Source organism: Saimiri boliviensis, chromosome 1, assembly GCF_048565385.1.
Source record: "Saimiri boliviensis isolate mSaiBol1 chromosome 1, mSaiBol1.pri, whole genome shotgun sequence".
Lineage (NCBI taxonomy): Eukaryota > Metazoa > Chordata > Mammalia > Primates > Cebidae > Saimiri > Saimiri boliviensis.
Window position 1 is genome coordinate 175,806,816 of NC_133449.1, and position 139,483 is coordinate 175,946,298.

The 139,483-nt window shown below is 50.3% G+C and overlaps 2 protein-coding genes and 3 non-coding genes across 18 annotated transcripts; 2 read left to right on the forward strand and 3 right to left on the reverse strand.

Moving 5' to 3' along the window:
* Positions 1-6,171: 6,171 nt before the first annotated feature.
* Positions 6,172-67,177, reverse strand: JADE2 (jade family PHD finger 2). 13 transcript variants are annotated; one of them, XM_074381494.1, is made up of 12 exons: positions 67,082-67,177; positions 54,895-54,952; positions 52,796-52,890; positions 38,271-38,428; positions 32,520-32,680; positions 31,261-31,472; positions 29,785-29,952; positions 25,894-26,010; positions 23,942-24,406; positions 15,849-15,966; positions 12,426-12,554; positions 6,172-10,846 (listed from the first exon to the last, which is right to left on the reverse strand). In XM_074381494.1, exons 2-12 carry the CDS (start codon positions 54,950-54,952, stop codon positions 10,029-10,031), a joined length of 2,499 nt encoding a protein of 832 aa, XP_074237595.1. In that variant the 5' UTR covers positions 67,082-67,177; the 3' UTR covers positions 6,172-10,028. The 13 variants fall into 13 exon arrangements, with proteins under 13 accessions (XP_074237595.1, XP_039324521.1, XP_010336972.2 ...); XM_039468587.2 differs by lacking the exon at positions 67,082-67,177 and adding an exon at positions 66,913-67,028 and having other exon boundaries at positions 6,172-10,843; XM_010338670.3 differs by lacking the exon at positions 67,082-67,177 and adding an exon at positions 66,913-67,027.
* On the forward strand, positions 11,137-11,196 carry LOC120365716 (U7 small nuclear RNA). The gene has a single exon (XR_005580589.1). It is a non-coding gene; the product is annotated as a U7 small nuclear RNA (small nuclear RNA).
* Positions 67,178-82,676: 15,499 nt separating the features above from the next.
* On the reverse strand, positions 82,677-83,165 carry LOC101053995 (transcription factor BTF3-like). Of its 2 annotated transcripts, XM_074391207.1 has the most exons (2): positions 82,760-83,165; positions 82,677-82,723 (listed from the first exon to the last, which is right to left on the reverse strand). In XM_074391207.1, the coding sequence occupies exons 1-2, from the start codon at positions 83,163-83,165 to the stop codon at positions 82,677-82,679; spliced, it is 453 nt and encodes a 150-aa protein (XP_074247308.1). The 2 variants fall into 2 exon arrangements, with proteins under 2 accessions (XP_074247308.1, XP_039326538.1); XM_039470604.1 differs by having other exon boundaries at positions 82,677-83,165.
* A 9,295-nt stretch (positions 83,166-92,460) lies between these two features.
* Positions 92,461-92,567, forward strand: LOC120365649 (U6 spliceosomal RNA). Its single transcript, XR_005580538.1, has one exon. It is a non-coding gene; the product is annotated as a U6 spliceosomal RNA (small nuclear RNA).
* A 45,076-nt stretch (positions 92,568-137,643) lies between these two features.
* On the reverse strand, positions 137,644-137,750 carry LOC120365590 (U6 spliceosomal RNA). Its single transcript, XR_005580482.2, has one exon. It is a non-coding gene; the product is annotated as a U6 spliceosomal RNA (small nuclear RNA).
* Between the last annotated feature and the right edge of the window lie 1,733 nt (positions 137,751-139,483).

Here is a 139,483-nt window from a genome sequence, read left to right on the forward strand (position 1 = left end):
CCTGCCTCTGTGCCTGTTAATCAACTCTCTTCCTCCTCCCCCTCAGCCCCCAGCAACCACCTTTCTACTTTCTGCTCTGTGATTTTGACTGCTCTAAGTACTTCACATAAGTGGAATCATACAGCATTTGTCTTTTTGTGACTGGCTTATTTCACTTAGCATAATGTCCTGTAGGTGCACCCATGCTGTAGCACAGGACAGGATTTCCTTCTCTTTTAAGGTTGAATAACATTCTATTGTATGTGCACACATTTTCTTTATCCATTCATCTGTCAATGGACATTTAGGTTGCTCCCACCTCTTGGCTCTCGTGAACAGTGCTGCCACCCATCTGAACTCTTTAAATGTTGAGCTGAGACAGCAAATGAATGCGCTTGTGAGCTCTGGGGAGCAGAGGCCCCTCAAGGACACTGTGCAGCTTCTGTTCAACCTTGGACTGGGATATCAGATACAAGGGAGGCTGTGGCTGAGATAAAACAGGCCCAGTTGTGTCCTGGGTCACTGGCGGCAGCCCCTTTTCCATTGCTCTCACACTGTATGTATGACTATGTTGGGGTTGTCAGGATAGTTTAGGATTTGTCACAGTGTGTAAAGCATGGAAAATCACGCACCAGCCTCAGCCCCCTGCCTGGGACACAGTGGAATGAGGGACCTGAGGCTTCCCACTAGGAATGCCAGGGAAAATACAGGATGCAACATTTGGAAAAAGTACTGAGGAACTACTCTCTGAAATTTGAATGTAACCACATGTCGTACATTATTTTTATTTGCTAAATCGACAGCCTCCTTCCTACCCACTGAAAGTCTCTCCAGCCAGCAAGCAGGGTATCCCTACCCACATTTCCTCAGAATGGGCTGATGTGGATGCTTCTGAGCTCAGGCCTGGCTTGGAGTACTGGGGGCCATGCAACCCTCTGCTACGCTGAGGTTGCCCTAAAACCACCTGCTCGACTGAATCCCCATCCTTTTTTCCCTCCCTTTGACTCTTGGCAGGGAGTCCACCTGAACCCCAAAAGGCTGCCCTGAAGTCCATATTTTATTATTTCTCTTTAAAATTTTTATTCAGGTAGGTGTGGTGGCTCATGCCTGTAATCCCAGCATGAGGGAGGCTGAGGGCTGAGGTGGGAGGATCACTTGAGCCCAGGAGTTCAAGGCTACAGTGAGCTGTGATTGCACCACTGCACTCTAGCCTGGGTGGCGGAGTGAGACCTGTCTCAAAGAGTGAGACCCTATCTCTTTCTCTCTCTCTCTCTCATTTTTTTTTTTTTTTTTTTTTTTTTTTTTAGTAGAGACGAGGTCTTACTATATTGCTCAGGCTGGTCTTGAACTCATGGGCTCAAGTAATCTTCCAGCTTCAGTTTCCCAAAGCACTGGATTACAGATATCAGGCACCGCTCCTGGCAGGCTGAAGTGCAGTGGTGCCATCTCTGTTCACTGCAACCTGCGCCTCCCGGGTTCAAGAGATTCTCCTGCCTCAGTCTCCCAAGTAGCTGGGATTATAGGCATGTACCACCACACCTGACTGGTTTTTATATTCTTAGTAGAGATGGGGTTTTACCATGTTGGCTAGGCTGGTCTCGAACTCTTGACTTCATGATCTGCCCACCTCCAACTCCCAAAGTGCTGGGATTACAAGCGTGACCCACCATGCCCGGCCCCTTTTTCTTTTTTAGAGATGGAGTTTCACTATTGTTGCCCAGGCTGGAGAGCAATGGTGCAATCTTGGCTCACTGCAACCTCTGCCTCTGAGGTTCAAGCGATTTTCCTGCCTCAGGCTCCCGAGTAGCTGGGATTACAGGTGGCCGCCACCATACCAGGCATATTTTTTGTATTTTTGGTAGGGATGGGGTTTTGCCATGTTGGCCAGGCTGGTCTGGAACTCCTGACCTCAGGTGATCCACCCGCCTTGGCCTCCCAGAGTGCTGGGATTACAAGCATGAGCCACCGTGGCTGGCCCTCTTCTTTTTTATTCATTATTTTAAATTTTTTAGGGGGTGGGGACAGGGTAAATTGCAGGTCCACTTTGAGCAACCTGCATTTCCAGCACGGGCCAGAGGGTCCTCTGTGACTTCTGAAGCCTTCATCTCCAAGAAAAGGCGCCTTCGCTGCCGCCTCTGGCCACTCTGAGCACCGGCAGAGGCTGCAATGAGGACTGAGACCAGCTCTGGAAGGAAGGACCATGTGCTCTCTCTCTCTCTCCACTCTGCTGTGAACGTCCTTCCTTTCTTTGGCAGGGCCTGGGTCTCCTGGGACCTCTACCCAACCCGGGACTGGGCACCGAGCGGACCTCAGCCAATGCTTTATTCTCCCAAGAGGCGTCTCATCGCTTGACAACCTCCGTGTCACTGAAGCCTGATAGAGAAGAGTTTTCTCTGCCCTGGCTGGCAAGGGTACATGGAGCGGTGCTGGTGTGCAGGAGCCTCAGCAGGAGCAGAAGAAGGGGAGGCTGGAGTTCTGCAACCTGGAAGTGCGGGGTTGGCACTGGCCCTGTGGGAGGTGCTGGGGCTAGGGCCTAGCGGGCAGCAGGGGGCGCCCCAGACCCCACGTTGCAGGAGTTTGGCGCAACTAAGGAAATCAGAGAGCAAAGGAGACCTTCCTCACCCCACAGATGAATACTCTTCCACTAGCAGCACAGTCTCAGTGTGTCATTGCACACTGATTTGCGATTATCTAATTGAAGTCTGTCTCCATTCTGGTCTGGCCTCTGGAAGGGGCGTGTTGTCTTCAGGGTGTCTTCACGGTGTCTTCAGGGCCCTGCAGCAGACACTCAGTGAGTGCAGAATCAGTATCTCAATGTCTGCACGAATGAAAAGTGGTCCCCAAGACCACCCGCCAGCCTCCCATCATATCCCTGCCATCAGCTGTGAGTCCTGGCTGGAAGAGGACTGGCCCAGCATGACGGAGCTTCGACTAGGTCAGCTCCATCCAGGGACTCTCAGGGGACAGGGACAGCCAACCCCAGGGAGAAGCCTAGGAGTGCCAATCATATGTGAGACTGCTGCCCTCAGGCAGCCATGTAGGCTGGTGCAGAGAGGGTCCCAGCAGGACCAGGGCTGGGAATACTGGGCCTGGTCTGCTCCTCGGCCTCCCCTGGGGAGCCTTCCCCTGGGGAAGGGGGTCAGGGGTTCCTCATAGCTGTCTGTCTCTCACTCCATGGGAGCCTGGGCAACTCAAGGGAAGGCTCAGGGTCTCGAGGGCTCTGCTGCCCAGTAGTGTAGCCATTAGCCACCTGTGGCTTTGAGCACTTGAAATGTGGCTAGTCTAAGTTGAGATGTGCCGTAAGTGTAAAATACACGCTGGATTGTGAAAAGAATGCAAAATCTTTCATGAATAATTATTTTACATCGATTACATGTTTAAAGACATTTGGATTTAATGGGTTAAATAAAATATATTATTAAAATTCACTTTATCTGTTTTTGTTTGTTTTTGAAACAGGATCTCACTCTATTGCTTAGGCTAGACCTCCCAAACTCAAGCAATCCTCCCACCTCAGCCACTTGAGTACATAGGACTAAAAGTATGTACTAAAAGCATGGTGGCACACATGATGGCACACACCATGTGTGCCATCATGTCCAGCTAATAAAAAAATTTTTTTTGTAGAGATGGGGTATTGCCATGTTGCCCAGGCTGGTCTCGAACTCCTGGGCTCAATCAATCCTCCTGCCTCGGCCTCAAAGTGTTGGGATTACAGGTGTTAGTCACCATACCTTGCCCTGTTTTGCACCTTTTAAAAATGTGGCTGCTAAGGCTGGGCGCGGTGGCTCAAACCTGTAATCCCAGCACGTTGGGAGGCCAAGGCGGGTGGATCACAAGGTCAAGAGATCGAGACCATCCTGGTCAACAAGGTGAAATCCCGTATCTACTAAAAACACAAAAAATTAGCTGGGCATGGTGGCGTGTGCCTGTAATCCCAGCTACTCAGGAGGCTGAGACAGGAGAATTGCCTGAACCCAGGAGGCGGAGGTTGCGGTGAGCCGAGATGGCGCCATTGCACTCCAGCCTGGGTAACAAGAGCGAAACGCCGTCTCAAAAAATAAATAAATAAATAAAAATAAAAAAATAAAAATGACTGCTAGAATTACAAATGTGACTTGCACTATATTTCCTTTTTTTTTTTTGAGACGGAGTTTCGCTCTTGTTACCCAGGCTGGAGAGCAATGGCGCGGTCTTGGCTTACTGCAACCTCCGCCTCCTGGGTTCAGGCAGGCAATTCTCCTGCCTCAGCCTCCTGAGTAGCTGGAATTACAGGCACGCGCCACCATGCCCAGCTAATTTTTTTCTTGTATTTTTGTTAGAGACGGGGTTTCACCATGTTGACCAGGATGATCTTGATCTCTTGACCTCGTGATCCACCTGCCTCGGCCTCCCAAAGTGCTGGGATTACAGGCTTGAGCCACCGCGCCCGGCCTGACTTGCACTATATTTCTAAAAAAACAGTGTTACCTCAGACCAACATGTACCCCGAGCCCTCCTGCCCTACATTTATCCACTGGGTTAGGTTCACAGGTGTCATTTTATTTACTTACTTATTTGTTTTTGTTTTTTGAGATGGAGTATTGCTCTGCTGCCCAAGCTGGAGTACAGTGGAGTGATCTCGGCTCACTGCAACTTCTGCCTCCCAACTTCAAGCAATTCTCCTGCCTCAGCCTCCCAAGTAGCTGGGATTACAGACACACGCCACACATCCAGCTAATTTTTTGTATTTTTGGTACAAATGAAGTTTCACCATGTTAGTCAGGCTGGTCTCCAACTCCTGACCTCAGGTGATCCACCTGTCTCGGCCTCCCAAACTGCTAGGATTACAGGTATGAGGCACTGTGCCTGGCCTGTTTTTGTTTTTGTTTTTAAAGACAGTGTGTTGCTCTGTCGCCCAGGCTGTAGTGCAATGGCACGATCTCAGCTCAGCAACCTCTGCCTCCTGGGTTCAAGCGATTCTCCTGCCTCAACCTCCCAGGTACCTGGAATTACAGGTATGCATCCCCATACCCGGTTAATTTTCTGTATTTTTAGTGTAGATGGGGTTTCACCAGGTTTGCTAGGATGGTCTCAAACTCCTGACCTCAAATGATCTACCTGCCTTGGCCTCCCAAAGTGCTGGGATTACAGGCATGAGTCACCACGCCTGGCCTGTTTTTTCATTAGGTCTCCATTGCCTGGAGGTCCTAGGGGAACAGGGGCCTGGTGACATGCACAGTATACAAGCCAGCACACTGGTAGTGAGGTGTCCGGTCAAGACTACTTGTTGAATGAATGCATTAATGAATGAATGGTGTCACTTCCTCAGAAAAACCCACACCTAGATCAGCCCAGGCCTTCATGAAAACTCCCAATTCCCTCACTGCCTGTATGAGCCACCCCAAGCCAGGACAGCAGCCACATACTCTTTTCAGAGCCTGGCTCAGGGTAGGTGCTCAGTAAATCATGAATGAAAAACAAATGCAATCAAAAATCTTCACTGACTTAGGGACACACCCTGGAGCCTCCTCCCACACTTTCCCATGGTCCCAGGCAGGTGGTTGTAGAGGGTGGGGAGAGCAGCAGTCCTGCCTTGGATGCGGAACTTTTACCTCTTCGACTTTGGGTCTATCCCTCATCCTCTCAATCCCAGGGGGAACATATTGAAGATCAAATGAAATACTGCCCTGAGGCTGGGTGAGGTGGCTCATGCCTATAGTCCCAGGACTTTGGAAGACTGAGGTGGATGGATCACTTGGGCCCAAGAGTTTGAGACCAGCCTGGGCAACATGGTGAAACCCTGTCTACAAAAATTACCAAAATCAGCCGGGCATGGTGGCACGTACCTGTAGTCCCAGCTACTTGGGAGGCTGGGTTAGAGGCTAAGGTGAGAGGATTGCTGGAGCACAGGATGTCAAGGCTACAGTGAGTCAAGATCGCGCCACCGCACTCCAGCCTGAGCAACAGAGTGAAACCCTGCCTTAAAAAATAATAATAATGAATAATAACAATGAAAAATAGATATACTTCTCTGAAATTATAGCCCCTGGGGTGCACTGAGCATCTTATGATTCCTGAGAAGGTGGCAGCAGGTACCCTGAAAAACTCAGGGACCTTGTGCTGTTTTGCTAAGCCCATTGTCAGGTGTGTGTGTGTGGGACCCCCAGGGTTCCCTACCCCATCCAATGCAATGGAGTCTCACACCAGCCAACACAGAAAACATTGCTTTATTAACTGCGTTTGCCAACACACAAGGAGTGCAAAGGGCTCCCTATGACAAGCCCTGGTGGGGCTGGGGTCTGGAAGCCCCCATGAGTGAGCAGGACAGGATGGGGCTGGGAACTATGCAGCAGCGGCAACACAGAATCATGCAGGGCACAGCGGGCATCGGCCACACCCAGGTGACCATACATTCTATTGCTCGTTAAGGGTTGCGAACATGGACAATGTACAAAAAGGAGAAATAGGTCTTTGCGTTAATGAAAAATACATTTTTCTCTACAAAGGAATCTTTTCTAATACAAGAAAATAAATATTGCAACATAAGCCAAAAATAATTTAAAATTGCTCTTTTCAATATATTTTCAATATTTCTCTTGTATATTAACAAATGGCACATCACTTTCTTTGAAACAAAGACAGAAGGTGTCTCCTCCTGTGACATTCATATCATCCCCCCCACCGGCCCCTCAAACTGACGTGGAACACGAAGTGTTTGTGCCTCTGAGGGAGAAAGTGGCAGGAAGTGCCTTAAAGAACCACCAAAGGTCTCAGACTCCAGCCCCAGCTCGTTGGCCAATGTGGCCAGCCAGGCCAAGGGCATGGGAGACTGCCCTCCCCAAGGGCCTTGCTACAGAAATCCAGATCATTTTTCAGAGCTTTGCACGTGGGCACAGGTTGGCCACATCTGGCAGTTAGCAAGGAAATGCCACATTCAGCTGCTGCCAATATTTTTTCAAATTGGGCAGTTGAATGTCTAGGAATTGCCCGAGCAAGTCCCATGGTGTGCCCACACACAGTGCACACAGGCATGAATGCATGCGGACACACGAGACGTGGCCTGGCACACCCCCCCACAAACAATTCAGCATCCATGTCTGGAAACCTGGGGTGGCTTCTCCGAGGAAGCTGAGGCCCTTACATTGCAAATGCTCACACACTGTCACAAAGTCAGGCTCATTTAATAAAATAAACCCTTCTACCTCTCTTCTTCCCATTTGTTTCAAAATACATTTATGATACATAAAAATACTTTTCTTGCACATTATCCTTTGTCATGTGATGAGGGGGAAGGAGGTGGTGGGCGGTCAGGTCAGTGAGAAGGGGGAGGATAGCCAGAATGAGTTACAGAGCAGCTTCTCCCTCCCTGCGGAGGAGCAGTGCGAGTGGGCAGACGTCCACGTCTGCCTCTGGTCTGGAAAAGGAACCTGCCTTGGTCTCAGGGGCAGCAAAGCCCTCTACACTGTGGACAGAAGACCGGAAAGAGTGAAGCAGCTGTGTCTAATGGGGGAAAGGCTGAGAACTGGGGGAGGATGGGCAGCTGGCATCCTTCTCCTTACAGCCTGGTGGACATCCTGAAGGTGGAGACAGCTGCCTGGTGAAGACTGCTCCAGGGCTTGGCCTGGGAGTGAAAGGCCTCCCCCGCCCACCCCAGCAGCCAGCCAGCCTAACAGACATCTGGGTTTTGCAGGGCACAGGTTCAGGGACAGTCCAGTCCAAAGCAATAGTCAATGAAGAAGGGCTAGAATCCAGAGGCAAACAACGTGAGCAGAGGCTCTTGGAAGAAACACCAGCCACCCGGAGGCAAGGGGCCAGACTCACTGCACCCTCTCCCTAATTCTTCGCCCACTCCTGCCATCAGGGAGGCCCAGCCCCTGCCCCAGGATGCAAAGGGCAAGGGGCCAGGTGCTGAGACTGCTGAACCCAACCCTGGGCTTTCCTGGCACCCTGACCCCTGGCAGAGTTTGGTTATTCTTTAAGCTCACCTTTTTGCTTCCTGCAGGGTCAGACCAGGCAATCTGGCACAGACAGGGTTGCAGCCCAGGTGACCCAAAGCATGGGGAAGGAAGAATTTCTGTTCGAAGGCAGTAAACAGAGACTGGGGTTGGGACGCTGATGCTGACACTGACTGATCACTACTACCAAGGCGGGCAGGCAGACTAAACTCTACGGGGTAGCTCATGCCATCCCAACGCCCAGAATCTTTGAAGCCCACCCTACTCCCTCCGAGTCCACCCGGACTAGACACATTTGTCCGATCCTCTGAACTGAGTCCTATCTTTGTTTCCTGTTTTGCTGAAATTCACATGAAATTGAGTGTCGATGACAATGCCACTGTCGTACCTTGATAGTTTTGGAGTCAGGGGTGGATGAAGGTCAAGCTGTTCCCCATCTTGCTTATTTGCTTTATGTATTTGGGGAGGGGGGAACCACATGGTAAAGACGTTTTCCATGCTGGTTTCTGTCAATATCTTTCCCCTCTGTGAGTCTCAGAGTTTAGGAAAGCTCACAGTGGGCTCAGCCCAGGATCTGAAATCCAACACCCAGGTACAGTTCAGCAGCAGAAAAGCATCCTCTTCCGAGCGCTTGGGCTCTTCTCCTTGGGTGTGTGCAATGAACATGTTTCTATACTTTGTTGCTAAAGAACTCCATTTAAAAAAAAGTCCAAGTGACAAGTTGTCAGGTCCAGGCTGTGCTGTATTATGGTCAAAATATTCTTTGGCATCCACAGAATGATTCGACTGATTCACTGGACTTTTTGCAAGGTTCTTGTTGGAGAAGTTCTGGCTTTACCAGTGGTGGAAGTGACCCAGGAGTAATTCATCAAAGAAAAAAAAAGTTTTCACGGAATTCCTTTTTTGTTGGTTCCCTGAGCTATCACCCTGGGGCCACTCGACTGAAACTCTTCAGAGCAACTACCTGGGACCTAAGGGTGGGGTGGGGAAGTCAGGATGGGGGAGGGGAGGAAAGGCTGGGAGAGGGGTTAAGGCTCAGGAACACGGGAACATCCAGCAAGACTTACAACAGCCCCAGCAGCCAACACTGGCCCACCCTGGGCCCCGGGATCCCACTGCCGTTGGAAGGAGGAGTTTCCAAAAGGAAACCACGGAAGAAGCTCATCTCTTAGCAGGACTAGGAATCTTGAAAAGGCAAGCGGTCTGGTCTGGTCAGCTCTGTCTGAGCGACCAGACTTCGGCCGAGACTGGCCCCGAAGGAAGGAAGAAGTTGGAGCCCCAGAGTGATTCTCTACAGTGGGCTGGTCTGAGCCCCATGACCCTGTCTGGGCACTGGCCCTCCCTTGCAGCCCTCCACCTGCACTGGCAGTTGGCTGTTTGGGAGTCCCCTGAGTAAATGGCACACAGCTCAGGAGGGATTCTGCGAACCCCTTCCCAGAGCCGCTGGGCTGGGCACTGGCAGGGGCAGAGCAGCAAGGGAGGGGAGGGTGGCAGGGTGGGCAGGCAGGCCTCAGATGATAGGGGCTGATCAGGAACAGCTCTTGGTTCCCCTGGAACCAGCGGGCCCTCTGCACCCTCCTCAGTGCTTTCTCATATAAACTCGTTGTGCTTGTGACAGTGAGTAGACTCTGGCTGGATATCACTTAGTCTACTTCCTTGGGGATCGGTGGAGTACAGCAGGACCCCTCAAATGGACCCCAGTGGGATCTGGGGTCAAGGCGGGGTAGGCCCTGGACTGGCCCATCTGCCATGAAATAATGCCCAAACGACAGTCTGTCACCCGGTGGCAGTGGGCTGCAGTCCTGAGCTCTTCTCCACCTTGCCTGCCTCTAGCCAGGATCCCAGCAATACCACGTGGGCGGGGCAGGGATGGTGCGTGGGACCTGGCAGGGTCCTGGTGGCCGGAGCTGTGGAAGGAATCCTAATGTCCTAGGCCAGCACAGAGGAAAGACAACAGTGTAGAATTCAAAACTCTCCCTATATTAAAAAAACCACGATGGAGTGGCAGCCTCGAGGGTCTGGGACACTCAGCAGACTGGAAATGGCAGTTGTGACTGGGCTGAGGCCTTGTGGGGGGACCAGGGCAGGGCCCGGGACAGGGAAGGGAGTAAGTTAGGAGGCCAGTACTCCCATGCGGACCACCTCCTCTGCCCCTGCCTCCCGGGGACCCCGCTGCACCCCACCATCCTCGGCTTCTACATCTGAGTCGCTCATCTCCCCGTCAGAGAAGTAGCCATCAGTCTCAGCGTCAAAATGCAGGCTGACCTTGGGCCTCTCAGCCACAGCCAAAGGTGGTTCCGTCCCAGCATCTGGCCTGGCACCCGGCAATCTCCGGGTTACCTTGCTCTCGCGGGGTGGCCGGAGCCGGCCCAAAGGTTTGGGGCTCGCCGCAGGGCCAGGCACTTGGACATCCGAGTCAGCAGCTACTGAGGCTGCCTCGTCTGGGGTCTCGGGGGCCAGTGGTGGGGGGCTTTCAGAGGCGGCTAGGATGGGACAGTCCCCGGCTGCAGGGCTGGATGGCAAGTGAGAAGACGTCCGCCGTGGTGGCTTCCTGGTAGGGGGCCCTTGACCCCCCTTGCCGCTGCCTGCATCCTGGCCCCAGGTCTTCTTGGGGGCTTTGTCTGGAGTCGTCCGTGAACCAGGCCCGTCCTGCGGCGGTGGCGGTTTCTTCTTGGCTGGCAGCCGGGTGCGGCCTCGGGCCTTCCTAGCAGGGTCGCCAGGTCGCAGTGAGGGGTCTCGCATGAAGCTGAGCAGCGTCTCCTCGTCCTGCAGCAGCTCCTCTGACAGCAGCCCCGGAGCAGGGTCCTCGCGGTGCCCATTGTTCAGCGGCCACTCGCTCATGGCCATGTTCTCTGCTGTGATCTGCACGGACTGTGCCAGCCAGCTGTTGAAGAAGGTGCCGTCGATGGGGAAAGAGGTGGACAGGCCTGCCGAGGGGAGAGAGGAAGCAGGTGAGACGCAGCAGACGTGTGTCGCCCCCTTTCAGGAAGCCCGCTGACGCTCCCAGCACACCACCTTCTCTCTGTCCCCTTTGTGCCAGACCCAGGTGAGCTACCTTGTTTTCTCCATCCCTCCAGCCAACACCACCAGAGTAGGGTCTGCTGACACCCTTCTCTCCGAAGGATGTGCAGCCCTCAAGACGGGCTTCATAATTTGTGGGATGGAGTACAAAATGAAAATATAGGCTCCTTGTTCAAATATTATTAAGAATGTCAAGGCGAAGTGTTATAGCTCTTTCAGTTTGTCTAGCAGGTCTTCTGGATTTTACCAGAAAGTCTGCCATGGGGGAAGAAACTTCAAGGTGGCAGCAGCACAGCACTGAACCAAGAACAAGGACCCTGTGCAGCTGCAGAGGTTGCTACCCATAAAGTTGGCCCTGTTCATCACCCTCATTGTGGTGGGGTTGGGGAAGGAGGAATCTGGAGGAAAGTGCCCTTAAGGCCGCCAGGGGGCGCTCGGTCTTTGTAAGTGTTGCCTTCCAGAGCTTGCAGCAAAGAGGAGATAAAGGGATCAGGTAAGAATAGGCGTAGCAAGTGGTATCCAGTCCCTCCAGGATGTCAGCGGAGGGAGGCGGCAAGTGAAACGCCAGCAGATGGGAGGCGGAAACTTCCTCCTTTACTGAGGGTGGGAGTGGGGAGCTGGTGAGTCGTGAGACTGGATTTCCCGTTAGACACCCCTAAGTTATCCCCTTTTTTTGTGGGAGGGGCATGGAATGAAGGAACTTGGTCTTGCTCTGTCACCCAGGCTGGAGTGCAGTGGCACGATCATGGTGCACTGCAGCCTCAATCTCCTGGGTTCAAGCAATCCTCACACCTCAGCCTCTTGAGCAGCTGAGATTACAGGCATGCATCACCAGGCCTGGCTTGTCCCCTTCTTGAGACAGGGGGACAGAAAGGATGACCCGGGGCTTCTGTGCCAGAGGTGAGGTCTGGAAGGGGACTCCATGCTGCTCCCTGAGAGCTCTGCAGGAAGCACGTGAGGTCCTAGGAATCACACTGCTCCCATTAAGCTGCTCTGCCTAACAGGAGGCCTGGGATAGTGGAGGTCGTGGGCAGGGCCAGGGCCTGCAGCCACTCCTCTGGGTAGCTCCAGGAGGGTCTGATGCTGTTGAGGGGAGGGCCCATTCAGAGGATTCTGGAGAGTAGGACAAGGATGGGGATTTCTGGCGGATCCTCCCCTCCCAGCATGGGGCTGTCCTGGGGGCCTCTGGGAAAATCCAGCACCCAGGACCTCGGCCAGGGTAATGAGTGGACAGTTCCTGAGTGGGTGTGGCCCAGCCTCCAACCAGGTCTACAGAAGGGGCATTTTCCAGGCTGTCACGCGGGGCTCTGAGATCCATCTCCTCTGTGGGTGGAAGATGTGAGCACCTGGGCAAGCAAAGGCCTGGTTACCCCTCATGGGCCTCGGTCTCCTACTCTGTGCAGATGGCTTCCACAGGGCAGACAGAGCTGCGAGCACGGGGATGGTCAAGCCTGCCCGTGTCTGCAGGCCAGCATGGCCCCCACTCACCCAGCTGCCCCAGGACTGAGTCAGGCCCCGCCTTCACTTTCTCTTTCTTCTCAGGGCTGCCCTTGGAGCCCTCGCAGCCTTTCCTCTTCGAGTCACTCTTCTTGCCCTTTGCTCTCCTCCCAGACCGCTCTGTGTCAGGGAAAGTGAGAGGAGGGAGATGGTTACCCTGAGGGGCCTCAGTCAGCACCAAGATCCCTGTGTGGCAGCCCGGGAGTCCTCCATCAGCCAGTGCTCACCCTCCACAGCAAAAACGTTGGAGCCAGGGGACGGCTGGCGTGGTGGGGCGAGCCAATTGCTCACTGCAGCCTGTGGGGGACTTGGGGTGGGCACAGGGCCGCAAGGAGAGGCGCTCGCAGGACCTGGACTTCAGGTGACCTGCATGACCTGCAGCCTTGAGAGAGAGTACGGGTGCTGGGAAGAATGGCTGGAGGGGAGTCTGGACAGGGCAAGGCCTTGAATGCTGGGCTGAGGGGCTAGACATGATGGCGGAAAGAACACTATCTGAGGGGTCAAGAGGCTTGGGTTCCATTCCTGACACCCGGGTCAGCTCCCCTGAACAAGTCTCCTGCCCTGGTCTCTCTGGCTTTCGAAGTCAGGCAGCAAAGTAGATGGGAGATTCAGGGTGTACCTCTGGCCCTCGTATCCTTTCAATTCAGGCCAGGTCTCAGTCTCATGTGTTTTGTTTTGTTTTGAGACAGGGTCTTAGGCTGTTGATCATGATGGACAGCAGGAGTACAATCATAGTTCACTGCAGCCTTGACCTCCCAGGCTCAAGTGATCCTCCAGCCTCAGCCTCCTGAGTAGCTGGGACCACAGGTGCATACCATCAATCTGGCTAATTTTCATTTTGTAGACAGAGTCTTGCTATGTTGCCCAGGTTGGTCTTAAACTCTTGGATCCAGTGATCCTTCCACCTTGGCCTCCCAAAGTGCTGGGATGACAGGTGTGAGCCACTGTGCCCAGCCACATCTGTTTGTTTATTTATTTATTTATTTATTTATTTATTTAGAGACGGAGTTTTGCTCCTGTTGCCCAGGCTGGAGTGCAATGGCACGATCTCGGCTCACCGCAACCTCCGCCTCTCGGGCTCAGGCAATTCTCCTGCCTCAGCCTCCTAAGTAGCTGGGATTACAGGCACGTGCCACCACGCCCAGCTAGTTTTTTGTATTTTTAGTACAGACAGGGTTTCACCATGTTGACCAGGATGGTCTTGATCTCTCGACCTCGTGATCCACCCGCCTCGGCCTCCCAAAGTGCTGGGATTACAGGCTTGAGCCACCGCGCCCGGCCTCTGTTTATTTATTTTTAAGGGACAGAGTCTGGCTCTATTACCTAGGCTGGAGTGCAGTGGTGTGATCATCACTCGCTTGCAGCCTCAAACTACTGTGCTCAAGTGATCCTCCCACTTCTGCTCCCCATGCAGCTTGGAATACAGGCACATGTTACCAAGCTCAGCAAATTTTTGTAGAGACAAGCTGGTCTGCAACTCCTGGCTTCAAGCGATCCTCCCACTGTGGTCTCTCAAAGTGCTGGGATTTCAGGCATGAGCCACTGTGCCTGGGCAATCTCATCTGTAACGTGGGACCAATGCCTACATACTTTGGAGGCAGGCTCCTGAGGCTCCCCATTCTCTCAGGACAGTCTAAGCTCCTCCCCCAGGCTACAAGAAGACCTTGCACAGGTGACCCTGGTTACCCGTCATCACTTTAGGAGTCTTTCTTCTACCTGGTGCAGCCATTGCAGCCTCCTTCCAGTTTCTCTGCTAAGACACACTCTGGCCATTAAGTCTCCAAATATGCTGTTTTCTTGTCCTATCCTTCACCCAATTCAGCTCACAGCCCACATATCATCTCCGCTAGGAGGCTTTTTCCAGCTGCCAGGCCAGACAGCCTCGCTGATATACACGCAACCCATGTCCCACCCCAGGCGTCAAGCCCTCACAACAGTGTGAGCAGCAGCTTTGGACGGGGCAAGCTGGTTGTCTCCAAATGCCCTGCCTGGCTCTGAACAAAGAGCTGTGTATTGTTGACACTCAAGGCAAGGAGGTGAAATGTCCCCAGAATCAACATGGGGATGTGGACCCTCCAGGCTCTTGACCACGTTTCTGAAATCCTGTGCCTGACGGCACTGCTCGTGGCTTGCCACCCTCGGCTTCCTCAACTGTGGGTGCCTTGCGTGGGCTTCTCCTTCTGCAGCTGATGTGTGGCCACAGCCAAGTGCTAGGAGGCCTGAGATGTTTCAGCATCACCGCTTCTGGGAAGACATCCCTGATACTTCTATCCCTCACAACTGTAGCCTCTGTGGTAACATGTTTCTTTCTCTCTCCAAATGGTGGGTTCCATGAGGGCAGGAACCCTATCCAATCCGTGCTCGGTTAATGCTGGCTGAATGAATAAACAGAAGACAGGAGGCCTGGAAACCTCCAGCAGCCAGGAAGCTGCCACAGTCTTTGGGTACACGGTGAGCTCTGCATGGCCATAACCTGCCCCGATCAGCACCTGAAGTTGGCAAGGCCAGATGCCAGGGCCAGAGTTGGTGATGATACCACAGCACAAACAGGTCAGCTCAGCTCTTGGGTACAAGTTGGGACAGCAGAGGTCCTCAGTCATTTGCTCCAGTGGTGGCTCAGCAGCTCCCCTCCCTCCTCTTCACTCCAGTTCCAGCCCAATCCCGAGGCTGAAGTAGCAGTGGCAGACCCTGGCTCAAAATCTGTCCGTCCAGCTATTTCTGCTGCATATAAATGCAACACAGGGGCATCATTTCAGGGGCTAAGTGTTGCCCTTCTTAACATGTATACACTCCAGGAAGGGCCCTGTGTCTGACAATATCTGCAATTAACAGGTAAGATCAATGTCAGAGCTTCCTTCAGCCTTTGATTTCCAGATCCATTAAACACATGTGACACCAAGAGAAGAAGAAGAAAACAGCAAAAAACCCTGTGGATGCCAGGCGTGAATCCTGTTAGGGTCAGAGAGAAGCAACTCCCAGGTCCTGTCGCATCTGTGGGGCAGCTGCCTTCTTCAGAACTGACTCCCAGGCACACCCGGGTTCAGGAAAGCTCACCAGCTTTTGGTCCTTCCTGCCTCAGCACCAGCAGAGAGCCACCAGGACTTCTATTCTGAACCTGTTCACATGGAATCAGCTCCTGAACTGCTATGGCCCAGTGAACCAGAAAGCTCCCTGAGGGCAGGCCTGATGGCTGCATTCCAACCTCTGGCTCTTTGCCTAGTGACGCCCAGCCCAGACCTTGTCAGGCCCCCATTTGGGCCTACTAATTGGATGGTGAAGGGTAGGGGCGGGGGCCAGTGGCCCCTGGCTCCACGCACACACTCCACCAGGCTCCAAAGACACACCCTCCTTGAAACCCAGCCCTGCGAGAGAGGGCACACGGAGGTGGCGGTGGTAGGTGGGGAAGGCGCCTACCTCGACACAGATCCTGTTCAATAAGTTTCATCTGCAGGTGGAATATCTGCTCCTGGAGTTTGCAGATGGCGTGTTTCGTTCTCTCGCGCCTTGTCACCATGTAGCACAGATTTCTAACCTGAGAAAACAAGAGAGATTTTCCACCTTACTCAGGGGCAACCACCCCAGACCCCCCATCTCTGGGGACCTTGCTACGGGTGGAGGCAGTGCCGGGGGCACAGCCTACCAGCACAGCCCAACCTGCCCAGAACATCTGCAAACCAATTCCCAAGACCCCGAGCGCATCCTCAGCCGTGTGCTGCATGTCTCTGATCCAAAACCTAAGGCCAAATACAGCCTCGACCTGTGGTCGCTGCCTGAGCCACAGCAGCCAGGGGAGCATCTGGTTAGATCAGCCCGGCATGTCCACCTTCCTCCTCTGAGTCTTACCATCCTGGCAAGGTCGGCCACGCTGCCTCCCAAGGCCCTGGCAACATGATTGCTCTCCTCTATAAACACAGTGCACCCAGGCTCATCGGGCTCTCACCGGGTCACCAACTTCATCCCTCTGCCTCCTGTCCAAAGCCTTTCCTTCCCACCAAAGAAATTCTTCAGACACGAACCGCATGGCAATAACACCTGTCCTGAGCCATGAACGGCCCTGGTACTTGGAGCCAGAGAGAGCACCAGCAGAATAGTTTTGAGCAGACAGGAAGTCCTAACCCACCTGTGCCCAGCCTGCAGCCAACTCATGTCTACCTGCTGCAATGGAACCTGAGCCAGGCTCATGCCAGGCTGGCCATGGCTCCCACATCCACACGGCCATCTTCACTCTGCCATAGTCACAGAACTCCTCAGCAGAGAAGGCAGAGGCCTCTCTGACTGCCTCAAGGGAAGAGCCCCTTGGAGCCTCAGACACCAGCTTGCTAAGCCCACCGGACATGAATCCATTCTACAGGTAGTCCCAGAGGAAGCACCTGCAGGATGGACCACGCTGCTGCCTGCCCACCTGGCACCTTACCCCACTAGGCCACTTTGGCTGCTCTCAGGGCAGGCCACACTTCTGGAGCCAAGACCAGGCCCCCTCCCTTAAGACACTTTCTTGGTCTTTAGCACAGGATGGAGACTCCATTATCGGGGACAGTTGGCCAAAACCGCTCAGCTTGGAGCCTGGGATCCACCAGGATCTTTCCAGCTGGGACCAGGCTCTGTTTCCCATCGCGTTCCATCTTCAAGGCTGAGTTCAGTCTTCATGTTCTTAAGCTGGGATGAGATCTGGTTCCAGACCCCGTCTGTTGGCATGACCATCATTTCTCCCAGTTCAAGGATGGCCATGATCAGACCTCTCTTCTGGGTATGGGCACTTTCCTTTCTTTCCTGAGCCTGACCGTGAAGGATATACCACAAAGTTGGCTCCAGCCTCAGGCCTCCACGCGACTCGCTCTGCACGGACTCTCCCTGCACGGACTCTCCGTGGCCTTCCACGCTGGTGTGTGCGCCAGTGCACAGCGTAGACTGTGAGCACCAGGCCACCCGTTTCTGAGCCTCAGCTCTACATATCCCTATGGCCAGGAGCTCCCGAAGGGCAACCCTGGGCTGCAACCACGTGGCCCCAGCCTGTGGGCCCTGTGTGTAGCCTACGTGCATGGCCCACCCTCCTGTCAAAACCTGGACCTCTTGAAAACCAGCCTCCAACCAGCCTCCTTCCCCCACACCCCTAAGCACCAGATATAGCTCTGTGGACCTGCGCTGTGTGGGGCCCTGGGCTCAAGTGAGCAATGCCACTGGGGCCCCTTTCGTCTCAGAGAAGCAGGTGCTGACCAGCTACTTACAGGACCAGGCGCCTTCGACCCACACCTGTGGGGGTGCTGGGCAAGGCATCTTGGACACATGAGCAGCCAGTGTGAGTGGGTGTTGATCACATGGTGGGGGACAGAAATCCAAGCCAGGCCAGGCCGGGGAAGGCAGAACAGAGCCTCACAGCAGCAGACCAAGCGGGCAGTGAAGGGGGTGGGGCTGGCAAGGGAGGAGGGCAGGCGCTGAGGCTCACTAAGCCAGGCCAAGAGAAGCCAGGGCTGGATTTTCAGAGTGGGGAGACACTTCCCTTCTCTCCTAAAACCTCCAGCAGAGGCCGGGCGCGGTGGCTCACGCCTGTAATCCCAGCACTTTGGGAGGCCGAGGAGGGCAGATCACGAGGTCAAGAGACAGAGACCATCCCGGCCAACATGATGAAACCCCGTTTCTACTAATAATACAAAGATTTAGCTGGGCATGGTGGTGCACACCTGTAGTTCCAGCTACTTGGGAAGCTGAGGCAGGAGAATCGCTTGAAACCGGGAGGCAGAGGTTGCAGTGAACCAAGATCATACCATTGCACTCCAGCCTGGGTGACAGAGACTCCATCTCAAAAAATAAAAACAAAACAAAACCAAACCCTCCAGTGGCTTCTGTACTGGATTGAATAGTGTTCCCCAAAATTCATTTCATTTTTACTGGGACCCTTGCAATGTGAACTTATTTGGAAATAGGGTCGCTGCAGATATAAATGGTTAAGATGACATCATGCTACATTAGGGTGGGGGCTTGAGTGAGTCCTGACACAGGGACCTACAGGGAGAAGGGCATGTGACCTGGAAGAGGCAGAGACTAGAGAGATGTTTGCAGGCCAAGGAACAGCAAAAATTCCTGGAAACCACCAGAAACTGGAGGCAGGGAAGACACTCTCCCGCAGAGCCCCCGGAAGGAACTAATCCTGCTGACACCTCAACCTTGGGCTTCCAGCCTCCAACTGTGAGGATGAATCTCACCATCCAGCTGGTGGCACTTGGGCAGGCCTAGCAAACTAACAGGGATGCTAGGCATGAGATGCTGGCGGCCTTTAGAAGGGACTTGGTGTGGAGCTCAAGGAGGGGCAGCCAGCACCCTCACGTGGGGCAAAGCGGTGGGCAGCTGTGAAAGACAGTGGAGTCTGAGGCCTCCAGTCCAGGGAAAGAGATGGGTAACCACTGAGGCCAAGGAGCGGCCAGAGAGGGCGGGGGTAACCCAGGACCTCAGGGGGGCCTGGCCAAAGCATCGCAGGAAAATGACTCCAAGACCAAGGGCAGGTCTGACTGTGGCAGCTGCTGAGAGGGTCGGGGGAGGCTGCTGGTGGCCCAAGTGGCAGGCTCTGGGAAGTGGTGGAAACCCAGCCAGAGTAGGAAGCAAGGATGCAAATAATGAGGGATGACAGGAAAGGAGAGATGCGGGTGGGAGTGGAGGAACCCACGACTAGAGGGAAACAGGGAGGGAGGATTTGCTTTTGAACAGATTCAAATATTGGTAGAAAATGAGCTGCAGAGAGGATGAAAAAAAAAAGACTCAGGCTGGGCGCGGTGGCTCACCCCTGTAATCCCAGCACTTTGGGAGGCTGAGGCAGGTGGATCACCAGGTCAGGACCAGTCTGACCAACATGGTAAAACCCTGTCTCTACCAAAAATACGAAATTTAGCCAGGCGTGGTGGTGAACACCTATAATCCCAGCTACTTAGGAGGCTGAGCCAGGAGAAGCACTTAAATTTGGGAGGCAGAGGTTGCAGTGAGCCGAGATTGCACCACTACACTCCAGCCTGGGTGACAAAGCAAGACTCCATCTCAAGAAAAAAAAAGAGACACTTGTGAGCTGCAGGTGTAGGCTGGAAAAGTGACTGCTGTGGGGGAAAAAGACAGGAGGGAAGGGAAGCGAACAGACCCAGAGGCTCCGCTGGCAGGAAGTTAGAGGCCCTGGTGTGAGGAGAGAGGGGAGGCTGTCTGCTAAGAGCAAGAGGGCGCCCTGAGCGGGGTGGAGCCCAGCATGTGGGCAGCAGGTACGGGATGGGGAGTGCAGCAGGGACCGGGCTGCTTGGTGCTGTGGGGTTTCTGCTGGTGGAGGGACTGGCTCCTACTGGGTGAGGCTCTGCCAGGGGTCTGACCTCTGAGAGGGGTAAGGGCAGGGGCATGGGCAGGCCAGTGCCAAACAGGGAGTGAAGAAAGCAAGGCAGAAAAGGGTGAAGCGCCTGGGAGACAAATGAGCAGGAAGAGGAGGTTCGGGCAGGGAGGAGGATGTGGCGGGTTCTGGGCTGCCGACCTGGGAGCAACTGGAGGTGATTGACTGGGCTTGGGGGAGGCAGGGGCACGAATGGGTTGGGGGATCCCTAGAGATGGGAGGTTCAGGGGCAAAGGAGCCAGAGGTCTGGAGGCTGGAGCTGCCCAGGACAAGGTTGGCTTTGGGGGAAGGCCGAGGGAATCACCATCCAGGCACCGAGGCCAGTACCCGCTTCCCACTAAGCCTCTCCCTCCTTGGGAAGTTGCCCCAGGCCATCCCTGGGGCAGGTGTGTGTCTCAGAGCTGCCTCTACCCGCTCGGCCTCCTTCTCAGGCTCTCAAATAAACTCCTGGTGACCAGAGCCAGAGCCACAAGCAGCAAGTCCCTGCACAGCCCGCCCGTCAGCACGGTTGCTAGGGGACACCGGCCAGCACTTGTCGGGCTGATCAACAGTGCTGCAGTTTTTTTTTGTCAGCCGTAAATCACTCTGGGAGGCTGCAGTGGCCATGCCTTCCAAGCGTCCGGCAGGGCCGAGGCCCATGGTTGAAATTTTAGGAAAGCACATCTGGCTGACCATAAAATGGAATTTCATCCTGGCGGCAGCCCTGGCTCCTGTTTCTGTCAGCAAAACCCCGGCCTGGCTGTGGAGGAACGAATGAATCTGGGAGGATGCTGGGTTCTCAGGCCCTAGCACTGGGCCTGCCCTTTTGGTCCTCTGTGGAGCTCACCCTCAGAGCACAAGGGCTGGTTTCCTTTTTTTTTTTGAGACAGAGTTTTGCTCTTGTTGCCCAGGATCCAGCACAGCAGTGCAATCTCTGTGCACCGCAACCTCCGCCTCCCAGGTTCAAGCAATTCTCCTGCCTCAGCCTCCCAAGTAGCTGGGATTACAGGCACGCACCACCACGCCTGGCTAATTTTGTGTTCTTAGTAGAGACGGGGTTTCTCTGTATTGGCCAAGCTGGTCTTGAACTCCTGACTTCAGGTGATTTGCCCACCTCGGCCTCCCAAAGGCTGAGATTATAGGAGTGAGCCAACCATGCCCAGCCTGGCCTCCCCACTTTATTTATTTATTTTTTTTTTGAGAAAGTCTCACTGTGTCGCCCAGGCTGGAGTGCTGTGACGCAATCTCGGCTCACTGCAACTTCTACCTCCTCGGTTCAAGTGATTCTGCCACAGCCTCAAGAGTAGCTAGGACTACAGGCGCCCACCACCACGCCCGGCTAATTTTTTGTATTTTTAGTAGAGATGGGGTTTCACTGTGTTAGCCAAGATGGTCTCGATCTCCTGACCTCATGATCCGCCCGCCTTGGCCTCCCAAAGTGCTGGGATTACAGGGTGAGCCACTGTGGCCTCCCTTCTTCTCAGAGCCAAATGCTGAGGGGACAGGACGGTAACAACAATCATGGCCCACAATGGTGGGCACTCTGGCCCATGCGCTACAACCCCAAGGTCAGTTTGATCCTTATTCCCATTTTACAGACAAAAAAACTGAAACTCAAGAGAAGTAAAAACTGAAACAAAGAAGGCACAGAGCTGGGAGTACGGGAACTGGATGCAAAGCCAGGCTACCAAGGCCTTAACCTCAAGCCCTACCCCATCTTCCGAGGATTCCCGCCCAGGCTGGCTTTGTGCCCAGATACAGGCTGGATCCTCCCGGCTGCTGGCACTGAGCCATGGTCTGAGACTGGGCCTGCTGGTCAGGCCACCAACCACCTCAGGGCCTTTGCAGAAACCCTCCCCCGAGGCAGAGTTCTTGTCGTTGTTCATTCACCCAAGTTGCAAACGTGTAACCTGGAAAAGCCTTGAGGCTGGGTCTCCGATGGGGGTCAGCATGGCTCACGGCTGTCCCTCCTTGGCCCCGCCAGGCTGTGCATGCCCTTGCTCTCATCGAAGCTGGTGTCCTCCAGCCCAGCATAGTGGCTGCTCAGGAAGCAGCATTTCACAGGGCCCCCTGAGCCTAAGAGGCTGCATATACTTCAAAATTTGCCTTGCTTTCTCTTCCCAGAGGAGGGGGATGGTTCACACCTGACTCTGGAGTGCTCTGGTCCCCATCGGAGGGGTCTGTGCAGCAACTCTCCTTCCCCAGAACCCCAGAGCCTGCCAACCTCAGCCCCACGCCCCACCTGAACCACTGACACTGAGGTGGGATGGTTAGGGGACTGGTAAGGGGATGCCTTTGCCCAGGAAATTTACAGAATAGCGAATCAGCCAACAATTCCTTTTCTGCCCCCAACTGAGGTCCAAATTCAAGCTCAAAACCCTTGGAACGGAGTTCCTCTAAGGCTTCCTGTTATTCCTCTCTCTGAGGCCCTGTTTCCTCATCTGCTCAGCAGGGCTGGGAGGATCTTTCTCAAGGCTCTTTTTCTAGGATAATGACTACATAAGTGAGTCAGCCCCCGACCTCCCTGGGCAAACCAGCTGGGGCCAGACGTGTGGGCTGACCAGCACAGAACAGGGAGGTCAGTTCTGAGGGTTGTCTGGGAAACAGCAGGAGTGAAAGCAGGTGTTTCCGCTGGAGGTCTGGTGAGTAGAGATATGGTGGCCTAAAGGCGATTCTGGAAGCAGCTTTGGACTCAGAAGGGCTTACACCTGATGCCCCTGCCACATGTGACAGGAGGCTGGGCTGGTCAGGAGGTGGTGGCTGCAGTGTAGGTGGCCTTGCCCTCTGTCCTGGCTGGAGCCAGGGACATCTGGTTCCTCCTACCCCCACCTCTTCCTTCTGGCTTGGTGGCAAGCTGGCTGCCAGGCAGTGAGTGCTCTCCAGGGCCAACAGGTCATTTCCCTCTTGAACAGGCTCCAGGGAAGATGAGTGGGAAGGAGGGGAGTGGGGAAGCAGGGTCCAGTGCCCCTTCCCTGATAGTAGAACAGACTCAGAGATGTTCTACCCATTTTACAGCCTTGCCCACTGAGATGCATATAAAGAAAAGCAGCTGCCTCGGGTTACACAAAGCTCCCTACATGCTCCTGCCCAGGGCTGTTTCCTGACAGGTCCCAGGGAGAGGGTTAGCATGTATGTCTGAACCCAGGGGAGACACTGTGACATAGTCCCACATACTCTGGGACCCTAGAAATGTCCCAGAGAGGAGAGGCTGGAACAGCCTGTGGGGTTCAGAGGACCGGACAAGGCCCCAGACCTCCTGCTTCATTTCACTCAGCACCCTGGACCAAGCCGTCATGTCTCCCAGCACACAGCTGGCGGGGGTGGGGGGGTGGGGGGACGGGGTTTCAGCCAAGCCACCCATTCCAGACTCTGGGACTTCTCCAGGGAGTGTTAGGTGGAAGTCCCAGCCACAGTGGGGGCAGTCCTCAGTGCTTCTGCAGCTTCCGGACACACTGTGACCCACCAGCCCAGCCTCCTGCAATCCACCTGCCACTTTCACCTCCTCCTTCCACCCCACGGTTCCATGAGCTCACCCTGTCAGCTTCTTGCCTCTATTCTCTCTGCCGAGCACCCCAGAGAGCTGTGTTCACCCCTGTCCACCCTGCCCTGGCCCGGCACACGCTTGTTTGGCTGTTCCTGGATCTTGATGTCCCAGGCTCTCAGCATGCATGATGGGGACAGTTTGGGAAGCCCCAGTTCCTCCTGTCTCAGATTCTCAATGCAAGCTTATGTGTCAGCACCAGGCAGCGACCACAGAGGCAAGTGCTGGAAGGCTGGGTCCTCGCCCTAGCTCTGGTGCTCCCCAGCCTCATGACAGTGGCAGGGCCCCCACCATTCACTAGGCCTGTGATACAGCTGGGACAAGAGGGTCTCAGAGACACAAGAACTGGACCCTTCTCTGTTCTGTAAAGTGTCAGTCAACCCCAAACTCTCTAGGACCTGGATGCCCTCATCTGGGCTGGCCAGGAGGTGGTGGCTGCAATGTAGGTGGGAAGGAGGGGAGTGGGGAAGCTGGGTCCAGGGCCCTTGGCAGGTCCCTGAAGCAGGGCTGGTCCACCAGAGCTCACAGTTTGAGTCCTGGTGAGTCCTGGCTGCTTCAGGGCAATGACTGTGGCATAGAAAGGCCTCCTGGACTCACCAGGCAGGGAGGTGGGCAGGCGGCAGGGGAACTCACCCTCTCTAGGTCCTGCCGCAGATGCGTGAAGAGCTTCAGGCGGCGGTAGAGGACGTCCTGCTCCTGCTGGGCCAGGTTGTCCACCTCATCGGTCTTGGGGGTCAGCAGTGGCTGGTTGGCATTGGCTTTCCTCTTCAGTTTCCAGTACTGGTAGATGAAGTCAACCAGCGCTTCAGCCAGGTCCAGCCGCTCGGCCACCTCGGCTGGCTCCACCAGCTCATAGAAGTCCTCCTCGAGCTGCTGCAGTCGCTGCTTGCGCAGGGTCACCTTTTCCAGGTCCTCACCAGCCTGGCTGGGCTCCGCAGGCTCAGATGCGGGCTCATTACGTGGGCCCCCGTCACTGTGCTCCTGGCAGAATGATTTGAACTTGACCTCATCGTTGTCTGCTAATATAGTCCGCATTTCCAGGCTGTGGTCAAAGGCGCAAGTGACATGGAATGCCGTGACGCAGGAAGGCATGGAACACTGTGGGGAGAGGAAGGGCAGCATCAGACACGAAGGGAAACTGGTGGAGGGGGAGAAGATAGAGGGGCTTCCCCCAGGGCTCTACTGAAAATGCACAATGCTGGGGAGAACCTGAATAGAATGGCCTGACCTCCTGTGCAGGATGGGAGTTATGGCAGGGGAGGAGGAGCAGCTCTGGGGCACCTGGAAAGGTAACCCATTCAACGCCATGTGTCAAGAAACCCTTCTGGGGACAAGCTGCATTTTTTTTGTTTGTTTGTTTTGGAAACAGAGTCTCACTCTGTTGCTCTGTTGCCCAGGCTGGAGTGCAGTGGCTCGATCTTGATCTCAGCTCAATGCAACCTCCGTCTCCCAGGTTCAAGCAATTCTCCTGCCTCAGCCTCCCAAGTAGCTGGGACTACAGGCATGCACCACCTAGTTTTGGTATTTTTAGTACAGATGGGGTTTTGCCACGTTGGCCAGGCTGATCTTGAACTCCTGACCTCAAGTGATCTTGCCTCAGCCTTCCCAAAGTGCTGGAATTACGGGAGTGAGCCGCCACACCTGGCCTCAAGCTGCATTTCTGTGTGGGCAAAATGACTCTGGGATCACGAAGCATCAAAAGAAAGGCTGATGATGGGTCACTGACTCATCTAAGATGGGGACTGTGGTCTCCCTTTTGTCCTCTGGGAGGAGGGGCTGGACTTAGACCCCTTCCCTCTCCTTTTGCTCAGACAGCTTGAGGCCTGACCCTTTCTCTTAGCCTTGGATGACGGTTGTGGGCAGCTGATCACTGTGTCAGCAATCACGCACCCGACTACTATGAATGCTTACGCTGTACTCACAAATCCTTTTGAAGGTCCATAGATGAGTGGAAGCACAACTAATCTTTATAATGACAACTGTGTTCCTAAAATTTGAGGGGGACAAAGGATGACCCCCACCTGCACTCCCAAACTATAGACCGAGACATCAACATCACCTGAGAGCTTGTTAGAAATGCAAATTCTCAGCTTCACTCGAGACCTACCGAGTCAGAGCCTCTCAGGAGTAGGCCCAGTGGTTTATGTTTACCAAGCCCTCCAGGTAACTCTAATGCATGCTAGACTTTGGGAATAGACTTTGCTAGACAGACTGGTATAGCTCTTCCAGTATCAGGAGAGTCTATTAGCTTAGCCAGAGGAGAAGTTTGATTCCTAAACCCACAACATGTCAAGTTCAACGTCAGAAGCAAGGCTAAATATATTCATCAAGCCCCAAGACACTGTGTTCAGGGAAAGGCAGAGTTCTTAGCACTACAATGGGGTGGTGAGCTTAGTTCCCTGGGTCTGTTCCACTTCCTAGAAGACCTGAGGGTGGAGGAATGCTCCCCATCAAGTGCGATTCTGACTCTGGGCCCCATCAGTCTGCAGCCCCAGGGAGGGGAGAGGATGGTGGCAGCTGTTGTCTGAGGTCCCAGGCATGCCTCTGAGCCGGCTCCTGGCAGGAGGGTGAAGTAGGCCACATACCTGGATGCAGGTGCCTGTGCATTCCTTACAGAGGCTGCAGGACAGAGCCCAGCGGCTGGCTGGAATATGTGAGATCTTGGTGATGGGTTCCATCTTCTCTGGGCAGCCGATGCTGACCTGGGCAGGACACAGGGAGTTGCATCATGTCTCTCATCCCCAGCCTGCCCCTAGTTCACCACCCCACGAATTAGACATGTTACTGTTTTTCTTTCTCCACGATGGGGGGCTATCTGCTGAAACTAGGTGGTGGGGACAGGGCAGTGGCTGAGCCCCTGAATCCCAAGTCGCTCCTGACACCAAACACACATGGCTCAAAGGCTGGAATTCCTCCTAACTCTTGCAGGCTGACCGCTGGATGTGTGTTAGTGTGTGCCCATCTGAGACTAATCTTAAATTATCTGTGAACGTGTGAATGCCATCAGTGTGTGTAGTTGACTAAGTGTGCTTGCAATTGTGTGGGCCTTGACAGAAAGGTGCTTTGGTGTGTGTATGGGTACATGCAAGAGCCCCCCTTTCTGCACTCAGGTCTTCGTTAATAAGATCTTCAGAGTTGTTGTAATTTGTTTTTATATTATTTCTTTTTTTTTTTTTTTTTTTTTTTTTTGAGACGGGGTTTCGCTCTTGTTACCCAGGCTGGAGTGCAATGGCGCGATCTCGGCTCACCGCAACCTCCGCCTCCTGGGTTCAGGCAATTCTCCTGCCTCAGCCTCCTGAGTAGCTGGGATTACAGGCACGCGCCACCATGCCCAGCTAATTTTTGTATTTTTAGTAGAGACGGGGTTTCACCATGTTGACCAGGATGGTCTCGATCTCTTGACCTCGTGATCCACCCGCCTCGGCCTCCCAAAGTGCTGGGATTACAGGCTTGAGCCACCGCGCCCAGCCTGTTTTTATATTATTTCTTTCTCTTTTTGGAGACAGAGTCTTAACTCTGTCACCAGGCTGGAGTGCAGTGGCATGATCTCAGCTCACTGCCACCTCCACCTCCCAAGTTCAAGCAATTTTCCTGCCTCAGCCTCCCGGGTAGCTGGGACTACTGGTGTGTGCCACCATGCCCAGCTAATGTTTGTATGTTTAATAGAGACAGGGTTTTACCATGTTCACCAGGATGGTCTCGATTTCTTGACCTCATGATCCACCCACTTTGGCTCCCAAAGTGCTGGGATTACAGATGTGAGCCACCGCGCCCCGCCTTGTATTTATATTATTTTTCTTTTCTTTTTTATTTTTAGCATAGTCTGTTCTTATTTGAATATTTATATTACTTTTCTAGGCACCAAGAAAAAGCTTCGGCTGGGCGCGGTGGCTCAAGCCTGTAATCCCAGCACTTTGAGAGGCCAAGGTGGGTGGATCACGAGGTCAAGAGATCGAGACCATCCTGGTCAACATGGTGAAACTCCATCTCTACTAAAAATACAAAAAAATTAGCTGGGCATGGTGGTGCGTGCCTGTAATCCCAGCTACTCAGGAGGCTGAGGCAGGAGAATTGCCTGAACCCAGGAGGCAGAGGTTGTGGTGAGCCGAGATCGCGCCATTGTACTCCAGCCTGGGTAACAAGAGCGAAACTCCATCTCAAAAAAAAAAAAAAAAAGAAAAAGAAAAAGCCTCATGGTGGCATTTCCTCTTGAAGTTTTTTTTTTCTTGAGACAAAGTCTTGCTCTGTTGCCCAGCTGGAGTGCAGTGGCACAATCTTGGCTCACTGCAACCTCTGCCTCCTGGGTTCAAGCGATTCTCCTGCCTCAGCCTCCTGAGTAACTGGGATTACAGGCATGCGCCACCACTCCTGGCTAATTTTTGTATTTTTAGTAGAGACAGGGGTTTCACCATGTTGGCCAGGCTGGTCTCAAACACCTGACCTCGAGATCCACCTGCCTTGGCCTCCCAAAGTGCTGGGATTACAGGCGTGAGCTGCTGTGCCTGGCCTCCCGAAGGTCTTCAGGGCTCTCCTGGGGATGTGCCTTCGCTTAGCCCTTTCTGTGAGGACAGGCCTACAACTATGCCCAAGTCTCTGGGCAGAGACCATCCCGCAGCCCAGAGGCAGGGCACATTTGTCTCCCCACTGCCGATGACTGAGGATGGAAAAAGCAATTCTCTCCAAAGGTCCTGAGCCAAAGGGTCTTCATGATGGAGTCCCTGTTGGTTCTGTCTCTGCTATGCCCAGCCCAGGGTACACTCAGAGGTGGTCCCAGTCTTCAATATGCTGACCTGCAAGCAAGTTCCTACTGCTGACACATTATCGCAGAAGCCTGCAATGTGGGCTTCAGACTGTCAGCCCAGGAAGCAGAGGGCCACTTACAGACAGGGCCACCTGGCTTGCTTCAGGGTACAGGCAGCACTGGAGTGGGCCTCAGTCTGAGCCAGTCCACGCAGCAGGGCCAGGCCTGAAACTCTGGTGCATTTCACATTTCAAATAAAATGACTGGCCTTCCAGGCACCCAAGGCCTCTGCTAACTCACTCACTCTGGACCTGGCCTATTGCCCATGGTACTCCCACCTGGACTCAGACACACGCCCACACCTCCATCCCAGCCGCAGCCACGGCAGCAGGCCCGCTAGCCAGCTTCCCATTAGGATTACAGTCTGATTCTCTCTCTCTATTTTTTCTTTTGAGACAGAGTCTTGTTCTATTGTCCAGGCAGGAGTGCAGTGGTGTGATCTCAGCTCACTGCAACCTCTGCTTCTTGGGTTCAAACGATTCTCGTGCCCCAGCCACCCAACCCAAGTAGCTGGGATTACAGGCATGTGCCACCAAGCCCAGCTAATGTGGTTTTTTTTTTTTGTATTTTTCGTAGAGACAGGGTTTCACCATGCTGGCCAGACTGGTCTTAAACCTCAAGTGATCCACCCGCCTTGGCCTCTTGCCTGATTCTCTTTTACGTCAGTTGGCTTATCTTTGTTTTGAACGTGTGGCTTGACTTTGGATGGAATCACTGCCTAGGTTTAGATGGACCCTACAAGCTGCTTTCCCCTATAGTCAGCTGCCTAATTTCCGTCAGACCTCACACCTACCTCCTGAATCTCCGAGTGGTCCATAACTCCATTTTCTCATAGAAGTCACCACTTGAGTTCTGTCCAAGTCTAAAGGCAAAGCTCCTTATGGGCTGCAGCCTGGATTCTTTGCTGGCTCATCACCTGATATCCCAGTGCCTTTTTTTTTTTTTTTTTTTTGAGACAGAGTCTTTCTCTGTCACCCAGGCTGGAGTGGAGTGGTACAATCTCAGCTCACTACAACCTCCACCTCCTGTGTTCAAATGATTCTCCTGCCTCTGCCTCCTGAGTAGCTGGGGCTACAGGTGCCTGCCACCACACCCTGCTAATTTTTGTATTTTTGTAGAGAAGGGGTTTTACTATGTTGGCCAGGCTGGTCTTGAACTCCTAAACTCAGGTGATTCACCTGCTTCGGTCTCCCAAGTAAGCCACTGAGCTCAGCCTGATCCCAGTGTTGTTGTTGTTTTTTTAAATCTTTATTTCATTTTATTTATTTATTTTGAGATGTTTTGCTTGTGTTGTCCAGGCTGGAGTGCAATGGTGCGATCTCTGCTCACTGCAACTTCTACCTCCTGGGTTCAAGCGATTCTCTGCTGTCAGCCTCCTGAATAGCTGGGATTACAGGCATGTGCCACGATGCCTGGCTAATTTTTTTGTATTTTTAGTACAGACAGGGTTTCCCCACGTTGGTCAGGCTCGAACTCCCAACCTCAGGCGATCTACCTGCCTCGGCCTCCCTAAGTGCTGGGATTACAGGTGTGAGCCACCGTGCCCGGCCCTACGATTCCAGTGTTTCAATTGAGTCCATCACCTTCTTTTCCCACTGCTATGCTACCTGAGTCCCACGCAGACCTATTTCCCCATGGCTGTTCCTTGGGCTGCCTCACCTCCACGCCCACCCACCTCAGGAATCCATAGGGCGCAGCTGACGTGCACCCACTTGGTCCCACTTCTGGTGGGCTTCAAGGCTCCTCCTCGCTTGGGGCAGAGCAGGCACTTTGGCTGGACACCCAGGGCACACGTCCGGCACAGCCAGCTGCCCGTGGGCACCTTGATGATCCCATAGCATGCCTAGGAGAGAGCAGGGTGGTCATGCATCAGCGGCATTGGCCAGTCTGTGTCTGGCCAGCAGTCAGCTGCATTTGATCCAATGCCAGCCCCATGCTACACTGCCACACAGCCTCCAGCCTCTGGCAGGTACACCTCCGGAGGAGTTACAATGCAAGGAAGGAAGGAAGGGCTCCTCGAAAGCCTTCCTTGGCCTGCTTGTATGCCTGAACTGTCACCATTTCAGTCCTCTGTGAAAAGGGTTGAGGTCTGCCCTCTGCTGGGAGGAGAGTCACTTTAGCCAGACGTTCCTAAGCAGCAACAGACTTCAGGAGGTTCGAGGAATCCCCTTCAGTTGGGTGTGTACAAAATTGGGTGTGTACTTCCTGGAACCAAGTCCCAGAGCCCTCCTATTTCTTACCCAGGGACCCATGAAGAGGGTTTCCCCCACCCATAGGCATGACTGGGGGAAACCCTCTTCATGGGTCACTGTGTAAGAAATAGGGCTCTGGGACTTGGGTGAGACACACGAACCTCAGAGCTGCTGGGTATAAGGGATATGTCTGTTCATATGAAACGTGCACTGCCCATCCGCCAGCTAGCCCAGCGAAGCCCCTGCCTCTGAGCTTCCCGGGGGCTATTCCAGCAATGGTGGGAAAGGGCAGCCTTAAAGTGAGGGCCAGAGTGGGTCCACTAAGTCCTAGTCAGGTCTGCAGACAAGGCCCAGAGATACTCAAGACCTCGAGTCTTGGGCCCCAAACCAAGGGGAGCCTGGCTGGGCTGCACTGGGACGTAATGCCAGTGATGGTGACAAATAGGTAGATTCCTGACTAGACTGTTCTCAACAAAGACCCACAGTACACAATTTAATCCATGCAACCAGTCTTATTTATGCATAATTGAGAAAAACACAGGCCCAGAGAGGTTATGAAACTTGTCTAAAGTTACACAGCTTGTGCAGGGCACAGCCACGATTTGAAACCAGGCAGCTTTGCTCTCGGTGACAGCAGTGGGCTGCCTTTTGGTAAATTCAGGACATGAGGAGCAGAGGAGGAGGGGCAGGGAAAGGGTGCAAGGTGGGGAGGGTCTGAGGGAGGCTGATGGGAGAGGACAGAAAGATCAGCCAATTGGCACTGGCTTGAGTCTGGCTGGCAGGCCTAAGCCAAGGGGCCCTGGGTGCATATGGCACCAGGAAGCACGCTCACCATTCCCTTCCTGCTCCTTCCTTCTTAAGGGCATCTGCCCATGGTTCCCCTGGAGAGCCAAGCGGGGGTCTGCCAGGCAGCGTGCGTGAACATGGCATGGGTGAGGGTGACTGGGGCATCTGCCCACCTGATGCACACAGACGTTGCACTTGTCACAGAAGACCATCTCGTTGCCATCCTCGCCCTCAGGAGAGCGGCACACGTCACAGACGACATCCTCATCATACTCAATGCCCAGCCCCTCCTGCGTCTCGATGGCCCTGGCCATATTCTGGTGGCACAGGGTCTCCAGCTCCTCCAGCACACGTTCCAGTGTCAGCTCATCCAGCTCTGGCCTCTCTGTGAGGAGGACAGCAGGATGTGGTGAGGTTAGGGGCCCAGCCTCCAGTAAGCTTTGGAGAGGACTTGGCTCCTGGGGCTGCAGGATTTCAGGGCGATGTCTGGGAGGGTTTCCACCTATCCACTGTGTGGCCCGGGGAGAAGCCACCACTGCTCAGCTCCATCGTCTGAAAACAGAATGATCTGGACCATCCCATCTCAAAGGTCCCTGACCTGTGCTGGTGTTCTGACTTTAGACAGCCTGCCTATGACCACAAGGACACATCTGTACGATTAACATGAGGGTCTCCGGGATGTGGCCAGCTCCATGGAGAAGGCACTGCTCGTGCTGTGCGCATGAAGGGACCTCTGCGGGTGGCTGAATACGGTCGAGTTAGTCCTTCCTGGGACACATTAGTGGGCTCCAGCCAGGTAGCCCACACCTTCTGACCCCAGCCCCACTGGCCATCATAGTCTCCCTTGCGTGCTCACTGACTCTTCATGTAACATTTGTGCTTACCACAACTGTCCCAAAATCCCTGTAACTGATGTGCTATTATTGCCCCCACCTGACAGCTGCAGAAACTTCAGGAGTCACAGAGACACTAACCAGTCAGGTCACCATCCAGTAATGCAGTATGAACATTCCCCCCAGATCCATGCCATACCATGGCTCTGCCCAGGCCACTGCCCCTCTCAGGATGGGAAGACAACCCTCCCTGCTCTGCCCTGATCCCACTTTTTTTTTTTTTTTTTGAGATGGAGTTTCGTTCTTGTTGCCCAGGCTGGAGTGCAATGGGGAGATCTCGGCTCACTGCAATCTCTGCCTCCCGGGTTCAAGTGATTCTCCTGCCTCAGCCTCCTGAGTAGCTGGGATTACAAGTACGCACCACCACGCCTGGCTAATTTTGTATTTTTTTTAGTAGAGATGGGATTTCTCCATGTTGGTCAGCATGGTCTCGAACTCCGGACCTCAAGTGATTCTCCCACCTCGGACTGCCAAAGCGCTCGGATTACAGGCCACCGCACCCAGCCCCTGATCCCATTCTTAATGCAATGGTCACCTACCCATCTCCTTAAGTTCTGAGTTGATGAGCTCCAGCCAGTAGGCGTCAATCTCGTCCAGGTCATAGCGGCTGCCTCCTGGCCAATCAGGCTGGGAGCCCTCACCAAGCGTGGTGCTGCTTGGGGATGCCTGGGCAGGGGGGCCTTCCAGAGGTGGGAGGATCCTAGAAAATCAAGACAGGATGTCATGAAGGGAGGGGCCCTCAGCCAGCTGCCCTAGGGGCTCCAGGGAGCTGGTCAGTCCTGCTCAGGAGCTGGTAGACAAGTGTGCTTTGATGCCACACAGGGCCCACCTCCTTCTACCCCCTCCTTCACTTCCTCCTCCACCACCTGCCCACCCTGCAGAGACTCAGATGACTGTGGGTGAACAGGCAGCACACAGAAGACCCAAAGGGCAGTAGGGCACAGTGGAGGATGGGAGTCAGGGTTGATCCATAGTCCTGTTCACCCCATAAACATCCACCTGTCCAGAGCTCAACCCACTTCCTCCCACCAGGGTAGCTGGGACTTGGCTAAAGCCCTGTGGTCTGGATCTAACCCGGCTAGGGCCTGTAGGAGGTATCCTAAGTCCCATCATGGGCAATGCTCTGTGTCAGCAACTTTGGGACAAGTGAGGTAGTGCCAGGTGGGCTCCAGGTCCTTTGGCATATCCCTCAAGGCTGGGGACAGGCCAGGCCCCCTTTATTCTCACAAGCCCAAGCTCCCTTTTCACCAACAGCCTGAAAATCCCACTGACTTGAGTAGAACTGAGGCAATGTTTCCTCTGAGGTCCAGAGGAACCCTACCTGGTTACATGGCTGCAGTGGTAGACAAAAGGTGTACACCACATGCCACCCTGCCCTTCTCCCAGGTACAATGCCACGGAGCAGTGAGTGTCCTGCTTCACAGTGGTACCTGGTCCCACGACCAAGACAAAGGCCAAATCCCTTGAATACAAAGATGTACTTGCTGCAGTCCCAGGATAACTCGCCGCTCAGCTGTCCTTTGGGGCCACAGCTCTGCTGCAAAGGCAGCTTGGAAGGGCCTGGCCACAGAGCATGGACTCAAAGCCCAGCTTCACCACTTACTGTGTGACTCTGGGGAAGCCACTCAACTTCTCTGGGCCCCAGTGTCTCCATTCCCCAAAATGGGTTAATAATGATACCACCAGGCCAGGCATGGGGGCTCACGCCTGTAATCCCAGCACTTTGGGAGGCCAAGGTAGGTGGATCACCTGAGGTCAGGAGTTTGAGACCAGCCTGATCAACACTGGAGAAACCCTGTCTCTACTAAAAATACAAAATTAGCCAGGCATGGTGACTCATGCCTGTAATCCCAGCTACTCAGGAGGCTGAGGCAGTAGAATCGCTTGAACCCAGGAGGTAGAGGCTGCAGTGAGCCAAGATCATGCCACTGCACTTCTGCCTGGGTAACAAGAGTGAAACTTCATTTCAAATAATAATGACAACAACAATAATAATAATAGAACTTACCTTATAGAGCATTAAATGGATTAATGTTTACAAACCTCTTAGGAAAATGCCTGGCACACAGTAATGTGTGTGTTCTGTGTGATGTGTGGGGTGTACATTTTGTGTGGTGTGTGCGTGTGTGTGTGTGTGTGTGTGTGTGGTGTATGTGGGGGTGTGTGTACGAGGTGTGGGGTGTATGTGTTGTGGGATGTGTGAGGGCTGTGTGTACGTGTGTTTAGGATGTTACTTCTCTCCTGAAATGGAACATAGGGGGCATTTTGCCTTGGGAGGGCATGGTTTCCCCTTGGCTCAGCTGTGTGCTTCCCCTCAGTTCCTGATGGCAGTTCAAAAAGCCAGCTCTTCCCACCCCCTACTGGTTGCCATGGTTATTGCTTTGGAGCCTGGCCTCCATCTGGCCAGCCCTGCCAGGGTGGAGAGGCCCCTTACCTGAGAGGCATCCTGGGGTCGGGGTAAGACTGCCAGAAGCTGTGACTCAGTGCTGACGGGGGGGAGGAGCAGGGCTTTAGATGGCACAGAGACATGGCACAGCTGTGGTGAGGGCTCCTGGGCTTCCCCATCACCATACCCAGTGTCAGCAAAAAGGGCAGGAAGGATGAAGGAGATGGGGAGTCAGGGCCCCAGGAAAGAGAATGGCCTCCAAGCCAGGAGGAGGGCCTATATAAGGTCAAGGGGGCATGGAGAAGGGGAAGAGGCTTGGCATCACCTTTTCCCACATGAAGGAAGGTCCTAGGTCATGATCATAGTATGACCTCTCCCCACACTAACAGGTGTTTCCAAATGGAAGCAACACTAATACCCTCAGGCCAACAAAATTCTGCCTTTCCCCATGAAACTGTTACTTGAATAAACACACTTTTAAAAATGCAGCCTGTAATTTTGTTGTGAACCAGCTTTGATTGTGCCCTAAGCACATGCTGAGTGGGGGTGTCCGGATGCCCACTACTTCCTGGCATAACTACCCACATCTGCTTGCCTGGTCAGCAGCTACCTGGCCAAGCCTTCTGAGGTCAAGATCACTGTTCTCCCTCTGAAGAGCCCGGTGAAGGGACTCACACCAGAAGGTATCTGCTGTGCTTCCTGGGTCTCTCGTCTTCATCTATTTGCCCCTTCTGGCTCTGGCTTTGGCTCTGAAGGAAGCTCTCCTACCAGGTATGGACTGAGCCAGCGCTAGGTCAAGGCCTCACCCTCAGCTGTAGCAGGCAGGACGGAGGTCAACTGGGAGGGAGGATGGCATCAGCTGGCTAGGATCTACGGGAGGGGAGGGGTCTTTCCCCAGAAGACCAGACATACATCAGAGGTCGGTTCTGCCCTAGCTGAGACTTCTGGCCACACTGAGGGGCAGGCAGGACAGGCCCTCACCCAATTCAGTCTGGAGAGGGGCGAGACAAGTGCTCGTAGTTCAGACAGATTTCAGACCATGAGGTGGGCAGACCCACCCAAAGGCCAGGGAGGGAGGGATAGACGGTGCCTGGGGTGGCAGCTGGGGGAGGGCAGCCAGAAGCAGTATGCCAGGATGACCGGGGCACAGGGCTCTCTCTCTGGGCCTCACTGGGGCAGCCCAGAGCTCCTGTTCCTGGGGCCTCTGATTTCCTGGCCCAGCCCACGGTGGCCCCAGTGGCCATGCAGGGAATTCCCCAGAATTTCCCGACTTCCTCATCTATAAAATGGGGACAGTTATATGTATTTTGTAAAGCTAATATGATTGCTAAATGAGAAGATGAACACAGGCTCAGCACAGCAAGTCCTCAAGAGCAGGGTTTCTCTAACAGTTCTGACCCTGGTGGCTAGCAGGTAGGCTTCCAGAGGAGGGCTTTGCAGTGGGAGGTGCCCAGGAGGATGGAGTGGCTGGGCTAGAGGGAGACAGCAGCAGAAGAGGCACAGAGTTGTCTCTAAGAAAGCACCACCCCACCCCCAGTCCATTCTCTCCAAAGATCATGGACAGGCCGGGAGCACCTGGCTCATGTCAGCTTAGCACAGCCATGCCTATGCTGAGAACGCACCTCGTAAAGCCAAAGCAGCCGGAACACGTGCTCTCCTCTTGATGTCAACAGATAAAGCACTCTACAGGCAGAATGAAGCCAAGCTACTGGTGTGGAAGCATCTGCAATTAATTACCCAGGCCAGTAGATGTTTCCGGAACCAACTGACACTGACATCAAGTAGAGAGGACAGACTGCTGGGCCAAGCCTAATCAAGACTGACCTTGCTCTGCCCACCTGGTGGCCTGCCCTGCCCCCTATCACCCTGGGCACTGGCATGTGTGGTGGTGACTTGGCATGCATATTCTCACTTGATCTTCACCAGGCACTGTCAGGCAGACGCCGGTATTATCCTCATTCTACAGAGGAGGAAACAGGCTCAGACAGGGTCAAGTAATAGTTCCTCATCCTGCAGAGGGGAGCCGGGGAGGAGCTCGACCCGTGTTTCCAGCTCTGGGCAGGGGATTTGGGGAATAAAATCATGCTTTAAATCCTGCATATACTCCCAAGGCTCCCCCAGGCCTTCTGGAGAGGCCTGGTGCACCCCTGGTTCTCAGAAGGCCCCAGACAAGTGTTAATAAGCACTCGGCCGTCAGGAGCCACTGGAAAAAGATTGCCTGCCTCTCCCCTTCCAATTCCAGAGAGCACCCGAGTGGAGCTTCGAGTCTGCTGTGCCTGTGATCCAATCATAGGTGCAGCTGCCAGGAAGCGAGGGTGCCAATGTCAAGGGAAGCAACAGCTGTGATCTCTGCCCCAGGCCTGGTCTACAAGGGATCAAGTAAGAGCCACGAGGTTGCCAAGGCCAGGAGCAGACAGCCAAACACCCAAGCTGCCCAGACCAGGCAGACTGGTGGGTGGGGGAGGCCAGGACGCAAGGCCCCTCTGCCCCGAGACATGACTTGGAGGGTTTCCCAGGCTGCATAAAGAAGCACTTGGCTGAACTCAGTAGCTGGAGGCAAGACCCAGGACCATGTGGCTACCTTCTGACAAGAGCGGCCAGGGGTCTCTCTGCCTCATGAGACCAGAAGGGTATAAAGCCCAGAGGACTCATCTCCGAACGAGCCTTGGCAGGGGAACCTCCCCAGAGGCTGGTAATAGCAATGGCTTCCTGAGCATCTGCTGTATGCCAGGCACTTGACTGCCCCTCTAAGAGCTCCCTTAAAAGGTTCAAGAAGTCAAAAGCATGGCTTGTCCCTCTCTTAAAGACTAGTGAAAAGTCTGGAGATTTCCCTGATCAGAACTGCTTTGGGATCATGCATGGTAGCTCATGCCTGTAATCCCAGCATTTTGGGAGGCTGAAGCAGGATTGCCTGAGCCCAGGAGTTCCAGACTAGCCAGAGCAACATAGCAAGACCTTGTCTCTACTAACAGTCAAAAAAATTAGCCACATGTGGTGGCATGTGCCTATGGTGGGAGGATCACTTGAGGCTGGATGAGGCGGCAGTGAGCTGAGATCGCACCACTGCACATGCACTCTAGCCTGGGTGGGTAACAGTGAGGCCTTGTCTCAAAAAAAAAAAAAAAAAAAAAAGCCAGCTGGGCCTGGTGGCTCAGGCCTACCTACATACAATCCCAGAACTTTGGGAGGCCGGCCAAGGTGGTGGGCAGATTGATTGCTTGAGCCCAGGAGTTTAAGACCAGCCTTGATAACATGGCAAAATCTCATCTCTACAAAAAACATGAAAATTGGGTGGGTGTGGTGGCATGAGCCTATAGTCCCAGCTACTTGGGAGGCTGAGGTGGGAGGACTGCTTGAGCCTGGGAGGTCAAGGCTGTAGTGAGTCAAAATTGCACCACTGCACTCCAGCCTGGACGACAGCGTGAGACCCTGACTCTAAAAAAGATAAAAAACAGAGAAACGAAAAGAACTGCTTTGGGGCTGAGTTTGGATCAACATTACAGAGTGCTTGCTGTGTGCCAGGCCTGGTGCCAAGTGCTTTCCATGCGTCATTTCACTCCATTATCTCAACATTACAACTGCATGAGTAGGTGAGTTATTATCATTCTAATTTCAGAGATAAGGAAACTGAGGCCCAGAGAGATGATATTTTTGGTCCAAGGCTACACTGAATATGAGTGGTAATGTGAACGCAAGCATTCTTGCTCTAGAGCCAGGCCTGAGCCCAACCCCTTAGCCTCTCAGGTAAACTGCTAGTATTTCTGGAACATTTCAATGGTTTGTTGGACAAGGCATGGAACACAGAATAAAAATGGGCTAGAGAGGAATTCCAGGACTGGCAGGAAAGCAGCTTCCCCTTCTTCCCTTTTCACAGTAGTCCCCTAGCCTGGGCTGCCTGGCTCACCTCACCACGGGCTCTGGGATGGCCTCTGCCCCGGCAGGCACCTGCACACCTTTCTCCCATTCCTGTCGCCATGGGTCTGCCAGGATGTAGTAGTCATCCGGGCTGAGCTGGTATGAGTCCGGGATCTTCATGGCTGTGATCAAATCTGTCCGGAAAACCTGTGAAGGGCAAGAGGTGAGAGAGTGACTTCAGATTGCCTCAGGGAAGTCTGCTCCACAGGCCAGAGGAAGAGGCAGATACACGCAACTCAAGTGGGTACTTTGCCTGTGCACTTACAAGCAAGATGACATAAAAGCAATCAGCACAATGAGTAACACAGCTCTGAACCCAGCACATGCTCTGCACACAGTGGACGTTCTATAAAAGTGATGAACTGGGCCAGGCGCGGTGGCTCACACCTATAATCCCAGCACTTTGGGAGGTTGAGGCGGGTGGATCATGAGGTCAAGAGATCGAGACCAGCCTGGCCAACATAGTGAAACCCTGTCTCTACTAAAAATACAAAACTTAGCTGGGCATGGTGGCATGCACCTGTAATTCCAGCTACTTGGGAGGCTGAGGCAGGAGAATCGCTTGAACCCAGGAGGCGGAGGTTGCGATGAGCTGAGATCTCACCACTGCACTCCAGCCTGGGTGAAAGAGCAAGACTCTGTCTCAAACAAAAAAAAGTGATGAACTGAATTCACATTGCTCTGACCTACAAAAAGACAGTTTGATGGGAGTGAACGTATGAGAGAAAGAGAAAGACTGGCAGAGAAAGGCAAAAATCAAAATAAAAAGAAAAACTCAGAGGACAGAAAGGCTAATGTGAAAGCAGTACTGATGGCTGGGTGTGGTGGCTCACGCCTGTAATCCCAACACTTTGGGAGGCTGAGGTGGGAGGACTGCCTGAAGCCAGGAGTTCAAGACAGCCTGGGCTACACAGCAAGATCTTGCCTCTACAAAAAATTTTTTAAAAAGCGGGGGGGTGCAGGTAAGGTGGTTCACACTTGTAATCCCCACATTGTGGGAGGCTGAAGAGGGAAGACTGTTTGAACCCAGGACTTTGAGATAAGCTGGGGCAACATGGTGAATCCTGATCTTTACAAAAAATAAAAAAAATAGTTGGGTGTGGTGGCACATGCCTGGGGTCCCAGCTACTCCAGAGGTTGAGGTGGAAGGATTGCTTAAGCCCAGGAGATTAAGCCTGCAGTGAGCCATGATTATACCACTGCACTCTGGCCTGAGTGACAGTGAGTCCTTGTCTCAAAAGATAAACACAAAATAAATAAATAAAATAAAAAATACTGCCTTTATGTGACTGTTCAAGACATTTCCACGGGAGGTTTACAATGATGTTATCTATCTGCACCCACAGGCACAAGCAGAGGTATAAAACAGCACAGGGTGCCAACCCCAGGAAAGGCCAGGACCTTATGCTAACAGCCGGGGGATGGCCGGGGCCTGGGGCAGCCTACAGAGTGGCTTCACATGAGCTGGGACTTCCAAGGTCCCTCAAAGACAAGGACACTGTCTCCTAACTTGACAGGGGCTTTGTGTGCCGGGGGTAGGAAGACAGGAAGGACGGTTGTCTTCCTTCTTAATCAAGCCCATCTAAATCCCTCAGAGCAAAGCAATGAGTGATCACACCCGGAGCACCTCCTCGCTTGGGGCAAACTGCTCTTCCCAGACTGTCGTCTGTTGCTCTCACCTCCACCCCCACTTCCACCTCAGAACAAGCTCTAAACTTTGCTCCGGCTGGCACTGGCAATGCCTCCTGCCCCAGTCACCTGATCCCGATGTGATCCCCCCAACAAAGCGCTATTGTGGAATGTGGTGGCACCTCTAGACACCATGTGACTTGCTCAGGTACCAACTTTCCCAGTGATCATCATCACTTGAGAATCACAAGTTAAAGATGAACTCACATCACTGAGATAAGAGAAACCACTTCAAGGAGTACTCTAGGCCTCAGACCAAACTCCAACCCTATACTCCTCCCCGGAAAAGTCAACATCCACTGCTGTTCCCGGGGCTAAGTCAGCTCACTTGCCCTTCCGAAGCCTCATGACAGACAGATTCAGCGGAACCTCTGCCTGCTATGTGTGCCTCATTTGAATCTAGGTCCATAACAAGGAAAACACTGAAGAGGGTGCACTGAGGGGACTGGAGGCAGCGTCCTGCCGAATCTAAGCTGGAGACGGCCCTGGCTTGAAAAAGGTCAAGTTTCTTGAAGACTCTACTTGCCAATATAATTTAATTGTTAGGAATAACACCCTAACATTTAATTAGGGTGCCAGTGTGAAAAAAATTAAAATCAGACTACAATTAAATGCTAATTAAACAGAAGATGGAATGTGGCTAAGATTTCACAGCCCTGATAATTTGCATATCTTATGAGCAAGTAGTAAGATAGCTAATGCACGAGGGCACACTCAGACACTGGGTGCTTTTAGGAGGCCCTTCAGTAGAGGCCTGTGCCAGCCAAGGCCTCTGGAGACTCTGCCAAGCTCAGCAGGGCTGGGGCTGGGTTATTTCCCTGTGGGCCTCAGCACAGGACCTGGCAAGGAAGAACTGACCCCACAGTGATTCATAACTGCCTCAACGTTCTCCACACCCAAGCAAGCCAATGGTGCATCACCCCAGGCCCTGTTGCTCTGAAGCCATGGAGAACCACATACTTGAGACAGTGCATCATTCTGCCCCAGAAATCAACCCTACAATAGCCCAGTGTCACTATGTGCCCTCCAAAGAGTCACAGGTGGGTTAGAAACCTTTTGCTCTTCTCTCATCCTGGGTAAATTTTTTTTTTTTTTTTTTTTTTTTTTTTTGAGACAGTCTTTCTCTGTCCCTAGGCTGTAGTACACAGTGGCACGATCTCGGTTCACTGCAACCTTGGCCTCCTGTGTTCAAACGATTCTTTGGCCTCAGGCTCCCAAGCAGCTGGGATTACAGGCGCCTGCCACCTTGCCTGGCTAATTTTTTAATTTTTAATAGAGACAGGTTTCACCATGTTAGCCAGGCTGGTCCCAAACTCCTGACCTCAAGTGATCTGCCAGCCTCAGCCTTCTCAAGTGCTGGGCTTGCAGGCATGAGCCACCGTGCCTGGCCCTGGGCTGTAACTTCACTGTCACCTCCTCGGGGACTTCTTTCTAGCAACTGCGGGAGTCCACACTGCCTGTCGGGGCCACTTTCCACCCCACCCTTGCCTCATTTTTCCAGCCTTTACACTCCTGAAAAGTACCTGGTCAGCTCATGCTGCTGATTTCTTCTCATCTCCCCTACCAAGCCTCGTCCTGGTGTCGGCTATATTCTCAGTGCCTGGCACCGAATACAAGGGCCTCCCTGGAGAATTACCTGATGAGTCTCAGACCCCTAGCTGGCTCCTGACAGTGCTTTCTGAACCCCCATGAACAGGGTGAGATACCTCATGGATATACCCAGTGGCCAAAATCCCCAACCACATGGACCTGAACAAGCGCCTCTGAGCAATAGGTGGCCTTTATTCTTCTGGGCTTTAAGCTCAAGGACCAGCATTCAGGCCAGGCTGCAGGGGGTGAGACCAGAGTGTCCCATCACATCAGCTGGGAAGACATGGCCTGGCACTGAGAACTCAGAGCAGGAAGGGCTCCAGGGTCAACTTTAGAATCCCTTTCCACTACAATCAGGGGGATTCAGGGAAGACCAGAGTCTCGTTCCAAGCGAGTTGCACGTTTCATCCTGGGTCACACAGGGAGCAGGTGGCAGACTGGACACTACGGGCCCTTGCAGATGGGAATCACGGACACACAGAGAGGGCAGCACTGTCATAATGGTGTCAGCCCACACTAGGAGAGACTGTGTGCAGAGTGACAGTATAAGGGCTGTTCCTGGTCAGGCGCGGTGGCTCATGCCTGTAATCCCAGCACTTTGGGAAGCCGAGGTGGGCGGATCACCTGAGGTCAGGAGTTCGAGACCAGCCTGGCCAACATGGTGAAACCCCATCTCTGTTCCAAAAAAAAAGAAAAAAACAACAAAAAAAAGGGCTGTTCTTGAACTAACCTATTATTAGCCCCTCCACCCACTCGGCGAGGTAAGTACTACCATCATTCCTATTTTACAGTTGAGAATCCCGAGACTCAGGTTAGTTAAATCACTCACCCAAGGTCTATGCACTGGAAGTGGCAAAGGAGCTCAGGCCAACACAACTCCCGAGCCATTCAGCCCTTCCTGTCCCTTTTGGCCACGTGCTCACTGCCTAATGCCCCCAAGTTAACTTGAAGCCAAATCAGGTTATTTCCCCAGGGGTTGAAATATGCAAATCCAACTGTGGTCTTTGCAAATTCCGAGGCCTCCAGTGGCTCTCCACTGTCCTCCCACTGTGCCCAGACTGAACTGCAGAGCCAACGAGGCCTTGTAACCACACAGACCCACTTGCAGTCTCCCAAGCACTTTTAACCCTCTGCACACGGGAGAACGCTGCCTGGGACACTGCTCCCTTGCCACAGTGGAGCTGGCACACTTCACCCTTAAGGTCTCAGTGCAGCTTACATCTGCTCTCGGAAGCCTTCCCCAGTCCTAGGCTGGGTTGTGGGCTTTGTCTGAAGTTCCACAGCCCCTGTATTAGATTCTCCTGGTTTCTTGCCATGTCTTCCCCACTAGAAGGGGAGTTCAGTGAGGTCTGGCTGAGCCGCAGGGCTGGAGCCCAGCAGTGCAAACAGGGCCTGGCACAGGCTAGGTGCTGAGAAATGTTGAATGACTCAAGATCCTTCCATGGGCCAGCCACCTCCTTCTTTGGTTGCTGTCCAAGACTACAGCTGGGTACTCGGTGCCTTCCAAAGGAGCCTCTGTGCATTTATGTAAAAACTGCCCACAAATATGGCAGCCAGTTGTAACCTAAACATCATTTCGTGTTGAATTTCCAGGAGGTAGACTTGGAAAAGGTTTAATTATCCTTCTAAAACTCCTTTGAATGATTTATGAAAACTAAATAAAGGATAGAATGGACACTGATGAACGAGAAGCCTTACTGTGGCAAGAAAGTTGGAAGCTGGAAAACAAGCAATTTTCTTAGAATGTGAGTGTTTACTATTTTTCTCTCTTTTGGCAGAAATTGACAAATTGTCTTTAAAGGTCTGCTGCCTAGCAACCAAGTTCTGCTGAGCTGCTTGGGAGATGTTAATTGCAGCTTCTTCAAACAGTATGAAGAAATGTTTAAAGGCCTCAAACTCTAATTGAATAACCAATCTGAGTGCTACGGGTGCCAATGCAGCCCTGGAAGGAGCTAAAGAGTCTGCTCTGCCCAGATGTAGGGACACTGCTCTGGAAACACATCACATGGCCTTGCCCTCACGTCTTTTTCTGAGACTGCAGATCACAACCATTCAAAAGGCTGGCTTTTGTAGCCGGGCGCGGTGGCTCACGCCTGTAATCCCAGCACTTTGGGAGGCCGAGGCGGGTGGATCACGAGGTCAAGAGATCGAGGCCATCCTGGTCCACATAGTGAAACCCTGTCTCTACTAAAATACAAAAATTAGCTGGGCATGGTGGTGTGTGCCTGTAGTCCCAGCTACTCAGAAGGCTGAGGCAGGAGAATTGCCTGAACCCAGGAGGCGGAGGTTGCGGTGAGCCAAGATCGCGCCATTGCACTCCAGCCTGGGTAACAAGAGCGAAACTCCGTCTCAAAAAAAAGAAAAAAGGCTGGCTTTCTGCACCAATTTCCCTAGGAAGAATTCTGCAAGAAAGCAGAGTGTGAGTGACCTTCAAAAGCAAATAAACATAATGACAAAAGGCAAATTTCACTGTGCACTAACCACCTAGCTATACGGTTTAATATACGATCTCAAGATTTGTAGCTATGATTTGAACACTTCATCCTGGGACCTTGGTTCTCTGCTTCCTTTTCTCAAGGGGTGAATTACTGTATTACAGAGTATTTCAAACTAAGAGGTACCAAGAGGAAATTTAGTTACTTAAGAGAAAAGCTCCAGCAGTTATCACACAACTACAAAATATAATTACTTGTGTAATTATATCTATCTATCTATCAATCATCTATAGTATGTTTTTTAGAGGGAGTCTTGCTCTGTCACCCAGGCTGGAGTGCAGTTGTGTCTCAGTTCACTGCAACCTCTGCCTTCCAAGTTAAGGGATTCCCTTGCCTCAGCCTCCCAAGTATCTGGGATTATAGGCACCTGCCACCAAACCCAGCTAATTTTTACATTTTTAGTAGAGATGGGGTTTCACTATGTTGGCCAGGCTGGTACCAAACTCCTGACCTCAAGTGATCTGCCCACCTCGGCTTCTCAAAGTTCTGGGATTACAGGTGTGAGCCACCACGCCCGGCCTATTTGTGTAATTATATTTTTAATATTCATCTCTTCTAACAGTCAACCTGCAAGAAGATAGGGACTGCATGTGTACTGTTTATCACTGGGCCTGTTTTTGCCACAGTGTTTGGCACATAGCAGGTATTCAAGAAATGCTTGTGGAACAAAAATCAGCCAGGTATGCTGGCTTGCCTGTAGTCCCAGCAACTTGCGGGGGGCTCAAGCAAGAGGACTACTGCTTGAGCCTAGGAGGTGGAGGTTGCTGTGAGCTGAGATCTCACCACTACACTCCAGCCTGGGTGACAGAGTGAGACCCTGTCTAAAAAAAAAAAAAAAAAAAAAAACTTGTGGAAAGAGTCAATGAATGAATGAATGAATCCCAGGATTTGTCTGATTTATAACTAAACTCGAAAACTTCCTGCCCTGTCTTAGCAGGGAGAGAGGAGGCTAGCCTGAAGGATTCTGCAAGGTGAAACAGAAACTGGTCTTGGTCACTGTCCCAAAACCAATTAAAATGGCTTTGGCCAGGACTATCTCTCCTGTACATCTGTCCACAGAAAAACTCCCAATGTGGAGCTAAAAGTGGTCCCTTCCTCCTCGCCTCTCAGGGAATGTTTTAAGGTCTGTATTTAAAGAGCCAACCTCATCATAATTGTTTTCTGAGCATCTCATTTCATTACAAACATCTAGGCTGGGCACGGTGGCTCAGGCCTGTAATATCAGCACTCTGGGAAGCTGAGGTGGGCGGATCATGAAGTCAGGAGTTCGAGACTGGACTGACCAACATGGTGAAACCCCCATCTCTATTAAAAATACAAAGATTAGCAGGGCATGGTGGCGTGGGCCTGTAATTCCAGCTACTCAGGATGTTGAGGCAGGAGAATCGCTTGAATCCGGAGACTGAAGTTGCAATGAGCTGAGATTGTGCCACTGCACTCTAGCCTAGGTGACAGAGCAAGACTCCGTCACAAAAAAAAAAAAAAAAAAGAAACAACAGCTAATAGTGAAAGGTGGTAATTGCCCTCTTAAGGCATGTCAGGTATTATGTTAAAGTTTTACATGCATTGTGGCACCTAATTCATATTAGCCTCGTTTTCCAGATGTGGAGACTGAGATTCGGAGAGGTTACACCACCTGTGTGAGGTCTCCACTGGCCTTTCACCACGGCAATACTGCCTACAAGACCCAGAGAGCTCTTCTTTTAAAAAATCTTTCCAGGGCTGGAAACTGATGGAGAGTGTCCCAGCCAAGAGCAAACTTATGCAGTTAAAATTCAGTATAAATCATGAGAGAAGGGCTATAAAAATAGCTACCCTCTGCCCAGTCATGTTTCAAGCTACCACTAGGCTAAGTTCGTAAGACACTTTAAAAAAAACCCACTCAACATCTCTTTCTTTTATTTTCATGAGGATAACAGCGATTCCTGCTCTTAAAGAGAATTTATTACACACATTTCTTTTGCAAGACAAGTCCCAGAGGCCAGGAGGCCCTTCCAGCTGGCGGGAGCAGCAATGTTTCCAACTATATAAGTAGATCCTGCCCCCCACTCCAGAGGAAGGCAGTGTGAGTCTCAGAAAGCAGGCGCTCAGCCCAGCGGAAGGACTCCCCACAACCCGCCTGCCTCACAGGGTAGCAAAGGAACTGCTGGTGGGCTGGAAACTTGGCTCAAAACCACAAGGGCAAGCACAAAACTTTTTTTGGATTCTCCTGTTTTATCTCTCAAATTGTGGGCATTTTGAATTTTACTGTACCATACGCCTTCATTGTTTTACTATAAAATGGCATTTCAAACATCTGGGTAATACCTCTGCTCCTCAGGAAGGCATCTTATTTATCCTGTGGTTTGGAGCCCCAACACAATCTGGCCACTCCCGTCTTTACCCCTCACCCAGGGTAGAAGGAGGATTCCATTTTTAAAAGCATGGGTTAAGCTGAGAAGCTGCATCTCCACTCGCTGCGTTTTCTTGGAGGAATGGGGGGATGGCACTCCTTTATAGAGGAACTTTCAAGGACATTGGGTCTGGGGGACACCCCCTTGCTGGTAGCAGAGGCTTCTCCTAGGCCTCATCCCCACGGACTAGGGACTACACATTGGTGAAGGGCCTCATTGGTACATGTAACTAGAGATGTACTAATTTGTCACCAGGGCCTATACAGGAGCTGACAGCTGAATCCCCACTCCCGCCATCCAGGCTTCCGGCTCAGGGTGGCCCACTTTACCCAACACTCCCCACCTCCTGCCCCACTCACCTCTGGGACTCCCTTCACTCCCCAGGGCTCCATGAATCTTGGGAAGGAGTCACATCTGCAGGTCAACTCCCTGGGAGGGCCCAGGGCAGAGCTCTACGCTAAGAACTCTGAGGCTCATTCACCTGGGGTCACAGATGCCCTCGGGCAAAGCCTGGGCGTTTTTTGACAAAGCCAGTCTGCACTTCCCATAACAGACACCTTCCTGTGTAGCACCTGCATCCTGCTGACAGAGGACCAGCTCCCCAGGGACAGGGCCTGTGCTTTTTGTCCCCAGCACTGAGCTAGGCCCACTAGGTACTCTTGAGCACTTGCTGATTTTGATCAGCATCAGCAGCTCCCAGTCCAGAGACCCAGGCCTCTACCCCTGGCTGACTTCTGGGGACTCTGACTTCCTGAAAACACAGGTTTCTACCCAAGACAACCTGCCTGGGGAAACCCCCAACGCGTGGCCTGCCCTTCTGCTTGTGTCTCTGCCCAGGCCAGAGGGGGACGCCACCTCAAACAGTAGCCCCCCAAAACACAGGGCTGGCCTCCAGATCTCTCTCAGAATGTCCTTCACACCTCCAGCAGGTCTGGGGCTGGAAAGAAATTTGTTAGTCCCCCAGCCCCTGTGGGAAGGAGATGGAGTAGTGGACTGCCCCCACCCACGCTCCCTGACGTTGCTTAGCTCTTTGAACCAGGCTGGAGAGCCTCCCTCTCTCTCCTTCAACCTAGCCACAGCTTCCACTCCCCATCCCCTCAAAAATACCCAAACAAGCTTCCAGGGAACAACCAAGCTAGGAACTCCTGTCTTAGGCAAATGGAAGGGAAAAGTCTGTGGCAGTTGTTCTTTCTGTTTGTTTGTTCTACTTTTTTATTTTTGTTTTTAGACAAGAGTCTCACTTTGTCACCCAGGCTGGAGTGCAGTGGTGCAATCTTGGCTCACTGCAGCCTCTGCCTCCCAGGCTCAAGTGATACTCCTGCCTCAGCTTCCAGAGTAGCTGGGATTACAGGTGTGCATCACCATACCAAGATAATTTTTTATACTTTTTTAGTAGAGACGGGGTTTCACCATGTTGGCCAGGCTGGTCTTGAACTTCTGACCTAGGATGATCTGCCCACCTCGGCGTCCCAAAGTGCTGGGATTATAGGCATGAGCCACTGCACCTGGCACCTGTTTCTTTTCTGGCAACTGTTTTGTTTTTGTTTTTGTTTTTTTGAGGTGGAGTCTTGCTCTGTTGCCCAGGCTGGAGTGCAGTGGTGCCATCTTGGCTCATCTATGGCAGTTGTTCTTAACCCTGGCTCCCAACAGGTCTTGTTAAAAGTACAGGGACTGGGGAGCACGGTGGCTCACACCTGTAATCCCAGCACTTTGGGAGTCTGAGGCAGGCGGATCACAAGGTCAGGAGTTCAAGACCAGAGTGACCAACGTGGTGAAACCCTGTCACTACTAAAAATACAAAAATTCGCCAGGAGTGGTGGCGCGTACCTGTAATCCCAACTACTCAGGAGGCTGAAGCAGGAGAATCGCTTTAACCTGGGAGGTGAAGGTTGCAGTGAGCCAAGATTGTGCCACTGCACTACAGCCTGGGTGACGGAGCAAGACTCTGTCTCAAAATAAGGTACTGGCCAGGTGCAGTGACTCATGCCTGTAATCTCAGCACTTCCCAAAGCAGCTGGATCGCATGAGGTCAGGAGTATGACACCAGCCTGGCCAACATGGCAAAACCCCGTCTCCACTAAAAATACAAAAATTAGCCTGGTGTGGTGGCAAGCACCTGTAGTCCCAGCTACTCAGGAGGCTGAGGCAAGAGATCTCTTCAACCCGGGAGGTGGCGGGTGCAGTGAGCTGAGATCGCACCATTGCACTCTAGCCAGGGTAACCGAGTGAAACTCCAGCCTGGGCAACTGAGTGAAACTCCATCTCAAAAAAAAAAAAAAAAAAGCAAAAAGTACAGGTATCTAAGGTGCTACTCCAGACCATGTACGTCAGAATACCTGCGGTGGGGTGGTATTAAAACAATAATCTCTGCTCTGTGACTTCCATCAAATTTTTAGAGATGTGTCCCACAAAGGGTTAAGCACGAACAATGGCTACACCATTTGGTGAGCCAGGCAAAGTAAGAAACTCATTGTGTAAATAATAATTTACACAATAATACCAGCTCCCTAGGCCAGGCTCAGGACTTCAGGGCCAAAGGACAGGCGTTGCCACAGGCAGAGGAAGGCAACAGGCTGAATTCTCAGGGGCAGCTCCACCTTTTCCCTCTACTGCCTTAAGGAGCTCCCAGGGAAGACTTCAGGCTTTGTGCACTTCCACTAAAAATCCTACTGCAGCCTCCCAGGAATCCCAGGGCCCCATGCCTTCAGCTCTCAGTTCAGAGGCCCGCACTTACTCCCCTTTCACTCTGGCTGAGGGAGGGGCCAGCCACTGGGCAAGGGCCAGAAGGGAAGCTGGGCCTCCAGGCCTTAGCCCTGTCCAGGGTCCTGACTCCTGGTCAAGCGCTTTCTCAGCCCCAAGGCACCTCACTTGGTGTAGAGTGCCCCTTGACTTGCGCCCTTCGGGTGCACTGGGAAAGGGCAGCCCCTGAGAGTTGATCACAGGGCATCCCCTGCCTATCCCATCCAAACCCAAACCCAGCTCTTTCATAGCTGTTGGATTCACTGTGCCCACTGCCCGTGCTATGCTCAACACTCCTGGTCCTCAAGCCCCTCACGCCATCACTGTCCACATTTAGAGATGAGAAGACAAGTGAACCATGGGCTTCCACAGCTCTGCAGCCACTAAGGAGGAGGTTTCCACAGCACACACATCACTCTGTAAGTGTTCCTGCTGGGGACTCCTGCCACATTAAGCAAACCATGTGACCAGCCTGACAGCCACCCCACAGGCTTCATACTCCAGGAGACTGAGCAGATGAAACTCCCAGAAACCCTTTCACCAGAGTATCCAAAGCCCAGGCTCAGCAGACCATAAAGTCCCCACCCAAGTCATTCACAGAAAGAGCAGCCCGTGAGGAGATTTAGTGCAAACATTCTCTACCGCCAAATCCTCACTTTCATCTCCACCCTCTCATAAGCCAAATAATTTGGAAGCTTTCATTGATGGTTTCCTCTCTTCCCCAAGACAACTTGGAATTTATGCCAGCCATGGCTCAACCTTCTCACTGAGGGGACCAGGAAAACCTCTCAGGCTGCTCTCCAGCCTACTGTGGGGGGAAAAGCTTGTGCCAGGCAACAGTTCAAGGATTCTGGGCAGGGAGGACTTCACTGGCTCCCCTGGAGCCCAGGACTTGAGATGGGGCAGTGTCTTCCAGGCCAACCTCAGAGCCTGCAGAGGCTCCTGGGCTTGGACCCAAGGTCATGTGGAGCCAGTTCCCAGCAGGGTTGGGCATCGATACTTGTACGATGGGTTTGACTATTTTTAGGTGTGGAAAGGTACAAAGGCTCTGGGCTGGAAAACCCAAGAGGCAGGGGAATTTTCTGCCCCATGCAAATTGCTCTTTCTTTTCAGCCTCTGCTGACACCTGTTTCCTCCCAGGCAGCCTGATCCTGGGTGCAGATGGCAGCCTTGCGCCTGGAGGTGGCCCCTCCTCCCACTAAAGACTGGAGGAAGTAGAGAAGGGGCGGGAGACTGGCTTAAGCTCCGCCTGGACTCAAGGGGATAAACCAGTCCTAGGAGCTCCCCAAAACTTCCCCATCCCACTTGAACAGCGACGGTCAACAGGAAACAGGTGGGATTCCCTGAAAGGCAAGTTCCTCCTCATATCTGAAATGGGCAGGACAATTCCTGCCTCCCAGAATCAAGAAGACACATCAAAGTAGCTACTACTTTACTACTTCAACCACAGCAACTGGGGAGTCCCTGTAGTTCTCAAGACTGGGGTGAGGCTGAGCGCGGTGGCTCGTGCCTGTAATCCTAACACTTGGGGAGGCCAAGGTGGGAGGATCACCTGAACTTAGTTTCAGATCTTGTTTTTAGTAGAGACTAAAAAAAAAAAAAAAAGACGAAAAGAAAAAATTAGCTAGGCATGGTGGTGTGCATCTGTAGTTCTAGCTACTTGGGAAAGCTGAGATGGGAGGATCACTTAAGCCTGAAAGTTTGAGGCTGCAGAGTCACAACTACACCACTGCACTCCAGCCTAGGTGGCAGAGGCAGGCCTTGTCTCAAAAGAAAAAAGAAAAAAAAAAAAAGACAGAGGGTGGGGGAAAGTCCCAAACAACCAACAGCCAGTGGCTCCCCAAGGCCCCACCTGCCTTTTGCTTCCTTGGCTGCATTTAAGCACATCCCATCCCCCTACCAAGCAGGGCTACCCTAGGAGAGCAGTAAGAGCCTCAAACCTGTCCTACCCCCACCTCTACCTCCCCCTCCCTCCCAGCACCACATTCCCCTCCCTTAACAGCATTCTCAGAGAAAACACTGTCTATACCCTACCCACCATGGGGCCAAGGAAGGACCTCAGCCATGGGGGATGGGGCACCAGGTCTCAAAGGACCCTGCTCCACCTCCCCAAGGGAGAGTCCTAGGCGAGGACAGCTCCTGGAGGCGGCAAGGCGGGAGTCCTTTTTCAGATGCAAGGCTCATCGGAAGCCTCCCTCCAATGGCTGCTAAAGACAGTGGAACCAGTATTGCACCTGCGGTGAGGGAGCATAAAGGAGGGGGGCCAGCAAGGAGCAAGGACGCCTTCCCCTACCTGTGCCGAGGGCCCTGCCACGGAACTCTGGGGCTTTCTGCCCTTGGCACTGTGAACCCCAAGGATTTAAGGTCTTGGCTAAATGACTTTGGGATCCTCACTTTCCTTATCGACAACAGAACTGAGAAATTCTGGGCTAGTTTTCATGATTAAAAAGGAGCATCCAGTTCCAGTGCCTGGCTACTCTGTAGGCTGCAGTACAGTGTCCTACTTAAGAGCCAGGATTAAGACCCTCCATCTCTCCATGCTCCTGCAGCCCCATCTGTGCCAAAGGCTTCTTCTGTGGTCAGTGCAATGAATGCCTCGTGGCATTAACACTGAAGACCTAAAAGAAGAAGTAATCGGGCCCTAGGGTGGGAGTTTTCAGGGACCCCAGGAAGGAGGGCCCCAGTGTCCAGGAGTCTACCCACTCCCAGTGGTCTTCTCAGTTCCAGAGGCCATAAACCTCTACCTGCTGTAAGAAACACCCCAGGTCAGCCGGGCGCGGTGGCTCAAGCCTGTAATCCCAGTACTTTGGGAGGCTGAGGCGGGTGGATCATGAGGTCGAGAGATCGAGACCATCCTGGTCAACATGGTGAAACCCCGTCTCTACTAAAAATACAAAAAATTAGCTGGGCATGGTGGCACGTGCCTGTAATCCCAGCTACTCAGGAGGCTGAGGCAGGAGAATTGCCTGAACCCAGGAGGCGGAGGTTGCGGTGAGCCGAGATTGCGCCATTGCACTCCAGCCTGGGTAACAAGAGTGAAACTCCGTCTCAAAAAAAAAAAAAAAACAAAAAACAAAAAAAAAAAAAAAAAAAGAAACACCCCAGGTCACAGTAAGGAAGGCTTCAAATGCAGATGCCTGTGAAGTGGGCACAACCTATGACGAATCTGATGGCTCTGAGGCCCCACCCCTTACCCTGCACCAGCAAATCCTTACCTCTCTTGGCTTAGCCTCCAAAGTGTCATAAACCTTCCGCTTCTCACTCTACTGCAACCACCAAGCTATAAGCCACCTGTTTTCTGGCTGGATGACTGCAGCTGGTGTCCCTTCTCTCACCTGGCCGGGGTACCTTTCACTGAAACATCAGGCTATGTCATTACCCTGTTGAGATCACTGAAAGGTTTCTCCTCTTGCTCAGATCATTGGAACATCTTCACAACAACCTGCAAGGCTGAAGGAAACTGGCCCCCACCCGCGTTCATTCCATTCGGCCGTGCCGGCCTCCCTCTGCACTGCCCTCGCCCTCTGCCGGGAATGCTCTGCCCGCATCTCCACGGGGCGGCTCACTCTCACTCCCCACGGATCTCTGGGAAGCTCATCACTACCCACCTCCGAGGGCTTCTTTTCGTTCTGTCGGGGCCAGCCCGACTTGGTGCTGCTGGGCAGTTTGGAGCATCTTGATGCGGATGTAGATGTCGCGTGACCTGCAGAGGGGGAGAGGGAGAGAGAGAGAGAGAGAGAGAGAGAAAGAGAGAGAGAGAGAGAGAGAGAGAGAAAGCGAGAGCAGTCTATTAGGGGGTCCTAGAGGGCCAGGAGCACTGTTCTGGGCCTCAGTCTCCCCACTGATGAATGAGGACATGAAGGCTCCTCTACTCGCCAACCAGGAGGGCTGGGGAAATCAATGCCCATTACTGGGGCTCAGTATCAGTTTAATGTGTGACCCCAGATAAGTCCCTGGCCTTCTATGGGCCTCTGCTCAAGGAGAGCTGGAATAAGCCTTTCATGCCCACTCTCTGCCCCAGCTTAGGTACTGTCCCAATACTCTGCGATCATGGCCAGTGGGTATTCACAGACAGAGCAGGGCAATGGGAAGAGACATCCTGTGAAGCAGATCCAGGCCACCAGCCTGAACCCCTACCCAGCCACTTACTAGCTTGTGACCCAAGGCAAATGACTCAATCTCTCTGAGCCTTGGTTTTTCTTCTGTAAAGTGGGGGCAAGAGAGTAACTGTCTTCAAAGGGTTGTTGTGAGGAATAAGTGGTATCATGCCTACAAAGTCTTAGCACAGTCCCAGCCACACAGTGATTCCTTAATAAACATTAACTATAATGATGAGGGTCTAAGGCCCTTGCTGGATCACAGGGCTGTGGTCTTCACCCCTATGAATCAAAGGAGCAGCAAGATACAGGGAGACATTAAGGCTCTGGCTGAATCGGAATAGCACCTATGGGTGGATGCAGTAGAGAGGGCTGCTGGGGAGCCTTGCAGGTATCTGGCCCTCTCAAAGGGTTCCTCTGCCTGCAATAAAGTTAGAAATGGAGGATGTGGTTTCTGGTTCTACTGAGCCAGGCCACAGGCAGCATGTTGTAGCCACAAAAGGCCAGATGCTGTGATCTCCTGCTGAAGGGTGGAAGGGCTGGCCAGGTTGGATACCAGAGCCAAACTGGGCAAAGAGAGTCCAAAGGACAACAAATGAGACCTGGAGGAAGGGACGGGGCTGAGACCTGCTTGGCCATCCTAGTGTATCTACCCTTAGGTTTTTGGGGGCCTGGAACTGTGGGAGCTAGGACAGGCCTTGGCGATCCCCCCTCACTTGCTCCTAAGTGTGAACGAACAGGTCTAGAGTTGCACAGCTCCAAGCCCAGCCTCCTTGGCAGGGCAGCCTCTTCCTTAGCCTGGGCCTCCAGCAAGGCGATCATTGCTGGTGAGATCTTCCTGGCAGCATAACCCTCCTGCCCTCAGCAGACGGAACTCCTTACCCCAACAGGCACAGGCAGGCCTGTGAAGAGCTGCCTTATGACCTAGTACCAGAGCCCTTGCTTCGCATAAACCTACCTTCCCTTCTCCAAATTTCAGGAGAGGCTCCCTAAACTTCTGGTGCTCAATAATGCACTCCATGCACCCCTCCCAAAAACTACCACACCCAACTGACGTGCCAATCCATACCCAAGTCTATCTCTGGGAGTCTACTAACAAGATTCTATAAAGGTTGGGCATCTTCATTGATTTGTTCAGCAAACATTTACTGAGCACCTACTACACACCAGACCATAGTTGGGGGTATAGCAGTAAGCAAGACGAGACCTCTTAGGAAGGAGCTTACTACTGGTTAGGAAATGGTACTTATCCGGGAATTATGATAAAGGTGACTGATTTTGTACCTACTGTATACAGACTTTCTATAAAGGCCTTGACTTAATATATGCAGAAGCCCAGAGGGGAGTTGATCTGTTCCAACCCGAGCAAAACGAATGGAGCTGAGACCTAGAGGGGAAGGGGGAAGGACAGCTGGGAAAACAAGGCACTGGAGGCCATGGAAGGTTCAGGGACTTTCTCAGAAGTGGAGGGGCAGGAGTGGAAAAACCTGACTTGATTTATGCTTTCATCAACATGCCTCTTGGTGAAATTAAGACCACAGGGCAGCCTCCTCCCACCTGTTCACTATTCAAATGCTTTCCCTGTAGGAGCCCAAATTTTAAGGCCTTACTGTCAGTGGTGTCAGAGTTGTCACTGCTGATGGAGTATTTTCGCCTCTTCTCTTCCATCTGCAACAAAAGGCAAGCCCATTATAATCGCGGATGGCTTGGGAAATCCTCACTCGCTCAGAAAGTCACCCCATGACCTACCTCCCCACACTTACTCCACTGCACAAAGATCAGAATAAAACCCTGCCCCAGCCTTCTTCTCTGCCAGCACTACCCTCTCCCACCGACTTAGAGGCCCTGGGATTCTTAAAGGCTGCGTCTCCCACCTCCTGAGCCCCGAACCCTTGCTTGGTTGAGCAGGGGTCTGACCAAAGCTGACATAGAGGGAGAGGACGTGGGGGCATCAGCAAGCCCAAACTGAATAGTGACCACGACCTGCCCAGTCCCAGCTGCCACTCAAGGACACTCAGGCCCACCACTGCAAAGGCCTCCTGAGCCACAAGTCCTCTAGGGAGGGAGGAGGGTAGAGGACAGGAAACAAGACTGATTCTTCCAGGAGGACTATGCTGTCGGAAGTTATGGACAAGCCAGCACAGACAACAGTGGGGGCCCCATCCTGCGAGCGGTGGTCAGCAGTGAACAGAAGCAGGGGCGAGGTGGGCGACACTCCAGGCTGGGTCCCCAAGACACATCAGGCCCAGGGTGACTGGTCCTGGGCTGGGCTACCCTGTCTCCTACTCCCCACCGAACTTCCCAGATAAAAGTACAAAATAAACTCCACCTCAACTGTAACATCTAACGTCACAGTATTAAGGACAACTCTCACACAGGGGCCTCATACTGAGCTCACTCAGAGGCTTCCTTTATCCACACCATCTCCTGTTCCTAACCAGGTGAGCTGTGAGCTCCATTTACAGGTGAGGCCAGCACTTTGTCCTGCTAGTAAGTGGCTGAGATGGCACTGATTCCATGAGGTCTGATCCCCAGGCACATGCTGAGCTGCCTTTGTGCCCTCCATCAGCTCATGGCTGCTGGAAGTGTTTTCCCACCAGTGTTTCCTCTAATCCTCAGGAGTCTTGGGTGGCAGAGCCTGCTCTTATCCCCTTGGAGGGGAGCACAGCAGGTGCTGGGTTAACCTGTACTGGGTCTTACAGCTTGCCTGTGACTGAGTCCTAACGTGGGAACACATCGGGGCTCAGGGTTCAGAGCCCGCTCCTCTATGTTCCCTGACTGACTGCCCACAGCAAAGGATAGGGAGGGAGTCTGTTTCAGTAGAGAGAAAGCCCCACTGCCCAGCCCATCTGCACTAACTCCCGCTGCCCCCAACCCAGTCCATTTCCTGCTGAGCCCTGGGATGCCACCACCTTACTGCAGCCCTTTGAGACCAGGGAGCATCTGTTCTCTAAGGTGGGTGTGAACACCCAGATCTCTCAGCTGACCAGGATGGCCCTCCTGCCTGGGACTTGATCTCAGCCAGGAGCTTCTCTCTGCCCCAGTGCCCACCGGCAGCAAGATCAGCATGGCAGGAAGGTTCACTGAAGCTGCTTGCCACCCAGCTTCAAAGGTGTTGGTAAAGTGCTCTCCAGAGGCTGAGGTTCCGAGGGACATTGGTGGTGCAAGCAGCACAGAGGCAGGAACAAGGATGGCTAAGACTGCTAAGCACTCATGGCGGGTGGTGGGGGGGTTCCCTGGTCCACAGAGACCTCAGCGAGTCCTTAGAACAGCCCTTTGTTACCGGCATGTATCACGGCTACTTCCCTTTCAGAGAGGAATCTTAAGCTCAGAGGTTAAGTGACTTGCCCAAGATGTTGGTGACCGTATTTGATTCAGGAGACCATGCTCTTGACCTTCTGACTTCTCTGCCTCTGTACAGCAGAGTACAAACAGCCCAGCCACCCACAGCTGCCAACTTCACTGCCTTCCAGAGACTGTATGTCAAGAGTGTGACACACCTGTAATCGCAGCGCTTTGGGAGGCCAGGACTGGAGCATTTCTTGAGCCCAGGTGATCAAGACCAGCCTGGGCGATGCAGTGCGATGCATCTCTACACAAAATTTAAAAATTAGCCAGTCGTGGTGGCACATGCCTGAGGTCATAGCTATGCAGGAGGCTGAGGGAAGAGGATTGCTTGAGTCAGGGAGGTCAAGGCTGCAGTGAGCCATGATCTGATTGTGTCACTGTGCTCCTGCCCTGGTGACAGAGTGAGACCCTATCTCAAAAAAAAAAAAAAAAAAAAAAGAAAAGAAAAGAAAGCCAAAAAAAAAAAAAATGCCAGGCGCGGTGGCTTATGCCTGTAATCCCAGCACTTTGGGAGGCTGAGGCAGGAGTTCGAGACCAGCCTGACCAACATGGTGAAACCCTGTCTCTACTAAAAATACAAAAATTAGCCAGATGTGGTGGTGCATGCCTGTAATTCCAGCTACTCAGGAGGCTGAGGCAGGAGAATTGTTTGAACCCAAGTGGCGGAGGCTGCAGTGAGCCAAGATCGAAACACTGCACTCCAGCCTGACAGACAGAATGAGACTCTGTCTCAAAAAAAAAAAAAAAAAAAGTGTGACAAAGGCTGGCTGACTGACAGAACCCTGACTCCTGATTCTAGCCTACATCTTCCTCAGCTCAGCCCAGCCCAGTGCAACCCAGCTTTGTCCTGACATGGGTGGGTGGAGTAGGGGGAGAGGTGCTAAAAAGTGCATCCACCCATTTTCTCCTGCAATCCTGTAAGTGAATTCCATTTCTCTTCATTTCCTGCAAAGAAGGCACTTTGGAGCCAGCATCTCCCACAGCATTAAAAGCAAGAGCTGTGGATTCAAGGGTGATGGGTTCAAATCTTAGCTCCTCTCCTCCTAGACCAGGGACCTTGGGAAAGACATATCTCTCAGAAGACATAAACTGGAACTGGCTTTTTACGTAAATGTCCTGAATTTATGTAAAAAATTCAGTGTTGGCAACTGAGTCAGAATTTTTACAACACTTTGAAAGGGCCAAACTAAACACATCTGTGGGCCAGAATCAGCTGGTGAGAATAAATAAGAACAGTGTAAAGCCCTCAGCACAGTGGCTAGAGATCCATATGGGTTCCAGTTAGTAATACCATGGCAGACTTGGACCAGGTCGGAGAGTCCCAGAGGAGGGGCTCCTAAAAAAGAGGCAGGAAGGAAGGTGCCCTAGAAAGGACTCTCGACTGCCCAGGGACCAACAGGTGACTGTCAGCATGCAGACCTACACCCTGCACCGAGTCCATTCCCATCCAATCTTGTCCTCCACAAAACACCCAGAGTGCCTGGGGATCATTCTGCATCGGGGCTGTCCCATGGGAGGCTATTACTGAGGGAGCAGGTAACTGGGCTTGAGAGGGAAGCCACTGTTTTGTGAGTGCAGCTTCTTTCCTTTAAACCAAGTCTTCCAAAGGCCTCCTCGCTCCAGCGAGCTCCCGAGCCCCCGCCGTCACGGTGGTTGATGAGGCCTGGGGCTGCACTGTGTCAGCTTTTTGCCCCATGGATCGCCCTCCTTACAAACTCAGCAAGAGGGACAGGAAGGACTCCCTTCCCAACGCTGAAATCCAGAACTGCAAACACATGTGGGGGTGGAGGTGCTTAGATGTGACCTTGGCCTCTGGTTTTTCTTCCCCTCAGGGTTCCCCGATCTCCCCTAAAGCAAGGTCTGCTCTGGAAGAAGATTTCAGTGTCACAAGGCACTTGCTTTCGAGGACAGAAAGTGCTCCTGAAATCCTAACTATAAAGGAGACTCTAGGAAAGAAAGGGTCTCCTTTTCCTGCCATTTGCATCAGCCCACTGGCACCTCTCATGCAACCCCCAGCACAGGGACACAGGTAGGAAGCTCTCCTTCAAAGTGTGGGTGTCATAGAGTCGCCTCAATGAAGCAGAAGCCTCTCTGTGTAACCTCAGCCCCAACAAGTCCACTAGGCTCCGCCTCCAGAACACACCCACTTTCTCCCTAGCGTCACCACACCGTCCAAGCCAATCTCATCTCTTGCCTGAGCCCCTTGTTCATCTCCCAGCTTCCACTATCACTCCACCCATGTCCAGGCTCCACCCAACTGCCAGGGTGATGTTTAAGAAGCATAAATCAGTCCAGGCGTGGTGGCTCATGCCTGTAATCCCAGCACTTAGGGAGGCCAAAGCAGGTAGATGACTTGAGCCTAGAAGTTCAAGATTACCTGGGCAACATGGCAAATCCCCGACTCTACAAAAAATACAAAAGTTAGTCAGGAATGGTGGCGTGTGCCTGTGGTCCCAGCTACTGAAGGGGCTGAAGTGGGAGCCCAGGAGGTTAAGGTTGCAGTGAGCCATGATTATGCTATTGCACTCCAGCCCAGATGACAGAGTGAGACGCTGTCTCCAAAAAAAAACCAAAAAGGGCCAGTACAGTGGTTCATGCTTATAATCCCAGCACTTTGGGAGACCCAAGTGGGCAATCACTTGAGAAGTCAGGGGTTCGAGACCAGCCTGGCCAATGTGGTGAAACCCCATCTCTACTAAAAATACAAAAATTAGCCAGGCATAGTGGCAGGCACCTATAATCCCAGCTACTCTGGAGGCTGAGGCAAGAGAATTGCTTGAACCTGGGAGACAGAGGTTGCAGTGAACTGAGATCCTGAGCAACAGAGAGGGACTCGTCTCAAAAAAAAAAAAAAAAAAAAAAAAGTTATAAATCAGAAGCTGGGCATGGTGATGTGCACCTATAGTCCCAGCTACTTAGAAGGTGAAGGCAGGAGGATCACTTGGGCCCAGGAGTTCAAGGCAGACTGGGCAACACAGTAAGACCCCATCTCTACAAAAAAATTAAAACAAAATTTCTTTTTTTAGAGACTGAGTCTCACTCTTGTTGCCCAGGCTGGAGTGCAATGGCGCAATCTCGGCTCACTATAACCTGCGGCTTCCAGGTTCAAGTGATTTTCCTGCCTCAGCCTCCCAATTAGCTGGGATTACAGGCACCTGCCACCACACCCTGCTAATTTTTGCATTTTTAGTAGAGACAGGCTTTCACTAAGTTAGGCTAGTCTGGAACTCCTGATCTCAGGTGATCCACCCACTTCAGCCCCCCAAAGTGCTAGGATTACAGGGGTGAGCCACAGCACCCAGCCCAAAATAAAAATTTTAAAAGGCATAAATCAGATCACATCATGCCCCTACTGAAAATCTTCAAAGGCTTCATAGATCAAAGGACAAAACTTAAGCTCCTGACCACAAGACCCTACAGAATCTGGCCCCTGCCACCTGGACAAGTTCGTATTGACCACTGTCCACTTCCTCACCACCTTCTAGCCATGCTGGGCTCCTTTCATTCCCTTGAACAAGCCAAAGATTCCATGCTTCAAGACCTGTGCACAGGCTGTACTCCACTCTGCCTATAAAATTACTCTATGTGGTCTATGCATGTCTGACTCTTCAATCTTCAGGTTTAAGCTTAAATGTGGCCTATGCCAGTCTATGCTCATCGCCCTATCTGAAGAAATTCACCACCCAGTGTCCACAGAATACCTATCCCAGCTGTGCTTGCTGAGCTACTTGTTGCATGTCCTCTTCCTCGGAATGTGTTCCACAAAGAGTAAGGAGCATTCCATCTAGACTCCGGCCAGGACCCCAGTGACCCCTCCCATGACACCCAGCACATACTAGGGAATGCTGAGTGTGCTCTCGCTCCCTGCCCGAGAAGTGTTGGGACCACACAGTCCAGCTGGCCTGCCTGTGGCTTGCTGGAACAAACACCCCAGCCCAAGATTTTGCCCTTGTTTTCACAGCCTGCCTTCCTTGTCTTAACCTCACACATTTTTCCAGGAGGCTTTATTTGGTTGGGCTCCTGGCTAATGATCAATGTCAACTCAGTAATAGGGCACCAATTTGGTGGCAGATGTTTTCTTGGCAGCACTAGTGACTGGTCTTAGTAGGTGCCTCAGGTCTGGACTAAAAACACCAATGCCCAGTGCCAGCCCCCTTTAAAGACCTCTCTGCAAATAAACTCAAATAAACACCCTGGGCCTCCATTAACGCCCTTCCAGCTGACCCTGGGAACAGTGGGTCTTTCAGGCCTGCTACTGCAGCCACTCCCTGGGCAGTTAAAACACCCCAACCTGGCCTCCGGCCTCTCCTCTCCAGGGGCCACCAGGCCTGGCCTGCCCGCCACCACACAGCAGGATTTCGTCCTCCTCCTTAAAGAGAGGGGAAAGAGGGCTTTCAAGCAGGCAATTTACCATTCCAGACACAATCTTTCAAAGAGAAACAAAAACTCTCCCTGTCTGAGGCAGACCGCGAAGGCGTGTGTGTAATAAGATGCTAATACAATTTAATGATATTTCGGCTGGAAAACCTGTCCTCAGAGCCTCCTTGTGTTGGGAAGGCCAGACATTTAGAAAACAAGAGCTGCACACTCTTAAACCGCTTTAAACAGGGGTCACAGCCCCACTCTTTCCTATCTCTCATTAACTTTAATGCCTTCTCAGGGACAGTAATTGCAGTTACAAAAATGATTTTGTACACAGAGTAGAGGGCTGCTGCTTAGGATCCTCCAATTGGCTTCCCAGACCTGCTTCTCCAAGCCTAGGGGAGCCCGAACCCTGCTCCAACACCCGCCACCGCCTGTCTGCAACTTCAAGTGTCCCAGAGGGTACCCAGTTCCCCTTGAAGACACTGCCCACACTCACCCTCCAGACCAGTTCTGGGGACATACCAAGGGGGTGCTGGGAGAATGAAAAGGCTCTGTCTACTTTGTTCTTCAGAACATTCTCACCCTACTTTTGTCCCAAAGAGGGCAGAGCTCAGTCCACTGGCTCTCCCACATCGGCTGCCCATTGGCACCTGCAGCATCCTTCTGATCCCTTCTGCAGAGAAGGGAGCTGGCTCTCTGGCCTAGCCTAAAGGTGAGAGATCAAAGGTCAAAGCTGCATTGAGGCCCTCTCCAGGTAGAGTAAGGATGACTAGTACCAATCAAGTGCTTATCACATGCCTGGCTTTTAATATCTGCAGATATTAATCCTATCTGCAGAAAGTGCTCCTTGTAACATAAGAACTGAGGTAGTTGGTAACTGCACAGCCAGGATTCAAACCTAGGCTGTTGTCTGACTCCAGAAGGTATATACCATCCCCAGGGGACTAAAGTATACAGGCCTGCAGGTTCCAGGGTGTGGGTGTGGGTATTCCAGATTCCCATGGGCTGAGAGGAGCTCTGAGCTGGGACTTAACAATTGTAAGCTTTTGAGCCACATGGTAAAGGTCCTATCTGGAGGACAGGGCAAGCCAAAGGTATCCTGCTCCCCAACTCTGACCTGGCCTCCCCATCAGAGAACCTAAAGGGAGAACTGAGAGGTCTCAAAGAGCCTGCTGCATGTGCTATGAAGAATTTGGACTAGAAGCCTCTTACCTGTGTCACGAGCATAAGACAACTGCCTTTCTGTTAAAAGGAATACAGGGTTACAGCCAGAATACCCTGCCCCCCAACCTCAAGGATGTGGGATTCAGTGTCCAAGGCCTAACTTCAAGACTCTGTGGTGCATCTAGGGCCTGGGGACCAGCAGTCCCACCTCACCAGTCAATGAAAGCTAAGTGGAGATTTCTTGGACCACTGTTACTGGCTCTTTAGCCAGGCAATTTAGGGAAAGGAAAAGCATTTTGGATGGGAAAACATTCTGGAAACATTTGCTGCATCCTGAGCCCAAACAACTCTATCCTTAAACACTTCATCTCCAAAAGTGCTGGGGAGACCCTTGGCCAAACAGTTTCAAAACCAACATTCACTGCAAGTCCTGCTGCCTGGGGCAAGGACTTCCCTCTGTGAGGCATTTGTTGCAGAACCAAATGCTTTTCTCCTCAAAACAACAGCCAACAGCACTTGGGACAACCTAGAGGGCTCCAGATCAAACAAACATCCCTTTTTTCCCCTACCATGCAAACTTTCTCAATAAATTATTCGCCCACTTCGGATCAAAGCCTGTTTTTGCAGCCTGTGACCTAAAAAGCAAATAGCATCTCTTAAACATGAAAGCCCTACTCCCTGCCTGGGTCAGCTTTATTACTCATTCCTTCCCCCTTACAGTTATTCTGTTGTTATTTTCCTCCTCTGCTTGCTAGATGGCTCTGCGAGTCCCAACCCGTCCAGGGAAGACGGGACAGGACGGATGGTGCGTTCATCTGGGGCCCTGGGTTGAGAGAGAAAGTCAGGGTAGGGGAGAAGCCCTGGGAACCCAGGAAACAAAGCCAGGCCCGGTTGGCAGCTCCCTGCCCAGCAGTTTTGCCAAATGTCCTACTGGGAATTTTACCAGTGAAGGCAGGGAGTTAATGCCACTCCGAGAGGAGGGGCCAGGCGGCCCTACACCTCCCAGGCGCAGGACTCAGTTTGCAAGCATAAATGCTAAGGCGGCGTCCTGACAACCTGTTCGGGATCAGATCTCAGGGGTCCTCCTTCCAACAAAGGCAAGGCATGTCCCACCCAGCCCCTTCCTGGCTGCTTTGGAACCGCTCTGAATGGAAATATGACACCTCTCAATGACCCCCTACAAACTCTGACCCAGGATAAAACTTTGTGCCTCGAAATCCTGCAGAAGATGAGCCGGGTGTGCTAGAGGCAGTGTCGAGGTTTGGAAATCTGCAGAGACCACAATCACCGACCGCAGTGTGCCTTTGACATAGGGCAATCACCTGGTGACCATTCACTTCCCCCAGCCTCCAGCAAGAAGCCAACGGCCAAGCTGGTTAAAAAGTGCCCAGGCCAGCGGCAGTGGCTGAGGGGACTGGGAGGGGAGTTGCGCGCGCCTCCAGCCCGCCCCTGGAGGCAGTCCGCGGGACCGCAGGCTGGAGGCGCGCCGGCGTGATTCCGACAGCGGGAGCCGGGAGGAGGAGCCGGAGGAGGCTGCGGGGGGCTCCGGCCCAGGCGAAGGAAGGGCAAGAGGCTTTGCGGACCAGGGGCGGCGCTGGGAGGTGGGTGGGCTTGACGCTCCGGTCGGGGGAAGGGTTTAAGAGACGCCGGGAAGAGCAGCCGAGCCTCGGGGCGGGAGGAGGGGGGTGGGTAGCCGTGTGCAGTAGGGGACAGGGCTGGGCCTCTGGAAGCTAGAGTGAAGCCTTCCTGGCTGTCTCGCCGGCATTCCCATCCTCCGGCAGAACAGCTGAGAATCGCCAAGTTGACCCCTCTCACCCATTGGCCGAGAAAAGAGGGTGTCTCAGGACCCAGGGATGGGCGGGAAGAAACCATGGGGAGCCACAAGTCTGCACCCAGGCGGGGAGGAGGCGGGCGGGCGCCGCTCCGCAGGCGCAGGCGAGTGGGTGGGAAGAAGGGAGGGAGAGGGAGGAAGGAGGTGAGGCCGGGAAGATGCCACTGCCGGGGGCGGGGCGGGGCCGGGGATCCGGCACAGGGACTGCAGCAGTGCTTGGTGGGGGCGGGGGCTGCAATGTCACTCATTTGAGTCAGGTGTGTGCGTCCCAAACCGGGTCCGCCACAAGCCCGCATCTTCCTAGTAACACCCAGGGCGCAGGGGCAGAGGGCAGGGGACTGCGGATCCGTCCCTGAAGCGGGACGCGAACCGGCAGAGTTGGGAGAAGGTAAACAAGGGCCACGCCCCCTGCCGTCGCCCCGCGGGCGCGCACCCGCCGCTCCGGCCGCTGCCGGTACATTTCCACTCTCCCAGCGCCTCTCCCCCGCCGGACTCCCGCGCGGCCCCGGAGGTGGGGGCTGTCCCCGACCCCAGTCCGCGCCCCTGGCGCCGAGGCTCCGCACCCTCCATACTCACCTGGAAAGGGTGGCCCCCGCCCCTCCAAAAAACTGTCTAATTTGTGCAGAGCCTCAAGCCCAGGAGCCGAGCATGCTGCCCCCGCGTGCAGCGCCCGCGTGCACCGGGCCGGGAGAGGGGGCGACAGGGCGGAGGCGGTGGCCCCCGGAAGGTGTCTGGGACCGGACCGGCTGCACGTGAGCCCAGCGCGAGGTCATGTGCACCGGCTCAGCCCGGTTCACCGCCCGGACGTGCTGCGTATCAACAAAATGAAACTCGGGGAGACAGGAGGGCAGATAGCTCCCGGTTCTCAGAGCCCCCGCCCCGGCCACTCAACCTCCCCACCGGACCCATCTCCAGCCGCAGCCCCTACGCCCGGCCGGAGCCCGCGGGGCAAGTTGCAGCCCTGGCGCGCCCCCACCCGCCCGCGCCCCCTCCGGCCCGGGGGCGCTTTGCCGCAGTCATTAATAAAGAAGGTCGCCAAGCTCACCCTTCCAAAAGTTGTTGCTGCATGCGCCCCTCTCAGCCTCCCCGCACTGTACTCTTTAAAACACGACTGACCAACATGCGCAATCTCTCTCCCCTGTGCTGTGCATCCCCCCCCCCCTCCGCGCTGGCTTCCTAGAACAGGCAGCCAGCAGGAGAGAGAGGGAGCGAGCGAGCAAGAGAGCGAGGGAGCGAGGAGCGCTGGCAGATCTGTTGCAAAAACACCAAATAATGTCGTGGAGATGCGCAGGGCCCATCCGCCGGGGGCTGGATCTTACCTTGCTCCGCGGTACCCCCCTGAGGGGCGCTGCCCGCGGCTACGCGCCGCTGCAGGGACCGGCGCGGGAAGGATGCTCCCGAAGCCGGGAGCTCCTGGGGCCGGCGCGGGAGGGCGGGGGGCGCTCATCCATCCGGGGTCGCGGCGAGGGAGGCGGCGGGGCCCGTGGCGTCCCCGGCCCCACGCCCCCCGCCGGGGACAGTCAGCCCGCCAGACCTGAGCGGGTGCCACTAGGAGTGGGCGCAAAGTAACTCCATGGACGCTACTCACCCCCCCAAAAAATAGCCTCCAACTGCGATGGCCGCGGTCGGCACCATTCACCAACCCCCTGTGTATGTTTCTGTTTCTTTTTAAACCAAGACTTCCTTGTGATCTCTTTAGAAAAAAAAAAAAAAAAATGTGTTGGGGTGGGGGCGGGGTGGGGGCGGGCAGGAGGAGCGAGGGAGGGGGAGTAGCCACTTTTTTCTTATTCACTCTGATCTCCGCTCCCGACACCCCCGTCGCCCCCCCCCCCACCCCCCCTGCCCAGTTGTTTGGCTCCGGCAGGGAGTCCAGGTAGCGTTGCGGGCCCAGTGGGGGGAGGGTGCCCTGCCTCGCCGCGCCCCCACCACGCCTGCCGGCACCCTGGGCCCGGACTCCCCATTGACTCTGGGGCGCCCCCAGCCCGCCCCGTCCCCAGGGCCGGGCCCGAGCGGCGGCTGCGCCCATGCAAGTCCCATCAGGTCTGCTCACACTTCACACACTCACACACATACCCCGCCCCTCCACTCTTTCACTCACACTTTCTGCTCACACCCCGCCCCCTACGCGCCCCAGACCCGGGCGGCGCCCCCCGCAACCTTAAAAAAAAAAAAAAAAAAAAGCAAGCTTATACTTAAAAAAATCTTTTGGCGCCATATTAATGACGTACTTAAAATTTGCCATTTCTCCCTGCGTCAAAAAGACGTTTCTTTGCAAATAACAGCCTGGAGGCGACACTCGCGGAGGGAACGAGGTTTGCACTGAGCACCCCGCCCCCCGGGGCTCCAGCGCTGGAAGACCCTCGCCCTAGGCCCTGCTTTTGAATCGCTGGTTTTAAAATGCGAATCGAATAAATCGCGTGGCGTTTCGCAGCGCCAGAAGTGAGCAGAAAGTGCTGGCGGGAGGGGAGGGGAGGGGATGGGCGCCCGCGAGTCTTGGGGAGGGGGCGCGGCCCTCCTCCCCGCACCCACTCCAAATGTAAAACTAACATTCCGGGCGGGGGAAACTTGAAATTGTAGGCGACCTCAAGAAAAGAGGGGCGGTCCGTAGAGAGGGTCCCCATTGGGCTCGTCGCCCCCTCCCCCCGCCCGGTGCCTCCTGGCGCCTAGCGCTGCCCCGCATTTCCGGGGGGTGGAGAAGCCAGCGATGGGTGGGTAGGTGGCTGGCTGCACATCCTGGCCCCAGTAGGATTTTGCCCCGGGGCGACCCCTTCCCCCTTGCTCTTCCTTCCCATTACCCCGAAAGGGTTAAAAACCGAGGGGTAACTTCCAAAGGCTGACACATGGCGAGGAAGCAGGGCGCCCCTCTCCCCACCCTTCGCCTCCTCGCCCCTCCTCCTCCGGCTCCACTTCCCGACTTGACCTTGTGGTGCACAAACAGTGCGCTCGGATCCTCGCAGTTTCTGGAAGAAGAGCTTGCGCTCGCCAGGCGGGCGGGCTGTCGGGCTGCTAGCCGGCGGTGGCGGGGCCTTGGGTCTGTTCCCGGAGCCGCGGGCCACACCCACCCAACCCGCTGCGCCCGCCGAGCTCACCTTCTCTCGAGGAAGGGGAAGGACTGGCCTCCTGGTTGGGGAGGGATAGGGGGTCAAGCTTCAACCTCTTCGGAATGCCTCTGGCTTGGGAGAGGGTGGTCTGCCCTCGGGAGCAGGTTGTGAGGAACCTGGCCCAACATCCCCAAAGCACAGTGGCCAACTTTTTCTTCCCCCTCATGCTCGACTGCCCCTCAAAGATGATCCAATAATTTTTCAGCTCACCTTTGGCTTTGAAGGCACGTGGGTGAGTTGTGAATGGACACAGGAGTAGCCTTCCCTCTCCAAGACTGAAGGTTGTTTATTCTTCCTTTCCCCTCCACCCCCTCCATGGGAAGACAAATTTTCAATTTACATAAGATGACATTTATGTGACAATTAAGAAGATTCCCCGATGGAATGTTGTGAACACATTTGCTTATAGGAGAAATAAATCTAATAATAAACAAACTCATAATAACAGCACAAATCCTCCGACAGGGCGGATTGTCTACCCAACAAAGAGGGAGATGATGGATGCTGAAATAAGCAGTTTTTGCAACAGGAAAGAAATATGAACTCAAAGGGAGTCACTGCAACATTTCTTCTTCCTTGGCCTTCATTCACAAAGTCTGAGAATTGCCTGGCAAGAGGATGGTCAGGGTATTACCTCCCAGTTAGACCTGGCTGTGGCTCTCAGTGGTCAATTGGTGGGATTTTTCCCTAGCCAAGCTCAGAGTCTGGAAACAGGTGTTGCCGACTTGGAGTGCGCAACAAAATGGTTAAATACTTAGGTTCTAATCCTGGCTTTGCATTCAGAAGCTGTGTGATGTGGGCAAGTGAATTCATCTCCTTTGGACTCTTTTTCCTCTTGGGTAGAATGGGGTGGTTGGAGGGTTCCTGAGGCCATGTGTGCACATGTACATATATGTATGTACATATACATGTGGTATGTGTAAAGCAGCACCTGGCTCAGGGTGCACAGTGCCCATTAGCACTTTGCCAGCTACCTAAGTGGGTTTCTTTAGGAAGGGTAAAATTGTTCTGCAAAGCTTGATGGTCAAGGTCCAGATGACTGTCTCAGCCACATATCTGGGGGTGGGAGTGAGGGCACCAGTTTACTGTGGCACGGTCTAAAGAGATGATCTCCAGAGACGGATGAGGGAGGGGTGACCATTTAAAGTGCACCTGCTCTGTTCTGGTCACTTAGGGAGCCATTCCATCTCCTTCTCCCCGAAACCCCTTCTTACCTGTTCAGAAAGGTTTAGTAACTTAACCACAGCCACACAGCTAGTAAGTGCTGGCAGAATTGGCTCCTAGATCTAGCTGACCTTGAGACCTAATGTGGTTTCTATTTTACTACACTGCCAGAAATAAAAAGTATTACTATTATTGCTTTGATTGGGGATGGGGGTCTGATTGCTGTCTTGCCAAGAAAGAAGTTTATGAGCGGCGCTTTGCCTCTGAGGTGCTTCACTGGCTTGGGGTGAGACCCAGGCCTTCTAATGAGCTCTTGAAAATACCCCTTGCTTAGGTCTGGAAGTCCTGTGAAAATCCTTGGATTTCCACAGCTCTCTGCTGCGATTTAAGGTTAACCTTGGAAGCTTTCACAGAATGATAACGATAAAGCTAATTGTAACTCCTTAATCTTTATTAAAAGTCTCACAAATCATTCATTAACTTTTTTTCCCTTTTTCCACAATCCCTACTTTGGATATAATCATTCATTAACTTTTTACGAGAAAGAAATGAGAAGAAACAGAGTTCTTGGAGATGTAATCATTCGTTTTTTTCCACAGGCCTCCCATATGGCAGGCACCATTCTTGGTGTTGGGGACACAGCACACACAAACAAAAATAAATACGTAAAAAATAAACAAATGAGGGGCGGGGCAGGGAGAGCATCAGGAAGAATGACTTATGGATGCTGGGCTTAACACCTAGGTGTTGGGACGATCTGTGCAACAAATGACCATGGCACACGTTTACCTGTGTAACAAACCTGTACATCCTTCACATGTACCCCGGAGCCTAAACAAAATAGGGTAAAAATGTTAGCTGCTAGAGTGAGCAGGTTAAGACTGGACTTGATTTTATTCTAAATTCCAAAAAATAAATATATATTATGTTTGAAAGTGATTAAGTGCTGTCGAGAAACTCTTAAGTAGGAAAGGGTGATACACAATGTGGGAGTGCAGTTTTAAATGAAATAGTCAAGGAAGGGCTCACTGAGAAGGCAGTATTTGAGAAAAGGAGGTAAAGGAGCGAACCGTGTATAGGGGTATGTGTGTACGTACATGGGGGAAGGGAAGCCAGCTGTTCTTAACCTGGAGACCACAGACTCTCCTCTCCATGGCTCTGTGGATGGAATTCAGAGGATCTTGACCTTAGATGAGGAAAAAATTACACCTTTATTTTCACTAATTAAAATGTAGCATGTTCTTCAATTATCAATACAGATAAATCAGTGATATTGACAGCACCTGTGATAGTATTGTTGGTTGAAATCAGATATTTTCATATCAGTAGAGTTGTTGCAAATATCTTAAAATATCATTACATTTCACAAGTAATTTATTGAAAAAATATCGTTTTACTCATCACTACTTCAAAATCATGCTGCTAGCTCTTGTAATTTTTTTTTTTTTTTTTTTTTTTTTTTTTTTTGAGACAAAGTCTCACTCTGTCATCAGGCTGGAGTACAGTGGCGTGATCTCGGTTCACTGCAACCTCCGACTCCCTGGTTCAAGCAATTCTCCTGCCTCAGCCTCCCGAGTAGCTGGGATTACAGGCACGCGCCACCCAGCTAATTTTTGTATTTTTAGTAGAGATGGGGTTTCACCATGTTGGCCAGGATGGTCTTGATCTCCTGACCTCATGATCCACCCACCTCCGTATCTCTTGTAATTTAATGAATTAATAAAGAAGCACATATATATTTTAAAATATTTTGAGAGTTGTGTTTCAATACGATTGGTTTTCTTTATAATTTGTGGAACTTATTTTATGGATTTAAAGATACAGTACTCAGGAGTCCACAGATGTCACAGACTGGGGAAACAGTCCATGGCACATGCACAAAAAAGGTTAAGAACAAACTAGAGACCAGCAAGTCCAATGCCTCTGAGGCAGGAATGTGTTTAATATGTAAATGAGAGAGGTTATGTAGCACCTTGTAGGTCCTTGTTAGGAATTTGGCTTTTGCTGGAGTGATAAGGAGGGTTTTGAGCAGACGAATGACATGATCTGACCCTGGGTTTTACAGGTCACTTGGGTGTTGCATGGAGAACAGATTAAAGAGGCAAAGCAGAAGCAGGAAGCCCAGTTAGGAGACCCCCTGAATAAACCAGGTGAGAGATGATTGGACCAGAGTGGTAGCAATGGAAGTGGTGAAAAGCGGTCATCTGCATTTTAAAGGTAGCTCTGACAGGATTTGCTGGTGGAGTGCAAGAAAAAGAAAGAAATCAAGGACAACGATAAGCGTTTTACTTGAACTAATGGAGAGATGCAGTTGTCATTAACTGAGATGGGAGAAACTGGAAGGAGTAGGTTTTAGGGGATTAGGAGCTCAGTGTTGGGCATATGAAGCTTAAGATGCCTATTGGACATCCAAGTGCAGCCACTAACAGGCAGCAAGACATGACAGCCTCAGCTCAGGGGCGAGGTCTGGGCTAAAGATAATGTTTGAGAGTGGTCAGCGAACAGATGGATGGCATTTAAATTTGAGATTATCAACTAAGTGAATATAGGAAGAGAAAGGGGCTTGGCCGGGCTTGGTGTCTCACACCTGTAATGCCAGCACTTTGGGAGACCGAGGCAGGCAGATCACAAGGTCAGGAGATCGAGACCATCCTGGCCAACATGGTGAAACTCCGTCTCTACTACAAATACAAAAAATTAATTGGGCATGGTGGTGTGTGCTTTTAATTCCAGCTACTCTGGAGGCTGACACAGGAGAATCACTTGAACTCAGGAGGTGGCGGTTGCAGTGAGCTGAAATCGCACCACTGCACTCCAGCCTGGGCGATAGAGCAAGACTCTGCTCAAAAAAAAAAAAAAAAAAAAAGTAAAGAGAAGGAGCTCAAGGACAGTACCCTTGGGCACTGCAAGGTGAAGAGGTCTGGAAGATGAAGAGAAACCAGCACAAGTGTTGTTAATGTTGTTAAAAAAAATTATTCAAAGAGATAGAAGGAATATCCTAGAAGCCAAAGGAAGTGAGAGAGAGCTTCAGGAGGGAGGAAAGCCCTATGTCCAAAGCTGTGGAGGGGTCAGACAACCTGGAGGTTGAGAATTAATCATTGGGTTCATCAACGTTGAGGTTACTGGTGACCTTGACAAGGGCCATGTCAATGGAGTAATGTTAGCGAAAGCTTGATTGAAATAGTTCAGGAGAGAGTGGGAAGGTTTCTAGTTGTCACAACTTGTTCTCAGATGCTAACTGAGAATGAGATGTCCTCTGTATATGTTTATCTGTGAATGTGTATAGAGGTAGATAACTATATATCTGTAGAAATTTAATTCAAACAACTTTTCTTGAGGATCTTCTAGGTACTAGACATGGTAATGGATGCTACAAATGCTGAGGGAAATAAAACACATCAATTGCCTTCCTAGAGTTCACAGTCTAGTAAACTTTGTAGGCACGTGAAATACACGCAAAGCAATACACGTGACTGAATACACATAGTAAGTCTGGACCTGTTTTTCTAGTGTAATAGACAATATGTTTAAAACTGTGGATTCCAGAGTCAGGCAACCCTTTGAGGAGTCCTGTCTCCACCATTCTCTAGCTCTGTTACTTTGCACAAGTCAGTTAACCTCTCTGGGCTTCATTATCCTCTGTCAACTAGGGATGCAATCATTTCCAAACTTTAGTGTGTATGGAGTGCATGGGATACATGTTAAAAATGCATTCTTTTTTTTTTTTTTTTGAGACAGAATCTCACTCTGTGGCCCAGGCTGGGGTGCTGTGGCGTGATCTCAGCTCATTGCAACCTCCGCCTCCCGGGTTCAAGTGATTCTCCTGCCTCAGCCTCCCAAGTAGCTGGGATTACAGGTCAGCACCAGATGCCTGATTAGTTTTTGTATTTTTAATAGAGATGGATTTCACCATGTTGGTCAGGCTCGTCTTGAACTCCTGACCTAGTAATCTGCCCACCTCAATCTCCCAAAGTGCTGGGATTACAGGCGTCAGCCACCATGCCCAGACTGAAAATCCTGTTAAATAACTTGCAGTATATGCCCAAATGCTGAAGTACAGCATACCCTAAATTGAGAGAATAGTGTAAGATTGGTTCAACATTCATTCACTGAATATTTATTGCCTGCTATGTTTCCAGCTGGGTTGGTTCACCCCTCCTTAGGCAACCTGGTGGTCCCCTGCTCCTGGGAGGTCACCATATTGATGCTGAACTTAGTTCGGACACCCAATCCACATAATGAACTACAGCACAGAGCTCCTGGGCTCAAGTGGTCCTCCTGCCTCAGCCTCCAGAATAGCTGGGACTGCAGGCACGTGCCACCACGCCTGGCACTTGCTATGTTCAAGGTGGTATACAAGGGTTGCAGAGAGACAGAAAATACCTGACTCAACAATTTGTCTGAGTCATCAAAGTAGGCAGAAGCCTCAGATGTAGTTAGCCCACCTCTGTGCAGCCCACCTCTGTGCCAGGTGTGCCAAGTCCTCATTTGGGTTCTAGACTTGTATTCACACACTCACTGCTTAGGGCAATGCTCGTCCAACTATACTATGCACACAAATCACCTGGGATCTTCTTCAGATGCAAATTCAGACTCATTAAGTCTGCGAGCGCTGAGTCTGCATTTTATTTTATTTATTTTTTATTTTTTTTATTTTTTGAGACAGAGTCTTGCTCTGCCACCCTGGCTGGAGTGCAACGGTGTGATCTTGGCTCACTGCAACCTCTGCCTCCTGAGTTCAAGCGATTCTCCTGTCTCAGCCTCCCGAGTAGCTGGGATTACAGGAGCACGCTGCCACACCTGACTAATTTTTTGTATTTGAGTAGAGATGGGGTTTCACTGTGTTGCCTGGGCTGGTCTCAAACTCCTGAGCTCAGGCAATCTGCCCTCCTCGGTCTCCCAAAGTGCTAGGATTTATAGGCATGAACCACTGCGCCTGCCACCGCCCCCCCCCGACCTTTTTTTTTTTTTTTTTTGAGACAGAATCTCACTCTGCCACCCAGGCTGGAGCGCAATGGTACCATCACAGCTCACTGCAATCTCGACCCACCTCTTAGGCTCAAGAGATCCTCCTGCCTCGGCCTCCAGAGTAGCTAGGACAGCAGGCATATGCCACCATGCCTGGCTAATTTTCGAAAGTTTTAGGGGGTCTCACTGTGTTGGCTAGGCTGGTCTTGAAATCCTGACCTGAAGTGATCCTCCCATCTGGGCCTCCCAAAATGGTGGGTTTACAGGCGTGAGCCGTTGCACCCAGCCAAGAATCTGTATCATGATTATTATTAAAGTGATACCCCTGCCTCAGCTTCCTGAGTAGCTGGGTACAGGCACCTGCTACCACGCCCCAGCTATTTTTTTTTTTTTTTTTTTTGTATTTTTAGTAGAGACAGGGTTTTGCCATGTTGGCCAGGCTTGTCTTGAACTCCTGACCTCAGGTGATCCACCTGCCTCGGCCTCCCAAAGTGCTGGGATTATGGACATGAGCCACCGCACTCTGCCAAGTCTGCATACTTAACAAGTTTCAAGATGATGCTCATGTTGCTGGTCCACAGATAGCACTTGAAGTAGTGCAGGTTTGGAGATTAGAAAAATTGGGTTACAACACCTGCCCTGTAACCTTAGGGTTTCTGGAGAATTCCTGGGAATCCTGAAGGGGTACAGTGGAGTCTAGGAAGCTTTGCTGATTGCACAGATCCAAGTAAGGTTTGCTCACACTTCTTTCTGTTTCTTGTGTTTCTGTCATCCCGTCTTTACCCTGCCACATATATCCAGTGGCACAAGGTGGCCTCCTCTAATGGACGATGAGCATTTATTCTGTTGGTCATTCAGTAAATATTTCCTGAATGCCTACTATGTGCCAAGCTCTGTGTAAAGCATATTATTTGGCATTCAGGAGAGGACAAAACTAGCAGCTTCTGCCTCCTGGGCTCCAGGCAGAAACTGCAGCCTGGGTTTGGAACAGAGGGAAAAGCTACCCAGGTCTGTGTAGCTTTGGAAAGATCCAGACTTGGCTCCTACTGGGGTGTCCTACAAATGCATGCCTGGGAGAGGCAGCCCTCTGGAGCCTTAGCCAGCCATTTTGGAGACGGTACTGCCCAGTCCCAGGAGATGTCTGGATAATGTGCCAGCCAGGCCACCTGTCCCTCTTAGACTCACAGATCCAGCCCAGTGGCCACAGATGGCAAAAGGAAATGAAGATCCCTGGGGCCTCCAAACGCTTCCCCAGAAACTGGCAGCAGCTAATAACTCCAGCCAAGTCAAGGGCCAGCCCAACCAGAGTCAAAGTGTGAGAAGCCACATTCTGAGCTGAGGGGCCTGGCCCAATCCAAGGACCACCAAGAACCAAAGGTGCTGGCTCCAGGTTGAGCAGTGTAAGCGAAACCCTTTATTTCACCTTTCCCAGGGTTTCTGACCAATCAAAGCAAATCTCCCTACACCTGATAGTCTTACAAAGACTCTTTCCTTGTATTTACTGATTTATTTTTATTATTTATTTATTTATTAGACACAGGGTCTCACTGTCATCTAAGATGGAATGCAGTGGCACAATCGATCATAGCATACTGTGGTCTCAAACTTATCTTGGGCTCAAGTGATCCTCTCATCTCAGCCACCTGAGTAGCTGGGACTGCAGGCGTGAGCCACCATATCCAACTAATCTTTTATTTTTTACAGAGATGGGGGCTCACTACGTTGTTCAGTCTGGTCCTGACCTCCTGATCTCAAGTGATCCTACCTCAGCCTCCCAAGGTACTGAGATTACAGGTATGAGCCACCATACCTGGCCCCATGTATTTACTGATTCACAGTCACCCTGGAGATAATGTGGCTTATATTAGAAATAGCATACATGGGCTGGGCATGGCGGTTCATGCCTGTAATCTCAGCACTTTGGGAGGTTGAGGTGGGCAGATCACAAGGTCAGGAGTTTGAGACCAGCCTGGCCAATATGGTGAGCCCCGTCTCTACTAAAAATACAAAAATTAGCCAGGTGTGGTGGCGTGTGCCTATAGTCCCAGCCACTCGGGAGGCTGAGACAGAAGGATTGCTCGAACCTGGGAGGCGGAGGTTGCAGTGAGCTAAGATTGCACCACTGTATTCCAGCCTGAGTGACAGAGTGAGACTCCATTTCAAAAAATAAAAATAAAAATAAATAAGAAATAGCACACATTGGGGCAGGGCATGGTGGCTCATGCCTTTAATTCCAGTGGGTTGGGAGGCTGAGGCAGGAGGATTGCATGAGCCCAGGAGTTCGAGGCTGCAGTGAGCTACAATTGCTCTACTGCACTCCAGCCTGGGTGACAGGGTAATACCCCATCTCTAATAAAAAAAGAAAAGAAAAAAAAGTAGCATACATTCACAAACGCTTACGTGATCAAGGCTCTATGCTGAGGCGGTGAGTTTCAGGTACAGATCTCCCTTCATTGGATTTAGGCCCGTTTAAGAAGACAGATCCTTAAGCATATGCAGGATGGTCAAAGTACAGCAAGCCATCTGAGGACCCTGGAGGTTGAAATGGGCAAGACAGTTTCTTGAGAAAGGCCTGGAGGTGGACCTGCATAGTAACGGTGATTCATATGAGATGGGGTTGAGAGTGGCGGAGAGGTGGCAGTGGGAGGATGTTGGGGAAATCAAAGATATCAGATATGTATGGTGTCTGCCTGGTGTATAGCATGCAGTGGGGCATGGAGCATGATGCTAACCCCTGGGGGCTCCCTGGGTTCCAGAATCTATATGTGTGAGCTGCTTGAAGTGAAGGTGAGACCATGCAGTTGCCCCACACTGGAAGGAGGAGATGAGAGCGTGCAGGGCCGGGTGCGGTGGTTCACACCTGTAATCCCAGCACTTTGGGAGGTCGAGGTGGGTGGATCACCTGAGGTCAAGAGTTTGAGACCAGCCTAGCCAACATGGTGAAACCTCATCTCTGCTAAAAATACAAGAATTAGCCAGCACTTTGGGACATGCTGGCTGGTGCCTGTAATCTCAGTTACTCAAGAGGCTGAGGCAGGAGAATCACTTGAACCCAGGAGGTGGAGGTTGCAGTTAGCCATTCCACTCCAGCCTGAGTAACAAGGGAAAAACTCCATCTCAAAACAAACAAACAAACAAACAAAAACAAAACAAAACAAAAATAAGAGAGAGCCTGCAGCTCTAAGTCCAGGAATCTCCTCAGTGAAAACCTAGAAACAGCCTGAATGTCCATTCACTAAAGGACTAACTAAATAATACACAGTGCAAATAGAACAAAGCAGCCAGCTGGGCGTGGTGGCTCACGTGTGTAATCCCAGCACTTGGGAGGCCGAGGCGATGGATCACTTGAGTCCAGGAGTTTGAGACTAGCCCGGGCACCGTAGTGAAACCCTGGCTCTATAAAAAAATACAAAAATTAGGCTGGATGCAGTGGCTCACGCCTATAATCCCAGCACTTTGGGAGGTCAAGGTGGGAGGATTACCTGTGGTCAGGAGTTAGAGACCAGCCTGCCCAACATGATAAAACTCCATCTCAGGCCGGGCGCGGTGGCTCAAGCCTGTAATCCCAGCACTTTGGGAGGCCGAGGCGGGTGGATCACGAGGTCAAGAGATCGAGACTGTCCTGGTCAACATAGTGAAACCCCGTCTCTACTAAAAATACAAAAAAAATTAGCTGGGCGGGGTGGTGCGTGCCTGTAATCCCAGCTACTCAGGAGGCTGAGGCAGGAGAATTGCCTGAACCCAGGCGGCGGAGGTTGCGGTGAGCCGAGATCACGCCATTGCACTCCAGCCTGGGTAACAAGAGCGAAACTCCGTCTCAAAAAAAAAAAAAGTCTGCATTTTTATCTGAACACACACAGAGACACAAGCATATGCACTTTTGTAGAGGAAAAAAATCTGGAAAGGTATGTGCCAAATTCATGACTTTGCTTATACTGGGGTGTGTAGGGAGCAAGACTGGGAAGGGGTGAAGGGCAGGGTGGGGGCTGTGGAGATGGAGGGAGGAGTCGACTTTGTGGTCTTTGGGTAAGCCCCAAGAGGCCCTCTGCATTTGGGCAGTGCTGGCTGCCCTCAGGTGCTTGGAATCCTCCCAGGGACAGAAACATCATTGGTGTGGGGAGGGCACGCTCCTTCTGGCAGGAAGGGGCAAGAAACCTGCCCTCTGCCCTAACCTCAGAGATGCCCTCTGTGTGGCTTGGGGCCTGTTTGGCCCTCTCTGGGCCCCAGGGTTAAGGTTTCTCTAAGCTGTTTCAGCTGGACCAGTCTCAGATCGTAAATGTATTCCAGAGCCTTCTCATGGACATTGGGTTCCAGCAGGGGCACAGAAAAGCCTCGCTTGGCCTTTGGCCTGCTCAGACCTGGGTGGGCGGCCTGGGGCTGGGAGGCTGTGTGGGAGGAAAGTTTCTGAGCAGCGCGGCCTCCAGCAGGTGGAGTGCCCTTTCTTCCCAACGAATTCAGTCTGAGAATACCTGGCCCGGCCTGGCTCCTGAGACAGCAGAGGGGACACAATTCATTACCTGGTGGACTCTACACAGTTCGTGAGAACTCACTGAGTTGGGGCTCTGGGCTGGCCTCAAGGGAAGTGGAGGCTGCCTGAGACCAGGGCTTGGGCTCTAGGCCTGCAGGGAAGCTGGTGCAGGCGGTGCTCAAAGGCAGGTCTGTGCTCCACACACAGTAGCTTTTGGCCAAGCGCTGGGCTGGCTTCAGGCTACAGAGATGTGTTACACATGCGGTTCCTGCCCTGAGCATACCACATGATGGGAGGGGGCAGACACTGGATTCTAACCAGTGTATGTGGACAGATCAGGGCTCAGTGTGGGGCAAGAAACAGCAAGGCCACCTGGCCCTGGGACGCCTCACCCCAGTCAAGGTTTCATTGATGGTGTCCTGGCCTTGATCAGCCTCCCACTGCTCGGAATGTCTCCAGGGTACAAGGTGGCTCCATCGGGAGGGAGTCTTCTTCAGGCACTAGTGAGCAAGTTGTTCCTCCCTCAGGGCCTTGGGCACAGTGACTTGTGAGGCTGGGGTGGCTCTGGGCACTGTGACTCCCGGATAGGCTGGGACCTGTGGCTCTGGCTCACAGTGAGCTGCCTCCAAATGTGCTGGATCTCCATCCCCGGCACTGGGGAGAGGCTTGAACACAAATTGGCACTGGATGCCCGTGTAAGGGAGATGCTTGGAAATGAGAATTCTTGTTGAGTTAAACGAGGTGAGCTCTAGGTAGCTAGGCCAGCTCTAGGCAGATTATCTACCTAACGCAGCTCCTCTAGGAGAGTGCTACAGAAAGAGGAAACCTACGTTACCTGCTATCTTGGTTGGCCAGGAGACGCAGACTCCTGGGGGGCAAAGGGGACTGTGTTGGGTTGTAGGGGCTGCCCTGGAGAGCATCTACCAATGGGCATCTAGCTCCCTTGCCTCCCTGATCCTCAACTGCCCTCCCTCGGAGCTCAAGAAAGGGCAGTCAGCTCCTAGGAGTCCAGTCCTCTGGCTGGCCAGGCTAGAAGGGCATACCTAAGGAGAAGCAGACACCATCTTTGCCCCAGAAGACCTCACAGCCCAGGTGGGGAGGTGAGATTCCTAAGCTGGAAACACGATGAGGTAGGACATGACTCAGTGCTGAAGTGTTTGCTTTGGCCCTTTGTGTGAGTGAGGGGCGGAGGAAGCCAGGAAGGAGCTGCTAGTGTGGGGGCAGAAGGAAGAGAGAAGGTGCATTTGTGCATACCCACATGCGTGTGTGTTTGTGTGGTGTGTCATGTGTCTGCATGTGTCACATCTGAGGTCATATCTCCGGAGTCCCCCACCTTCTGTGCTATTTGCCCAGACAACCTAAAAATAATTTCCGTTTAGCTTTAAGATTTGTTATTTGATGCACAAGATGCTTGCCCAGCAGATATACTTTTCCACCCACACTTTATGTAAGATCAACATCAAGTTAAAATGAGTCTGCATTATTTATGCATACTCAAGGAGGCTAGTAGGCAAAAGGCAGACTAGAGCAGCTGGGATTTCACTAGAAAGTTTATATAAAAATGGTCCCTGGCCAGGACCAGTGGCTCATGCCTGTAATCCTAACATTTTGGGAGGCCAAGGCAGGAGGTTAGCTTGAGTCTAGGTGTTTGAGACCAACCTGGGCAACATAGTGAGACTCTATATCTTAAAAAATACAAAAATTAGGCTGGGCGCGGTGGTTCACGCCTGTAATCCCAGCATTTTGGGAGGCCGGGGCAAACAGATCACCTGAGATCTGGAGTTCCAGACCAGGCTGACCAACATGGAGAAACCCCGTCGTTACTAAAAATGCAAAAGTAGCCGAGTGTGGTGGTGCATGCCTGTAATCCCAGCTACTCAGGAAGCTGAGGCTGGAGAATGGCTTGAACCTGAGAGGCTGAAATTGCAGTGAGCCGAGATCGTGTCACTACACTTCAGTCTGGGAAATGAGAGCAAGACTCTGTCTCAAAAAACAAACAAACAAACAAACAAAAACAAATTAGCTGGGCATGGTGGCACTCACTTATAATCCCAGGTACTCTGGAGGCTGAGGTGGGAGGATCACTTGAGCCTGGGAGGTTGACGCTGCAGTGAGCAATAATCACACCACTGCACTCCAGCCTGCATGACAGAGCAAGACCCCATCTCAAGAATAAAAAAAATGTTCCAGTGTGGATGACAAAATTGGACAGTGTGCAGGGATTGGCAATCATAGCATTGATGGGGATGATGATCAGATGAAAAAGGACCCTCTATGGCTACTGGGGGTGTCAAAAGGCCCTTATTTCACACACACATGACATAGCAATGGGCACATGGCCAGCACTCAGTGCATATTTATTGGACTTACATCTATTGATCCTCTCAACAGACATTGAGAAAAAATGTTCATATATGTAACACATGTGCAAAGTGGAGCTAAATTGATAATTCATCATGGACAGTGGACAACTAAATGATAGACTGAGTTTAAAGTTTAGTTTATTAGATAGATGGCTGAGGGGTGATGCTGTTATCACAGTAAAAGATCAAAGCCACAGAAAAATGATAGATTGATAAATAACGTATTGAAACTTGATAAAGGGGGAGGAAAAGAGAGAAATTGTGGTCAATAGATCCATGGTCAGCTTCAAATAAGTAGGTAGATAGGTAAATAGAAATGTAGCAATAGAGCAAGAGAGACAGACAAGAGGGTGAGAGCGCTACTGCGGTAGGCACAGTGATGCCCATCCCTGAAGATGTCTATGCTGCACTCCCAGAGCCTGTGAATACGTTCCCTGACATGGCAGAAGGCACTTTGCAGCTATGATTAAATTAAGGGCCTTGAGAGGGAGGGATTATCCTGGATTGTCCAGTGGGCCCAGTCTAATCGCATGTCCTATCACTGACCTCTCTTCCACTGTGCTGCAGCCTCCCCTTTGCTCTTTTCAGTTCTCGATCATGCCAAGCTCGTTCCTGCCTCAGGGCCTTTGTACTCGCTGTTTTCTCTGTCGGCTCCTTTTCATCACTCCGATCTCAGTTCGTCTCCTTGCTTCCAGATTTTTGTCCTGAAGCCTTGGGTACACTCTGTTCCTGGGGACTCGGGTGGGGTAACGGGATGTCCAAGCTCCTTGCCTGTACTGGCTGGCACTGTCCCCAGCCCCAAGTCCTGCCCAAGGTTGTGGGATGGAGTGGTGTGCATGACTCATCAAGCCACAGACACAGTCCCCTTGTTGGAGGGACCTGAGCAATTATGTTGTGGTTAACTCCAAGGGCCAATGGCTCAATTGAAAGGGAAGGTTAGGAATTTCCCCAAGTTCCTCAGACTCACATGGCACCAAGAGGGAGCTAGAGAGTGGCGGAGCTGGGAATAGCCTGTGTGGACGATGCTGTGACCTCTCTGAGCACTGCCATGTCCCTAGCCCGACCTCAGCCAGGCTTTGAAGGAGTAGATGGCATATCCCAGTCTCATAGGGGCCCACTGCCCTTCCAGCATTCCTTTATTCACCCCACATCAGGTATCATGCTGCCCTAGCACAGGTCAGGCCTGCCCTGAAGGAGCCTGTAGTCTAGCCAGGGAGACAGGCTGGCCAGCAAACCTTACAGGTCTACTGAAAAGTGTCCAGAATTGGGGGCACACAGAAGAGGGCCTCGAGCAGGTGATGGGGCTTGAAGGCAGTAAGAAACCAGCTGGAGGGGTGAAGGAAGGGCATGCTGGGCAGCAGGAGCAGGCTGGCTGGGTCAGGTTTCTGGGGCTGCTGTAACAAAGTGCCACAGGCAGGGGGGCTTACAGAGCAGACACTTATTCCCACTGTTGCAGAGAATAGAAGTTCCAAACAGAACTGTGGCTAAGGCCACGCTCCCTCCAAGGCCTTCAAGGGAGGATCCTGCCTTGCCTCTACCAGCTTCTGGTAGCTGGAATAACTAACTCTGCATAACTCCGGTCTCTGCCTTCATTTTCACCTGCTCATCTTCCCTATAGGGTCTTGCTCTGTGGTCCAGGCTCGAGTGTGCTGGAATGATCATGGCTCACTGCAGCCTTGCCCTTCTGGGCTCAAGTTGCCCAGTCTTTCAAGGAGCTGGGACTACAGGCACAGGCACCATGCCCAGCTAATGTTTTTAAATGTTTTTGTAGAGATGAGGTCTCACTATGTTGCCCAGCCTGGTCTTGAACGCCTGGCTTAAGCTATCCTCGTGCCTCAGCCTCCCAGAGTGCTGGAATTATAGGTGTGAGCCACTGTACTTTGTCCTCTTTTTTAAAAAATAAAAATGTTTTATTGCTACATAATAGTTGTACCTATTTTTGGGGTACAGGTGATATGTGGACACATGTATACAATGTATAACACCAAATCAGGATAATTGTGGTATCTGTCATCTCAACAACTTTTTCTCTTCTTCTTCTTCTCCTTTTTTTTTTTTTTTTTTTCTTTTTGAGACAGAGTTTCACTCTTGTTACCCAGGCTGGAGTGCAATGGCGCGATCTCGGCTCACCGCAACCTCCGCCTCCTGGGTTCAAGCAATTTTCCTGCCTCAGCCTCCTGAGTAGCTGGGACTACAGGCGTGCACCACCATGCCCGGCTAATTTTTGTATTTTTAGTAGAGACGGGGTTTCACCTTGCTGACCAAGATGGTCTCGATCTCTTGACCTCGTGATCCACCCGCCCCGGCCTCCCAAAGTGCTGGGATTACAGGCGTGAGCCACCGCGCCTTTTTTTTTTTTTTTAACTAGGCAAAGAACTTTATTAACCTTGGTTTCAAACTTGATTCCCAGGCTTCTTCAGCTTAATTAGCTGCAAAGAATGAATTGTGTATAAGCAAAAAACTAAAAAGAGCTGCAGTGTCCAAGGGGCTTGGGGTTAATAATATCAGAGATCTAGATTTTACCAGATCCATAAACAAAAATTTCTTAAAAAGCAGTCATAATATAAAATAGCAACTCGCAGTAACTTCTTCAAGTTTTACCTGCAGAAGTTGACTCAATTCAGTTTGCCTCATTCTTGGAAGCCTTATCAAAATTCTCCACAAGATCTGGAACTTCATCCTCCTCCTCCTCTCCAGTAGCACGTGGTGCTTTTCCATCCACAGTTTGTTTGGGCCGAGCTTCAGCCAGTCTCCTTAAACTAGTCAGACTGTCTGCCCCAAGCTGGTTTAGGATGCTGGGTAGCATTTCTGTCTTCTGCTTTGTCTCAGCATGGCCTGTAATAATGGTGAACGTGTTTGCTGCCAGATATGCCTGAACTTTAGGGTTGTGAAAGTGGATCACTGTTCCTTGGTTTGTAAACATATTCACCTCCTCAGTACCAGAGATACTGTTTACCCCTAACTTCTTTAAGGAGAACTGAAGTTTTTTATCATCAGCTGCGGCTGTTCTATGAATCACCTTCTTTCTGCGAGCAGTTCCTTTCCCACCAATGCGCACTTGTGCCTGCAGTTCGGCGAGGTTTTCCTGGTTCATGATTGTTTCTTTCATCTTGTTGGAGCCGATAAGAGGCCGCGAGGTGGACTAGCGTTGGTGCTCGGCGGGGGGGGGGTCTCAGGTGGACCAACTGAGATTAGGCGCACACACTCGGGGGCGCAAGATGGCAGCTAAAGGAGATTTCTTTTTTTGTTTGTTTTTGAGACGGAGTTTTGCTCTTGTTGCCCAGACTGGAGTGCAATGGTGCAATCTCAGCTCACTGCAAACTCTGCCTCCCAGGTTCAAATGATTCTTCATCTTCAGCCTTCCGAGTGGCTGGGATTACAGGCATGTACCATCACTAATTTTGTATTTTTAGTAGAGACGGGGTTTCTCCATGTTGGTCAGGCTGGTCTAGAACTTCCAACCTCAGGTGATCCGCATGCCTCAGCCTCCCAAAGTGCTGGAATTACAGGCATGAGCCACGCGCCCAGCAACAACTTTCCCTCTTCTTATAAGGACAGCAATCAAATCACGGTAGGGCCCACTCTGATGACCTTATTTTAACACTATTAAATCTGCAAAGACCCTGTTTCCAAATACGGTCACGTTTACAGGTAAAAGAGGTCAGGATTTTAGTGTATATCTTTGTGTATGTGGCATGAAGCCACAATTCAACCATAATCATGGGCAAAGGCTTGGAAGGGCATGGAGCTCAGGGCAGAGCTCTCCACCACTTGCCACCTCATCACCACAGCCATTCTACACATTTCCCCGGTGATTCACCAGTCCTCACACCTGCCCTCCTGCTCACACCTTCAGACTCTTGCTCCCACAGTCCCCTTGTCTGTCTCAACTGCTTTCTTTTGCAGTTACCAGGCCCATCTCTTCAGGGAGCTCTCTCTGACTTGGAAGTGCCAGTCCTTTGGTCTATTTCTGTCACTCAGGCTGGAGTGCATTGGCATGATCATGGCTCATTGCAGCCACGACCTCCTGGGTGTAAGCGATCCTCCCACCTCAGCCTCCCAAAGTGCTAGGATTACAGGTGCAAGTCACCAGACCCGGCCTCTTTCTCTGATTTCTGAGACTTTCAGTCCAAGGGCTCATTTAATCTACAACACAGTGCCTAGGTGGGCATCTTTGTACCTGTTCCCTTCAGCCTCCTCCCTGCTCCATGCCAAGCCCAGGATCAGGGAACAGGAGACCGAGAGTCCAGCTGGGCGCCATGTCTCACACCTGTAATCCCAGCACTTTGGGAGGCTGAAGTGGGTGATCACTTGAACTCAGTTCGAGTCCAGGAGACCTTGAGTCCAGCCTCTCAGCCATTTCCAAATTTCCTCTTCACCCTCCCTGCCCAAGTTTCTCACCTGTGCATGGATGCCCCCATGCCAGGGGCATCTGGGCCACACTGTGTCTCCCAGGACTTCCCTCCCACCATTTGGAGCCCCATGGAGTCCACTTGGCCTCCCAGTGACCGTGGCTGCAATGGAGCATGAGCCACAGCTGGAGCCATGTGAGGGAATTGCAAATGGCTCCCTGGCCTAAGGGTCTCCTTTGCCCACCGGCCACATGCCAGAAATTCCATCATTAGCAAGTCTGACAGCATCCACCCCTGATAAGGACAGATGCCCCAAGGAGGGACTCTGCGGTGAGTCTCCAGTCGCTGGGCCAGGACTTACTGCCAAGAGCCTGACAGCCTGTGGCTTGCTGACATCTCACTCAAGTCCTTCAGGAGACTTGTACCCTAAAGGCAGGAGGGGGCTGAAGGAGATAGGTCTCCTCTGCAGAGCTTAGCCCTGAGGCTGCAGGCTGAGAGGTGGGGGAATCTAAGGCAGCCCCAATGGCCCCGCCCTGCCCAGGGGTGGCTCTTAGGTCCCAGAAGCTCAGCCTCTTCCTCTCTCCCCACACTCGCTTTAGTCCTGCACCTCCTTGGCTGGAGAACCGCCCCCTCCACACACTCCCAGCTGCTGGGCTGTTAGTGACCTTTGGACTGGGGAAGCACTGGAGCCTCCTGGGCCCCACACCCAGGCTGGCACTCACAGGGAGCAGGGAGAGGCCCAGAACTGTCACTCTCAGGCAGGCCCAGTCCCCGGTGTCCTCAACTAGCCAGTCCTGTTCTGCTCTTTCTTCCATGGGGAGGAGCCGGGGCAGGGAAGAGGGCTGGGTCAGTCCCAGCCAGAGGCACTGGGCTGCCACTTGTCCTCAGCCCCACAGGTGCCCCTGGAGTCTGTGCAGAGGCTCTGGGCAGAAGTGCTGAGGTGCTCCTACTTTCCTGCCAAAGGGACTGGAGGATAGGATGAGCAAGTGTGCTCAGTGCCAGACCCTGAGGTCCCAACAAGACTCATCTGGGAGGGTGAGTTAGCCCTGTCTGATAAGGAACTATTTCAGGTTTTCAGTAATCAAGTCTAGCTTGGGGCTACCCCAAATAGTTCAGATAATGGAAGCCAAATGTCTGAGAGCATGATTTGGCTCCTGGGCCTGGCTGCCCAGTGCAGACCCAGTGAGGGCCTAGCCTCAAGCCTCCCCTAGCTTCCAGGCCCCTCCTCCACCTGAAAACATCAGTGCAGGCCTGGCCCTAGCAGGTCCTCTGGATAATAAAACCTGGAGCCCACAGCACTAATTCTGGTCAGGGCCCACATGGCAGACAGAACAAGAGGCCTTTTTTTTTTTTTTTTTTTTTTTTTTTTGACACCAAGTTTCACTCTGTCACCCAGGCAGGAGTGCAGTGGCACAATATCAGCTTACTGCAACCTCTGCCTCTAGGGGTCAAGCAATTCTCCTGCCTCAGCCTCTCGAGTAGCTGGGATTACAGGTGCTCGCCACCATGCCTAGCTAATTTTTATTTTTATTATTATTATTTTTTTTTTGGTATTTTTAGTAGAGACAGAGTTTCACCATGTTGGCCAGGCTGTTCTTGAACTCCTGACCTCAGGTGATTCACCCACTTTGGCAGATTAGAGGCATGAGCCACTAACCATGCCTGGCACAAAATGCTTTTTAAATTAAGGGCTTTATGGAGAATTTAATAGTTCCCCAGAGAGGGTAAGGAATGTCTAGGGTTTGGCTAAGTCTGGCTTTGAACCTGATGCTAATAGGAGAGAAGGCGTCTTTAAACCTGACCTGAGCCCATTAGGGGTCCAGTCAGTTGATCGGGGCAGCTAGGTTGACCTCTTTCCTCAGAGATGTCTACCAGCTGTGTTACTGAGGACAGCAAGTTGGAGGTTGACCCCACTTCAGGAACACAGCCCATCAGTGGCCCTATTGGCCCTTTATAGGTGTGGTCCTCTGCTAAGGGTGGTCAAACTCTGCCAAGCTCCCATTGTCCCCTCCCTCAAAGGGGAAGAGGGACACTATGCTTTGGTGCAGCATGGGGCTTGTGGTCCCCTGTCTGAACCTTGAGCATGGCACCCATGCTGGGTTGGGGAGGGGTGTACAAAGACACCCAGGGGCATCCTTGGAGCAGGGCTGTCTTTGCTCAGAGGGTACATGCTCAGTTCTGCTCTGTAGCAAAATCCTGCTATGTATCCAATTTCCTCCTCAAGCCCTCGACAGATTCTCCAAATGGTCTCAAGGGGTTCAGGGTTCAGTCTGGGGTTTGTGTCCTCATGATCCCTGGTTCTGGAATATGGTCTCCAAGTCCAGCAAACCCCAGACTTCTTTTTTTTTTTTTTTTTTTTTTTTTTTGAGGAGGAGTTTCGCTCATTACCCAGGCTGGAGTGCAATGGCGCGATCTCGGCTCACCGCAACCTCCGCCTCCTGGGTTCAGGCAATTCTCCTGCCTCAGCCTCCTGAGTAGCTGGGATTACAGGCACGTGCCACCATGCCCAGCTAATTTTTTTGTATTTTTAGTAGAGATGGGGTTTCACCATGTTGACCAGGATGGTCTCGATCTCTTGACCTCGTGATCCACCCGCCTCAGCCTCCCAAAGTGCTGGGGTTACAGGCTTGAGCCACCGCGCCCGGCCGAACCCCAGACTTCTTAATATTCTCTGGATGTCCCTATGCAGCACCAGGAAGAAAGAACACTTTCTTCCTCGACCTCCTCTAGACTTCTCTGGGCTCATTTGGTCTACAGCAGAGTGCCCAGGTCGGCTCTTTTACCTGTCCCCTTCATTCCTCCCATCGTTCCCCTGCTACCTGTGAGCCTCCTGAGCCCTCAGCCCTCAAAGCCACAGTCTAACATAGTTAAAGTTAATGCCAACTGTACCACATGGTAGCTGTGTGAGCTTGGGCACACATGTAGCTTGAGCAAGGTACTTATTCTCTCTGGGCTTCATTTGCCATACTTATACAATGGAAATGATGATAATCCTTAGTCATTGTGAAGATCAAATGAGATCATTCAAGGGCTGGCACATCCTGAGTGCTTAATAGACAACAGGTGGTATGCTTACCATTGTTATCTGTGGGTACCCATCTTTAACCTGAACCTCCTTTTCTGCCCCTCTCCTCCATCTCCCTAAATCCAGACTTGTCACCTTCCTAAAACCCCTGCAGCCAGAACTGGGGAGGCTGGTCAGGTACTTCTCCCAGGCAAGCAGGAGGCAGGGATGTGTGTCTGAGCAACCTGCATCTGTGGTAGTGAAGCTGAAATGAGTTGTCCAGAACCCGGGGTGTTCCCACTTTGGTCATCATTCATACTCTTAATTTAAGAGGATTTCAAGAATCAGCATTTCTGTGGTAGAAGCCAAAGCCAAAATGCAAAGAGTCACTGAAGGCCACAAAGCAAGACCAGGCCAGAGCTGGGTGAGAGTCTTGGTCAACCTGACATCCAGCTCTCCTCCCCATCTGACTCAACAGCTCTCATTTCTCTAGAAGCCTCATTCTGGAGCTTTCCTCTTCAGAGAAAGCAGCAAACAAAGCACAGAGCCAGCTCCCTGGGCCTGGAGCCCTGAGCTCCCCGGGCAGACCCACAGGACGACAGAGACGTTACCGGAGTTGATGATTCAACTTCCTGCCTTTTGAGAGCTCCCAGACCACAGAGGTTTTCTTGCATGGAGGAGGGGGCATCTCCCTGCAGAGGGCCAGCCCAAATGGGACAAGGCCCTGCCACAAACCACAAGGACAAGGCAGTGCCTGGAGCACGCCCTGGGGGGGGCCACACTTGAACCCTGGCCAGCTGGCTCCTGAAGCCTGGCCCTCTCTGGGTTAAAGATTACTACCTAGGATGACCAACTGTCCTGTTCTGGTTTGCCTGGGACTGTCCTGGTTTTAGCACCAAAAAACCTAAATCCTAGGAAACCCTCATTCCTGAGCAAACCAGAACAGCTCACCATTCATAACACCTATATGGTAGGACATGACTTACAGCCTCAGTGACTCTGGGGAGTCTGAGCCCCAGGATGGCACGTTCTAGAACAAGGAATTGGCCAACTGTGGCCTGAAGGCCAGCTCTGGCCCGCTACCCATTTTTGTCCAGCCTATGTGCTAAGAATAGTTTTTCCTTTTTTTTTTTGAGACGGAGTCTCACTCTATTGACCAGGCTGGAGTGCAGTGGTGTGATCTTGGCTCACTGCAATCTCCGCCTCCCAGGTTCAAGCGATTCTCCTGCCTCAGCCTCCCGAGTAGCTGGGATGACAAGCGTGGGCCACTATGCCCAGCTAATTTTTGTATTTTTAGTAGAGACAGGGTTTCACCATGTTGGCCAGGTTGGTCTCGAACTCCTGACTTCAAGTGATCCACCTGCCTCTGCCTCCCAAAATGCTGGGATTACTGGCATGAACCACCACGCCTGGCCAGATGTGTAAAATTATGTGAAATTCAAACTTCAACATCCATAAATAAAGGAATACAGCCATGCCTGTTTATTTACATGTTTCCTGTGGCAGTTTTCACACTGCAAGGCAGAGCTGAGAAGCTGCAGCAGAAAATCTATGGGCCTATGGACTTCAAAGCCAAAAGGATCTACCATCTGACCCTTTACAGAAACAGTTTGCTGACCCCTATTCTAGAGGCAGGCAAAGGATGGGTGGGTGTGAGTAGGCAGTGATGCTTTTGTGAAGAAACTCAGTACTGGGGAAGGAGAGGGCGATTAGAGGAGTGGGTGTGATAGCACAGCACTAATCCAAGATTCAACAGAGTAGCTGTGAGGCAGGGACTAGCCATCTATTTCTTCTAAGACTCAATTTGCCCATCTGTACGTGGGGAGAAAGTAGGGCAATAGGAAGGTGACTGCTTCTCTCTGACTTCACTGACTAGTTGTTCAAGCTGCCACTGTGCTCTCCAAAAACTCAGCCACCACCAGGGACTTCTGCGTGGCCTAAGGCAGGTTCTGCTTTCTCTGGGCCTAACCTTGAGGCTTCTTTAGCCCACAGAGTAGGTGCTTATGTGGCTTTAAGGCAAACCTAGGACTGCAAACTTTATTCCATTTAGATTTTCAAAAAGCGTGAAGAGGCACCTGCTGTGTGCAAGGCACTCTTAGGGCCTCCTGGCATTGAAATGGTCCGATGAATCCCTCTTCTTTTATCGAGACATTTGGGTGGGAAGCTCTCCTCCCTGAGACATGGTGCAGGTGGGGCCATTAACTCCTGCCTTCCCACCCCGCTCAGGTGAACAACACTGGAAACATGCCCTGGGTGTTGCTGAGCGTGGCCAGCAGGAAGCTGACAATCTGGGAGAGCTCAAACAACGTAGAAAGACTGGTGAAGCTGGGACTCAATGCCCAGTCTAATGTGGGCCCAATTCAGCCCCTCTACCCACTCCTGCCCTAACCTACAGTAAGATGCTCTCTTCTTTTTATTCTAGCGGTCTCAGGACGGGGTTTATCTGAGCAGATCAAGGTTCTTGGAAGGCTTGTGGGGAGCTGACCTCAGCTCAGTATAGACAGTGGTCTATACTGTCTATACTGTATATATATATACTCAGGCAGGGCCAGGGCCAGCCCTTTGCAGGCTTCCTGTGTGCCCAGTGACACTAAGCCACCTCCCCCTTTTCCTGTGTCCCCACAGCTCTGGTTGCTGACATCAGGTTTTAGGACTTTGGAAAACCTAATAACTAAGGATCCGCAGAAGACACCACAGAGGTGCTCAGTTTCTGGGCTCTCCATGGAACTCTCTCATGCAGTAGGGTCAGAGGAGCTATTTATTTTTTTACTTATTAGACTGAGTCTTACTCTGTGGCCCAGGCTGGAGTGCAATGGCATGGTCTTGGCTCACTGCAAACTCCGCTTCCTGGGTTCAAGCAATTCTCCTGCCTCAACCTCCTGAGTTTCTGGGATTACAGGCGCCTGCCACTGTGCCTGGCTAATTTTTTCCTTTTTTTTTTTTTTTTTTCTGAGACGGAGTTTCGCTCTTGTTACCCAGGCTGGAGTGCAATGGCGTGATCTCGGCTCACCGCAACCTCTGCCTCCTGGGTTCAGGCAATTCTTCTGCCTCAGCCTCCTGAGTAGCTGGGATTACAGGCACGCGCCACCATGCCCAGCTAATTTTTTTTGTATTTTTAGTAGAGATGGGGTTTCACCATGTTGACCACGTTGGTCTTGATCTCTTGACCTCGTGATCCACCCGCCTCGGCCTCCCAAAGTGCTAGGATTACAGGCTTGAGCCACCGCGCCCGGCCTTTTTTCCTATTTTTAATAGAGATGGGGTTTCACCATGTTGGCCAGGCTGGTCTCGAACTCCTGACCGCAGGTGATTCACCCACCTTGGTCTCCCAAAGTGCCGTGATTACAGACGTGAACCACTGCGCCCAGGCGCTATTTATTTTTTTAAGTAAACCTTTGTGTTGAAATATAATATATAGTCAGGTACTGCATAATGACATTGCAGTCAACAACGAACCAGATTATAATGAAACTGAAAAATTTCTATTGTCTAGTGACATCATAGCTGTTGTAATGTCACAGTGCAACACATTACTCACATAGTTGTAGTGATGCTGGTCTAAACAAACTTACACTGCCAGTCCTGTAAAGTATAGCACATACAACCATGTATAGTACATAATTCTTGATAATAAGTGACTACGTTACTGGTTTATGTATTTGCTGTACTATAATTTTTATCATTATTTTAGAGTGTACTCCTACTTATTAAAAAAGTTAACTTTAGTAAAATGGCCTCAGGCATGTCCTGGAGGAGGGATTCCAGAAGAAGGCCTTGTTATCCTAGGAGATGACGGCTCTATGTGTGTTATTGTCCCTGAAGACCGTCCAGTGAGATGAGATGCGGAGGTGGAAGATGATGATAGTGACAATCCTGACCTCGTGTAGGCCTGGGCTAACATGTATTTGTGTTTCAGTTTTTTTTGTTTTTTGTTTTTTGTTTTTTTTGAGACAGAGTTTCGCTCTTGTTACCCAGGCTGGAGTGCAATGGCGCGATCTCGGCTCACCGCAACCTCCGCCTCCTGGGTTCAGGCAATTCTCCTGCCTCAGCCTCTGGAGTAGCTGAGATTACAGGCACGCGCCACCATGCCCAGCTAATTTTTTGCACCTTTAGTAGAGATGGGGTTTCACCATGTTGACCAGGATGGTCTCGATCTCTTGACCTCATGATCCACCCGCCTCGGCCTCCCAAAGTGCTGGGATTACAGGCTTGAGCCACCGCGCCCGGCCTGTGTTTCAGTTTTTAACAAAAAAAATTTTAGGTAAAATATAAAAAATTTTAGCCAGGCACGGTGGCTCATGCCTGTAATCCCAGCACTTTGGGAGACCAAGGCGGTTGGATTGCTTGAGGTCAGGAGTTCGAGACCAGCCTGGGCGCAGTGGCTCACACCTGTAATCCCAGCACTTTGGGAGGCTGAGGCGGGTGTATCACCCGAGGTCAAGAGTTTGAGACCAGCCTGACCGACATGGAGAAACCCCGTCTCTACTAAAAATACAAATTTAGCCTGGTGTGACAGTGTGCGTAATCCCAGCTACTTGGGAGGCTGAGACAGGAGAATTGCTTGAGGTGAAGGTTGTGGTGAGCTGAGATGGTGCCATTGCATTCCAGCCTGGGCAACAAGAGCAAAACTCTGTCTCAAAAAAAATTTTTTTTTAATGGAAAAAAGCTTATAGAATAAGAGAGAAAGAAAGAAAATTGCTGGGCATGGTGACTCACACCTGTAATCCAGCAGATTGCTTGAGCCCATGTGTTTGAGACCAGCCTGGGCAATGTGGTGAAACCCTGTCTCTACAAAAAATACAAAAGTTATCCGGGCGTGGTGGCATGTGCCTGTGGTTTCAGGTACTCAAGGGGCTGAGGCGAAGGGATCACTGGAGCCTGGGAAGTTAAGGCTGCAGTAAGCTGTGAAGTAAGCCAAGATTGTGACACTTTGGCAACAGAGTGAGCTGTCTAAAAACAAGAAAAGGAAAAGGAAAAGAAAATATTTTTGTTCAGCTGTACCATGTGTGTTTTAAGGTAAGTGTTTTTACAACAGTCAAAAAATTAAAGTCCTCACTTCAGCAGCACATATACTAAAATTGAAGCAATACAGAGAAAATTAGCATGGATCCTGTGCAAGGATGACACACTAATTCATGAAGCATTCCGTATTTTTCTAAATGCCCATCAGTGATAGACTAGATAAAGAAAATATGGTACGTATACACCATGGAATACTATGCAGCCATAAAAAGGAACAAGATTATGCCCTTTGCAGGGGCATGGATAGTATTGGAAGCCATTATCCTCAGCAAACGAACACAGAAACAGAAAACCAAACACTGCATGTTCTCACTTACAAGTAGGAGCTGAATGATGAGAACACATGGACATATGGAGCGGGGAACAACACGTACTGGGGCCTGTCGGGGGGCGGTGGAGGGAGGGAGAGCATCAGGAAGAATAGCTGGTGGATGCTAGGTGATAAGATGATCTGTGCAGCAAACCACCATGGCACGCGTTTACCTGCATAGCAAACCTGCACATCCTGCACCTATACCCCTGAACTTACAATTAAGTCGAAGAAGAAAAAAAAAGTTGAAACAGTTTAAAGGTTACAGTAAGCTAAAGTTAATTTATTGTTGAAGAAAGAAAAATGTGTTTTTTGGGACATGGTCTGTCTCTGCTGCCTATGCTGGCACAGTCATTGCTCACTGCACCCTCAAACTCCTGGGCTCAAGCAATCTTCCCACTTCAGACTCCCACCTCAGCCTCCTGAGTAGCTGAGCACACTGAGCTATTATTTTTAAAAATTTTTTGGGCCGGGCGCGGTGGCTCAAGCCTGTAATCCCAGCACTTTGGGAGGCCGAGGCGGGTGGATCACGAGGTCGAGAGATCGAGACCAACCTGGTTAACATGGTGAAACCCCGTGTCTACTAAAAATACAAAAAATTAGCTGGGCATGGTGGTGCGTGCTTATAATCCCAGCTACTCAGGAGGCTGAGGCAGGAGAATTACCTGAACCCAGGAGGCGGAGGTTGCGGTGAGCCGAGATCGCGCCATTGCACTCCAGCCTGGGTAACAAGAGCAAAACTCCGTCTCAAAAAAAAAAAAAAAAAAAAAAAATTTTGTAGTGACAGCGTCTTGCTATGTTTCCCAGGCTGGTCTTGAACGCCTGGCCTCAACTGATCCTCCCACCTGGATCTCCCAAAGTGCTGGGATTTACAGATGTGAATCACTGCCCCCAATCTGAAAGAAAAATTTATTTTATTTTTATTTTTTTATTGAGTGTGTGGTTTTTGTTTGTTTGTTTTTGAGACAGGGTCTCACTTTTTTGCCCAGGCTGGAGTGCAGTGGTGTGATCACAGCTCGCTGCAGCCTCAACCTCCCAGGCTCATTCCTCCCACCTCCCAGCAATTGTCCCACCTCAGCCTCCTGGGTAGCTAGGACTACAGGCATGCACCATCAGGCCTGACTAATTTTGGTATTTTTTGTAGGGACAGGGTTTTGCTATGTTGTCCACAGTTGGCCAGGTTGGTCTTGAACTCCTGACCTCAGGTGATCCACCTGCCTTGGCCTCCCAGAGTGCTGGGATTACAGGTGTGAGCTATCATGCCTGGCCTACCACTGTGTTTTTACAGTACCTTTTCTATGTATGTATATGTGTATATATATATATATATATATATAAAATTTTTTTTTTTAGAAGAAGTCTTGCCCTGTCGCCTAGGCTGGAGTGCAGTGGTGCGACCTTGGCTCACTGCAACCTCCGTCTCCTGTGTTCAAGCAATTCTCCTGCTTCAGCCTCCCAACTAGCTGGGACTATAGGCGCGCACACCACCATGCCCAGTTAATTTTTTTTTTTTTTTTTGTATTTTTAGTAGAGATGGGGTTTCATTATCTTAGCCAGTATGGTCTTGATCTCCTGACCTTGTGAACGGCCCGCCTTGGCTTCCCAAAGTGCTGGGATTACAGGCATGAGCCAGATACACAAATACTTACCATTGTGTTATAATTGCCTACAGTATTCAGTATAGTAACATGCTACACAAGTTTGTAGTCTAGTCTAGGAGCAATAGGCCATACTTTACAACCTAGGTGCATAGTAGGCTGTACCACTGAGGGTTGTGTGAGTATACCCTATGATGTTTCTACAACGATAAAATCACCTAACAATACATTTCTCAGGATGTATCCCCATCACTGAGCAATGTAAGGACTGTACTTATAGAAAAGTGCACCAATCATGAGTTAAATATACAGCTCCTGTGATTACACCTGAGTAACCATCATCTGTGTCACCAGAAACATCTGTGACACAGAAATCATCTGTGTCATCTGTGTCATCAAAGCCCCTTCTGCCCTCTCCAAGTCGCTGCCCCCTGAGATAATCAGTATTGTGGCCTCTAACACCATAGATTAATTTTGCCTTTTTGTGAACTTTATGTCAATGGAATCAGATAGTATGTACTATTTTTATGTCTGGCTTCTGTTGCTCAATGAGATTTATCCCAATACTTTTCTCAGTCTCAGAGCTATATTTTATGACTACATCACAATTTATTCATTCCACTGTTGATAGAAATGTGGGTTGTTTCCAGCTTTGACTATTACAAATTGTGCATGCCTTTTGGGACACATATGTATGCCTTTCTGCTGAGAATATATATTTAAGAATGGAATTGTTAGGCCATACGGTATGCCTATGTTTAACTTTAGAGGCTACTGCTGAACGGTTTTCAGGTGATTTTACCAGGGGGTTAATTTTTTTTAACAGCACAAACTTTTTTTTTTTTTTTTTTTTTTGAGACAGAGTTTTGCTCTTGTTACCCAGGCTGGAGTGCAATGGCGCGATCTCGGCTCACCGCAACCTCCGCCTCCTGGGTTCAGGCAATTCTGCCTCAGCCTCCTGAGTAGCTGGGATTACAGGCACGTGCCACCATGCCCAGCTAATTTTTTGTATTTTTAGTAGAGACGGGGTTTCACCATGTTGACCGGGATGGTCTCGATCTCTTGACCTCGTGATCCACCCGCCTCGACCTTCCAAAGTGCTGGGATTACAGGCTTGAGCCACTGCGCCTGGCCAACAGCACAAACTTTTAATGGCTGAAACTTCAGGTGATGTTTCTAGAACTACTTATATTGGTGGTGAAAGGCGACATCACCTATTTCTCAGGCTGCAAATGCTGCTAACTCTAAAAGAGGTTCAGAAACGCTGCTCATGTAGCCTTTTATGAGCTCTATTCTTTTTCTTTTTTTTTGAGACAGAGTCTCTTTCTGTCACTCAGACTAGAGTGCAACGGTGCGATCTCTGTTCACTGCAATCTCTGCCTCCTGGGCTCAAACGGTTCTCTTCCCTCAGCCTCCCAAGGATCTGGGATTACAGGCATGCACCACCATGCCCAGCTAATTTTTTTTTTTTTTTTTTTTTTTGGTATTTTTAGTAGAGACGAGATTTCAATGTGTTGGCCAGGCTGATCTTGAACTCCTGACCTCAGGTAATCCACCCACCTCAGCCTCCCAAAGTGCGGGGATAACAGGTGTAAGCCACCACGCCCAGCTCTGAGCTCTATTCTTAACCTTCTCACCAACTCCGCTGAGCTCTGGCTTGTTGAGGATGTGTGTGGGGCCTGCAGAGCACATGCAATACCAGGTCCTAAACCCGAGAGGCAACACTCTCCTCAGTGGGGCCTGTGATTTCACAACTCAAATCCAAACATGGAGTCTGACAACTGAGAAGGATATTTGAAGCTGGGACTATCATCGGAAGCTGATTTTTCTCATTTTGTTTTCTTTTCTCTTTCTTTCTCTCCCCTTCCTTTCTCTCTCCCTTCTTTCTTTTCTTCCTTCCTTCCTTCCTTCCTTCCTTTCTCCCTCTTTCTTTCTCTCTCTCTCTCTCTTTCTTTCTTTTCTTTTTAAGACAGACTCTCACTCTGCAGCACAGGCTGGAGTGCAGTGGCACAGTCTTGGCTCACTGCAGCCTCTACCTCCTGGGCTCAAGTGATCTTGCCTCAGCCTCCCAAATAGTTGGGACTGGTTAAGCTTGTCTTGAACTCCTGGACTTAAGCCTGCCTCAGCCTCCTAAGGTGCTGGAATTATAGGCATGAGTCACTTCACCTGGCCAGAAAGCCTCTCTCTTTTTTTTTTTTTTTTTTTGAGACAAAGCCTCACTCTGCTGCCCAGGCTGGAGTACAGTGGCACAATCTTGGCTCACTGCAACCTTTGCCTCCCAGATTCAAGCAATCTTGCTGTCTTAGCCTCCCAAGTATCTGGGATTACAGGCGTGAGCCACTACACCTGGCTATTTTTTTTTTTTGTATTTTTTTGTAGAGATAGGGTTTCACCACATTGCCTAGGCTGGTCTTGAACTCTTGGACTCAGGCAATCTGCTCATGTCAGCCTCCCAAAGTGCTGAGATTACAGACATGAGCCACTTCACCTGGTCGGAAAGCCTATTTTTCTAATAATGTACGAGAACAGTGAGGCTCCAATATGATGCTAACATTATTACATGGTACTGTAGATATAACCAGTGCTTGGGTAAGCACAGGCACAGAGAAAACAGCAACAACAACAACATAACCAGGGCCCCTGTGCTTGAACAGATCTCTCTGCTGGTGCCAGATCCATTCCACCTGTGTAACTGACTTAGCTCAGAACTGCTGGGGGATTGGCAGGCTGTTTTCAGGGAGTGGCAGGGAAAATCCCAGTCTGATCCCTTTTTGAGATGCTTCTAATTCATGGGACCTCGTGTCAGTCTCCCTGGCCTAGGTCTTCAACCCATAGAAGGGATGGAGCTGACTGCATCTCTAATAGAAACTCGCCTCTATATTTTCCTTGGGAAAAAGTGTGGCTCCCTTAAGGTTTGGGTAATTCTTTGCATCAATGTGAAGGGCTGGACATTAAGGGCAAGCACCATGATTAGCTTACTACTCACCGGTGTGAGTGATGAAGTTCAGCAAGTGCCCATGGCCCCCTTGGGTTCTGGATCATGGTCGTGAGGGACTAGTCTCCCTGGAGACTGTCTTTGAGGTGTCCTGGGCCAAGAATGGCCACGGGCTCTCAGCTTGAGTATTACCATGATGCCAGAAAATAATAATTATTTTTTTTCTGGCCCTATGCTTACTCAAGAAATATTTCATAATAGACCCAGGTTAGTTTCTTCAGCTCCACATAGACAATAAATATACTTGGCCAGATATCCCTATCAACCATTGCCCCCGCCATATGATCAGGTTGTTTCCAGGCGGTACCTCCCTAGACTGGCTTCTGTGGGCTTATTCCAGAGCTTTGATGAGGCTGGGGAATGGTACCAGAGTTTCTTCATCCAGAGACTTGGTCTCTAGATTGCTGCTGAATAGCCCTGGCCATTGGTCAGTTGACTCTCTGTCTTCTCATTTGTATAGTGGGAGGATGGTGGGGAACTTGCCTTACTGTGGGGCTCTGAAGAACTACTGGACCAGCAAGAAGACCCCCTGCTGATTTCATTGTGGACATTTCCAAGGACTTGGCTCTGGACTGGTGCTTTGACAGGGTGTGTGGGTGAGAACCAATTAGAACCTTTTTAGCTGCAAGTGATATAAAACTCATCCAAGTGACAGAGCAAGACTCTGTCTCAAAAAAAAAAAAAAAAAACAAAACAAAACAAAAAAACCACACACACACACACACACACACACACACACACACACACACAAAACAAACAAAAACCTCATCCAAATTGTTTTAAGCAAAATAGACCTATTTATTTGTTGGTTGGTTTTGTTTATATACTGGAAATATTCCGGGGCATCAGGTACAGTTTGATCAGGGGCTCAAAAACGTTATTGGACCAGGCCATTTTCCACTTTTGCTTTCTTTAGAGTTGGCCCTGTTCTCAGACTCTGGTGGCAAGACAGCTGCTGGCAGCTGCTGATGCTCTCATATCTGCCAATCCAGGAAAAGAAGAGCATCTTTTTCTGTTCACTCGAATATCTGATATTAGCTCTGACTGGACCTCCTCATGGCTTGGCTTGGGTAAGCCAACCACTGTGCAACTATGCATGGTGCATAATGCAGTACACAGCTCTGATTGACCAGGCTACATTCACCTGGGACTCTCATGCCAGGGAATTAATTCCACCTGAAGTACATGAACTGAAAATGACAAGAGTAGTTCCCCAGGTGAGATAGGGCGTTATTACCAGAAGAGGGGAATTGGGTACTAAGCAGGGAAATGACAATAGCTATCAACAGAGAACAGTCATGTATGGACAGAATTCTTCTGGCCTGGGTCTATGTAAGACATGAGTGTATTGACGCACAGGATACAGAGAGCATTTGACATACCACCCAACTCCAAGAAAATGTTGGGCTGTCCCAGAAGTCTCCAGATACTGCCCACCCCTCTGAGACCTAGTGTTTCATAGTTAATCACCATGTAATCTGGGCACTCTGAATCCACAAAGGTCATCACTCTCTGCCTGAAACAGGGGTCATCTGACCCATGTCTTCTTACTCCCTGAGTGTACTCTGTTTTCTTGGAGGGCAAGGACAACATCTTTGTCCTCTCCATATCTGCAGAAATACTTATGAATGAATAAGAATAATCTTTGGCCAGACGTAGTGGCTCGTGCCTGTAATCCCAGCACTTTGGAAGGCCAAGGTGGGCAGATCACCTGAGGTCAGGAGTCCGAGACCAGCCTGACCAACATGGAGAAACCCCATCTCTACTAAAAATACAAAATTAGCCAGGCATGGTGGCACATGCCTGTAATCTCAGCTACTCAGGAGGCTGAGGCAGGAGAATTGCTTGAACCCAGGAGACGGAGGTTGTGGTGAGCCAAGATGGTGCCATTGGACTCCATCCTAGGCAATAAGAGCAAAACTCCATCTCAAAAAATAATAATCATCATCATCTTTGGCAGGTATGTAGAGCTTGACTCTCTCTTTTCTTTCTTTCTTTCTCTTGTTTGTTTGTTTTTTTAGAGACAGGATCTTACTCTGTTGCCCAGGCTGGAGTGCAGAGGCATGATCATAGCTCACTGCAACCTCCAATTCCTTGCCTCAAGTGATCCTCCTGCCTTGGCCTCCCAAAGTGCTGCGATTACAGGTGTGAGCCATGGCATCCAGCCCCCAAGCTTAATATATTTTTAAACCTCTTTAACACTTATATCTTTTTTTTTTTTTTTTTTTTTTTTTTTTTTTTTTTTTTTTGAGACGGAGTTTCGCTCTTGTTACCCAGGCTGGAGTGCAATGGCACGATCTCGGCTCACCGCAGCCTCCGCCTCCTAGGTTCAGGCAATTCTCCTGCCTCAGCCTCCTGAGTAGCTGGGATTACAGGCACGCACCACCATGCCCAGCTAATTTTTTGTATTTTTAGTAGAGACGGGGTTTCACCATGTTGACCAGGATGGTCTCGATCTCTTGACCTCGTGATCCACCCGCCTCAGCCTCCCAAAGTGCTGGGATTACAGGCTTGAGCCACCGCGCCCGGCAACACTTATATCTTACTTGATTCTTCGTTCTTTCTTTTGGCTACCCAGGATCTGAGCCCTCTTCCTGTGTTGGCAAATTACCCAATGGTAATCTCTGAGACAGAGCCCATTTCCCTCTGTAGAGGCTGAAAGTACCATGTGTACTCCTTTGCCAGCCTCCCAGTGGCTGGGTAACGGCACAAGACCTAGGCTCTCACAATCAACCATACAGGCTCCAGACTAACCCGGGAGTTAGTGATCCCAGGAAGCAGAGAATGCGGAGAACTCTCCTTGATGGTTAATGTGGGTGTAGCAGGCTGGCGTCCTCAGGGTGGTAGAGGTGGTGGCACCTGAGGGCACAGACAGGGTGCCTGCAGCCTAGAGCATGGTGTCGGTGATGATCATGATGGCAGCAAGGCCCTGACTAAACCAGTTCTGCAATGTGATCTGGGGCCTTGCTCATTGCTGTGTAGTTCCTGGTCCTGCTTTTCTGCTCTGTCCAGAGATTCTCTGAGCTGCCCAATAGCTTTATTATTTTTCCGCTTAAGTCAATTAGTCAATCTACTTGAGAGCCATTTTCTGTTACTTGCCGTTAGAAATCCTTGAGGTAGGCCGGGCGCGGTGGCTCAAGCCTGTAATCCCAGCACTTTGGGAGGCCGAGGCGGGTGGATCACAAGGTCAAGAGATCGAGACCATCCTGGTCAACATGGTGAAACCCCGTCTCTACTAAAAGTACAAAAAATTAGCTGGGCATGGTGGCGCGTGCCTGTAATCCCAGCTACTCAGGAGGCTGAGACAGGAGAATTGCCTGAACCCAGGAGGCGGAGGGTGCGGTGAGCCGAGATCGCGCCATTGCACTCCAGCCTGGGTAACAGGAGTGAAACTCCGCCTAAAAAAAAAAAAAAAAAAAGAAATCCTTGAGGTAGAACAACTAATCTCCTTTTTTCAGATGGATAAACTGAGGCTTAGAGACTGGCCCAGGCTCATGCAATGTGATGATTTCTGAGTTAAGACCAGAACCCTAGACTAAGTGGGACAGACCTACAACAGGCAAGTGGGAGCCCAGGCAAGGAAGAACTTTCTCTTTTTTTTTTTGAGACAGAGTCTTACTCTGTTGCCCAGCCTGGAGTGCAATGGCACAATCTTGGCTCACTGCAACCTCCACCTCCTGGGTTCAAGTGATTCTCCAGCTTCAGTCTCCTGAGTAGCTTGGGATTACAGGCACGCGTCACCATGCCTGGCTACCTTTCGTATTTTTAGTAGAGACGGGGTTTTACATGTTGGCCAGGCTGGTCTTGAACTCCTTACCTCGTGATCCGCCTGCCTTGGCCTCCCAAAGTGCTGAGATTACAGGCATGAGCCACTGCACCTGGCTGAGGAAGAGCTTTCTCACAAGGAGAGCTGCCTCACCAGGTGGGAAGCCTCCTGTTACTAGAAGTGTGCCAACAGGATCTGGGGAGATTTAAGGGAAAGGCCACACAGGGTAACTCCAGTTCTCTTCTTCCTCATGGATTACACGTGTCACCATTTGCCCAACCCAGATGACTCTTGGTGAACACAGGACTGTAAAGACAACACCACAACCCCTGGTGCTGCAACTTCAAGTTCCCACAATCTCTTTGCCAGCTGTCCTGTCCCTGGCCCATGACACAAATGCTGTGAGTTGTATGTCCCAGAGCAAAGTCATGGTGTTTATGGGCCTCCGTCACTTTAATGAAAAAGCCCCTACACCAAACAAATACAAGCACAGACATTTGCAACTGATTATGGTATTGCTGATCAGTCAAATTTCATTGCAAATTGCATGTTGAAATTGATAGTGGGCGAGTCATGAATAAACTGGTTGTCTGGAAAAGTGACACGGGCACACAGGACTAGATTAATAATTCAATTTTGACTCAGCCAGACACTGAAGAAGAGGAAAAAGCAGATTAACATTGCCCCAAGATTGCTTGTTTACCCCGGTACCTCCTGCCAATATGCCTGGCTTCTAAGGGAAGCCCGTCCTGCTTTAGGATCCTCCCACTCTGGGAGACCGCAGGACACTGAGTATTCCAGGCTTTAATTCTGGGTTTGTAAAATTGCAGCTTTGAATGGTGTGGGGAGGGGAAGACTGCCCTACGTTCATTCCCATCCACTGGTAAGAAGCCCACTCAGAAGACTTCTTGGAGGCTGGGCGCAGTGGCTCACGCCTGTAATCCCAGCACTTTGGGAGGCCGAGGTGGGTGGATCACGAGGTCAAGAGATCGAGACCATCCTGGCCAACATGGTGAAGCCCCGTCTCTACTAAAAATACAAAAATTAGCTGGGCATGGTGGCATACGCCTGCAGTCCCAGCTACTCAGGAGGCTGAGGCAGGAGAATTGCTTGAACCCGGGAGGCGGAGGTGGCGGTGAGCCGAGATTGTTCCACTGCACTCCAGCCTGGTGCTAGAGTGAGACTCTGTCTCAAAAAAAAAAAAAAAAAAAAAAGAAGAAGAAGACTTCCTGGAGCACAGACACCACCAGCTGCAGCATATAGCTCTCCTGGCCTCCCATTTGTAGTTCCTGGGCGTGGGGAATGTAACCCACCTTAAAAGCCCAGGTGGGTTGCTTAGGTCAGCTATGGCTTCAGAAGAGTAAACCTGGAAAAGGTGGGTGAGGAGCCAGAGTGGCCTTACAAAGCTCTCCACTTGGCCTTTCTCTCCAGCGCAGTCTCAGAAGGCTATGAAGTCCAGAAGAGAGAGAATCCCAGCTTGGTGCGGAGGCTCCAAGATGGATGGGCAATGTCCTCATGATTGGGCCATCGGCAATGTTCTCCTGGAATGCGCTACTGTGCCACTTCACCTGTGGGGGAAGGCAGGAAGAAGACATAGGGCAGGAAGACTACACAGGTGCCAAGGGGCAGACATTCACACACTTGTGAGGTGCAGAGATGACCATACCAAGCTGGCTTAGCCTGCCCAGAGTGGATAGTGAACCTCCCCAGCCCACAGTCTCCACCAAGCCACTGCCCTTACTCCATAGGCCTGTACAGAGGAAAGGTCTTAAGTTTTACCTTCTAGATTGGGGGTCAGAATTCAAATGTCTATCTGAAAGTGGGCCAGTTATGGTCAGCGGGGAATTGACCGGGTGAAACTGATTGGAAGCAGGCCACCATGACTCAGCTTCAAGAGACTGGCTAGAAACAATAGGAGTTGGAATTTAGAATAAGGTTCAGGCCAGGGATATACAGGTGGAAGTTGCCAGCAACTAAATGGCCTTTAAAGCCAGGACACTGCAGAGATAATCAAGGTAGTGAGTGGAGATGACAGACAAGAGGAGGTCCAAGGATTGAGCCTTGGGGGTGAGATGTCAGCGAGGAGACAGAGAAAAGGCAACTAGAGAGGTAGAAAGGAAACCTGGAGACAGAGACACGAGCCTGATGCCGGGGAGGAGAAGCCCAAGGAAGTCGAGGCCTGAGAATTGCCCGCTGCATCTAACATAGAGAGTCCTTGCAAAGGCAGTTCTGCTGTAGTGGTGGGGGCCCTGATGGAAGTTGGGGAGAATAAGGAAGGAATGGGGGAGAGGAGTTGAAGGCAGCACAGAGCGAATTCTTTCTAGGAGTTATGCCGTAAAGAGGAGAGAAGAAATAGGGTCAAGAGGAGGGCTTTCTTTGAGAAGAATTGCAGCTTTTTTGTGTGCTGACGAAAATGGTCCTGGAGGGAGGGAAATGTGACGCTGTGGGTGAGAAGGGGGCTAGGTGTTGGCGTGGTCTTTGAGTAGGCGTGAGGGGATGGCATCTGGTGCAGGAAGAGGGGCTGCCCTGAAATAGGAGCATGGACGGCTTGCCCGTGTCAGTGGGATGGCAGGCAGAGTGGAGGGCACAGATGCAGGTGGGCGGGGGAGGAGCGGTGGGGCCCGTGGAACTTCTCTTCTGAGAGCTTCTATTTTCTTAGCAAAATCGGAAGGGGTTGTCAGCTGAGAATGAGGTGGAAGAGGAGGTGTGAAGCAGTCGTCTAGGAGAGGGGGTGTGAATAGGCTTGGAGATATAGTAGGATTGCTGGGCAGCTGTTGGGGCTCACTCGGGGAGGGTTGTGGTCATTAATTTAAAGCGAGATGGGTCAGCCCAGTTATGAGATTTTTTTTTTAGTCCTGATCAGCCTGGATGTGCACAGGAGGAGGGGGCAGAGGACTGAATTTAACTGGGGTTCTGAGTTTGCCAGGTGACTACTGTGGCCAGGGGGAGAGTATATAGTATTGGATCATGAACTCCAAGCTGGGTAAGGAGGGAAGGGGCCATTGTGGGGATGAGGGATGATGAATATTTGCTTGGAGCAGCAGGTTCCAGGAGGAATTGCTGGACTTGGGGTTCTGGGGGGAGTGAGCTGGAGAGTAAGGCAGTGTTTATTGGAGAGTGAGATGCATGAAATTGAGATGATGAAGGGATTGTATTGACAGATAATGACAAGTTCACAATCTGGCTATGGGAGCAAGAGGCTGAGGTACTAGGGAAGCCAAGATCGTGGAGAGGAGGTCAAGGCCTGAGAGGTGGGTTCATCTATAGGAATGCTGACATCAAAAACTGCGGCAGGAGTGGGGTGGGAGAAGGCAACTGGGAGCCAGAAGAAACCATCCCCAGGAATGAGGGAAGTGACCCAGGGCTCTGTAAATTACTACAAAAAGGAGGAGTAATAGTGATCTTGTCTGACAGCATAACATTCAAATGTGGGTGTTTCTTTCTTTCTTTCTTTCTTTTTTTTTTTTTTTTTTGAGGCAAAGTCTCACTCTGTCACCCAAGCTGGAGTGCAATCTCAGCTCACTGCAACCTCCACCTCCCGGGTTCAAGCGATTCTCCTGCCGCAGCTTCCCGAGTAGCTGGGATTATAGTCTCACGCTACCATGCCCAGCTAATTTTTGTATTTTTAGTAGAGACAGGATTTCACTATGTTGGCCAGGATAGTCTCGATCTCTTGACCTTGTGATCCACCCACTTTGGCCTCCGAAAGTGCTGGGATTACAGGCGTGAGCTACTGCACCCAGCCAAATGTGGGTGTTTCTAAAGAGGACGGCAAACTGTCTAGAAGTGGCACTGAAGAGCAAAATGGGCACCTCCCCTCTCCTAGACTTAAGGCTACAAGGGCCACAGAGGGAAAACTGACACGTCTTAAGAGGCTGCAGAGAGAGCAGAGTCCGTACAGGAGAGGCCGTGTCCATTAGCGTGAGAAAGTGAAGGGGACATTCAGAAATGAGGCTGAGAATATGGGGCCATATTGCTGAGTTTCAGAGAGTACCGTGAAAGGATTTCAGGATATGGGGTAGGGAGATGAGTTCAGAAAAGGAAAATACAGCATCTTGTGGGGCTTCGACTCCTGGACGCGGGCTGCCTGAGTGTTCTGGGCCTCCTGTGGGCACTGATGTGAGCGGGGATAAAGGGCCTGAGGGGAGGGGTCCTGAGGAGCCCAAGGCTGGGCTTTTGGCAGATGGAGGGTTTTTCACTCCTGCTGATGATGGTGCGGTGAAGGTCTGAGAAGGGATAGTCTTTTCAGATCACATGGGGCTCTGGCTCCCTCCTTATTCCCAGGTAGGAATGTTAATCAAAACTCTCAGGTCAGGCTCAGTGGTTTATGCCTGTAATCCCAACACTTTGGGAGGCCGAGGTGGGCAGATCACCTGAGGTGAGGAGTTCAAAAATAGCCTGGGCCACATGGCGAAACCCCGTCTCTTCTAAAAATGCAAAAATTAGCCAGGCATGGTGGCACATGGCTGTAATCCCAGTTACTTAGGAGGCTGAGGCATGAGAATCACTAGAACCCTGGAGGTGGAGGCTGCAGTGAGTCCAGATTATGCTGCTGCACGCCAGCCTGGGCGACAAAGCAAGACTTTGACCCCTGCCCCCACCAAAAAGAAGAGCTCTCTTCACAGAACTGATACTAAGCCGCAGACATATCAATGAAAAAGAACTGCCCAGAAATAGACTCATATATGGCATAATAAATCTGTATGTAGTAGACTTGGGTTTCAAAACAGTAGGGATATAAGAAGCATGATTTTTTAAAAAAACTTTTTTCAGGGACAATTGGTTAACTAATTGGGACAAAATAAGTCCAGATATGTACTTCAGATCTCATACTAAATGAATTCATGCGAATTAAAAAGTGTAAAAATGTAGTGGTGGTGTAAAGATAAGACACGCATATACATGGTCAATTGATTTTCAACAAATGCTGCCAATGCAGTTCAATGGGGAGTGAACAATCTTTCCCCAACAAACAGTGCTGGAACAATTGTATAGCCACATGCAACATAATGAACCTTAACTCTTACTCATGCCAGATACAAAACACTAACTTGATATGGGTCATAGGCCTATATGTATGAGCTAAAATTATCAAACTTCTAGAAGAAAGTAGCAGAAAACCTTAGTGATCTTGGGTTTGGCAGAGACTTCTTTTTTTTTTTTTTAAATCTTCCAATCTTCCATATTTATTTATTTGAGTTCCCCAGATTGATAATCATTTATTGTCATATTGATGCTCAAAAGTGTGTCAGATTTGGCCAGTGAGATGAGATTCCCTTCAAGCTGGCTTCTGTGCCCCTTTTTTTTTTTTTTTTTTTTTGAGACGGAGTTTCGCTCTTGTTACCCAGGCTGGAGTGCAATGGCGCGATCTCGGCTCACCGCAACCTCCGCCTCCTGGGTTCAGGCAATTCTCCTGCCTCAGCCTCCTGAATAGCTGGGATTACAGGCACGCGCCACCATGCCCAGCTAATTTTTTGTATTTTTAGTAGAGACGGGGTTTCACCCTGTTGACCAGGTTGGTCTCGATCTCTCGACCTCGTGATCCACCCGCCTCGGCCTCCCAAAGTGCTGGGATTACAGGCTTGAGCCACCGCGCCTGGCTTTTTTTTTTTTTTTTTTTTTAAGATGGGGTCTCCCTGTCACCTGGGCTGGAGTGCAGTGGCCTGATCTTGGCTTACTGCAACCTCCACCTCCCAGGTTCAAGCGATTCTTCTGCCTCAGCCTCTTGAGTACCTGGGATTATGCAGGCATGCCACCACACCAGGCTAATTTTTGTATTTTTAGTAGAGAAAGAGTTTCTCCATGTTGGTCAGGCTGGTCTTGAACTCCCCGTCTCAGATGATCCACTCACCTCGGCCTCCCAAAGTGCTGGGATTATAGGCGTGAGCCACCATGCACAGCAGCAGAGACTTCTTAAATAGGCTACAAAGAGCACAAACTATAAAAATTGATAAACTGGGCATCATCAAAATTAAGAGCTATTATGAAAGGCAAGCCACAGACTGGAAAAAAATATTTGCAAAACATGTATCTTAAAACTCAAAAAAAAAAAAAAAAAAAAGATAAACAACCCAATTAAAAAATGGGAAAAAGACTTGAATATACACTTCATCAATGAAATAGTTAGATAACAAATAAATACATGAAAAGATGCTCAACACAGTTTGTCATTAGGAAACTATAAATTAAAACTGCATGCCTGCTATAAGGGCTAGAATTTATAATAACTGACCAGGCCAGGCACCGTGGCTCACGCCTGTAATCCCAGCACATTGGAAGGCTGAGGTGGGAGGATCACCTGAGGTCGAGAGTTTGAGACCAGCCTGGCCAATATGGTGAAACCTCATCTTTACTAAAAATACAAAAAATTAGCGCGATGTGGTGGCAGGTGCCTGTAACAAATCCCAGCTACTTGGAATACTGAGGTGGGAGAATTGCTTGAACCTCGGAGGCAGAGGTTGCAGTGAGCTGAGATCATGCCACTGCACTCCAGCTTGGGTAACAGGGCAAGAGTCTGTCTCAAAACAAAAAACAAACAATAAAATAAAATAAAATAACTAACCAAATCAAATATTGGCAAAGATGGAGTCCAGGAAGTGTACAGCAAGAACTCTCTCATATACTGCTGATGGGAATGCAAAATGGAACAACCACTTTGGAAAACACTTAGATCATTTCTTAAAAAGATAAATATATACCTATCATATGACCCAGGCATTCCATTCCTAGGTACTTACCAAAGAGAAATGAAAGCATATGTCCACACAAAGATTTGTACGCAATGTTCATAGTAGCTTTATTTATAACAGCCCAAACTGGGAATGATCCAAATGTTCATTAACAAGTTAATGGAAAAACAAATTACCATATATTCATATAATAGAATGCTGCTCAACAATAAAAAGGAAAGAACTGTTACATACGACAACATAGCTGAGCCTCAAAATAATTAGTGTGTACTATATAGTTTCATTAATATATGATTCTAGAAAAAAGCAGACCAACCTATAGTGACTGATCAGGGGCACAAGGAGACACTATGGGATTATATTATATGAACACAGTAGAGTTTAACCTTTCTTCACTTGATAGACATTTATGTTGTTTCCAGTTTGGGCCCTGTGGTAGAAAGAGATGTCTACCATCTTCAAGGGAGGATTTGCTGTCCAGTCGTAGAGGGTATGATCAGCAGAAACCTCCAGCGGACAGCTTCTTTGGGGTCCACCTGAGCTGCAGAGACCTGCCTTGCCCAAGGTCATATCCTTCCCAGAGCACTTTGCATCTAGTAACTAAGGAAAGCAAATGAATGGAGGCTCTGACATTTTCATCCAACACAGAACAACTCAGATGCATAATATTTGCACTAGACTTCCCTGCCAGCTTGGCTTAGGCTTTATTAGGCCTGAATCACAGTTTTCAACTTCTGCCCAATTCTGCTTTTTCTCCCTTTCTTTCATAGATGTTTGTATTAGTCTATTTGTGTTGCTATAAAGATATACCTGAGACTGGGTGAATAAGAGGTGGAGGGAGAGGAGAAGGAAAAGAAGAAAAAAAAGTAGGCTTATTTGGGTCACCATTCTGCAGGCTGTACATGAAGCATGAAACTGCCAGCATCTGCTTTATGGGAGGACCTCAGGAAACTTCCACTCACGGTGAAAGGCAAAGTGGGAATCAACATTCGTGTGCATGTGTCCTTATAGTAGAACGATTTATAATCCTTTGGATATATACCCAGTAATGGGATTGCTGGAATTTCTATTTTTAGGTCCTTAAGGAATCACCACACTGTCTTCCACAATGGTTGAACTAATTTACACTCCCACCAACAGTGTAAGAGTGTTCCTATTTCTCCGCATCCTCTCCAGCATCTGTTGTCTCCAGATTTTTTTTTTTTTTTTTTTTTTTTTTTTTTTTTGAGACGGAGTTTCGCTTTTGGTGCCCAGGCTGGAGTGCAATGGCGCAATCTCGGCTCACCGCAACCTCCGCCTCCTGGGTTCAGGCAATTCTCCTGCCTCAGCCTCCTGAGTAGCTGGGATTACAGGCACGAGCCACCATGCCCAGCTAATTTTTTGTATTTTTAGTAGAGACGGGGTTTCACCATGTTGACCAGGATGGTCTTGATCTCTCGACCTCGTGATCCACCCGCCTCGGCCTCCCAAAGTGCTGGGATTACAGGCTTGAGCCACCGCGCCCGGCCCTAGATTTTTTAATGATTGCCATTCTAACTGGCTGTTCATTGCAGCACTGTTTACAATAGCAAAGACCTGGAACCAACCCAAATGCCCATCGATGATAGACTGGACAGGGAAAATGTGGTACATATACACCATGGAATATTATGCAGCCATCAAAAACGATGAGTTCGTGTCCTCTGTAGGGACATGGATGAACCTGGAAACCATCATTCTCAGCAAACTGACACAAGAGCAGAAAATCAAACACTGCATGTTCTCACTCATAGGCGGGTATTGAACAATGAGAACACATGGACACAGGGAGGGGAGCACTACACACTGGGGTCTGTTGGGGGGAAATGGGGGAGGGACGGGGGTGGGGAGGTGGGGAGAAATAGCATGGGGAGAAATGCCAGATATAGGTGAAGGGGAGGAAGGCAGCAAATCATACTGCCATGTGTGTACCTATGCAACAATCTTGCATGTTCTTCAGATGTACCCCAAAACCTAAAATGCAATTAAAAAAAAAGAGGCCGGGCGCGGTGGCTCACGCCTGGAATCCCAGCACTTTGGGAGGCAGAGGCGGGTGGATCACAAGGTCGAGAGATCGAGACCATCCTGGTCAACATGGTGAAACCCCGTCTCTACTAAAAATACAAAAAAATTAGCTGGGCATGGTGGCGCGTGCCTGTAATCCCAGCTACTCAGGAGGCTGAGGCAGGAGAATTGCCTGAACCCAGGAGGCGGAGGTTGCGGTGAGCCGAGATCGCGCCATTACACTCTAGCCTGGGTAACAAGAGTGAAACTCCGTGTCAAGAAAAAAAAAAAAAAAAAAAGAAAGGCAAAGTGGGAGCAGGTGTGTCACATGGCAAGAGACAGAGCAAGAAAGGAGGAGGTAACAGGCTCCTTTCAACAACTAGCTTTCGTGTGAACTCATTACTATTCATTACTGCAGAGAGGGCACCAAACCATTCATGAGGGATCAGCCCCATGACCCAACACCTCCCACTAGGCCCACCTCCAGCATTGGGGGTCACATTTCAACATGAAATTTGAAGGAGACAAATATCCAAACCGTATCAATGTTGATAGTTAATAAATATCTTGTACCCTACACTCTATCACAGTGTGTTTCCTGAGAACCAGACCTATGACAGACTAGTATAAACAATGCTTCTATGAACATTCGCGTCCATGTTTCCTGATGCAGGTAAGCTCACTTTTCTGTAGGATATTTATCTAACAGTGGAACTGCTGGTGGAGAGAGTAGGTTATTTTCAGCTTAATTGGATAATGCTGAACTATATTCTAAAGTGGTTGTTGTGTAAATTTACATGAATGAGTGTTTTTGCTAAAACTTGGAATTGTCAGAATTTTAAATTTTGGTCGGTTTGGTAAGTGTGTAGTAGTACTTCATTATTCTTTTATTTTGCCTTTCCTGCATTACTAAAGAAGTTGTTCACATTTTCATGTTACTGACTTTTGGATTTCGTTTTTGCAAAGTTCCTATCTTTTGCCCATTTTTCTGTTGGATTGCCTGTCTTTTATCATTAATTGATATGAATTTTGTATATATTCTAGCAACAAGCCTTTTGTCAGTTTTCTCTGTTGCAATTATCTTCTACTTCTCTGAAGCTGGCCTTTCACTCACTTAATGTTGTCTTTTGGTGAACAGATTATTCTTAATTTTGCCCACCTTTCCTTTGTGATATTACTTTTTATACCTTAAGAAAACTTTTAAAATCAAAGACTATGCAGATATTCTTCTACATTATTACTTTAAAGCTTTGTGATTTTGTCTTTTCTATTTAGGGCCATATGACACTGGAGTTGACTTTGAGGTATGGTGTGAAGGGGTCCAATTTTATTCTTTTCACATATGGGTACCCAGATGTACCAGTAGAGTTTATCGAATGTCTTTTTGCCACTGCTTTATAGTGGTATTTCTGTCATGCATCAAGTGTCTAAATATGTGTGAGTCTATTTCTGCGATCTCATCTCTTTTCCATTGGGCTTATTGCTCATCCCCAAATCAATGTCGTTCTCTCTTAATTACAACAGTTTTTAGTAATTTGGTAGACCAATTTCTTTTCTTTTCTTTCTTTCTTTCTTTTTTTTTTTTTTTTTTTGAGACAGAATTTCACTGTTGTTGCCCAGGCTGGATTGCAATTTTGCAGTCTCAGCTCACTGCAACTTCTACCTCCTGGATTCAGGCAATTCTCCTGTCTCAGCCTCCTGAGTAGCTGGGATTGCAGGTGCCCACCACTGCACCTGGCTAATTTTTGGTATTTTTAGTAGAGATGAGGTTTCACCACGTTGGCCAGATGATCTGCCTGCCTTGGCCTTTCAAAGTGCTTGGATGGGCCACTGTGCCCGGCCTGGTAGAGCAATTTCTTTCTTTCTTTTTTTAGACAGAGTCTCACTCTGTCGCCAGGCTGGAGTGCAGTGGTGCAATCTCATCTAACTGCAACCTCTGTATTCCAGGTTCAAGCAATTCTCCTGCCTCAGCCTCCCGAGTAGCTGGGACTACAGGCATGTGCCACCATGCCCAGCTAATTTTTGTACTTTTAGTAGAGATGGGATTTCACCATGTTGGCCAGGATGGTCTCAATCTCTTGACCTCATGATTTGCCTGCCTTGGACTCCCAAAGTGCTAGGATTACAGGAGTGAGCCACTGCACCCAGCCAGAGCAATTTCTTTAAATTAATTCTTCCTTTATAGTGATCTAGCTATTCTCGGCCTTTTACATGTCCATGTAAATGTAAAAATTATCTTACCAAGTTCCGCAAAAAAATCTAGTTGGGTTTTTTTGGTTTTGTTTTGAGACAGGATCTCACTCTGTCACCCAGGCTGGAGTGCAGTGGCGTGATCATAGCTCATTGCAGCCTTGAACTCTTGGCTCAGGTGATCCTTCTACTTCATCCTCTTGAGTAGTTGGGACTACAGGTGTGTGCCACCATGCCTGTCTATGTTTGTATTTTTTTGTAGAGATGTGGTTTCATCATGTTGCCCAGGCTGGTCTCGAACTCCTGGGCTCAAGCAATTCTCCCACCTCCACCTCCCAAAGTGCTGGGATTACAGACTCATGTGAGCCACTGTGCCTGGCTAGATGGGTTTTTATTAGAAATTACATTGAGTCTGTATGTCACTTTGAGAAGAACTGACAATCTTTATAATATTGAGTTTTCAAATCCATGAAAATCATGTATCACCCCATTTACTGAGAGATCTTCTTTGGTTTCTGTCAATAATACTATATATTTTTTCTGCATTAGAGACTTATTCAACTTTTACTAAATTTATTCCTAATAATTTGGTATTTTAAAATTACATTATGAAAGCCATCCTTTTAAAATATAATTTTCCCTTTGTTGCTTTTAAATACATTGATTTTTGTATATTGATTTTTTTGAAGTCTAGGAAACTTGATAAATTATAGATTAATTCTAATTATCTATAGATTAAGAATTCTTTCTGTATACAATCATAACATCTATAATTTTTGTTTTGTTTCTTTCCTTTACAATCCTTATTCCTTTTATTTCTTTTTTTTTCTTTTTGAGACAGAGTCTCACCCTGTCACCCAGGTTTATACCCTGGAGTGCAGGGGTATAATCCTGGCTCACTACAACCTCTGCCTCCCAGGTTCAAGTGATTCTTCTGCTTCAGCCTCCCAGGTAGCTGGGATTACAGGCACCTGCCACCATGCCTGCCTAATTTTGTATTTTTAGTAGAGGCAGCGTTTCCCCATTTTAGCCAGGCTTGTCTTGAACTCCTGACCTCAAGTGATCCACCTGCTTTGGCCTCCCAAAGTGCTAGGTACAGGCATGAGACACTCTGCTCAGCCTAAATAACTAAATATTTCAAAAAATATAATAATTCATAATGTTGCTCAAACTGTGAGAAAAAAACTAGCAGGGTGCTTGAAGAATCTTACAAGTGTCGGCCCCTCCCCTTTTGATGCAAGGCAGACAAGCCCCCAAATTCGGGCTTAGCCTGGAAGGGTTCTTGGCTTTGCCCATGAAAAAAAAAATCAAGGGCAAGCTGGGGGTGTTAGCAACTTTACTGAAGGGTGAGCTGGAGGTGTTAGCCAGCCACTTCTATAGAAATGGCAGTAGCCAGCAGCAGCAGAGGTACTGCTTCTTGTGGAGCAGGGATACCCCATAGGCACTATGCTCAGAGCAGCAGCTCAAAGGCAGATCTGCAGTTGTATTTATAGCAGTTTTTATTAAATGCAAATTAAGAAGCAGATGATGCAGAAATTTCTAGGAAAGGGGTGGTAACTTCCAGGTTATTCGGTAATTGCCATGGAAAGGGGCAGTAACTCCTGGGCATTGCCATGGCAGTGGTAAACTGACATGGCACATTGACAGGGCACATCTCAGGGAAGCTGCTTCCACCCACTCGCAATTTTAGCTAGTCCTCAATTTACTTCAGTGTCGGAATCCCACCTCTGGAGTTGAGTCCTGCCTCCTGCCTTGCTTTGACCCAATTACTCATTTTCTAGGAATCAATCCTAAGAAAATTATTCTTAGGTCAGGCATGGTAGCTCACGCCTGTAATCCAAGCACTTTGGGAGGTCAAAGCAGACAGATCATTTGAGGTTAGGACTTCCAGACCAGCCTGGCCAACAGGGTGAAACCCCATCTCTACTAAAAATACAAAAATTAACCGGGTGTGGTGGCAGCAAACACCTATAACTCCAGCTATTTAGGAGGCTGAGGCAGGAGAATAGCTTGAACTTGGAAGGCGGAGGTTGTAGTGAGCTGAGATCCTGCCACAGTCTAGCCTGGGAGACAGTGAGACACTGTCTCAAAAAAAATAAAATAAAAAGAAAGAAAATGATTCTCAGTAAATAATAATTACTTCTAAGAAACAATCATAAGGATATTCATTAAACCACAATAGGTAATGATAAAAAATTTTAGATGAGTTATGAGTTATACAGTAAAATAAGGCATATCTACAATGAAATATTTTATAGCTATTGATAACTTATGGGATTCTGAGATTGCATATAATCCTTAAGTATTATTTCACTTCATCATAAGTATGTACATACTGTAATTTAAATATCAAATAAGATTTTTTTTCTTTTTGAGACAGAGTCTTGCTCTTTTTTTTTTTTTTGAGATGGAGTTTTGCTCTTGTTACCCAGGCTGGAGTGCAATGGCACGATCTCGGCTCACCGCAACCTCTGCCTCCTGGGCTCAGGCAATTCTCCTGCCTCAGCCTCCTAAGTAGCTGGGATTACAGGCACGCGCCACCACGTCCAGCTAATTTTTTGTATTTTTAGTAGAGACGGGGTTTCACCATGTTGACCAGGATGGTCTCGATCTCTCGACCTCGTGATCCACCTGCCTCGGCCTCCCAAAGTGCTGGGATTACAGGCTTGAGCCACCGCGCCCAGCCCAGAGTCTTGCTCTTGTTGCCCAGGTTGGAGTGTAGTGGTGCAATCTCAGCTCATTGCAACCTCCACCTATGGGTTCAAGTGATTCTCCTGTCCCATCCTCCTTAGTAGCTGAGATTACAGGCGTGCGCCACCATGGCCGGCTAATTTTGTATTTTTAGTAGAGACAAGATTTCTCCATGTTGATCAGGCTAGTCTCGAACTCCCAACCTCAGGTGAGCCGCCTGCCTCGGCCTCCCAAAGTTGTGGGATTACAGGTGTGATCCACTGTGCCTGGCCCAAATAAGATATTTTAAAGTTGCCAGGCGCGGTGGCTCAAGCCTGTAATCCCAGCACTTTGGAAGGCTGAGGCAGGTGGATCACGAGGTCAGGAGATCGAGACCATCCTGGTCAACTTGGTGAAACCCTGTCTCTACTAAAAATACAAAAAATTAGCTGGGCATGATGGCTCGTGCCTGTAATCCTAGCTACTCAGTAGACTGAGGCAGGAGAATTGCCTGAACCCAGGAGGCAGAGGTTGCGGTGAGCCGAGATCGCGCCATTGCACTCCAGCCTGGGTAACAAGAGCGAATCTCCGTCTCAAAAAAAAAAAAAAGAAAAAAGATATTTTAAAGTCATCCTTTAAAGAGCTTTAAATCACATGTAGTAATGTTCACAAATGTGATTTTTTTTTTTTTTATTGAGGTGAGGTTCACATAAAAAAAAAATTGGGGCTGAGTGTGGTGGTTCATACCTATAATCCCAGCATTTTGGGAGGCTGAGGCAGGAGGATCACTTGATCCTGGCAGATCGAGGCTGTAGTGGGTCATGATTGTACTACTGCACTCAAGCCTGGGTGACAGAGTGAGACCATCTCAAAAAAGTTTTTATTTTTCTAGTGTTTTGTTGAGGATTTTTATATCTATATTCATAACAGAGATTGATCTATAGTTTTCTTTTTTGTTTTGTTTTGTTTTTGGAGAGAGGGCCTTGCTCTGTTGCCCAGGCTGGAATACAATGGTATGATCTTGGCTCACTGCAGCCGCAACCTCCCAGGCTCAAGGATCCTCCCACTTCAGCCTCCTGAGTAGCTTGGACTACAGGTATAGGCTGCCATGCCTGGCTAATTTTTTTGTATATTTTGTAGAGACAAGGACAGTCTTGAACTCCTGGAGCCTCAAGGGATCCTCCTGCTTTGGTCTCCTAAAGTGCTGGGATTACAGGCGAAAACCACTGCACCTGGCCTGTAGTTTTCTTTTCCTGTGATATCCTTGTCTGGTGTTGATATCAGGGTAACCCTGACTTTCATATACAAACTTTAAAGTTAACAATTCAGTATCCTTTAGTACATTCACAATGTTATGCACCTACAACCTCTATCTAGTTCCAAAACATTGTTATCACAGCAAAAGGAAAGCCTGTACCCATTAAGCAGTTACTCTCAATTCCACTCCCTCCCACACATACTATCCAGCCCCTGGCAGCCACCAACCTGCACTCCGTCTCTACAGATTTACCTATTATGGATATTTCACATAAATGGAATAATATAAAACCTTTCGTGTCTGGCTTTATCACTTAACCCGTTGTTTTTGAGGTTCATCCATGTAGAATGTAGCAGTACTTCATTCCTTTTTTATGGATGATTAGCGTTCCATTGTTGCTCACAAGTCTAATTTTAACATTAAAAAAAAAAATAGCATACCAACCTCCATATAGAACATGATGTCAAGTTTGCATTTTAACATGTAAATAAGTATTTAAAAATGGGAAAAAATATGCCTAAACATTAACAGTGTAGCTGGGCGTGGTGGCACATGCCTGAATCCCATCTACTAGGGAGGGAGGTTGAGGCATAATTGCTTGAACCTGGGAGGTGGAGGTTGCAGTGAGCCAAGATTGCACCACTGCACCCCAGCCTGGGTGACAGAGCAAGACGCTGTCTCAAAAAAATTAATTAATTAATTAACAGTGGTTACCTCTACATAGCAGGATTATAAGTTATTTTAATTTTAGTTATACTTTTCTCTATTTTCTTGTTTTATGATATGAAAAAATAAGTCATTTAAAGGGATAAAAAGGAGGGAACAATTCCCAACTTACTCTGTAAGGTCAAATATTAACCTGGGATCAAAAGTAGATAAGGATATCACAAAAGAATAAAACTGCAGACCAATATCTCTTACAAATACAGACATTAAAATCCTCAACAAAATATTGGCTAATGAAATCCAGCCACCTCTGAAAACCTTCATACACTATAATCAAGTGGATTTGTTCCAGTAATACAAGGTTGATTTAACATCAGAAAATCAATTAATGTGATACACCATATCAGCCGAATAAAGGACAAAACACACATGACAATTTCAATAACATTTCACAAAAATTCAACAAGTCTTTATGATAAAAACACTCAATGAATTAAGATTAGAAAGAAAATTCCTCAGCCTGATAAAGGGCATCTACAAAAACTCTAACAGCCTATTTAATGATGAGAGATTAAATGCTTTCCTCCTAAGATCAGGAACAAGAGAATATCTGCTCTTACCACAAATACTCAATATTGTAGTGGAAATTCTAGTCAGGGCAATTAGGCAAGAAAAAGAAATGAAGGGCATCCACACCACAAAGGAAGAAATAAAACCATCTCTATTCCCAGATGGCATAATCCTGTATATAGAAAATCCTATGGAATCCACCAAACAACTATTAGAATTAATAAATAAGTTCAGCAAGGTCATAGTATAAAACATCAATATACGAAAATCAATTTATAAGAGCAATATAATCCAACAAAAAATTAAGAGAACAATTCAAAAAACCAAAATATTTAGGAATAAACTTAACCAAGAAAGTATAAGACTTACATATTGACAGCTATAAGACATTTCTGAAATAAAGAAGGTCTAAATAAATGGAAAGACATGTTCATGGGTCAGAAGACTTAATGTTGTTGAGATGGCAATATTCACTAAATTGATCTACAGATACAATGTAATATCCATCAAATTCCAACCAGTTTCTTTGCAGAAATTGACAGGCTAACCCTAAAGTTCATATGGAAATGCAAGGGACCCAGAATTGCCAAAATAATCTGAAAAGGCAGTTGCAGGACTGCCACTTCCCACTTCTAAAACTTACAGCAGAGCAATAGTAATTAAGATTTTGTGGTACTGGTGAAGGATTAGACACATAGATCAATATAATACAACCAAGTATATAGAAACAGTCCCTTACATTTAAGCTCAACTGATTTTATTTATTTTTATTTTTATTTTTATTTTTATTTATTTTTTTTTTTTGAGACGGAATTTCACTCTTGTTACCCAGGCTGGAGTGCAATGGCGCAATCTTGGCTCACCGCAGCCTCCGCCTCCTGGGTTCAAGCAATTCTCCTGCCTCAGCCTCCTGAGGAGCTGGGATTACAGACATGCGCCACCATGCCCAGCTAATTTTTCGTATTTTTAGTAGAGACGGGGTTTCACCATGTTGACCAGGATGGTCTCGATCTCTTGACCTCGTGATCCACCCACCTCGGCCTCCCAAAGTGCTGGGATTACAGGCTTGAGCCACAGTGCCCGGCCTTTATTGTTATTTTTGAGATGGAGTTTCGCTCTTGTTACCCAGGCTGGAGTGCAATGGCGCGATCTCGGCTCACCGCAACCTCCGCCTCCTGGGTTCAGGCAATTCTCCTGCCTCAGCCTCTTGAGTAGCTGGGATTACAGGCACACGCCACCATGCCCAGCTAAATTTTTTTTGTATTTTAGTAGAGACAGGGTTTCACCATGTTGACCAGGATAGTCTCGATCTCTTGACCTCGTGATCCACCCGCCTCGGCCTCCCAAAGTGCTGGGATTACAGGCTTTAGCCACCGCACCCGGACTTATTTTTTTTTGAGACAGAGTTTTGTTCTTGTTGCCTAGGCTGGAGTGTAGTGGTGCGATCTCAGCTCACTGCAACCTCTGCCTCCCAGATTCAAGCAATTCTCCTGCCTCAGCCTCCCAAGTATCTGAGATTATAGGTATGCACCACCAAGTTTTTGTTGCAGCACCAAAAATTAGATAATTTTTGCATTTTTAGTAGAGGTGGGTTTTTACCATGTTGGCCAGGCTGGTGGTCTCAAACTCCTGACTTCAGGTGATCTACCTGCCTTGGCCTCCCAAAGTGCTGGGATTACTGGAGTGAACCAACTGATTTTTACAGGTCAACTGATTTTTGACAAAGCTGTCAAGACATTTCAATGGGGCAAGGAATAATCTTTTCAATGAATGGTGCAGAGACAATTCACATGTAAAAGAATGAATCTGTACCGCTGTCTCATACAATAAGCATTAAAATAACTCAAAACTAATCAAAGACTTAAATGTAAGAGCTAAAACTCTGTAACTCTGATATCGTTTGTCTGTGTCCCCACCAAAATCTAATCTTGAATTCCCACATGTTGTGGGAGAGAACTGGAGGGAGGTAATTAAATCATGGGGGCAGGTCTTTCCCATGCTGTTCCTATGATAGTGAGTAAGCGTCAGGAGATCTGATGGGTTTATAAGGTGGAGTTTACCTGTACAAACTCTCTTTTTGCCTGCTGCCATCCACATAAGTTGTGACTTGCTACTCCTTCATTCTGCCATGATTGTGAGGCCTTCCCAGCCATGTGGAACTGTAAATCCAATAAATCTCTTTCTTTTGTAAATTGCCCAGTCTTGGGTATGTCTTTATCAGCAGCGTGAAAATGGACTAATACAAACACTTAGAAGAAAACAAGCTGTGAAACCAAAAGCACAAGCAAAGAAAAAATAGATAGGTTGGGTATGGTGGCTCACACCTGTAACCCTAGCACTTTGGGAAGCTAAATTAGGGATTACTTGAGCTCAAAAGTTTGAGACCAGTCTGGACAACATGGTAAAGCCCTGTCTCTACAAAAAAAAAAAAAAAAAAAAAATTAGCTAGATGTGGTGGCCCAGGCCTGTAGTCCCAGCTATGTGGAGGGCTGAGGTGGGAGGATTGCTTGAGCCCAGGAGGTTGAGGCTGCAGTGAGCTGAGATTGTGCTACTGTACTACAGCCTGTGTGACAAAGTGAGACCCTGTCTCGAAAAAAAAAAAAGTTAAATTGGACCTCATCAAAATTAAAAATTTGGTGCAGCAAAGGACATCACTAAGAACATATCAGACAATCCAGGAAAGTCTTTTTTTTTTTAGAGACAAGGTTTCACCAGGTTGGCCAGGATGGTCTCAATCTCCTGACCTCGTGATCCACCCACCTCAGCCTTGCAAAGTGCTGGGATTACAGGCGTAAGCCACCGTGTCCGGTCTAGGAAAGTCTTACAAATCATGTATCTGACAAGAGACTTGTATCTAGGATATGTAAAAAACTCTTATAACTCAATAATGAAAAGACAACCCAGTTTTTAAAAATGGGAAAATGATCTGAACAGGTGTTTCTCCAAAGAAGATATACAACTGGCTAATGAAAATATGCTCAAGGGCTGGGCACAGTGGCTCACACCTGTAATCCCAGCACTTTGTGAGGCTGAAGTCGCAGAATCGCTTGAACCCAGGCATTGGAGACCAGCCTGAGCAATATAGTGAGACTTCATTTCTACAAAAACTTAAAAATAAATAAATAAAAAGAAAATATACTCACTATTGTTATCTATCAGGCAAATGCAAATCAAACCATATTTAGATACTAATCATACCACTATGATGGCTACATTCAAAAGGATAGAAAATAACAAGTGTTGGCAATGATGTATACAGATTAGAAACCTCACACACTGCTGGTAGGAATGAAAAATGGTGCAAGTGCTTTGAAAACAATCTAAACAGTTCTCCAGCAGCTTAAACATAGAGTTACCATATGACTCAGCAATTCTACTCCTTGTATATACCTTATATGCCCAAGAGAAATGAAACCATATGTTCACACAAAAACTTGTACATTAGTGTTCATAGTAACGTTAATCATAATATCCAAAAAGTAGAAATAATTCAAATTTTCATGAACTGATAAATAGATAAATAAAATGAGGTCTATTCATGCACAACATAGAGTATTACTCATCTGTAAAAAGGAATACAATTCTAATATATGCTACATCATGGATGAATCTTCAAAACATCATATAAGTGAAAATCACAAAAAATCACATATTGTATGATTTTATTTAAAGAAATTGTCAGGCTGTGTGCAGTGGCTCATGGCTGTAATCCCAGCACTTTGGGAGGCCAAGGCTGGCGGATCATGAGATCAGGAGATCAAGACCATCCTGGCCAACATGGTGAAACCCCATCTTCAAATAAAACAAAAAGAAGAAGAAAATATCAAGAGTGGGCACAGTGGGTCATGCCTGTAATCCCAGCACTTCGGGAGGCTGAGGTGGGTGGATCACCAGAGGTTGTGAGTTCGCGACCAAACTGACCAACATGGAGAAACCCCATCTCTACTAAAAATACAAAATTAACTGGGTGTGGTGGTGCACACCTGTAATCCCAGCTACTCAGGAGGCTGAGGCAGAAGAATCACTTGAACCTGGGAGGCGGAGATTGTGGGCAAGCCAAGATCGTGCTATTGGACTCCAGCCTGGGCAATAAGAGTGAAACTTTGTCTCAAAAAAAAATAAAAAAGAAAGAAAATGTCCAGAATAGGCAAATCCAAGACAGAAAGTAGATTAGTGGTTACTTAGGGCTGTAGGTGGGGCATGAGGGGGAAAGTGGAGTACTTGCTAATGGGTATAGTTTTTTTTTTTTTTTTTTTAGATGGAGCCTTGTTCTGTCACATAGGCTGGAGTGCAATGGCACGATTCTGGCTCACTGCAACCTCTGCCTCCCAGGTTCAACTGATTCTCCTGCCTCAGCCTCCTGAGTAGCTGGGATCATAGGCACCTGAAATCATGCCCAGCTAATTTTTGTGTTTCAGTAGAGATGGGGTGTCACCATGTTGGCCAGACTGGTCTCGAACTCCTGACCTAAAGTGATCTGCCCACCTTGGCCTCCCAAAGTGCTGAGATTACAGGCGTGAGCCACTGTGCTTGGCCTGCGTATATTTTTTTTTGGTGGAGTGGGAGTGATGAAATGTTCTAACTGATTGTGGTAATGGTTGCACGCTCTGCATATTTTTAAAAACCCACTGAATTGTACACTTTGGGTGGATAATATGGTATGTGAATTATATATCAATCAAACTGTTATTTGAAAAAAAAATCAATGGATCTGAAAGCCAGGAGGTGTCTGGTGACACCAGTCACAGCCATTTTGGTGTGATGTAGGGGCAGCAGAGGCTGAGGAGTATACTGGAGCAAGGAAGAAAGGAAGATACAAGAAGACTCAGGAGGCTCAGCTGGCCATGGAGGCAGAAGTGGGGCTTGATGGAAGGGAGGGCCTAAGGGTTTGTATCCTGCAGGCCCCCAGAAGATACCATTACATATTCCTTACCCTGAGATCCAGTGCCTCAAAGAAGCTGGTAAAGCTGACTCCATGGGCCTCTCCAGCCTTCTCTCTGGATACTGGCCAGACTGGCCAGGCTAGTCCTCTTGTCTATTCCACTAAAACTTAGTCACCTGCAAAGGCTTACCACGTCCCATCTGATCTTGGAGCTCTTTCCTGGAGATGCCAGCTCCCACTGACCTCTCCCGTCTCAGCCTGCTTTCACACTGCATATAAACAGTGATGCCCCATGCCATATTTTACAGTTTCTATGTGTAACTCGTAAGTATGCAGAGGATGCAGGCATATACACATTGCTTTCCCAGACTGTGAGGGCAAGGGGACCCAGGCATGGTTCCAGCCTGTGTGTCCCTGACTCTTACTCTACCTGCTCAAGCAGGGACTCTGCAGCCCCTTACATGATACCCCAAGAATTTTTTGAGAGTACTGAGGAATGCTACAGGTGACTTTTTAAAAATTTTCTTTCTTTCTTTCTTTCTTTTTTATTTTTTTTGAGACAGAGTCTCACTCTGCCACCCAGATTGGACTGCAATGATGCAATCTTGGCACATTGAAACTTCGACCTCCCAGGTTCAAGCAATTCTCCTGCCTCAGCCTCCTGAGTAGCTGGGATTCTAGGCACCTGTCATGACGCCTGGCTAATTTTTATGTTTTTCACTACTTTTGGCCTGGCTGGTCTTGAACTCCTGACCTCAGGTGATCTTTCCACCTTGGCCTCCCAAAGTTCTGGGATTACAGGTATGAGGCACTGCTCCTAGCCACAACTTTTGGCCATGGCTGGGGAATCCCATGGTCTCTGCAGAGAAGGTTGTAGATTGTGGCAAGTCCAAGAAGGACTGTGTTTCCAGCCTCTTTCTTCTGCTGCTCTTCAGGTCATCTCTGCCTCCCGCTAAGGTGCAGAACCTGCTGGTGCTAGATGCATGTTGTCAGAAGGGTCGCTGAGTAGCTCAGCTTGGGTGCCACTGCTTTGCCAACTTAGTAATGAGAAAGCCCATGTTTGGGGGACAGCTTTCTTCTTGTGCTTTTTGTAGAGTCAGATATGAGGCCACATAGGTCTCAGCTCAGGGTTTGGCCTAGTGTAGGAACCACACTGAATGCAGCCTCAAGCTGCAGCCCCTGCCACAGTCTACAACCCCTGATCAGTATGTTCTCTGCAGATTCTATGGGATTCCCCAACCATGGCCAGGAATCTCGGACTCACTGAGGCTGAGATGAGAATCTGATTTGGGGAGCATGAGATTCTCTGGGGTCTGGGACCCAGAACCTTGAGAAGTCTGCCAGACTTAATTCATTTAACGTGCTCTTATACCATTGCCCTTTATCTAGGTGTGTGCAGGCTGGCCTCCTTTGGAGGAAATGATAATTGAATCTGGTTTTCTAGGAAGAGCCACGTTTTCTTTGGTGTCTACATGTATCCACTCATTCCACCTGCACTAGAGCCAGCAAGAAAAAAGCACTTACTAATCCTTGGGTTCCAATGTTTTCAGAAGAGCACAAATCCCATGAGGTTGGGGTTAAGGTGTGAGGAGGCCTTCTGAATACTCTGTCCCTCTATTAAGACACGCATTAATTAGCATATGAAATAAAACCTTTGATAAAGCCTGCAGGATGTGGCATTTAGCTTAGCTTTTTCTTTTCTTTTCTTTTTTTCTGGAGACAGGGTTTCACTCTGTGAGCTGAAGCACAGTGGCACAATCATAGTTCACTGCAGCCTCAACCTCCCAGGCTGCCCCGGGGGTGCCCGGCCCAGAGCCAGCTCTAGCCAGGATGTGTCTGAACCTCCCGCCTCAGGCTCCTGAGTAGCTGCGACTACAGATGTGTGCCACCACACCCAGCTAATTTTTAAAATTTTTGTAGATATGTGGTTTCACAATGTTGTCCTGGCTGGTCTCAAACTTCTGGGCTCAAGTGATCCTGCTGCCTCGGCCTCCCAAAATGCTGGGATTACAGGCATGAGCCACTGCACATGGACTAGCTTTCTTGAACAGTGTTTGCCACATACATTTGTCCACAGGACCTTTTTTTGTTCACCCCACCCACTATCATTCAGGAGCACATTTTGGGAAATGCTCACCCCTACAATAAAGTCCAGAATCTGTAGCTGGCACTCTGGCCCCAGCCTAAGAGTCTCAGCCAGCACGTCTCCTCTCCTGCCACAGGAACTCCTCCCCATATCTTACAAAGCATAGCCCACAGCGGCCTCCACCTGCTGGGGTGCCAGTGTCCCTGGGCCACCTGTGTCCGTCCTCTCCCCACCTCGTAACCACAGCCTCCAGCTTCTAACACTGAGTATCCTTGAGTATCCGTGGTTGCCTGTCCTCCCCCATCCGCTTTTGAAGGCACTCCTGCACCTCTGAATTGCCCTTGTGAGGCCATGGGCATGGGACACCACATTTGGCAAGAAGCCAAGGGGTCAGGCTTGGCCCGTGAAAGAGCTCTCAGAACCTGAGGCCCCACTCTCAGCTTCCCTACCCCACAGGGACTCTGCCTCAGGCAGCAGAAGAGCAAGGGGCAGGATTGGAGGTGGAGGTGGGGGTGGGGCGACAATCTGGCACCGGCACCTCCTGCAGGCGGGGACCGGAGGCTGCCCTCATCCCTGAGCCGGGTACTGGCTGAATGAATGATCGATGACGGATTTCAGAAGCTCCTTCCTTTGCTACCCTCCCAAGCCCCAGTCCCAGGCACATTCCCCACCAGGGAATTGGTCACATCTCAAAAGTCAGACACATCCTGGCTAGAGCTGGCTCTGGGCCGGGCACCCCCGGGGCAGCCGGGCAGGGCGGGGTGTCCTGGAGAGCCGCGGATGGGCCTCACACCCAGGCTGGGCCAGGACACCCCGTCCTTGGCCGAGGTCCAAACCGGCTCTGTTTACAGAATCTGTCAGCTCCGTTTCCCCCTCCCCCACCCACCACTTCCCCTGGAGTCCTGGTGGCTGGGAGAGGTGCAGGCGGGGCCTGAGGGAGCTTAGCGGCTGCCAAATCCCTGCGGCCCCATCAGTCCCCCTCCCCGTCTTGGCTTCTAGGACCTATCCGCCCCAGTTCTCCAGTCTTCTGGTTTCCTCTTCAACGCATTGGGTGGCACTCCACCCCTGGGGAATGTGCATTTTAAGAGAGATCTGCAGAAACAATGCTTGCCCCCAAAGAAAACTTAGATAACGGTGGAAAGATAGGCACTGTGCCGCCAGGGCCCCACAAGCTCTGGGCTTTCTGGAACTGCTCCCGCCAGCCAGGAAGGAGACCCCCGCCTTCCTTGGGAACCCAAGCCGACGGGTCCCCGGGAGTGTGTCCAGAACGCAAATTAGGTGTAGCCTGGCGGGCAGGCTGGGGGCCTTCGGGAGCAGCGACGTCCTGAGATAAGGCCAACCGCCTGCAGGGCCGCTGTGACTCAGCTCCCGCCGGCCGCAAGAAAGCTCCGCGGCCAGCTCGGAGCGGGACGGGGAGGAGGCGACGGGCGGAGGCGGAGCCTGGGACGTCCCGTCCCCCGCTCCGGGAAGGACGACCCACCACCCCCAGCTTCCCAGAGGCTCCCGGATTTCCCACGGGTTTCCCCGCTTGCTTTGCATAATAACAAAGGCTGGCACTTTCTGAGCGCTCGCTCTATGCTAGGCACTTCACAGGTCTCTTGAACCCCACAAGCCTCAGAGGCAGATGCCACTATAACTCCATTTAGAGATAAGGAAACAGGCTCTGAGAGGCCAAGGGACTTGCACAAGGTCACACAGCTACTGAGTGGTAGGGCCTGCAGCTTCCAAGCCCTTCCCAGCCCCATGTCCCGCTTTGCCAGGTGCCAGTGGGTCCCCTGGTGGGACCTTACTGGGCAAACCAAGAAGCTGGACATCTCCTGGCCCTGGGGTAACTCATGGCAGGTATATGTCATTTGGAGGCAAGTCCAGTGGCGGAGGCTGAGCGTCTGCTGAACACAGTCTGGTTTTAAGTGATGGCAAAGTTCCCGGCTCTAAGTTTCCCTTGACCTCCTCTCTGAAGGAAACTCTTGGGCAGAAGCATGGTCCCCTGCCCCTCCTCCAGAATACTGCCCACACCAGCACCTAGCCCTGCCCTCTGGAGAGACGAGTCTTCATCCAGAAAGCCCCTGGCTTGCTCACAAGTTAGCCCCTGAAACCTGCAGACTTGACACGTGACCAGCAGCAGGCTCACGTCACTTCCACTGCCCCTGCCTGTAGATCAGCGCCAGGACAGTGCTACAGAGAGCCAGCCTGAGCCCCAGGAGGGATCACGGAGCAAAGGGCAACCTGCACCCTGGGGCTGCCCTGCGAGGTAGTGTGGTCTCTGTTGTCTGGGGTGGGGGAGCAACTGTGAAAGAAACAATTCAGAAAGAGGAGAGGAGAAGATGGCCCTTCAAGCTCCAAACTCCTCTCTTCTATGAGGCAGGCAGTATCCAAGTGAGTGGCTTATCTGACAGCTAATGCTTAAATGGAAACTTTCCACTTTGGGAGGCCAAGGTGAGAGTGTCGCTGGAAGCCAGGAGTTTGAAAACAGCCTGGGCAACAAAGCGAGACCCTGACTCTACAAAACATTTAAAAATTAGCCAAGGCTGGGCATGGTGGCTCACACCTGTAATCCCACCACTTTGGGAGGCTGAGGTGGGCGGATCACCTGAGGTCAGGAGTTTGAGACCAGCCTGACCAACATGGAGAAACCTTGTCTCTACTAAAGACACAAAATGAGCTGGGCATGGTGGCACATGCCTACAATCCCAGCTATTCAGGAGGCTGAGGCAGGAGAATTACTTGAATCTGGGAGGTGGAGGTTGCCGTGAACGGAGATTGCACCGTTGCACTCCAGTCTGGGCAACAACAGCAAAACTGCATCTCAAAAAAAAAAACAACAAAAAAAGGCCGGGCGTGATGGCTCAAGCCTATAATCTCAGCACTTCGGCAGGCTGAGGCAGGCGGATCACCTGAGATCAGGAGTTTGAGACCAGCCTGACCAACATGGTGAAACCCTGTCTCAACTAAAAATACAAAAATTAGCTGGGCATAGTGCCATGTGCCTGTAATCCCAGCTGTTCGGGAGGCTGAGGCAGGAGAATTGCTTGAACCTGGGAAGCGGAGGTTGTGGTGAGCTGAGATCACACCATTGCACGCCAGCCTGAGTGACAGAGCAAGACTCAATCTCAAAATAAACAAACAAACAAAAAACCACAATTAGCTAGGTGTGGTGGTGCACACCTGTAATCCCAGCTGCCCTGGAGGCTGAGGCAGGAGAATTGCTTGGACCTAGGAGGTAGAGACTGCAGTGAGCCGAGATTGTGCCACTGCACTCCAGCCTGGGAAACAGAGCAAGACTCTGTCAAAAATAAAATAAAATAAAATAAAAATTAGCCGAGCATGGTGGCATGCACTGGTAGTCCCAGCTACTAAGGATGATGATGCAGGGAGGTTACTTGAGCCCAAAAGTTTGAATCTTCAGTGAGCTGTGGGAGCACCACTGTACTCCAGCCTGGGCGACAGAATAAGACCCTGTCTCTAAAAATAAATTAGAAAAAAAAAAGGAGACTGTCCCACTTCCTTCCCCTTTGACCTCTTTCTGCTGGGCCCTGTGAACTTCCTTCTGGAGACTCAAAAATCACTGGGAATAAGGGCACTCCCACATGCCCCTGCCTCCGTTTGCCACTCTGTCTCAGTAACCAGTGCGTGGGCTCTGGGAGGCTCTGATTCATGGGAAGGAAGGAAGGGAGGGATGGAGGGAGGAGGAAGTCTTGAGATGAGACACTGCTCTGTGGTTGAGTTGGTCTGACCTGGGCCTCCTCAGTCCTAGCTCCAACCTCTTTTTCCAAATGTATGCCTTTGAAAAATATAACTTCACTCCCAGGGCCTCCACAAAAGGAGAGAACTGAAATATCAACCACCTGTCCTGTGAGAGTTGTTGGTAACCACCCGTGACCATTGTGGGCAAATGGCCAAATAAGTGACAGTGCCCAGCGGGCAGCCCAGCTCTATGTAGACATCATCCTTGGCAGCTCTGTGTAGAGGAGGTGAGTCCCCAAGGACAGGCCAGTTTGGGTGCGAGAGGAGGGAGAGAGAAAGGGAGCTGAGCGGGGCTGCAGGAGATGGGTTTCTTGCGGTGGGAAGGGCTGTGGTCTGGGACCACTGCTTCTGTGTACAAGGCATGGCATGAGGTGCTTCACACGCATTGTCACATTTTGTTCCATCTGTAAGGCAGGTACTGTTATTACCCCCACTTTACAGATGCAAAAATCAAGGCTTGGAGAGGTTAAGAGACTTGCAAGTGGAGGAGCCAGGCAGGCTCACTCTGGGGCCCTGGTCTGCCCAGGTCCTGGTTTTGGTTCCTTGCCCGTGGCCTACCTCCTTCCCCCTCCACTGTCTGGGAGGCTAGTACCCTATGGCCAGGCCAGTTGTGCCCAGTCCTCCGAGATCTTTGTCCTTGCCTCTGTCTCCCACACCCTTTTCTAGCTGCCCTGTCCAGCCAGAGTAGCTTTGGTTGTGTTGGGTCTTGTGCAGAGAGACCAGGGTTAACAGGGACTAGGATCAAGGCCCCAGCTTACAGGAGACAGGCTGTAGGAGACGCCCTGTGGCTGGTGCTGGATCTTTCACAGCAAAGGAAGACTGGGAGGGCAGGCAGCCCTCTCTCCACCCCCCCCGCAAACCAAATAAGAAGTGACCACAGTTACCCTCTTAACTGAACCTGATCTGGTTTCAGAAAGATTGAGGAAGGTTTTAGACAGTTTTTCAGGGAAGCTGTAAGGCTGAGGCTGCCCCAACTATAAGATAATACTGGGGATCGCTGAGGCCTTCTCGGGACCTCCACATTCTCCTGTCAGAGCCTTGGCCTGGCCTGAGGCCTCTCCTGTACAATGCACTGCATTGCAATCCACCGGCCTCAGTGCAGTAGTACTGAGATCCCAGAGAGGGGCCTTCCCCGTGGGTTTGAAGAGCTCACTCCCTGCCCTTTCACCTCTACTCCCAGTCGACTCTTCATCTTTCCTTGGAAACAAATCACTCTCAACTTCAAAGCATCATAATTCCCCCCAAAGAGCAATCTCGAGAATGTCAAGGGGAAATTATTGAATTATCCTGGTTGGCAGAAAAATCTAATTTATAGCAAAGCATTTCTCCTCAAGTTTTAATAGATTTTTTTTTTCCTCTGATGGATTTTAATGCGTAATTGTTTCCCAAGCTTGGAAATCTAGTTTGAAGCACTGACATCACTTTTCAGTTCTTGATTTATTGGCAGCTCTCTGCTTTTGAGCCTGATAGGAAACCCAACATCCTATTTTCTCTTGAACTTGAGAGTACTGCACTCTCTGGTCAGCCTGTCTGACCAGACATCTGATGGCACAGCCATCTCATTAAGGTTGTAAAGGGATTACTGGAGACCTGGCTGAACCCCCCACCATCTGCCCTCCTTGCCCGGCTCCCCAGGGCAAGCCCCCTTCTTGAGGATTTACTCTCGAGGAACCTCAGGGCCATGTCTGTAAGGATGCTGCTGGCCTGTGGGGACCCTCAGGAGCGATGATAGGGCTAACCCTCCCCTGTTCACTCCCTGCCTCCCAGTGCCTGCTATCAAAGTGCCTGCTGCACAGTTAAGGGCTTAGCAAACAGGTGTCAGATAAAATGGGGGATGGCATAGCTGAGTGTCGGTGTCCCTGGCTGGGCCAATGACAGCTCAGGCTCCTATTAGCAATGGGCTGTGTTTGTTGACGTCTTTGCCTGGGCTCCAGACCAATAGGTTGGAATCGTCTGGCACAGCACTGGGGACAGCAGGCAAGTGTGCTGCCTGGGGGTCTCAATTTATGGGGCAGGGCCAGCTCTGGCGAAAGGGACTGCAGGGGCTGTGGCATGAGAGAAATGCATCCCTCCATGACAGATGAGAAACTCATTGTTTTTCTAGCTACCTTTCAAGCGTATCTGACTAGGACAATGCTTAACCAAAGCTTGCAAAGGAGGGAGTGGGTTTTTGGAATGAATAGCAGAGAGAGAAGGGAGACATTTGGAAATGAAATAGTATTCTTCTTAGCCCTTGAAATGATGACACCCATTTTATAGACGAAGAAACTGAGGCTCAGAGACTCTCAAAGTTTTGGCAAGTTACCAAAGTGACACTGAGACCCAGGTGTTCAACTCCCTGGGGGAATCTTCTGAAAGTAACTTGGGAGGCTGCACCCAAAGCAGGGCCTAGCAAAGATCAGCCTACTTTGGGAGAATGAGGATCTCTCAGGCCCCAGAGGAGACTGCCCATCATCCAATTTTAGAAAAAGCTGACAGGCCCTTGGGAGCGCCTTCCTGAAGGTCACAAAGGTCACAGCTGTTCTCTGGGGGGTTATCTTTTCTTTTTTTTTTTTTTTTTTTTTGAGACAGGGTCTTGCTCTGTGGCCCATGCCAAAGGGCAGTGGCGTGATCACAGCTTATTGCAGCCTCGACGTCCTGGGCTCAGGTGATCGATCCTCTTGCCTTAGCCTCTTAAGTAGCTGGGACCACAGGTACATGCCCCCACTCCAGGCAAACTTTTTGATTTTTTGTAGAGATCGGATTTTGCCATGTTGCCCAGGCTGATCTTGAACTCTTGAGCTCAAGCAATCGGCCCACCTCAGCCTCCCAAAGTGCTGGGATTACAGGCATGAGCCACTGTGCCCCCTATGGGGTTTCTTCTAGCAGTTATCCCGTTCCTGAATTCATCTGCCTGGACGTTTCAGGCTCTTTCTTCACAGAAACCTCTGTTACGGTGACAGGTGGGAGAGCTGCCTGGCCAGAGAGGGTGATGGGCACTGGCAAGGGGGAAAGGGGCTGTCCCCTTCCACTTGCTGGCTCCCTCTATAGCCTGCCCTTCCTCATCCCTCCCTGACTGCCTGACCCCTCAGTCCGCAGGGAACTTGGGCTTCCTGTCACAGCACCAGGAACAAAGAGGCAAATGGCTGGACCCCTGGGCAGCCCTAAGTGGCTCCCTGGGAGCAGAGAGCTCCCCCTGGCCGGAGTCCCTATCTTGATATGGAGGTCGAAGGGACCAGTACACCCCCAGGAGAGCCACGGCACATGGCCCTTTGGGCAGAAGGGGCCGGGTGAGTGGCTTGCTGCTCTGTTTGCCCTGGAGTGGGGCGGACAGTGGGGATGGGCCGGGACATGGGGCAGAAGGATGGTGGAAGGGAGGGACAGCGCTGGCTTGTCTGGCTCGCTAGTTGACTCACCCTCAGGAGTCTGCTGCTCTTGGCACAACCTGCCTCAGTAGCCTTACAGCCCCTATTTCTTTCTTTCTTTCTTTTTCTTTTCTGGTGGGGCAGGGTCTCACTCTGTTGCCCAGGCTGGAAGGCAGTGGTGCGATCTCAGCTCATCGCAGCCTCGACCTTCCTGAGCCTAGGTGGTCCTCTCACCTGTCTCCTAAGCAGCTCCTATTTCTGCATTTGGCCATGCCTAGCCCCTGCTTGAAGTGGACACTGGACACTTTGTGAGACCCCTCCCACCCCATCCAGCCCTCTGGTGCAAATCCATGACTCAGCCAGGAGGGAGTGGTTTGAGGGGCACTCACGGGCTGTTGGGTGGGGGTTCAGGGAGGAGTTTCTGTGTGACTGCAGGGGTAGAGCCAGGCCTGGGATGGAGGATCCTGGAGGTCTTAGTCTATGAGGAAGGGGTCCTCACCGCTCAAGGGGCAGAAACACAGGATAGGAGGTGTCATGCAGAGAGAGCTCCTTGTCACAGTGCTGTTCCTCTAGAGGCTTACTTCTCAAGGCTACACAAACTCCTGTGTGCGAGCGAGGAGGAGTGACCAGCCGTGTGAATCCACCCTGCTCCTCCAGTTTTCATGATCGCCCAAAATGCCACTGCATGGGACAAGTGCCCTGCCTTCCTTTCCTGCCGAGGCTCTGTCCCAGCCAGCTGGAACCTATGTCACCTGATGCCCTTTCTAGTGCCCTTCCTACCACCCCCTGGCTCGCACGTGACTGTGCCACACCTGGCTATGATCCAGGCCCAGGAAAGCTGAGCAGCAGGCTGGGGGACAGGGGCTCTTGTCTTTTTGGAGTAAATGGAGATGGAAACCTGAGCATGCCGGTCATCAGATCCCAGCTCCCGGGGATGGGGAGCTCAGGAGCAGCCAGGGATGAGACGCCCCCCTTTGGGGTGAGGGAGAAGGCTCCAGGATGGGGCCAGTACAGCCCGACCCGACCCTCTCCAGAAAGGCAAGACGGGGATCGCGATCAGGAAGCAGCCAGTGGGACCCCAGAGACATGACAAGTTAGTCTTGGGTAGGTCTGAGGGCTTCAAGGATCCCAGATTGATCAGCCAGAGGGGTAGTTTCTAGGGGAGACTCAGACCATGGGTCCTCAGTCCCCATCTACAGTTTGGTAAGATGAGGCATAGGACAGCCCAGCCCTGGAAGGAGCTGCGCCTAGGCAGGGCCACGACTGGCCTCATCCCTGGAAGCTCCAACCTGGAAGACCCCAGTGACCCAGCCCCTGCTGGCCAGCTATTCTGATCAGACTGTGGGGTCAGGGCCTCTTTCCTGGGTTTCTGAAGCCTTGCCCTCTGGTGAATAATTTCTTAGGGTTTGTATCTGGCTGCCAGATCAGAGGTTCTGCTCTCCACCTCCCACCTCTGTCGGAATCACAAGGAAGAGCCCATCTGGGGGCCCTGGGGGAGGCTTCTGATCTGGGAGAGGGCTCCAAAGGCAGGACGGGAGGACGTGTTTGGACCTGAAGCACTTAGAGCAAGAGGCTCCTGTACCGCGTCCGCAACCCACACACCCTGGCATGGGCTCACAGGGTCTGAGTCTGACAGCCAGAGGCTGGCTTGCTTGATAGCGGCCATGCAAGAAGCATGCCTGCCACCCAGACCTTGGCCCCATGCCCATCCCTCAGTCCCAGGGCTTCTCATCACCAGACTCAACGAAGGCAGTGTGAAATGGCCTGAGCTCACACTGCAGCTGGGAGGACAGGGTTAGACTCAAAGAACATTCTGAATATGACGGCTGTGAATGTGTAATTGGGAGGGATGGGAGAAGGAGAGCTGATCACACAGTTCTCAATAACCGTGTGCCCGTGTTGTCCTTTCAACCTGTTCTTCCACTGGTCAGATCTCAGGAAATAGTAATGCCATCCACCCACCCACCCATGTACCCTGGGTAGCAAGTCCCTCAGCCCCATGGCCTATCTGGCACAGACCTTGGCATCTCTTCCTCCAAAACACCTCTACAACCTGTCCATAACTCCCCACCTCCACCGCCACCTCCCTCTGGACTCCAGCAGTAGCCTCTTCACTGGCTGTCTCCTCCTACCCATGCCCTCTGCTGCCCATTCTCCACCCAAAGCCAGAGTGAACGCCTCAAAATGAAAGTCAGATAGTCTCTCCCCTGCTGAAAACTCTCCAGAGTGGCTGTGGTCCACCTTGGGTAAAGGTCCTGCCCCATCTGGCTCTAGCCCCAGCTCTTGCCACCTCAACCACGTAACTTAGCCACCGTGACCTCTTCCTGTGCCCCTAGCTTCTGCATTGGGACTTGCCCATCACTCTGGCCTCTTGACTGTGGCTCCTCTTTTTTTTTTTTTCCTTTTTTTCGAGACCAGGTCTCTCTCTGTTACCCAGGAGTACAGTGGCACCATCTCGGCTCACTGCAACCTCTGCCTCCAGGGTTCAAGTGATTCTCCTGCTTCGGCCTCCCAAAGAGCTAAGATTACAGGCACCCACAATCATGCCCAGCTAAGTTTTGTATTTTTAGTAGAGACAGGGTTTCACCATGTTGGCCAGGCTGGTCTCAAACTCCTGACCTCAGGCGATCCACCCGCTTTGGCCTCCCAAAGTGCTGGGATTACAGGTGTGAGCCACCACACCCAGCCATTACTCATCTGTTAAGATGAGGAAGATGTCCTGATCTATCCCCTCTAAGGCTCTGAAAAGCCCCTCTGAACCTGAATTCAGCCCCCTAGCACCTGCCACCTCTTACTACCAGTTTCTTTATTAAGTCTTCCCACTAGGCTGACAGTCACAATCAAGACAATACACATAGAGCAGACAAGTGAAATGACCACAGCCCATCATCACTGTCATCGCCATCATCATCATCCTGACTCTTACTCAGCACGTTTTATATGCCTGGCTCTCTTCTAAGCATTTCATGTGGTTTAAATCATTTAATCTTCATAACAACCCAATGAGGTCAGATGCTCCTTAGGGGTTCAGTGGAGCTTGAAGTGGACAAGAAAGCTTTGTGGTAGGTAGGAGTGGAGCTGGGGCGCAAGGGATGAGGAGCCACAGGCAGATGGAATTGGGAGAATTCTAGGTCGGTATGAAGAATAATCCTAACACTAATGATAACAATATATTGAGCACTTACTGTGTACCCTTTGCTGTGCTTGAGAATCTTAGATTTATTATCATATTGGCTGCCTGTATCAACCTTGAGATTTGGATATTGATAGCCATGTCTTTCTTTTCTTTCTTTCTTTCTTTCTTTCTTTCTTTTTTTTTTTTTGAGAAAAAATAAGGCTGGAGCGCAGTGGTGCAATCAAGGTTCACTGCAGCCTCTAGCTTCCAGGCTGGAGTGATCCTCCCACCACAGCCTCCCAAATAGCTGAGACTACAGTCATGCACCACCACGTCCAGCTAATTTTTTTTTTTTTTTTTTTTTTTACATTTTTTGCAGGGATGGGGTTTCACTTTGTTGCCCAGGCTGGTCTCAAACTCCTGGGTTCAAGCACTCCAGCTGCCTTGGCCTCCCAAAGTGCTGGGATTACAAGCATGAGCCACCACACTTGGCTAACAGCCCTGTTTTAAAGACAAGGAGATGCCTGTAGTCCCAGCTACTTGAGAGGCTGAGGCACAAAAATTGCTTGAACCCAGGAGGCAGAGGTTGCAATGAGCAGAGATACCATAGCATCCCAGCCTCGGTGACAGAGAGAGACTCCATCTCAAAAAAAAAAAAAAAAGAGACAAGGAGATTGAGCATTGACTGTTGGCCTCTCTAAGGCTGGTGAGAAGCAGAAACTGATCTTGGGGTCAGCAGAAACTAACCCCAGAGAGGCTTCACTCCCAGGAGCAAAGAGCCTGGAGTGAGGAGAGCAGGACTGTTGGAGCAGGGAGTGGACATCTGAACATGCTCTGAGGGAAAGCAGTGAGGGCTGGAGGTCCCATCCTGGAAGAAGTGGGAGGGGACCAGAGCTGGGCTTTGAAGGATGAGCAGGAGTTAGAGAGAGAAAAAGAAGTGGTGGTTGGTATTGTGGGGAGGTGGATAATCCCAGAACTGTTGGTGGCCCCCCCTTTTCCCCAGTGCCACCACTATCTCCCAGGGGCCTAAGTAAGCTTCCTCTGAAGAACATTTATGGATTGGAGATCCTCACCCCAGTGTAATTTTTTGTGTGGGGGAAAATATGCAAAACATAAAATGTATCCTTTAATCATTTTTAAGGGTAGCAGTTTAGTCACATCAAGAACATTTGCATTGTTGTGCAGCCATCTCCACCATCCAACTCCACAACTTTTTTTTTGAGACAGTGTCCCTTTGTTGCCCAGGCTGGAGTGCAGTGGCATGATCTGGGCAGAGCAACCTCTGCCTCCCAGGTTCAAGCAATTCTCCTGCCTCAGCCTCCATAGTAGCTGGGATTACAGGCTTATGCTACCATGCTTGGCTAATTTTTTGTATTTTTAGTAGAGAAGGGGTTTCACCTTCTTGGCCAGGCTGGTCTCGAACTCCTGACCTCACATGATCTGCCTGCCTCAGCCTCCCAAAGTACTGGGATTACAGGCATGAGCCACCATGCCTGGCCTTCTCCACAACTTTTTCACCATCCCAAATGGAAACTCTAGCCATTAAACACTAACTCCTTATTCTCTTCTTCCCCTACTCTCTGGTAACCATCCTTCTACTTTCTGTCTCTATAAATTTGACTACTGTAGGTACTGCCAAATAATATACTCCACTGCATGCATTTTGTTTATCCATTCATCCACTGTTGGACATTTGGGTTGTTTCCTCCTTTTGGTCATTATGACTAATGCTGCTATGAACATGGGCATACAAATATCTGTTTGAGACACTGCTTTCAATTCTTGTAGTTATATAGCCAGAAGTGGAATTGCTGGGTCCCTTTATGTTTAATTGTTTTGAGGACCCACCGTACTCTTTTCCACAGTGGCTGCACTGTGCATTCTACATTCCTATCAGCAATGCATAAAGGTTCCAGTTTCCCCACATCAATGCCAACACATATTTTTTTCTCCTATTCTCTCTTTCTCTTTTAATAATAGCCACTTTAATGGATATGCAGTAGTATCTCATTGTGGTTTTAATTTACACTTCTGTAATAATTAGTGATGGTGAGAATCTTTTGCTTCATTTATTGGCCATCCAAACTGGATGTGGTGGCCCACCCCTATAACCCTAGCACTTTGGGAGGCCAAGGTGAGAGGATTGCTTGAGGGCAGGAGTTCAGACCAGCCTGGATGACATAGCAAGACTCCATCACTAAAAAAAAAAAACAACTTTAGATTAAAATTTTAAAAAATTAAAAATATTGGCCATCTGCACATGTACTTTGGAGAAATGTCTATTCAAGTCCTTAACCATTTTAAAATCCAGTTGTTTTTTGTTGTTGAGTTGTAGGAATTCTTTATATATTCTGGATGTTAATCTTACCAGATTTGCTGCTGGCTGCAGTGGCTCATGCCTGTAATCCCAGCACTTTGGGAGGCCAAGGCAGGCAGATCACCTGAAGTCAGGAGTTCAAGACCAGCCTGGCCAACATGGTGAAACCCTGTCTTTACTAAAAATACCAAAAAATTAGCTGTGCCTGTTGTCCCAGCTGCTTGGGAGGCTGAGGCAGAGGAATTGCTTGAACCAGGGAGGCAGAGGTTGCAATGAGCTGAGATTGTGCCACTGCACTCCAGCCTGGGTGACAGAGCAACTCTGTTTCAAAAAAAAGAAAAAAGATTTGCAAATATTTTTTCTCATTCCATGGGTTGCCTTTTTACTCTGCTGGTAGTGTCCTTTGATGCACAAATGTTTTTCATTTTGATGAAGCCAAATTTATTTATTTTTCTTCTGTTGCCTGTGCATTTTGTGTCATATCTAAAAACTCATTGCCAAATCTAATGTCATGAAGCTTTTCTCTTATGTTTTCTTCTAAGGGCTTTTTTATAGTTTGAACTACTCTTATGTTTAGTTCTTTGATCCATTTTGAGTTAATTTTTGTTTGTGGTATAAGGTAGGGTCCAATTGCATAATTTTGCATATAAAGATCTCATTTAACCAACACTGTGTGTTGAAAAGATTGTTCTTTCCTTCCCCATTAAATGATCTTGGCATCCTTGTTGGAAATCATTTGATCATGTATGTGAGGGTTTATTTCTGAGTTCTCTATTCCATTCTGTTGGTCTATATTTCTGTCTTTATGCCAGTAACAATTGTTTTGACTATTGTAGCTTTATAGCAAGTTTTGAAATCAGGAGGTGTGGAATCTCCATCCAGTTTTGTTCTTTTTCAAGATTGTTTTGGCTACTTGTAGTCTCTTGAGATCTGATATGAATTTAGGATGAATTTTTCTGTTTCTTTCTTTCTTTCTTTTTTTTTTTTTTGAATATGGAACGCTTCACGAATTTGCGTGTCATCCTTGCGCAGGGGCCTTGCTAATCTTCTCTGTATCGTTCCAATTTTAGTATATGTGCTGCCGAAGCAAGCACGAATTTTTGTATTTCTGACAAAAGATGTTGTTGGGATTTGACAGTGATTCAATAGTGATAGTATTGCCCCATGTGACTTTAAGGAGGGACTGTGCAGGTGAAGGTGTTCCAGAGTGACCAGGAACCAGTGGTGCAATGAGAATGAATGGTGGTCTGGACAGAAGGAAACAGCACCAATTTAGCACATCCAAGGGTGAGGGCAAGGGGCTACCCTTCTTTTTTTTTGAGACAGAGTCTTGCTGTGTCACCCAGGCTATAGTGCAGTGGCGCGATCTCACCTCATTGCAACCTCCATCTCCGTGGTTCGAACAATTCTCCTGCCTCAGGCTCCAAAGTAGCTGGGACTACAGGTGCCTACCACCACACCTAGCTAATTTTGTATTTTTAGTAGAGACGGGGGTTTTACCACGTTGGCCTGGTTGGTCTCGAACTCCTGACTTCAGGTGATCTGGCCTCCCAAAGTGCTGGGATTATAGGCGTGAGCCACTGCGCCCGGGCCACCCTTCTTCAGAAGACCAAAAGCTCTGGCTCTTCCCAGGCTTCCTCAAGAGGAGGGAGGTCCTCAGGGATAGGAGTTTACCCATCTGTATAATTGGCATTGTATTCTTAAGCCACTAAAAAGATTTTTCCGCCGGGCGCGGTGGCTCAAGCCTGTAATCCCAGCACTTTGGGAGGCCGAGGCGGGTGGATCACAAGGTCAAGAGATCGAGACCATCCTGGTCAACATGGTGAAACCCCGTCTCTACGAAAAATACAAAAAATTAGCTGGGCATGGTGGCGTGTGCCTATAATCTCAGCTACTCAGGAGGCTGAGACAGGAGAATTGCCTGAACCCAGGAGGCAGAGGTTGCGGTGAGCCGAGATCATGCCATTGCACTCCAGCCTGGGTAACAACAGTAAAACTCCGTCTCAAAAAAAAAAAAAAAAAAAAAAAAAAAAAAAAAAAAAGATTTTTCCTTTCTCTCATTCAGATTTTTCAGCTCTTTTATGCTCCTTGTTGATTTGTTGGGACAATAGCTCCATATGTGGCTCTTGGGAACATTGGCACTATTTTTGATGTGGCTGGGCACTCTGTCTCATCCTGGCCCCTAGCCGGGTTGTCCTCTAGTCAGCCAGCTGTCCTTTGCAGGAGGAGCATGTTTCTCAAGACTAAGGGAAATAGGAATGGGCAGTTCTGAGCCCCCAGGGAGGTGGCTGGGCAGAGTCGTTTGGTGAAGATTGTACACAGAGGATCTCCCGGTCCCAGTGCATCTTACAGCAGACCCAGGCCTCAGTAGATGAGGTCTACCTGCAGCAGCAAAAGCAAAGGTGGCCACCGGCAGCCTTCTTGTGCAGCCTAGACTCTAGGAAGATGACTCACTGGGCCCTAAGCCAGACCTCTGGCTCTGCCTCAGAAAAATCCTTCACTATGCCTGTCACTGAAGACAGACAGACAGACGAGCAGAGCTCTCTGGGTCCCTCAAGGGCAAAATTTCTGATTCTTAGCTGTGATACTCACCCATCCTCCCTGCCTGGCCACAGGGAAATAGAAGGATCTTTATTTCCCTGACTGAAGTGGGCACAGCCAAGGCTTCTGGAAACTCATTCTCCCTTGGAGGCTGTTGTTTAACTCCAGCTCTGACAGTGGGGCCTGTGGTTTCTGACATTGCCTGAATTCCTATCCCAAGGTTCACATCTATGTGATCAGAGTCAGAAGGTAAAGTTCTTGAGCCAAACAAGAGTCTTTATCCAAG

What these genes read in the sequence shown, in the direction of transcription:
- LOC101053995 (XM_039470604.1), bottom strand. Translation starts at nt 83,165, where the DNA reads ATGAAAGAAACAATCATGAACCAGGAAAACCTCGCCGAACTGCAGGCA.
- JADE2 (XM_074381494.1), bottom strand. Translation starts at nt 54,952, where the DNA reads ATGGAAGAGAAGAGGCGAAAATACTCCATCAGCAGTGACAACTCTGAC. An exon ending in CAACTCTGACACCACTGACA is followed by an intron (nt 52,891 to 54,894) that starts GTAAGGCCTTAA and finishes CCCCCTCTGCAG; the next exon opens with GTCACGCGACATCTACATCC. An exon ending in CTCAGTCCTGGGGCAGCTGG is followed by an intron (nt 10,847 to 12,425) that starts GTGAGTGGGGGC and finishes CTCTCCCCTCGG; the next exon opens with CAGGCCTGTCCACCTCTTTC.